Source organism: Ranitomeya imitator, chromosome 4 (genome assembly GCF_032444005.1).
Source record: "Ranitomeya imitator isolate aRanImi1 chromosome 4, aRanImi1.pri, whole genome shotgun sequence".
NCBI classification, from domain to species: Eukaryota; Metazoa; Chordata; class Amphibia; order Anura; family Dendrobatidae; genus Ranitomeya; species Ranitomeya imitator.
In genome coordinates, this window is record NC_091285.1 from 398,383,861 (window position 1) to 398,501,963 (window position 118,103).

The window sequence follows — 118,103 nt, forward strand, 5'->3', positions numbered from 1 at the left end:
TCTGCCAAGCGGTTGAATCCTAGACAGGCTCGTTGGTCGCTGTTTTTTGCCCGTTTTGACTTTGTGATTTCGTACCTTCCGGGTTCTAAAAATGTGAAGGCGGATGCTCTGTCTAGGAGTTTTGTGCCCGACTCTCTGGGTTTATCTGAGCCGGCGGGTATCCTCAAAGAGGGAGTAATTGTGTCTGCCATCTCCCCTGATTTGCGGCGGGTGCTGCAAAAATTTCAGGCTAATAAACCTGATCGTTGCCCAGCGGAGAAACTGTTTGTCTCTGATAGGTGGACGAATAAAGTTATCTCTGAGGTTCATTGTTCGGTGTTGGCTGGTCATCCTGGAATCTTTGGTACCAGAGAGTTAGTGGTTAGATCCTTTTGGTGGCCGTCTCTGTCACGGGATGTGCGTTCTTTTGTGCAGTCCTGTGGGATTTGTGCTCGGGCTAAGCCCTGCTGTTCTCGTGCCAGTGGGTTGCTTTTGCCCTTGCCGGTCCCGAAGAGGCCTTGGACACATATCTCTATGGATTTTATTTCAGATCTTCCCGTCTCTCAAAAGATGTCAGTCATTTGGGTGGTCTGTGATCGCTTCTCTAAGATGGTCCATTTGGTACCCTTGTCTAAATTACCTTCCGCCTCTGATTAATGGCCAGACCGAACGAACCAATCAGACCTTGGAAACATATCTGAGATGCTTTGTTTCTGCTGATCAGAATGACTGGGTGTCCTTTTTGCCTTTGGCTGAGTTCGCCCTTAATAATCGGGCCAGCTCGGCTACCTTGGTTTCGCCGTTTTTCTGCAACTCTGGGTTCCATCCTCGTTTCTCTTCAGGGCAGGTTGAGTCTTCGGACTGTCCTGGTGTGGATACTGTGGTGGACAGGTTGCAGCTGATTTGGACTCATGTAGTGGACAATTTGACCTTGTCCCAGGAGAAGGCTCAACGTTTCGCTAATCGCAGACGCTGTGTGGGTCCCCGACTTCGTGTTGGGGATTTGGTTTGGTTATCTTCTCGTCATATTCCTATGAAGGTTTCCTCTCCTAAGTTTAAACCTCGTTTCATTGGTCCGTATAGGATTTCTGAGGTTCTTAATCCTGTGTCTTTTCGTCTGACCCTTCCAGATTCTTTTTCCATACATAACGTATTCCATAGGTCATTGTTGCGGAGATACGTGGCACCTATGGTTCCATCTGTTGATCCTCCTGCCCCGGTTTTGGTGGAGGGGGAGTTGGAGTATATTGTGGAGAAGATTTTGGATTCTCGTGTTTCAAGACGGAAACTCCAGTATCTGGTTAAGTGGAAGGGTTATGTTCAGGAAGATAATTCCTGGGTCTTTGCCTCTGATGTCCATGCTCCCAATCTTGTTCGTGCCTTTCATATGGCTCATCCTGGTCGTCCTGGGGGCTCTGGTGAGGGTTCGGTGACCCCTCCTCAAGGGGGGGGTACTGTTGTGAATTCTGTGGCAGAGCTCCCTCCTGTGGTCACAAGTGGTACTTCGGCTGATTCTCTCTGTGAGCTTCCGTTGGTGGAGGAAAGTGGTACTGTGGCTTCTGAGTTTCCTTCCTCAGGTGATGTGGTGAAGTCGTTAGGTGCTGCTCTATTTAACTCCACCTAGTGCTTTGATCCTGGCCTCCAGTCAATGTTCTAGTATTGGACCTGTTTCCTCCTGGATCGTTCCTGTGGCCTGCTGCTCTGCATAGCTAAGTTCTGCTTTGCTATTTTGTTTGCTGTTTTTTTCTGTCCAGCTTGTCTATTTGTTTTTTCCTGCTTGCTGGAAGCTCTGGGACGCAGAGGGTGTACCTCCGTGCCGTTAGTTCGGTACGGAGGGTCTTTTTGCCCCCTTTGCGTGGTTTTTGTAGGGTTTTCTGTTGACCGCAAAGTTACCTTTCCTTTCCTCGTTCTGTTCAGAAAGTCGGGCCTCACTTTGCTAAATCTATTTCATCTCTACGTTTGTCTTTTCATCTTAACTCACAGTCATTATATGTGGGGGCTGCCTTTTCCTTTGGGGTATTTCTCTGAGGCAAGGTAGGCTTATTTTCTATCTTCAGGCTGGCTAGTTTCTCAGGCTGTGCCGAGTTGCATAGGGAGCGTTAGGCGCAATCCACGGCTGCCTCTAGTGTGGTTGGAGAGGATTAGGGATTGCGGTCAGCAGAGTTCCCACGTCTCAGAGCTCGTTCAATGTTTTTGGGTTATTGTCAGGTAACTGTATGTGCTCTGACCTCTATGTCCATTGTGGTACTGAATTACCTTATCATAACACTTGGCCTAGGTGGTTGACCAACCAGACTGTCAACCTGTGGTATTGCAGATAAATATGGAGGGTAGTGTGGCAAGTTTCTATCCTGTGTATGAGGTAACACTTGATGTTGAGGGTAGAAGGGCATCAAGTCCTGGGTACTGGATTGTCCCATTTGGTCAGACCCCCCAATATGGCCATGTCGAGCAGACACATGTTGGGACCAGCCTCCAAACATGTGTCTGTTCAAGTGGTCATATTGGGCAGTTGCAGGATAATCATAAATTGGCCTGTTTTGGGGTTGTTGGGTGCTTTGGGCAGGCTGTTGTTGTGTAGCTAGACATGGCGGGGGTGGTGCTGCGACTGTTTGGGTTTGGTTCTGTGGAAGGTCTTGCACCGCCAGAAGGTTGGTAACTGACATTTGCCATCGTTCGAGGTAATTAAAAACATGAGTCGGGTTGTTAGGGGGTGTGGCCGCATCTATAACAATTTGGATACAACCTCTGGTCCGCAGCCTGAGCGATCGTGGAATGGCCCGTAAATAGCGGGAAAGACTGCGGAAGTACGCTTCCTCCCCATCGTCATGGGCAGCCCTGGACAAATAGTCCAACACCCCTGTATCCACTTGCCTCCTGGTGCCAATGTTAGAAGCCACCCTTCTGCGCCGACCACGGTTTGGTCTTGTAGTAGGCTGTGGTGATGTATCCAGAGCCAAGGTTGGACTGCTGCTCTGGGCTCCTTCCTCCACCTCTGGATTTGCCTCATGTGTGGCAGAAGACGCTGCTGCTGGTTGTGGTGGTTGGTTGCTGCCTGTTGCTTGGCCAGATGGTCCAGCCATTTCGGCACCTTCACCAACGGGGTCAATCACCAACTCAGAGTCAGATGCAGTCTCCCTTTCTGTCAGATTGGACTCTGTTCTGTATTTCACAAATGAGTTTAAAAAAAAAAAATTAGCTACATATTCACGTAATAAGATGTGTTAAATATTTTGAGACATGCATGCACTTACGGTCTGAGCTCCATCACCGGTGCAAGAAAACTAAGCAGATCAAAATAAAGATATTTTCGTTTTTTTGTTGCTGCATCATCACTCCGCCCAGAAACTTGACGTTCACGCCGATATTGGTCCCGGCAACTCCGCCAGCGTCTAGTGACATCATTGACTGCAAAGATACAAAATTTGGGATATAAATATCACGCACATAACTCAAACCGTTACAGGGTTTGCAATCACACACGGGCCCAGGAGGCTAGGGGGACATAAAATTCCTTTGGGCCTATATTAAACCCTTTCTGCCATCGGACGTACTATTCCGTCCATGTGGGGTGGGCCCTAATTCCCAAGGACGGAATAGTACGTCTAGCGCGATCGGCCGTGCTCACGGGGGAAGCGCGGCCGATTGCGGCCGGGTGTCAGCTGCCTATCGCAGCTGACATCCGGCACTATGTGCCAGGAGCGGTCACGGACCGCCCCCGGCACATTAACCCCCGGCACACCGCGATCAAACATGATCGCGATGTGCCGGCGGTACAGGGAAGCTTCCCGCAGGGAGGGGGCTCCCTGCGGGCTTCCCTGAGCCCCCCGCAGCAACGCTAGATCCTTCCCGGATCCAAGATGGCCGCGGCATCCGGGTCCTGCAGGGAGGGAGGTGGCTTCACAGAGCCTGCTCAGAGCAGGCACTGTGAAGCAGCCTGCACTGCTCTCAGATCGGTGATCTGACAGAGTGATGTGCACACTGTCAGATCACCGATCTGTGATGTCCCCACCTGGGACAAAGTAAAAAAGTAAAAAAAAACATTTCCACACGTGTAAAAAAAAAAAAATAAATAAATAAATTCCTAAATAATGAAAAAAAATAAATAATAATATTCCCATAAATTCATTTCTTTATCTAAATAAAAAAAACAAACAATAAAAGTACACATATTTAGTATCGCCGCGTCTGTAACGACCCCACCTATAAAACTGGCCCACTAGTTAACCCCTTCAGTAAACACCGTAAGAAAAAAAAAAAAACGAGGCAAAAAACAACGCTTACCGCCGAACAAAAAGTGGAATAACACGCGATCAAAAAGACAGATATAAATAACCATGGTACCGCTGAAAATGTCATCTTATCCCGCAAAAAAAGAGCCGCAATACAGCATCAGCAGCAAAAAAATAAAAAAGTTATAGTCCTGAGAATAAAGCGATGCAAAAATAATTATTTTTTCTATAAAATAGTTTTTATCGTATAAAAGCGCCAAAACATAAAAAAATGATATAAATGAGGTATCGCTGTAATCATACTGACCCGAAGAATAAAACTGCTTTATCAATTTTACCAAACGCGGAAAGGTATAAACGCCTCCCCCAAAAGAAATTCATGAATAGCTGTTTTTTGGTCATTCTGCCTCACAAAAATCGCAATAAAAAGCGATCAAAAAATGTCACGTGCCCGAAAATGTTACCAATAAAAACGTCAACTCGTCCCGCAAAAAACAAGACCTCACATGACTCTGTGGGCTCAAATATGGAAAAATTATAGCTCTCAACATGTGGTAACGCAAAAAATATGTTTTGCAATAAAAAGCGTCTTTCAGTGTGTGACGGCTGCCAATCATAAAAACCCGCTATAAAAGTAAATCAAACCCCCCTTCATCACCCCCTTAGTTAGGAAAAAATTAAAAAATGTATTTATTTCCATTCTCCCGTTAGGGTTAGGGCTAGGGTTAGGGCTAGGGTTAGAGCTAGGGTTAGGGCTAGGGTTAAGGCTAGGGTTAGGGCTAGGGTTAGGGTTAGGGCTAGGGTTAAGGCTACAGTTAGGGTTGGGGCTAAAGTTAGGGTTAGGGTGTGGATTACGGTTGGGAATAGGGTTGGGATTAGGGTTAAGGATGTGTCTGGGTTAGAGGTGTGGTTAGGGTTACCGTTGGGATTAGGGTTAGGGGTGTGTTTGGATTAGGGTTTCAGTTATAATTGGGGGGTTTCCACTGTTTAGGCACATCAGGTGCTCTCCAAACGCGACATGGCGTCCGATCTCAATTCCAGCCAATTCTGCGTTGAAAAAGTAAAACAGTGCTCCTTCTCTTCCGAGCTCTCCCATGTGTCCATACAGGAGTTTACCCCAACATATGGGGTATCAGCGTACTCAGGACAAATTGGACAACAACTTTTGGGGTCCAATTTCTCCTGTTACCCTTGGGAAAATACAAAACTGGGGGCTAAAAAATAATTTTTGTGGGAAAAAAAAGATTTTTTATTTTCACGGCTCTGCGTTATAAACTGTAGTGAAACACTTGGGGGCTCAAAGTTCTCACAACACATCCAGATAAGTTCGTGGGGGGGTCTAGTTTCCAATATGGGGTCACTTGTGGGGGGTTTCTACTGTTTAGGTACATTAGGGGCTCTGCAAACGCAATGTGATGCCTGCAGACCATTCCATCTAAGTCTGCATTCCAAATGGTGCTCCTTCCCTTCCGAGCCCTCCCATGCGCCCAAACGGTGGTTCTCCCCCACATATGGGGCATCAGCGCACTCAGGACAAATTGGACAACAACTTTTGGGGTCCAATTTCTCCTGTTACCCTCGAGAAAATACAAAACTGGAGGCTAAAAAATAATTTTGGGGGGAATTTTTTTTTTTATTTTCACGGCTCTGCGTTAGAAACTGTAGTGAAACACTTGGGGGCTCAAAGTTCTCACAACACATCTAGATAAGTTCCTTGGGGGGTCTAGTTTCCAATATGGGGTCACTTGTGGGGGTTTCTACTGTTTAGGTACATTAGGGGCTCTGCAAACGCAATGTGACGCCTGCAGACCATTCCATCTAAGTCTGTATTCCAAATGGCGCTCCTTCCCTTCCGAGCCCTCTCATGCGCCCAAACGGTGGTTCCCCCCCACATATGGGGAATCAGCGCATTCAGGACAAATTGCACAACAACTTTTGGGGTCCAATTTCTCCTGTTACCCTCGAGAAAATACAAAACTGGGGGCTAAAAAATAATTTTGGGGGGAATTTTTTTTTTTATTTTCATGGCTCTGCGTTAGAAACTGTAGTGAAACACTTGGGGGCTCAAAGTTCTCACAACACATCTAGATAAGTTCCTTGGGGGGTCTAGTTTCCAATATGGGGTCACTTGTGGGGGGTTTCTACTGTTTAGGTACATTAGGGGCTCTGCAAACGCAATGTGACGCCTGCAGACCATTCCATCTAAGTCTGTATTCCAAATGGCGCTCCTTCCCTTCCGAGCCCTCCCATGCGCCCAAACGGTGGTTCCCCCCACATATGGGGTATCAGCGCACTCAGAACAAATTGCACAACAACTTTTGGGGTCCAATTTCTCCTGTTACCCTCGGGAAAATACAAAACTGGGGACTAAAAAATAATTTTTGTGGGAAAAAATTTTTGTTTTATTTTTACGGCTCTGCATTATAAACTTCTGTGAAGCTCTTGGTGGGTCAAAGTGCTCACCACACATCTAGATAAGTTCCTTAGGGGGTCTACTTTCCAAAATGGTGTCACTTGTAGGGGGTTTCAATGTTTAGGCACATCAGTGGCTCTCCAAACGCAACATGGCGTCTCATCTCAATTCCTGTGAATTTTGCATTGAAAAGTCAAACAGCGCTCCTTCCCTTCCGAGCTCTCCCATGCGCCCAAACAGTGGTTTACCCCCACATATGGGGTATCAGCGTACTCAGGACAAATTGTACAACAAATTTTTGGTTCCAATTTCTTCTCTTACCATTGGGAAAATAAAAAATTGGGGGCGAAAAGATAATTTTTGTGAAAAAAAAATGATTTTTTATTTTTACGATTCTGCATTATAAACTTCTGTGAAGCACTTGGTGGGTCAACGTGCTCACCACACCTCTAGATAAATTCCTTAGGGGGTCTACTTTCCAAAATGGTGTCACTTGTGGGGGGATTCAATGTTTAGGCACATCAGTGGCTCTCCAAACGCAACATGGCGTGCCATCTCAATTCTAGTCAATTTTGCATTAAAAAGTCAAATGGCGCTCCTTCGCTTCCAAGCTCTGTCATGTGCCCAAACAGTGGTTTACCTCCACTTATGGGGTATCGGCATACTCAGGACAAATTGTAAAACAAGGTTTGGGGTCCATTTTCTCCTGTAACCCTTGGTAAAATAAAACAAATTGGAGCTGAAGTAAATTTTTTGTAAAAAAAAGTTAAATGTTAATTTTTATTTAAACATTCCAAAAATTCCTGTGAAACACCTGAAGGGTTAATAAACTTCTTGAATGTGGTTTTGAGAACCTTGAGGGGTGCAGTTTTTAGAATGGTGTCACACTTGGGTATTTTCTATCATATAGACCCCTCAAAATGACTTCAAATGAGATGTGGTCCCTAAAATAAAATGGTGTTGTAAAAATGAGAAATTGCTGGTCAACTTTTAACCCTTATAACTCCCTAACAAAAAAAAAATTTGGTTCCAAAATTGTGCTGATGTAAAGTACACATGTGGGAAATGTTACTTATTAAGTATTTTGTGTGACATATCTCTGTGATTTAATTGCATAAAAATTCAAAGTTGGAAAATTGCGAAATTTTCAAAATTTTCGCCATATTTCCGTTTTTTTCACAAATAAAAGCAGGTAATATCAAAGAAATTTTACCACTATCATGAAGTACAATATGTCACGAGAAAACAGTGTCAGAATCACCGGGATCCGTTGAAGCGTTCCAGAGTTATAACCTCATAAAGGGACAGTGGTCAGAATTGTAAAAATTGGCCCGGTCCATAACGTGCAAACCACCCTTGGGGGTAAAGGGGTTAATAACCCGATGTTTACCCTGGTTACCCGGGGATCTCGGCACCGTTGGTCGCTGGAGAGCTGTCTGTGTGACAGCTCTCCAGCGACCACACAAGCGACGCTGCAGTGATCGGCATCGTTGTCTATATCGCTGCAGCGTCGCTTAATGTGACGGTACCCTTAGAGTCTGACGGCTATAGTAATCTGTTCAGAAGTTAGAGGCATTTAGGTGGTAAAAATACACATTTTCATTTCTGTCATGCCACTTTGCATTAATTCCTGTAAAGCACCTGAAGGGTTAATAAACTACCTGACAGCAGTTTTCAATATGTCAGGGGGTGCTGTTTTTAAAATGGTATCACGTTTGGGGGTTTCCCAATAGATGACACCCCTAAAGTGACTTCAAACATGGATAAGGCCTAAAAAAATAAATTTTATAAATTTTTGTAAATTTCCTTGAAAAAATGAAAAATTGCTGCTAAATTTTTAAACCTCCTAAAATGCTAACAAAATAAGATAACATTTTAAAAATGGTGCTGATGTAAAGCAGACATGTGGGAAATGTTATTTATTAATGTTTTGCTGTGGTATGACTATCTGGATTAGGCTGGGGTCACACTAGACCGTAATACGGACAAGTGCAATGCGCTAAAAAAATCGCATTGCGCTCGTCCCAATGTTAATCTATGGTGCAACTGCCATCATCCGATTTTTTTCTCAGCCGTATTCCGGATCCGAGTGAAATCGCAGCATGCTGCAATTGTCAGCGTATCTCGGCCAAGAATCGCCAATAATAATCTTTATTTTTTATATAGCGCTAACATATTCCGCAGCGCTTTACATTTTGCACACATTATCATTGCTGTCCTCGATGGGGCTCACAATCTAAATTTCCTATCAGTATGTCTTTAGAATGTGGGAGGAAACCGGAGTGCCCGGAGGAAACCCACGCAAACACGGAGAGAACATACAAACTCTTTGCAGATGTTGTCCTTGGTGGGGTTTGAACCCAGGACTCCAGTGCTGCAAGGCTGCTGTGCTAACCACTGCGCCACCGTGCCGCCCTCGCCAATGCAAGTCTATGGGTGCGATAAAAAATCAGATTACATACGGACCATGCGTGTGCATTGCGAGAAATACGGAAGACTTCTCCAGGTGACAGGAAATTGAATAATCCATTATCAGGAAGCTTTGGCATGCTAATTTCTGGCCCACGCTGGATTGCAAAGCAGGAAGCACGCCTCCACGGAGTGTACAGTGTAGCAGCATGGCCAGGCATATAAATGTGGAGATGCTGATTGCTCTGGTCCATGATAGACTAGAATTATGGGACCAACGCGACGCACATTATGCGGACCATGCACGTAAAGACGCAGCATGGAGGTCAATCTGTCGCCACATGTTCCCGATTTTGAGGTTCAGCAAGAAATTTGTAAGCACCATTCTTTACCAAAAAATGGGGTTTAATATTGGGTTCATGATAAAAATAAGCATGAACCCATCATATGTGGTATGTTTATGAGTGAAGTAAATGATCCATGCTCTTGGTTGAAGATGCAAAAACATTACCAAGACACACAAATATGGATGAAATGTATTAGCTATAGTCCTTTAACCCCTTTACCCCCAAGGGTGGTTTGCATGTTATGGATCGGGCCAATTTTTACAATTCTGACTACTGTCCCTTTATGAGGTTATAACTCTGGAACGCTTCAACGGATCACGGTGATTCTGACATTGTTTTCTCGAGACATATTTTACTTTATGATAGTGGTAAAATTTCTTTGATATTACCTGCATTTATTTGTGAAAAAAACGGAAATTTGGCAAAAATTTTGAAAATTTCGCAATTTTCCAACTTTGAATTTTTATGCAATTAAATCACAGAGATATGTCACACAAAATACTTAATAAGTAACATTTCCCACATGTCTACTTTACATCAGCACAATTTTGGGTAACAGGAGAAATTGGACCCTAAATATTGTTGTCCAATTTGTCCTGAGTACGCTGATACCCGATATGTGGGAGGGAACCACCGTTTGAGCGCATGGCAGAGCTCGGAAGGGAAGGAGCATCATTTGGAATGCAGACTTAGATGGATTGTTCTGCAGGCGTCACATTGCGTTTGCAGAGCCCCATATGTACCAAAACAGTAGAAACCCCCCACAAGTGACCCCATATTGGAAACTAGACCCCCCAAGGAACTTATCTAGATGTGTTGTGAGAACTTTGAACCCCCAAGTGTTTCACTACAGTTTATAACGCAGAGCCATGAAAAAAAAAAAATTCCCCCCAAAATTATTTTTTAACCCCTGGTTTTGTATTTTCCCAAGGGTAACAGGAGAAATTGGACCCCAAACGTTGTTGTCCAATTTGTCCTGAGTACGCTGATACCCCATATGTGGGGGAACCACCGTTTGGGCGCATGGGAGGGCTCGGAAGGGAAGGAGCGCCATTTGGAATGCAGACTTAGATGGAATGGTCTGCAGGCGTCACATTGCGTTTGCAGAGCCCCATATGTACCAAAACAGTAGAAACCCCCCACAAGTGACCCCATATTGGAAACTAGACCCCACAAGGAACTTATCTAGATGTGTTGTGAGAACTTTGAACCCCCAAGTGTTTCACTACAGTTTATAACGCAGAGCTGTGAAAATAAAAAATCCTTTTTTTTTCCCACAACAATTATTTTTTAGCCCCCAGTTTTGTATTTTTTTTTTTTTTTTTTTAAAACATCATTTTTATTGGTTGTTTTTTTTTTTTTTAAACAAATAAGTACAATACATATTGCAAATGTTGCTTTAAATTATTACATAGAAATAAAACAAACATTAATCTTTGTAACACAAATAGTATTAACATATCCCCTAATGTCCACATCTAACCAGCTTCAATGATTGGAATCCGACAATCAAATCCAGAACATACACCAACTGATGCATTTATCATGTGACAAATTTTAATTTATCCAAACTACCACTTAAATCTTCTTACAAATACCAATCTGAATTAACAAAGGACCTCATTATCTCTTGAATTTCCCCTGTCGACAATAAGGATTCTATGAACACTCTCCATTTTTTAAACAATCTTTTCGTTATCTTATCTTTATCCCTTTCTGCTTCTCTTTTTTCTAAATATAGGACAGCCATTAGTCCTGCTTTAATCTCTTTTATCCCTGGGAGTGTACTAGCCAACCAATATTGCAAAATTAAACGTTTTGTCACCAAAGCAATAGTATGGAACAGATCATGTAACTGACCCCCTCTTGTTTTGCCTGTCGTATAATGAAACAGCCAGCACATCGGGCTAGAATCCACCCAGATCCCACACATCTGTAGATACATATCTTGAACCATTGTCCATAACTCTTGTGTCTTGGGACACGACCACATGCCATGCTCCATATCTGTTCTTGATGCGCCACATTTGGGGCAACTCATCTGCCGATCAGGGTTCTGTGGAGTTGGCGGTATATTAAAGCCACATATTATTTTATGCATTATTCTAAATTGGCTATCCCTCCATTGCTCATTTATGATATGTTCCCTTACCAATTTCCATCCATGTAGTATTTTATGCTCAAGTTCTTCATCTTTCATGTATTTTTCCCATTTGCAAAACACTTTGTCTGTCCCTGATGGTCGTAATACATCTCTCAACAACCCATATATCGAGGAGATCGATATTTCCTTAATGTCTTTAGTGACTAAGTCTCTCCACACATCTGAATCAACCTCCTTGCTTACATCTTGTAAGAAATCTAGTACATAATGCTTCAGGACACAAAAGAGAATGGTAAAACCAAAAACACTCAGTTTGAAAAAATGTTTGCAGTAATCCGCAAGTGCTAGTAAAAGATGTAAATAACAGGGTATTTGGTTGATACGTTTTTTGCAAAAAATGTATACTAAGCTGCTCTAGCACTTGCGGATTACTGCAAACATTTTTTCAAACTGAGTGTTTTTGGTTTTACCATTCTCTTTTGTGTCTTCAGGTTTCTTGGTGGTGTGTGAACATGTTCTTACAGACTTGTTCACTGTGCAAGTAGCCCATGTGTTCCTGTTTACATAATGCTTCAGTTGACTATATAGCATCAAATGGAATCCCGGTAGCTCATATTTGTCTAATACCTCAGATCCCGTCAGCCACCGACCTTCCTGTAAATGTAGTAAATCTTCTAGTGTCTGTACTCCTTTTCTAGACCATTCTATGAATAATTTATTTTCCCTTCCCAATTTAAAGGCTGGAAATGACCAAGGATTCAGGTGCTTTGACACTCTCCATGACATTTTCAGTTTTTTCCTTACTGCTTTCCATGTAGCAATAGTGTCTTTACAAATAACCGAGTGTTTAATATTTGGTGGTAAGTATGACAGTGGCGTGTGAAGCAATGCTGTCAAATCCCATGAGCCACAAAATTCCGTTTCTAGTGTATAATCTGTATAGCGTCCTGTCTTTTTAATCCAATCAACTACATTCCTCATTAAGCACGAGAGATTATACCCTCTAATATTCGGCAACCCTACTCCTCCTCCCTCTTTTGGACGCATTAGTGTTCTCATAACAAGTCTCGCTCTTCTCCCCCTCCAAATAAATTTAGAAAAAGCCCTATTCAATTTGAGAACATCTACGTGTCGGATTAGCATTGGAATAGTCTGCATTGGATATAATAATCTCGCAAAGCTTGTCATCTTAATTAGATGACAGCGGCCTAGTAGTGAGAGGGGTAGATTTCCCCATCTTTCCAATTCTTTCTCTATTTTGTCTATAATAGGCTTATAATTAAGATCATACATCTGTTTCGGCGAACTTCCCAAATGTATTCCCAAATATTTTATAGATGTTGTCGCTTTCGGGATGCCCATTATATTATTTCCCTGACCACGTTTCACATTATTTCTCATGAACAGAATTTCACATTTAGTCTTGTTTAATCGAAAGCCCGAGAATTCTCCAAATTTTTCAATCTCTAATAGTAACCTAGGAAGATCTTCTTCTGGATTTCTCATAAACAAAATTATGTCATCTGCAAACAAAGCAGTTTTGACCACCTCCTTTCCCACCTTTATCCCTTTGTAAGAGCTATGATCAGTTAGGTACCTTGACAAGGGTTCGATTGCTAGATTAAACAACAAAGGGGATAAAGGGCATCCCTGCCTTGTTCCCTTCTTCAGCTCAAAGGCATCGGAAAGAAACCCCGTTGTATATACCTTTGCCTTGGGGTTATGGTACAATACCTCCAGAAATTGCCTAAATGGGCCTACTAGATTTATTTTGTCTAGTACTTGACCCAGCCATGGCCACCTCACATTATCGAATGCTTTTTCTGCATCTAATGTGACCATTGCTGGATCCTCCCCCTTTTCCAATTGTTTGTTCCTAACCATGTCTAACAACAACATGGCTTTTCTTATATTAGCAACGGCTGACCTTCCCTTTACAAAGCCTGTTTGATGTTTCGATATTAATCTTGGCAGTATTTTAGCCAACCTATCTGCCATAATTTTTGAGAGGAGTTTGACATCTTGATTTATCAGTGATATCGGTCTATAACCCGAGGGGTCCTCTAAGTCTTTCCCTCCCTTTGGGAGAAGTTTTATGTAAGCCGTATTCATGACTTCTGACATAGTTTCTCCTTGTAAAATACGATTATATAATTCTTTAAGTGTGGGAGTTATTTGCTCACTCATTGCTTTATAGAAAGAACCATTAAATCCATCGGGTCCAGGTGCCTTATTGGCTCCCATCCCCTTTATTGCCATACTAATTTCTTCTTCCGTGATGCACCCATTCAATTCTTGTAGTTCCTCATCTGTCAATCCGGGAATTTTAATTTTATCCAGCCATACATCCCCTGCTACGTCCTGTCGTCCCTCCTCTTTGTACAACTTAGTGTAAAATTTGCCCAATTCCTTATTTATATCTTTGGGGTCCATCAGGCGTTGCCCTCTTGAGTCTCTAATTGCCATTATAGATGCATAAGCGTATCTTCCCCTAGCTAAATTAGCCAATATTTTCCCTGCTTTATCCCCATATCTATTCAACTCTATTTCAAAGTTATTTTTATATAATTGTTCCCTTTTTTCCGCCCACTCTTCAAAATTTTTTTTGGCTCGTATCCAATTATTTTTATCCTCATCTAACAGTGAGTTTTTATACGTTATATATGTGGTCCTGACTTCACTGCTTGCCATTAAGAACTGGTCTTTTATGCGCTTCTTTAACCTCTGTGTGTGAGCTATAATGTTTCCCCTTAGCACCGCCTTTGCAGTTTCCCAATATAATCTAGAATTTGATTTATGTTCTCCGTTATGAGATGCAAATTCCGTCCACCATTCCCTCATCCGTTTCACAAAATCATGATCTTTTGTCATGGTCTCTGGGAATCGCCATAAATATTCTGTCCCTTTCCGATGTGTGTCAGCCAAATCTAGAGTAACAGGGCTATGATCTGAGATCACCATGTCCTCAATATTAGTATCTAGCATTTTATGTAATATCTTGTCTGAAATAAAGAACATGTCTAATCTTGACCATGTCTTGTGTGCGTGAGAGTAATGTGTGTACTCCCGATCCATAGGATGTGTTGTTCTCCACGCGTCTTTCAGCTGCCAATTCGTTATCATGTCTTCTAAATAGCCTTTTTTCCCTGTAAGTCTACTTCCACCACCTAAACTCAGTCTCATTAAACTCCCCTGTCTGTCTTCCTCCTCCCTAAGCACTTCGTTACAGTCTCCTCCTATAATTATGCTGTCACCATTATCAGTCAGCACTTTATTCTGTAGGGACATAAAGAATTTCTTTTGGTTTGCGTTAGGAGCATATATGTTATATAAACTAATACTGTCATTGTGTATCTGGAGTTTCAAATGAATCAACCTGCCCTCCTGGTCCGTTTCTACAGATGTTATTTTATGCGCCAACGCTTTATGTATAAGTATTAAGACCCCCGCTTTCCTGTCTAATGAACTAGAGCCATAGACTTCACCCACCCATAACTTCTTCATCCTAAAAAAATCTTTTTTATCCAGATGTGTCTCTTGAAGCAAGGCTATATCTACTTTTAATCTTTTCAGGTGACGGAGTATCATCAGCCTTTTGTTCGGTGAACGCAGCCCTTTTATATTCCAAGTTATTAACCTAACCATTTTTGACTACAAAGCATTTTCTTCTGCGAGATCTAGTGTAGTTTTTCCCGTTCGGATATGATCTGTCAAACAATGTCATCACAGCTGGTAATAAGCTTATTAGTGTAATAGTAGTGGACTCATGAACATTTACTTCCCTCCCTCCCCTTCTTTCTCTCCCTCCCCCCCTCCCCCTCCCCCTCCCCACACATTAACCTCTTCATTGACTTCTCTTTTTTCCGCCATTAACTAAACCAAACCAAACCAATCAGTCTCCCGTCCGCCTACTTTTTAAAATTTAATAATAACATCTAATGTTATATATATTTAATACCTGAGCCCTGAACTATTTGCACCCCTGAAACTTCAAAAACATAAAGCGCCTTATATTTTTCCTAAATTCTCATAGAAATTTTGACATTTTCAATATCTATAGCAGTAACCGTTTCCTTCCACCTCTCCCATGTTGAAACTAGAGGGATATGAGGCTCGCCCCCCCCCCCCCCCCTCAAAAATCTCCTCATTCAAGATTAACATTTACGGGGTAAATCTCCCCTAAAAGGGGTCTTAGTATGAAGCATAACAATATATTCAATTTGAACATTATGCATCCCCCCGATGTGTGAATCAAAACTGTTCATCAATGTCCAAATTTCACATAAGTCCCTCTTTTGCGAAAATCACTCAGTACCTAGTAAAACCGGAAGTCGCAGATTCTCTACCAGCTGCCACGTGATGAGATCATCACCCCAGATTCTCCATTCGGTCTTGTTGTACCTGTAAAAAGTGAGAGAAAGAGAAAAAAAAAAAAAAAGAAAAAAAATAGGGGGAGGTTTTCAGAGATACTCCCCACCACCATCTTCATATTCATATTGCCGTGTGGGAGATTCCAGCTTTAGCTGAACACTTTTGCTGATCATAAAAGCTGTCTCTCAAAAGCTGTCTCTCAATTGTTGATTATTCCCTTGACGCCTTGTCTTGCCTGGTTCTTTTTAAATGATCTTGTCACAGGGGTTCTCTGTTCTTTATCCGTTGTGTTTTTTCCACTATCTCTCTCTGTCAGTATCTCCGATCGCAGTCTATACGGGCCGGTCATCTCCCTCACTTCTTTAGCATCATCCCCCACTACCTCTCTCGGGGGACTTACATTGCCTGATGAGGGTTGACCAGATGCTGATCGTTGCTGGGATATACATCCCATGGCCTCCTTGGGGTCTGTATATGAACACATCATGCCCTCTCTTGTTTTAAATCGCAACGTTGCTGGGTAACTTAGTTGGAATCTGATATTGCGTCTGAACAGCAGAGTACATATTTCGCTGAATGCCCTCCTTTTTCGTGTCACCTCAACCGAAAAGTCTCCAAACAACAGAATTTTATGTCCCTGGATTATCAGTGGTCCTCGTCTCCCTTTATAAGCCCTGAGTATTTCCTCCTTATCTTTGAAATTCAGGTACTTTGCCACTGACTGACGTGGTCTCTGTGTTTCCTTGTTGTTTTGCTTATTTCTGCCTCCACCAGGTTCTGGAGACTCTCTGGGGGGGCCTATCCTGTGAGCACGTTCTACTCTGCATTTATATGGTAATCCCAATTCCTTTGGCAATTCCACCTCAAAGATGTCATTTAGCTGCTGTGTATTTATTGACTCTGGGAGACCTATTAATTTCAGGTTATTTCTGCGGGACCTGTTTTCCAGATCCTCTAGTTTATCCATAGTGTATGAGGACTGTTTCTTTAAGTCATTAACTTGTTTCTCTAGCTGATTAACTTTGTCTTCAGCCTCAGATATCCTTTGCTCTGCCTCTTGTAATTGCTTTTCCTGGTGAATCACCTTATTCTGCAGATCCTTAGTGGTAGCTTGTATCATGTCAGCTACAGCCTGTTTAAAGTCTTCAGCTAGATAAAGTGCCATTTCTTTTGCCAACTGCTTAAAGTTTAGTGAGCTATGGGCATGTAGCTGCTTTTCTAATGTGTCTCCCAGCTCTGCAGTGTTTTGTTGGCTATAGCTCTCTTCTATCGCTGGGGACTCTTTCCCCTGTTCTATCTCTCCCAGCATCTGACCTGTCTGTGACTCCGACGCCATTGTCTCTTTCCCGCTCTGTGGGTCTCCTCCGGTCTCCTCATCCTCCTGCTCTTTCCCCGTGCCTCTGATAACAAAGCGGTCCATGTTGTGACAGCTTTACGATCCGTCCTGAGACTCCCCCCCCCCCAATGTCTGGTTTGTGTCAGGGCTCTGTGTAATTGCAAGATTGCTGCGGAGGTAACAGGAGCTCCTTCACACGCGTCTGCACATGGCGGCGCCGGAACCGGAAGTCCCCCAGTTTTGTATTTTCCCAAGGGTAACAGGAGAAATTGGACCCCAAAAGTTGTTGTCCAATTTGTCCTGAGTACGCTGATACTGCATATGTTGGGGTAAACCCCTGTTTGGGCACACGGGAGAGCTCGGAAGGGAAGGAGCACTGTTTTACTTTTTCAACGCAGAATTGGCTGGAATTGAGATCGGACGCCATGTCGCGTTTGGAGAGCCCCTGATGTGTCTAAACAGTGGAAACCCCCCAATTATAACTGAAACCCTAATCCAAACACACCCCTAACCCTAATCCCAACGGTAACCCTTACCACACCTCTAACCCAGACACACCCCTAACCCTAATCCCAACCCTATTCCCAACCGCAAATGTAATCCAAACCCTAACCCTAACTTTAGCCCCAACCCTAACTGTAGCCTTAACCCTAACTGTAGCCCTAACCCTAGCCCTAACCCTAGCCCTAGCCCTAACCCTAGCCCTAACCCTAGCCCTAACCCTAGCCCTAACACTAGCCCTAACCCTAGCCCTAACCCTAGCCCTAATGGGAAAATGGAAATAAATACATTTTTTAAATTTTATTTTTCCCTAACTAAGGGGGTGATGAAGGGGGGTTTGATTTACTTTTATAGCGGGTTTTTTAGCGGATTTTTATGATTGGCAGCCGACACACACTGAAAGATGCTTTTTATTGCAAAAAATATTTTTTGCGTTACCACATTTTGAGACCTATAATTTTTCCATATTTGAGTCCACAGAGTCATGTGAGGTCTTGTTTTTTGCGGGACGAGTTGACGTTTTTATTGGTAACATTTTCGGGCACGTGACATTTTTTGATCGCTTTTTATTCCGATTTTTGTGAGGCAGATTTACCAAAAACCAGCTATTCATGAATTTCTTTTGGGGGAGGCGTTTATACCGTTCCGCGTTTGGTAAAATTGATAAAGCAGTTTTATTCTTCGGGTCAGTATGATTACAGCAATACCTCATTTATATCTTTTTTTTATGTTTTGGCGCTTTTATACGATAAAAACTATTTTATAGAAAAAATAATTATTTTTGCATCGCTTTATTCTGAGGACTATAACTTTTTATTTTTTCGCTGATGATGCTGTATGGCGGCTCGTTTTTTGCGGGACAAGATGACGTTTTCAGCGGTACCATGGATATTTATATCCGTCTTTTTGATCGCGTGTTATTCCACTTTTTGTTCGGCGGTATGATAATAAAGCGTTGTTTTTTGTCTTGTTTTTTTTTTTTTTTTTCTTACGGTGTTTACTGAAGGGGTTAACTAGTGGGACAGTTTTATAGGTTGGGTCGTTACGGACGCGGCGATACTAAATATGTGTACTTTTATTGTTTTTTTTTTTATTTAAAGAAATGTATTTATGGGAATAATAATTTTTTTTTTTTTTCATTATTTAGGATGTTTTTTTTTTTAAACATTTGTAAAAAATGTTTTAAACTTTTTTACTTTGTCCCAGGGGGGGACAATACAGATCGGTGATCTGCCAGTTTGCACAGCACTCTGTCAGGTCACCGATCTGTCTCAGAGCGCTGCAGCGTTACCAAGTGCCTACTAAGGCACCTCCCTCCCTGCAGGACCCGGATCCGCGGCCATCTTGGAACCGGGACTTGCTGCAGGAAGGAAGGTAGGAGACCCCCGGAGCAACGCGAGCACATCGCGTTGCTGCGGGGGTCTCAGGGAAGCCCGCAGGGAGCCCCCTCCCTGCGCGATGCTTCCCTGCACCGCCGGCACATCGCGATCATGTTTGATCGCGGTGTGCCGGGGGCGGTCCGTGACCGCTCCTGGCACATAGTGCCGGATGTCAGCTGCGATAAGCAGCTGACACCCGGCCGCGCTCCCCCCGTGAGCGCGGCCGATTGCCTATGACGTACTATTCCGTCCTTGGGAAGTAAGGCCCACCCCACATGGACGGAATAGTATGTCTAATGGCAGAAAGGGGTTAAGCACAGGGCCGCGCTTAGTAACCCGATGTTTACCCTGGTTACCATTGTAAAAGTTAAAAAAAACAAACACTACATACTTACATTCTGGTGTCTGTCCCCCGCCGTCACCTTCCCTGCACTGTGTCAGCGCCGGCCGGCCGTAAAGCAGAGCACAGCGGTGACGTCACTGCTGTGCTCTGCTTTACGGCCGGCCGGCGCTGACACAGTGCAGGGAAGGTGACGGCGGGGGACAGACACCGGAATGTAAGTATGTAGTGTTTGTTTTTTTTACTTTTACGCTGGTAACCAGGGTAAACATCGGGTTACTAAGCGCGGCCCTGCGCTTAGTAACCCGATGTTTACCTTGGTTACCAGTGAAGACATCGCTGAATCTGCGTCACACACGCCGATTCAGCGATGTCTGCAGGGAGTCCAGCGACGAAATAAAGTTCTGGACTTTCTGCTCCGACCAACAATGTCACAGCAGGATCCAGATCGCTGCTGCGTGTCAAACACAATGATATCGCTAGCCAGGACGCTGCAACGTCACTGATTGCTATCGTTATCGTTCTAAAGTTGCTCAGTGTGAAGGTACCTTAAGGCCGCTATTTGGTCATGAATTGCCACGGCAAACATGAGGACCACGCAATCATGATCTGAGGGCACCAATTTGGATAAAGAGAAAGCCCCCACAGTCTGTTAACCATTTATAGTGATGTAGTCACTATTAACAGCAGCATCTAAGGGGTTAAACAGATTTGGACGGTGCAAACACTGATCCTGGCTGATGCAGCAAGTTGTCAGCTATAGTGTACAGCCGACAGCTGCTGGATTGTCATCTGTATGGGGACGCTAGTCTCTTATATCTCAGGTCAGTTAAAAGACGTATTGGCTGTCATTAAGGGGTTAAAGAATTTGTCCACTGACTCCACTACAATAACAGGATTTTTGGTTGCTTACCGTAAAATCTGTTTCTCTGAGCCTTCATTGGGGGACACAGGAACCATGGAACCATGGGTGTATGCTGCTGCCACTAGGAGGCTGACACTATGCAAATAAAAAAGTTAGCTCCTCCTCTGCAGTGTACACCGCACCGACAGGAAGTAGGATCTTCAGTTAGTGAGAAAGCAGTAGGAGAAGCAACGTGTAAAAGAGAAATAATAATAATATAATAATAATAATAAACTTTATATAGCGCCAACAAATGCCGCAGCGCTCCACAGATTAACAGTTTCAAACACTCAAAGAGTGTTCAAAGAACTCAAACGAAAACAGTATAACACAATAAACAGAGCTGTTCAACTTGGGAGGGTGCTGTGTCCCCCAATGAAGGCTCAGAGAAACAGATTTTACGGTAAGCAACCAAAAATCCTGTTTTCTCCATCGCCTTTCATTGGGGGACACAGGAACCATGGGACGTCCCAAAGCAGTCCCTGGGGTGGGAAAAACAGACTTCCATCAGGTCAGAGGACTCACCACTGCCGCCTGCAGGATCCTTCTGCCCAGGCTGGCGTCCGCCGAAGCATAGGTATGCACCTTGTAAAATTTGGCGAACATGTGGATGGAAGACAAAGTTGCCGCTTTGCAAAGCTGTAGGACGGAAGCCCTGTGGTGCACCACCCAGGAGGCGCCGACTGCCCGGGTAGAGTGAGCCTTGATCCCAGGAGGGGGCACTCTGTTCTTGACCCGGTAAGCCTCCAGAATTGCCGTTCTGATCCAGCGGGCAATAGTCACCTTAGAAGCCAGTTGGCCTCTGCGCGTGCCATCAGGAATGACGAAGAGAGAACCTGTCTTCCGGAAAGTGGACGTTCTATCCAGGTAGATCCTCACTGCCGTGACGAGGTCCAGCTTTTTCAACGATCGCTCCAGAGGATGAGTCGGAGCTGGGCAAAAGGAAGGTAGAACGACGTCCTCGTTGGAGGTGGAAACCACCTTAGGAAGGAAAGAAGGAGGAGGTCTGAGGACCACCTTGTCCTGGTGAATGACCAAGAACGGAGGTCGGCAAGAAAGGGCCGCCAATTCGGAAACGCGCGGATAGAAGTGATGGCCACAAAAAAAGGCCACCTTCCAAGAGATAGGGAGATTCCCCTGTCAGTTCTGAGAGGCTCAAATGGGGAAACCTCAGAACGTCCAGTACCATGTTTAAAACCCCATGAATCCACAGGGGCCCTATACAGAGGGACAGCATGGGCTGCTCCTTGAAGGCAGGTTTTAACCTGTGGCCGAGAAGCTAAAGTCTTCTGAAAAAGGATGAGAAGCTCAGAAATCTGGCCCTTGAGGGAACTCCGGGCAAGGCCCAAATCCAGTCCTGCCTAGAGGAAGGCCAAGATGGAAGGCAGGGAAAAGGACATAGATGGGTACGATAGTAGAGTCTGGGAAAACGAAGTCTTCCGAGCCTGGATCATGGTGAGAATCACCTAGTCCGAAAGGCCAGACGCTCTTAGAACAGCGGACTCAACAGCCACGCCGTTAAACTGAACGACCGAGAATTTGGGTGGCAGATCGGACCCTGAGACAGCAGATCGGGACTGTCTGGAAGGCACCAGGGGGCGTCCGCGAGAAGATTGACGATCTCCGCAAACCAAGCTCTCCTGGGCCAATCCGGGGCGATCAGAATGACCGGCACCCCTCCGCCTTGATCCCTTTCAACGGCTTGGGAAGCAAGGGAAGAATGGGAATAGATAGGGGAACACGAACTGCGACCAAGGAATGGCCAGAGCGTCGATGCCCACTGCGAGAGGGTCGCGAGACCAGGAGACGAACACCATGTTCATTCGGGACGCCATGAGGTCCACGTCCGGAGTCCCCCATCGAAGACCAGGCTGATGTAAGAACCCCTGATGCAAGGACCATTTCCTTGCCTAGAGGCCCTCGCGGTTGAGGAAGTCGGCGGCTCAATTGTCGACACCGGGGATAAGCACTGCGGATATCACCGGAACCATTGCCTCTGCCCGGAGGAGGATTTTGGATACCTCGGCCAAGGAACTCAGTGTCTCCCCCGATGGTTGATATGCCACCTCCGTGGCGGTGTCCGCCGAGATTCGGATAGGTAGACCCCTGAGAATCCTTTCCCAGTGGCGAAGGGAGAGAAAGATGGCCCGAATCTCAAGCACATTGATCGGCCAAGAAGACTCCTGCGCCGACCAACGACCCTGAACAGTCAGGTGGCGAAACACCACGCCCCAGCCGAGCAGGCTGACGTCCATCTTCACCACCTTGCCAGAAAACTGGAAGGAAGGACCTGCCCTGGGAGATGAGAGGTGACGTCAGCCACCAGTTGAGGGACCGATTGACCCGGGGAGAGAGATGGATTGGTCGATCCAGGGACAAGACAGACCTGTCCCACTGTGACAGGATGGCCTGCTGAAGAGGACGTGAATGAAATAGGGCAAAGGGTGTCGCTTCCAATGTTGCTACCATCCTCCCCAGGACCTTCATGGCCGATCGGAAAGAGGGAAGCCGAGGACCCTGGAGCAAGTGTACGTCCCGACGAAGGACGGATCTCTTACCCTCGGGAAAGGAAGACTTTGAACTGACGAGTGTCGAAGAGCATGCCCAGAAAAAAGGGAGGCGCTGCGAGGGAACAAGACAGGATTTCTTCTTGTCGACAAACCACCCGAAACGGCTAGTGTCGAGGACGATGGAGGCTCTCGCGAGCCTGAGAAAAAGGACGGAGCCTTGATGAGGATGCCGTCGAGGTACGGAAAAGGTACCAGTCCCCTGACCCTCAAGATGGCTATCAGTGCCGCCCTGATCTTCGTGAAAACCCTGGGAGCAGTTGCGAGACCGAACGGCAGGGCGACAAACTGAAAAGGGTCCTGGAGCACCGCAAAGCCCAGGAATCCATGATGTCCTGGGAATATCGGGACATGGAGGTAGGCGTCTTGAATATCTATGGAACACAGAAATTCTTGAGCCTCCATGGAAGCAATTACTGAATGAAAGGATTCCATCCTGAGGAGTCTCAGATGAATTCTCCTGTTCAGCAATTTGAGATCCAGAATGGGATGAACCTTGCCTTCTTTTATCGGTCACACAAAGGATTAGAGTAGAAACCTGTGAACCGTGCTTCTTCTGGGACGGGAAAAATTACCCCCGGCTTTGAGAAGAGAAGCAATGGTTGCGAAGAAACCCGGAACTAGAGCGGGGTCTCTTGGAGGTGGGATTCAAAGAAACGATCCCAGGGTCGTGAAACGAACTCTATCTTGTATCCCGAGGATACAACTTCCCTGACCCATGTGCCCTCTACTGAGGAGATCCAGAAGTCCCTGAGGAAGAGGAGACAGCCGCCCAGCCTGGGAAGTGGGCTGAGGTCTAGACGAGAGTCATGCCGAGGTGGATCTTCCAGTCCTAGACCTGGAGGATATACCTTGGGAGTAGCGAGAACGCCAGGAAGGAGTGGGTCTAAAAAAATACCCTGTTCTTCTCTGGACGTGCCTGTGGCCTTTGCTGCGTGAACCCTGAAAAAGGTCGGCTGGTAAGTGACTTTTTGGAAGACAAATCCGCCTGCCGGGCCTTGAGCCAATGGTCCGACGGGAGGGAACAGCATTGCTGGAAGCCTGAGTCGCACAAGACGCGGCATCCAGGGAAGCGGAGGCCAGGTATTCACCTACAAGAGAAATCTGGCTAGCAAGCTCAGCTAGCTGTCCGGGTGGAGCCCCGTCCGGGATGCCCTGACGGAGCTGTTTGGCCCATTTGGATACTTCGCAAAGGATTCTATGATTATCATTAGAATCCTTCAGAGATGCTCCGCCAGCTAGAGAAAGGACAGTGTTGGTCTCTCGACAGCCTGGAAACCCGAGGATCCACCGAGGGGGAAGTCCAATTAGCGGTGAGCTCCGGAGAAAAGAGATAAAACGCCAAGGCGCTTTCCTCTCTGAAAGCGTCTGGCCGGATTCTCTCCTTCTCTCGTCATGATTTCCTCTAAATCAGGGTGAGGAGCGAAAACCTTTGAAGGTGGTTTAGCCCGTCTAAACGAAACCGCCTGGTCTGCGGGTTCCGTAGCGGAATCTTTGATGCCACAGGTCTGATTTATCGCTCCAATGAGGTACTGAACCATATCCCTCATGGATTTGGTTCAAATCCAGCGCCGAAATATCCTACGAAGGCGCATCAGAGAAAGCCTCGCCTGACGCAGGGGAGGACCGAGGGGAAGCCGACCACAGGAAGGACCGTGGGGCGAAATGGAATGGGATAAGGACTCAGACCAGCGTTCCTGTCTGGACCTTTTGCGACCTATAACGGAAGGCTCAGACGGAGTCTCCTGCGACCCGTTGGCTACTGCGGGGGTCTGCAGGGGCAACCTATCAACCACAGACACAAGGGTTTTAGACACCCGTGTTAGATCCGCTATGGATTGTGATAGAGAGGACACCCAGGCTGGAGTGGAGTTTTCGCTTTGTAGCGGAACAGCGGGAGGGTCCTGGGAGGGGGTTGCTACACGTCTGACAGAGAGCAGAAATACCAGAAGGTTAGGGGACAGAAGGGCAGAGAAGTGTCAGTCTGCAGAGCAGAGCTACTCACGACAGGCGGAGCAATCATCGGACGGAAAAGCTGCATAGCTGCTCAGAGGAGGATCTTGATAGAAGATGCACATCAGCGATGATCCTTAACGCAGAAAAGCAAACAGACAGCAGACTTCTGGGACACTGCTGTTTGGTCCCTTCAGTCCGGGACCAGCTGCAGCCGCAAGGAGTGGGGCAAGGCGTTCCTGGCACCGAAAAACAAACTTGGGGGCACAGGAGAAAGTGGGCAGGGCTAACCGCCGTGTCAGTACCGCCTGCTGTATCCCCCAATGCGACGAAATGAACCAGTCGGGCGGGAGAAAAGCCCGCCCGATGGAGAGAAGGAAGTGGGCGGAGTCGCGGCCGGAAGTAGGCCCCGGGAGAAGCCGGGGCCTAAATTAGAAGTCGGCGACCGCCGGAGAGGGCCGCGGCGACGGTGGAAGTGCAGCCAGGAAGCGGCGCGGCCGCCCGCAGACAGAGAGGAGCGCAGCCACAGGAAAAGGCAGCGCGGCTGCCTGCAGGCCCGCCGCAACGGCCCCACAGAAAAGCGCGGTCGCCGGTGGAAAACGGCGTGGCTGTGTGCGCGCCAGAAAGGGAGAAGCGGCCGCTGCAAAAAGACAGCGCGGGTGCCAGTAGGGCCGCCGCGCCACCCAGAGCAAGGAGCAGCCGCAGCAAAAAGGGGGCTGTGCGGCTGCCTAGACAGTGCAGCGCGGCCGCCGACAGAGTTGAGCGGCCGCAGTAAAATTAAGCGCGGCTGCCAGAAGGGCCGCCGCGCCACTCGGGTACAGGAGCGGCCGCAGCAAAAAGGGGCTGTGCGGCTGCAGAGACGGTGCGGGGGAAGCAGCGCGGCCGCCATGCGAAGGGGCGGCCGCCGTAAAAATCAGCGCGGCGGCCAGAAGGGCCTCCGCGCCACTCGGGAACAGGAGCGGCCGCAGCAAAAAGGGTAGTGCGGTCGCCCAGATAGTGGGCCCCCAAAGGGCCGCCGCGCGAAGGAGAAACGACTTCTCCCATGTCACCCCGAGAAGGACCCAGAGGAAGGGGAGCAGGAATACTCACCTAAACATCCCACGCCGTCTGTTACTAACCTCAAACCGGTGAAGGTATCAGACGTCCAGGGAGCTGATGGACGTCCTCGTCTCCTCCAACCGACAGGCTCTGGTGGGCGAGTGGGTGGGGGACGGAGCCAGGACCGGACTTCTAAGCACGCTTGTGTGCTAGGCTCTTGGTCCTGGAGAGGGATCTATGAGGATACGGGGTGGCAGTACACGCCGTACTCATAGTCCGCTTGTGGGACTACAGGTGTGACTGCTCACCCTGTATCCCTTCCGAAAAACCTGAAAGAAAACGACGCACATTGAGGTAGATAAGGGTCTAATGAAAGACCCGTGTCCACCTCCTACTGACACTAAGCTAAACTGAAGATCCTACTTCCTGTCGGTGCGGTGTACACTGCAGAGGAGGAGCTAACTTTTTTATTTGCATAGTGTCAGCCTCCTAGTGGCAGCAGCATACTCCCATGGTTCCATGGTTCCTGTGTCCCCCAATGAAAGGCGATAGAGAAAAATGTTTTTGTTTTATAAATCTTGCTATTATGTGCCACTGCAAACATCCACTGTGTTTATTTTAGCAATATTACCTGATATGTGAGTGCGCTACAAGGAGAGCCCGCAGCTGCAGTGTTATTTCTATAACTACATAGGTTTCTTACGCCTTTCCTTTGTCTGTGTCCCATAATGCACCATGCTGTAGGCATAGCCTATGGTGTATTTTTTCAGCAGGCTTCATTGTACAATAAGGCATATTTCCCCTGAACCTCAGTTAGGCACAGTGCGTGCAATCAGTGGTGGGGCAGTCTTATCACGGCGCACGCACTACTTCTGCATGTGGCAGGATTACATTGCCTTGTCCTTCCCTCTGGATCACTACGCGCTCAGCAGCGTGCTGTCACCGCTCTGGACAGGGCACGGCATCTTCTTGATGAAGCCCCGCCCTAAGTCATTCATCGTCCAATCCATTCATTAGGTAGAGACGTTTCCGGAAGTGACAACTCTCTATAGCGGCGAGTCTATGAGGCTGCCCTTCTTGGCTCCTTTCTGATTGGTTAACTAGTGACGTTCGAGCACGTAGGGAGTGGTTGTCCGTGCGCGCTCCCGCGTTCTCTTTGCCTGCGCTTCCGCATCCGCCGACAGCGCAGTGTGTGAGCGCGCTCCCGACTTTTCTTTGCTGACAGACGCCCGAGTCACCCGCAGCCGAGCACCATGAATGAGGAGTACGACGTTATCGTGCTGGGGACCGGCCTGACGGTGAGCATGTGTGCACTTCTCTCTGTGCCCGCCACACCCCCGCCTGGTGGCCTCCAACTTCCTGGGCACACTTCCCTCACAAGGCCTGGAGCTTCAAGGCAGTGCCCGCCCGTGAGGGCGCACCTGTGGGTCTGTGTGCAGCTGGAGAACGGAGCATGTGCACTTATGTCTATAGGAGCTGTACTGGGGAGCGGTGTGTATTGTCATGGAGGCGCCCATGGGGAGCAGTGTACTGATGGGAGAGGTGCCCGTGAGCAGCGACACACCATTATGGGGGTATGTATGGGTAGCGGTGCTCTCATAGGGTAGGCGCTTGTGTATAGCGGTGCTATGGTAAGAAAGGTGCCTGGGGGGATGTGCCTGGGGAGTGATGGTGCACTGGTGCGGGGGAGTGCCCAGGGGTGGTGGGGGAGGTTCCCGGGGTGGTGTCGCACAGGTGGGGGGGGGGGGGTGCTATGCCTGGGGGTGGCATTGCACTGTTGGGGAATGTGCCCGAGGGCAATGGTGCTTTGGTGGGGGAGGGATGTGCCTGGGGGTGATGCACTGGTGGGGGGGGGGCTAAGTGCCCAGGGGTGGTGGGACAAGGTGCCTGGGGTGGCGGCGCAGCAGTGGGGGGAGGTTCCCAGGGGTGGTGGCGCACAGGTGGGGGGATTCCTAGGGGTGGCGGTGCACTGTTGGAGGGGAAGGTGCCCGAGGGTGGTGGCGCATCGGTGGGGGAGGGATGTGCCTGGGGGTGGTGGTGCACTGTTGGGGGGGGGGGGGGGGAGGGTGAGGTACCCGGGGCAGCGGTGCACCATTGAGGGGAGGTGTCTGGGGTGGCGATGCATCGGTGGAGAGGGGAGGTGTCTGGGGTGGCGATGCATCGGTGGAGAGAGGAGGTGCCTGGGGGTGGCATCGGCGGGGGTGACGGTGACGCACTGGTAGGGAAGGTGTCCTGGGGTGGCGGCGCACCGACCCAACAGCCGCGAGACATGCTGGCGTGGGGGCTAGAACATGTTTCGAGCACACTGAAGACACTCTGTTAGCACACGAGCATGCTGGGATAACACCTTACCTGAGCATGTCCGCTCACCACTACATATTACACATGAGCTCCTTGCCATTCCTCCAGCCGGATCCTTCTCACATATCTAGGAGTAGTGTGAGGCCCTTACACACATCAAATGGTCTTTGGTCCTGTGAAAACTGGCCTGGTCATGTGCACCTGGTGTGTACATGTCCAGCTATAGAAAATGATTGCTTCGGAGTTATAAGGCTACTTTCACACTAGCGTTAACTGCAATCCGTCACAATGCGTCGTTTTGCAGAAAAAACGCATCCTGCAAAAGTGTTTGCAGGATGCGTTTTTTCTCCATTGACTAACATACGCGACTGATTGCCACACGTCGCAACCGTCACGCGACGGTTGCGCCGTGTTGTAGTGGACCGTCGGCCGCAAAAAACGTTCCATGTAACGTTTTTTGCAGCCGACGGACCGTCTTTTCCGACCGCGCATGCGCGGCCGGAACTCCGCCCGCACCTCACAATGGGGCAGCGGATGCGCTGAAAAGCAGCATCCGCTGCACCCGTTGGGCGGCGGAGACAACGCTAGCGTCGGGCCGACGCATCGCGACGGCCCCGTACCGACGCTAGTGTGAAAGTAGCCTAATACACTTTCTTTTTAAAGAGGGAGATTTTATCTTGAGGCTAATTCTTTAGAAAGTAAAACAAATGTGTATTCTTTTCTGGTGAAAATTCTTCCAAGAACAGCACCACACCAACATGGTGTATGTAGTGCTGTTGGTCCATCCTGTACATATGTGCTCTTATAAATCATAATTGTTTTTTGTTTTTTAACCTTCTTCAGGCTGCATAATTTTACAACGTTAACAGGCTACAGAGGTACAATTGTACCTTCATATATATTTTATTGACATTTGGCCAATATAGTCTGGACCAAAACTGCAGAGATGTCACGAAATTTCAGCCCTCTACGGCTTTTCGGAAAAAAAAATTATTGCAATTTTAAAACGGAATAGTTACAATTGATGGAATATAGGCTGAACTGGATGGACAAATGTCTTTTTTCGGCCTTACTAACTATGTTACTATGTTACTATGTTAATTGTACCTACTCAGCCAGTCGAAGGTTGTTGTCCACACAAAAGATTACAGCAGCCTCCGTAAGCGACGTGTGCAGACATTTACTATATGAAATAAACTGCATTACTGCTGAATATAATATACCCGTATATACTCGAGTATAAGCCGACCCGAGTATAAGCCGACCCCCCCCTAATTTTGCCACAAAAAACTGGGAAAACCTATTGACTCGAGTATAAGCCTAGGGTGGAAATGCAGCATTTACCGGTGAATTTCAAAAACAAAAATAGATCATTAGTTCCCCATAGCTGTGCCATATAGTGCTCTGCACCGTTCATATTTCCCCCATAGCTCTGCCATATAGTGCTCTGCACCGTTCATATTGCCCCATATCTGTGCCCTATATGCTCTGCACCGTTCATACTGCCCCATATCTATGCCCCATATAGTGCTCTGCACCGTTCATACTGCCCCCATATCTGTGCCCCATATAGTGCTCTGCACCGTTCATACTGCCCCATATCTGTGCCCTATATGCTCTGCACCGTTCATACTGCCCCATATCTGTGCCCCATATAGTGCTCTGCACCGTTCATACTGCCCCATATCTGTGCCCCATATAGTGCTCTGCACCGTTCATACTGCCCCATATCTGTGCCCTATATGCTCTGCACCGTTCATACTGCCCCATATCTGTGCCCCATATAGTGCTCTGCACCGTTCATACTGCCCCATATCTGTGCCCCATATAGTGCTCTGCACCGTTCATACTGCCCCATATCTGTGCCCCATATAGTGCTCTGCACCGTTCATACTGCCCCCATATCTGTGCCCCATACAGTGCTCCGCACCGTTCATATTGTCCCATAGTAGTGCCCCATATAGTGCTGTGCACCGTTCATACTGCCCCATATCTGTGCCCCATATAGTGCTCTGCACCGTTCATATTGTCCCATAGTAGTGCCCCATATAGTGCTCTGCACCGTTCATATTGCCCCATATATGCTCTGCACCGTTCATATTGTCCCATATATGCTCTGCACCGTTCATATTGTCCCATAGTAGTGCCCCATATAGTGCTCTGCACCGTTCATACTGCCCCAGACATGCTCCACATAAATCTGTGCCGCTGCTGCAATAAAAAAAAAAAAAAAGCCATACTCACCTCTCTTGATTGCAGCTCCCGGCGTCTCGTTCCGGCGTCCGGTCCCGGCGTCTCCGCACTGACTGATCAGGCAGAGGGCGCCGTGCACACTATATGCGTCATCGCGCCCTCTGACCTGAGCAGTCGGAGCGGAGCGACGCCGGGAAGATGGAGCGGCGCCCGGCGGCTGGAACGGGGACAGGTAAATATGACATACTTACCTGGTCCCAACGTCCGGCTCCCTCTGCCTGTCCCACGGTCTCCGGGTGCCGCAGCTTCTTTCTCTATCAGCGGTCACCGTTACCGCTGATTAGAGAAATGAATAGGCGGCTCCACCCCTATGGGAGGTGGAGCCGCCTATTCATTTCTCTAATGAGCGGTCCCACTTGACCGCTGAAGAGGGGAAGAGCTGCAGCACAGAAGACCGTGGGACGTCAGGGGGAGCGCCAGGATCGCTGGGACTAGGTAAGTATACCTCAGCGCCCTCACCCCCTCACCCGCCGACCCTGCCACCCACCTTGACTCGAGTATAAGCCGAGAGGGGCACTTTCAGCCCAAAAATTTGGGTTGAAAATCTCGGCTTATACTCGAGTATATACGGTACTTATAAAATGAAAGTATTTAGCACACACAATGGCCAATTTATATAAGCCCATAAACACCAGCCGCGGCAAGGTGACTGACCTTTGACACCCTAAACCTAATATTTATCAAACATGCCTCTGACAGGCTAAAAGCTTACAGTTTTAAAGGGCAGGAGGGATCCTGAACCAATTAAAAATGGCCTCAGGTTGATGGAAGGAAGAGCTCGATCAAATATCGGCCATTTGTTGATGCACCGGTTTTCCTCTAGTTTTGCGACATTGCACACAGCGATGTATTGGTCTCGCTACACGTCTTTTCATGCCTATGATCCAAGTCCTGCAGACCGTAACTTGCCCTCTGTGATCTGCCTGCCTTGGTGTTCAGTTTTTTCATGAAAGTGCCGAATCGGTAGATTGTTGATGTGATATCTACTGGGAATGATGCAAGGATGTTGCTTTGAAAATTATAGCTTGGCTCGGTTTAATCGACCACCGACTCTCAGCAAACCGTTCGTGGCCAGAGCACTGACCTCGGAGCGGACTTCTGGATCGTCATCCGGATCCTGGATGTTGAAGACTTTCTGGAAACATTCACTTCCCTTCTGTCCCAGCAAAAACTTTGGACCTGAAAGCCAAGAAGAGTTGGCAAAAGAATTTATGGACATAGGTCTAGTGGCATGATCGGCTGGATTAAGTTCAGATGGGATATAGTGCCACTGTTCAGGTTTGGAAGACCTTCTTATTCTCTCAATGCGGTTACTGACGTACACGTAGAAGCGCCTTGTTTGGTTGTAGATGTAACCTAAAACAACTTTACTGTCACTGTAGTATTGTACGTCATCTATGTGAGTGTCCAGCTCATGCTGAATAAAGTCTGCAAGTTCTACTGCAAGCACAGTCCCACAGAGTTCAAGCCTGGGAATAGTGTGGTCAGGCTTGGGAGCCAACTTGGCTTTGCCGAAAACGAAACCCAACATGATCTTGATTGTCGGATCCCGTTACCTTCAGGTAGGCAACAGCTGTAATGGCCTCCGTGGATGCATCAGAGAACACATGGAGTTCCGTCCTAGTGCTAGCAGCAAGTGAGATTCCGGCGTAGCATCTCGGTATATGGATTTCATCCAAAGCACACAGACTGCTTTCAGGTTTCCCATTTCGATTCCTTATCAGGAGGTAGTGGGGTATCCCAGTCCTTGATGGTTTCGGAGAGCTGTCTCAGAAGGGATTTACCTTGTATGGTAATTGGTGCCACGAATCCCAGTGGGTCATACAGGCTATTTACCACTGACAGGACACCACGTTTAGTGAATGGTTTGTCTGCACAGTTGATTTGGAAACCGAAGGCGTCAACTGATAGGTTCCACCTCAGGCCTAAGCTTCTCTGCACATGCGGACGGTTTGGTCCCAGGTCTATATCTTTGAATCCAGGTGCGTGGTCACTTGACTCAAAGGCTCTCATGACATCCGAGCTGTTTGAAGCAATTTTGTGCAGTCTAAGCTTAGCTCGGTACAGCATATGTTGGGTCCTTTTAAGTAGGTCGATTGCTGCTTCTTCTGTGGGTAGAGATTTTAGTCCATCATCTACGTAGAAGTCTTTCTCTACAAAGTCTCTGGCGTCTGTTCCATACTCAGACTCTCCTTCTAGTGCGGTTCTCCGCAGGCCATATGTTGCCACTGCAGGTGAAGGGCTGTTCCCGAATACATGCACCCACATGCGATACTCCACCATCTCTTTGCTGGGGTCATTGTCCTTGTACCACAGGAACCTGAGGAAATTCCTGTGGTCCTCTCTGGCTATGAAACAGTGAAACATCTGTTCAATGTCGGCGGTGATGGCGATGGGCTCTTTCCTGAACCTCATCAACACTCCTACTAGGTTGTTTGTCAGATTAGGACCTGTGAGGAGGACATCGAGAGATACGCCTTGATGTTTGGTGCTTGAATAAAAAACAACTCTAATTTGTTTAGGTTTCTTCGGGTGATATTCTCCAAATGAGGGTAGGTACCAGCACTCCTCGTTTTCCTTTAAGAGAGGCGCTGGCTCCGCATGGTTGTTATGGAATATTTTGCCCATAAAAGTGACGGTGTTCTTTCATCTCCGGTTTATTGCTTATTGTGCGCTGGAGAGAGTTGAACCTGGACAAGGCTTGTTCACGATAGTTCGGGAGCCTTACCCTGGTAGCTCGGAATGGTAAGGGAAAAACCCAGTGATTGGCCTCGTCCTTAAGGAACTCATTGTTCATTATCCTGATGAATTCCTTGTCTTCCATAGACGGGGGCTACTTTGTTGTCATCCTTAGTGGTACGAAACACCGTTTTTTTTTTTTTTTGTTTTTTCTTCTTTTTCCCCCCCCCCCAAGTCGTCTTCATAGGGAGAAGGGATAACATCAGGCAGCTGTACAGGACCTGGAAGGTTTTCCTTCACCTCATAGTGATGAGGACATGGTTTGCAGAAAGTAGTGCGCCCGTCTTGGCGTACGTAGGTCTTAAAGGAATGGACTCCTGTTCGGTCCAAGCGTACATTTCCTGTGACTACCCACCTCAAGTCAAGTCTCTGGACGTAGGGGGCGTAGTCAGGACCGTTACACTGTTGGCGGACCTTATATATCCTTAAATTATCTCTGCCGAGCAGAAGTAGGATTTCAGCATCTGTGTCCAAAGGAGGGATAACGCTGGCTAGGTGCCTTAAGTGTGGTTGGTGGAAAGCAGCTTCCGGGGTAGGGATCTCATCCCTTTGGTCTGGTATTTGATCGCATTCGATTAGCATAGGTAGAGGTATTTCTACGTCTCCATTGACAGGAGAAGTAATAAAACCTTGTGCTCTTCTGCTGCTAGTCTCTATGCGCCCCGAGCAAGTATTGAGTGTAGGGCGTTGCTGGTCCCTTGATTCTAAAGGCTTCAAAGAACTTAGGTCCAGCTAGGGATCAATTGCTCTGATCATCAATGATGGCGTACATTTTTACTGCCTTCTCTGGTTGCCCTTCTGGATAGACTCGGATTAGGCATATTCTGGCACAGCATTTAGCACTTTGATTCTCCCCACATACCTCTGAGCAGGTAACCGCTGTGGTGGACTTGGTGTGATTCTGTGGCTCCCCGCCATGGTTTATAGCTGGACTAGAGATAATTGCGACTGCTGGATCGCTGGTGGCTGAGGCTGGGTGCAAAGCTGATGGGTGTCTTCACACTTAATGGCAGATTTACAGTCCTTGGCCATGTGTTCTGATGAAGCGCAGCACTTGAAACATACCCCAAGTTCGCTGAGGATTTTCTTGCGCTCCTGCATGGTTTTGGACCTGAAGCCTCTACATTTGTTCAGTGAGTGTGGTCTTTTGTGAATGGGACACTCACGATTGAAAGACTTATCCCTCAACGGAATAGTGTTCTGCTTATCGGCAGGTACTGCAGGTGATGGCAGGTTAGTCTTTCTGACGTTTACACTGTTCCTTGAGTCCTTGCGTCTATGTGCGACACTTTCATACCTTGATGAAGGTGTTGCTGGAGCTGCAGTGTTAGACTCCACGAAGTCGAGGCTAGGGTCGTTCCTCATTTGGGCTTGTTCGTCAATGAACTTGCAGAACTGAATGAACGGAGAAAAGGTGACGTCATGTGACCTTTTATGTTATGACCTGGTGGTTAAGAGGCCACACTGATATGACCTGGTGGCTAAAACGCAACATGGAGGGAGCTCTGAGAAGGTGGTATCTCTACTGACCGCAGTCCCTAATCCTAACAACACTAGAAATAGCCGTGGGATGTTCCTGACTCTCCCTAGACACCTCTTCACAGCCTAAGAAATAGCTACCCCTAAAGAAGGAAATAGAAAGCTACCTTGCCTCAGAGAAAACCCCCAAAAGGAAAGATAGCCCCCCACAAATATTGACTGTGAATGGAGAGGGAAATGACGAACATAGAAATGAAATCAGAATTCAGCAAAGGAGGCCAATACTAAACTAGATAGAGAGAAAAGGATACTGTGCGGTCAGTATAAAAAACTACAAAATCCACGCAGAGATGACAAAAATGAACTCCACACCGACTCACGGTGTGGAGGGGCAAATCTGCTTTCCCAGAGCTTCCAGCTAGCCTGAATAAGACATAGTGACAAGCTGGACAAAAAGACATATTTGCAAAGCAATAGAGTCCAAACGAATGGACAAACAAAAACAAGCAAAAACTTATCTTTTGCAGACAAGGACTGGCCATATGAAAATTCCAAGGAGATAACCAAATCCAACCAAGAACATTGACAGCAGGCATGGACTAAAGCCCAGAGCAGGTTTAAATAACAAACCCAGGCAAGGCGATTAGTGAAGGCAGCTGCTACAGCTACCTAAAGGAGCAGCAGTTCCACTCGAAACCACCAGAGGGAGCCCAAGGGCAGAACTCACAAAAATACCATTAGCAACCACAGGAGGGAGCTCCAGAACGGAATTCACAACACTTTTATACCTGGAGACGCACACTGCCCACTTCTCTTGTAGACTATGTGGCAGCTTTGAGACGATTGGGTTCACCCCATGGGCAGTGTCCAGGTAGCACAGTCCAGACAGACAAGGGTCTCTTTTAGCAAGATCCAGCTCCATAAGCAGGTCACTTAAAGGGAACCTGTGACCCCGTTTTTTCAATATGAGCTAAAAATAGCGTTCAACTGCGAGCAAAGCCGAAAACCATTAGTGCGCATGCGCCGGCGCACTATGTCCCGGAAGTATTTTGCTGTGTTCCGGCACATAGTGCGCCGGCGCATGCACACTAATGGTTTTCGGCTTTGCCCACAGTTGGGCAAAGCATTCTGCGCAGGCGCAAGAGCCGAATGCACTGCGCAGCAGCAAAAAACGCGATCTGTGCGATTCACAGATCGAGTTACGTCAGACTCGCCGAGGAGTAGGGGGAGAAACAGTGATTTCACAACGCCCATTTGACCAGACCAGCGTGATTGACTTTACTATGGTATTTTGGCAGCAAAGGTGGGGATTCAGGGGACAATAAAGGCACTATTGTAAGGCACAGCTCAGGCCCTATATAACGCTATTTTTAGCTCATTGAAAAAACCGGGTGACAGGTTCCCTTTAAGTCCAGAAGCTTGTGGGCTTCCTTAAGGTTGATCCTTGGAACATTCTGCAGTCTCTTGAATAGGGATTTTTCTATGGCTTCAGCGTTGCCGTAGGTTCTTTCGAGTCTCTGCCAGGCCGCAGCGAGACCTGCTTCTGCTTGCCCCACATAGACAGTCCTAAGACTCTTGATACGGTTTGTGGATTCAGGACCCAACCATTTTACCATGAGGTCGAGCTCCTGCTCCGCGGATAGGTTGAGATCAGCAATGACGGCCTTGAAGGTTGCTTTCCAGGCTCTGTAGTTCTCTGCATGGTCGTCGAATTTTGAGAGGCTAGTGCTGATTAGCTCTCTGCTCACCATGAACCTGGCAAACTCTGACATGTCTGATCCTTCACTCTTTGTTACCGTATTAGCTTGTGGTGCCCCTCGGGCGTATAAGCTGTGTGGTGTAGAAGGGCGAATTGTTCCCGGGTAGAATGATGTTGCTCCAGGGTTGAGCTGTGGTTTAACCTCTGGAGATTCTGATGACTGCTGCTTGAAGTGTGGAGGCAGGCTGGAGTGTGCCTTGGGGTCGTCTTGTGGTGGACTGCTCCTGAGGGGGTGCATCACGGCGTTGATCTTAGGTCTCTGTAGGGGCTGTGGGCAATACTGGTGCCATAGGTTGGGCTGACTTGGACGTTTCCGCAATGTTGAACGTCGCTGGAGAAGGTGTGCGCTGCAGGTATCTGTTTCTGCACGTAGTCTCTGGTACGAACAGCTGGGTCGTCTTCTTCCTGTGGTGGCAGGCAAATAGGGTCGAGGTTTTGCTTTAATACTTGCTCGAGTATTTTTACTTCAGCTAGCGCGATTTCTTCCTCCATTTCAGTTTGAAGAATCTTTGTTCGAGCCTCTCTTTCTGCTTTTGCCTCTGCTTCAAGAATCTTTGCTCGGGCCTCTGCTTCTGCTTTCTTTTCTGTGTATGAACGTCTTAGTTTGGGTCGCTCTACGTTTAAACGGGCCTCTAGAATTCTGTCGCTGAGGGCTGAAGTTCTTGAGCAGGATGATTTGTATGACCGAACGGAGTGTTTAGATGAGGCTGACCTGTGCGATCTAGTTTCTTGCAGATGGGCGATACGAAGCTCCGCCTTATCTTTTGGCATCTTGCACGGCGTCGTCGTGGGCTTCATCGATTTTGTGGTCTTTTAGGAAGGTGGCGTACTTTGCGGACAGTCTCTTGTATCTGCCATGGGCCGTGTCTAGCTGTCTTATAGTGTCCTGTAAACTCACTGCATCATCTTTGTGGCGTTGGACGCTTGACATGAGGGAGGCAACTCGTTCCCACAGGTCATCCAGGTTGTCATTGAACTCATCCCTTGTGGAATGGCAATTCTCGAGGACCTTTAATGTTGGCTTGATGGAGCGTACTGGTCGTGCATCTGGGTCTGCTGCGGATGCGGGCTCTGCTTCCCTGTCTTCATAATGGACAGTATCGGGTTGTATTTGCTCTGTTTCAGCATTGGGGAACTGCGTAAGGTCCTTTTCGGCTATTTTGATTAAAGGTGCGCTGTCTCTTTAAGAAACTGAACTTTTGAATTGGGGGCTGGAAATCGTGGTGCAGCTTAGTTGCAACCCCCTGATAAGATTCCCAAGGTGTTTTTGGAGAATTGTGGGGTTCTGCAGTCTGACAATCTGCAGTGATGTGGTATAATACGCAGAGAGTCTTTATGAGCAATGCGGTCTGAGGTGACGCTGCAGGAGATTTTAGCAGAGCAGGGCTGCAGTATGTGAGCAGGCAGACCGTGGGCACATGGATAGGGATATAAGGATGATTCTGGCCGGGCTTCAAGGCAGTCTTTCGACTGTTCTGTCCCCACATGAGGCGAATGGAGGTGTAGTTGGCTAATAAGCGTCGAGAGAGAATCGTACCTTCAGTGTTTCCTCGATATCAGGCACAGGACCAATGCTGCTCATCGTCCGAAGAGATGATGCACACCAGGGATTGTGCAATCCAGACTTGTTTATTTGGATATCTGGACATACATCCGATAACTGGTAATACAGTACTTTCTCCAGAAATGCAGGTGTAGACAAGGTACATTAAGATGTAGCACCAAGTATGACTGCAAGTGTGAGCAGCAAGAGAGTGGTCGAAAGACTGATGCCTTCCTAAGCCTGGTTAAAGCGTGTCCTCTCACAACAGAAAGTAAACTGAAAATGAAATGGCTGCCAGAGGAAGAGAAGACTTGACCCCTGAACCGGAAGTGAAAGACATGCCCATAAGAATAAATGAATAACAAGCTGCCATACGGAAAAGGCCATTGGGTGGCAGCAGAGTAAAATATCACATATATAACAAAATACATGGAACAGCACATTTTGTTTCTACCAAACAGTTCTACTTTGGTTTCATCAGACCATATGACATTCTCCCAATACTCTTCTGAATAATCCAAATGCTCTCTAGCAAACTTCAGACGGGCCGGAACATCTACTGGCTTAAGCAGGGGGACACGTTTGTCACTTTAGGATCTGAGTCCCTGGTGGCGTAGTGTGTTACTGATGGTAGCCTTTGTTACAGTGGTCCCAGTTCTATGCAGGTCATTCACTAGGTCCCCCGTGTGGTTCTGGGATTTTTGCTCACCATTCTTGTGATCATTTTGACCCCATGCAGTGAGATCTTGCATGGAGCCCCAGATCGAGGGAGATTATCAGTTGTCTTGTATGTCTTCCATTTTCTTATTATTGTTCCCACAGTTGATTTAATCACACCAAGCTGCGTTCCTATTGCAGATTGTCTTCCCAGCCTGGTGCAGGGCTACAATTTTGTTTCTGGTGTCCATCGACAGCTCTTTGGTCTTCACCATAGTGGAGTTTGGAGTGTGACTGAGGTTTTGGATAGGTGTCTTTTAAACTGATAACAAGTTTAAAAAGGTGCCATTACTACAGGTAATGAATGGAGGACAGAGGAGCCTCTTAAAGTATAAAGGTACCGTCACACTAGACGATATCGCTAGCGATCCGTGACGTTGCAGCGTTCTCGCTAGCAATATCGTCCAGTGTGACAGGCAGCAGCGATCAGGCCCCTGCTGTGCTGTCGCTGGTCGGAGAAGAAAGTCCAGAACTTTATTTGGTCGCTGGACTCCCCGCAGACATCGCTGAATCGGCGTGTGTGACACCGAGCCAGCGATGTCTTCGCTGGTAACCAGGGTAAACATCGGGTAACTAAGCGCAGGGCCGCGCTTAGTAACCCGATGTTTACCCTGGTTACCATCGTTAAAGTAAAAAAAACAAACGCTACATACTTACCTACCGCTGTCTGTCCCCAGCGCTGTGCTTCTCTGCTCTGGCTGTGAGAACAGCGGTCGGAAAGCAGAGCGGTGACGTCACCGCTCTGCTTTCCGGCTGCCCGGCGCTCACAGCCAGAGCAGAGAAGCACAGCGCCGGGGACAGACAGCGGTAGGTAAGTATGTAGCGTTTGTTTTTTTTATGTTAACGATGGTGACCAGGGTAAACATCGGGTTACTAAGCGCGGCCCTGCGCTTAGTTACCCGATGTTTACCCTGGTTACCGGGGACCTCGGGATCGTTGGTCGCTGGAGAGCTGTCTGTGTGACAGCTCTCCAGCGACCAAACAGCGACGCTGCAGCGATCCGGATCGTTGTCGGTATCGCTGCAGCGTCGCTTAGTGTGACGGTACCTTTAGTTACATGTCTGTGAGAGCCAGAAATCTTGCAGGTTTTTAGGTGACCAAATACTTATTTTCCACCATATTTTGCAAAATAAATCTTGCCAAATCGGACAAGGTGATTTTCTAGATTCGTTTTCTCATTTTGACTTAGTTGTGGTCTACATATGATGTCAATTACAGGCCTCTCTCATCTTTTTAAGTGGGAGAACTTGCACAATTGGTGGATCACTAAATACTTTTTTTTTCCCCACTGTAAATGTTTCAGATCACCAAACAAATGTAAATGTTAGACAAAGCTAACACGAATAAAAACAAACAAAATGCAGTTTTTAAATGAAGGTCTTAAGGGAAAAATTAAATTCAAAGCTACAGGGACTGTGTAATATTGATTCTCTCGCCTCCACCACCCTTAAAACATAAATTATCACATCCAAATTCCGTAGTAACACCTGTTCTCAATCAAGAAATCACTTAAATAGGACCTGCCTGACATCATGCCACGATCCAAAGAAATTCTGTAGCAAATGAGAAATAAAGTAATTAAAATCTTATCAGCTTGGAAAAGGTTTTAAAGCCAAAATTAACCCAAGAGCACAGCAATAACTCATGCAAGAGGTCACAAGAGACTTCTCAACAACATCCAAAGAACTGCAGTTCAGTTAAAGGAAATCTGTCACCTCATTTTAGGCCTATAAGCTAAGGCCACTGCCATTAGGGGCTTATCTACAGCATTCTGTAATGCTGTAGATAAGCCCTCGATGTAGCCTGAAAGATAAGAAAAACAAGTTGATTATACTCTCCCAGGGGCGGTCCTGGTTCGGTCCGATGGGCGTCGTGGTCCGGGTACGGCACCTCCTATCTTCATACAATGACGTCCTCTTCTTTGCTTCCTGCCACGGCTCCGGCGCAGGCGTTCTTTGCCCTGTTGAGGGCAGAGCATAGTACTGCAGTGCGCAGGTGCTGGACCTCTCTGACCTTTCCCTGTGCCTGCGCACTGAGGTACTTTGTTCTGCCCTCAACAGGGCAAAGTACGCCTGTGCAGGAGCCGCGGCAGGAAGCAAAGAGGACGCTCTAAAAATGTCCTGTGCATGAATGGCCCGTCCAGGAGGTGAATGTGTGTTGTTTTCCCTAGTAGTGCACAACTTCTTTAAATGCAGAAGTCATCTAATCCTCTATAGCTGCCCTTCATGTGCCGTCAGTAGAAGACAGACACGATTTACAGCAGCAGATCTTCTTCCAGTGGACCGTCTTTACTACAGAACTTTACTTTATATTTGCTTCTTATGAACTAGCAGGCCATGTACACATTTGCAGTGTTGCTTCCAGCATCACTTGCAGATTTCTGCCTGAATTCTCTCTGTATTGTGTGGAACTCTTGTTGAAGATAGTCTTTGTGTAGCACCAGTAGGAAATATATCCTGCAAGTACACGTGGCTTTACCCCACTGCACCAAAGTTCAGATTTTTGTCCCCCACATCTTGTGTAATGAGCCATGATTACTTCAGTCGTCCTGTCATACAGGTCAGACTACTGTACGTACACGAGCTGAGTGTAGGGCAGTAGCTTTGTCATAATCACTGAGCTGGAGATTAGGAGGATCCCTATACCTGGCCCGCATGTCACAACACATGACTACATCTCAATACCTTTGTACCTTAATGTCATCGTCTGTGTCTGATCAGGACTTTCCACTCTTTATGCCACATTAAAATAGGAAATACAGGGTGCCAATAACTCCGTGCACACATTTTTCTTGAGATGTTCAACTGTGATGGCTCTAACCATTTAGGGTATGTTCACACGTTCAGGATTTCCATCCTTTTTTTTTCAGGACAGTTTTTTTAAAAAACTGCAGCTCTTGGCAGAAAACGCAGGTCCTTTTTTTGTCCTTTTTTGATGCGTTTTTTGATGCGTTTTTTTATCCTTTTTTTACTGTGTGTTTCCTAGGAAGCTTTTTAGGGCTAAAATGGCTGAAAATACCTAACCCTACCCCTAACCCTACCCCTACCCCTAACCCTACCCCTAACCCTACCCCTAACCCTACCCCTAACCCTACCCCTAACCCTACCCCTAACCCTACCCCTAACCCTACCCCTAACCCTAACCCTAACCCTAACCCTATTCTAACCTTAGTGAAAAAAAAAAAAAAAATTCTTAATTTTTTTTATTGTCCCTACCAATGGGGGTGACAAAGTGGGGGGGTGTCATTTACTATTTTTTTATTTTGATCACTGAGATAGGTTATATCTCAGTGATCAAAATGCACTTTGGAGCGAATCTGCCGGCCGGCAGATTCGGCGGGCGCACTGCGCATGCGCCCGCCATTTTGCAAGATGGCGGCGCCCAGGGAGAAGACGGCCGGACGGACACCGGGACGCCGGGTAAGTATAAGGGGGGGAGATTAGGGCACGGGGGGGGCATCGGAGCACTGGGGGGGGGCATCGGAGCACGGGGGGGGGGGCATCGGAGCACGGGGGGGCGGGATCGGAGCACGGGGGGGCAGCCACACTCCGCCCACGCACTTCCGCCCGCTCCCCCGCACTTCCTGCTGCAGCGGTTCTGCACATCAAATCGCAGTAAAACCCGCAGATATATTTTTGATCTGCGGGTTTTACTGCGATTTTGACCTCACAATGGAGGTCTATGGGTGCAGAACCGCTGCGGTTCAGGAAGAAGAATTGACATGCTCCTTCTTTTTTCCGGGAGCTATTCAGCGTGTCTTTTTTTTTTTACAATTTCCGGACCATGTGCACAGTGTGTCCTGTTTTCCATAGGGTACAGTGTACTGTACCCTGCATGGAAAACAGCTGCGGAACCGCAGCCGCAAAACCGCCGCGGTTCCGCGGTATAAAAAACCCACTGTGTGAACATGGCCTTAGTCTGTCATCTTTTATGCTTGGACGTTAGTTGCTTAATAGAAGTCATTGTTGGAATAGGTTTAGTGGGATTGTTAATAACATCTTACTTGTGTCCTGTGAGGTGGAGTCCAGGAAACTGGTCATGCATCTGGCATCGTGCCACGTCCTATGTGTTTTGACTGCATAATGGAGAGTTTCATCCAGAGCTGACGTTGCCCAGATTTCACTCAAATCTCCATTATAGGAGTTTTAGTTTAAGTAGGATGTGTTGGGAAACAGTTTATTTCTGTTGGTACAATGTATATTGCAAGTTTGGCTTGTGTAAGTGTATGATCCATGCCCCTATCATGTTATATCGTGCCCACGTCAGATCCAGTTTGTGAGAAGGTGGTTGCATGTCTTCTGTCTGCGATGTCTGACTATGAAATGCTTACCAGAGAGCAGAACTTTGTTTAGATAGTGAGAATTCTTTGTAAAGCTGGAGAACTTGTGACTACCTTGTTACTTTTCAGTTAAGGTACCGTCACATTTAGCGACACTGCAGCGATCAAGACAACGATGCCGATCGCTGCAGCGTCGCTGTGTGGTCGCTGGAGAGCTGTCACACAGACAGCTCTCAAGCGACCAACGATGCCGAAGTCCCCTGGTAACCAGGGTAAACATCGGGTTATTAAGCGCAGGGCCGCGCTTAGTAACCCAATGTTTACCCTGGTTACCAGTGTAAATGTAAAAAAACCCCAAACACTACATACTTACATTCCGGTGTCTGTCGCGTCCCCCGGCGTTCTGCTTCCCTGCACTGACTGTGAGCGCCGGCCGTAAAGCACAGCGGTGACGTCACCGCTGTAATCTGCTTTACGGCTGGCCGGCGCTGACAGTGCAGGGAAGCAGAAGGCCGAGGGACGCGACAGACACCGGAATGTAAGTATGTAGTGTTTTTTTTTGTTTGTTTTTTTTTTACATTTACACTGGTAACCAGGGTAAACATCGGGTTACTAAGCGCGGCCCTGCGCTTAGTAACCCGATGTTTACCCTGGTTACCAGTGAAGACATCGCTGAATCGGCGTCACACACGCCGATTCAGCGATGTCTGAGGGAGATCAAGCGACGAAATAAAGTTCTGGCCTTTCTGCTCCGACCAGCGATGTCACAGCAGGATCCAGATCGCTGCTGCGTGTCAAACACAACGATTTCGCTATCCAGGACGCTGCAACGTCACGGATCGCTAGCGATATCGTTCAGTTGTTCAGTGTGAAGGTACCTTTAGAAGAACATAGGATCTGCAGATATACGAGAGCTGTAAGTGCCCGATGGTACTGCTGCGCATAGTCCGAGCTATGGAAATCTGTTTCGTTTTTCTCTATTCTCACCCATCATTGTCCTAAAAGATCTGACATTTGTGATTTCTGTCGCGAGGCACATTTAATCTCTAGGTTTCTAAATCCCACCGTACAGTATAGATGGCTCACACAAATGGCTGTTTGGTTGATAGTGGCCTTCCCCGTAAGTAGGAGCACTCTCCTCGACTGAGCGCTCCCCTGTTCTTTGTGTGAGAACCACTACCCGAGTAACCTGGCAGTGGCCTCTGCCAGAGAGTAAAAGGGTTGCCAGATTCTTCACTCTTCTGACTTTATATGTGCCCCCATTACACATTATACCATCGGTCGCACTGATATCGTCGGGTTCGAACAAAAATTAGCGTAGTCTAGTCTAATGTGTGGGGGGCTGTAAATTCCATCTTTTTTTTCCAGATGGTCTTTGGGAGCATCTATTTCTATTATCATGGTATGCCTTATTGCCATTGTGATCCCTCCTTCTCGTTTCAGCATACGTTAGCATGTTTCTGGGATACTGTAAATGTTTAGCTGCAAACGTTTCTCTGTGATACCCATGCATTCTGGCAGGGGTTTCTAGACTGGCCTCAGAACTGATGAGTAATATCTCTGGCGGTGTAATAATTAACAGTAATCCATGTTAATAAGCTATTATAGTGAATCTCCAGCCTGCAGAATTGCCTTTCTGTTTTAGGCTGCACAATAATAACTTGTACAGGTCGAAAGGTGCCCCTATCCCCCCCTCCCTATATATTCAAAGGGGTTGTCTGGAGAAAATGAAAAGTTCCACAGGGTGCTTTAGAGCTGAAAAAAAAATAAAATAACTTTTCTACCGGCACCCACCTGGATTCAGCACAGGCCGCTCCATGGACTGCTGCAGCCTGTGATTAGTTGCAGTGGTCACGTGACCTGAACAGCCATCATCAGAAAAATATCCAGTGACGTGTTGCTGAAGTCACAGGGTCAGCAGTCCTGCTGCTGGTGGAATGGTGATGTCTCCTCTTCCCGTGTCAGCGAATAATATGGAGCCACTTGTATTAGCTCTAGGTTACTACCGGTAGGGGAGAGTTACTTACGGTATTTTTTTTTTCCAGCTTTTATGGGATGATGTCACTGACCTCTGCGCTATTGGAGACTGCGCCAACAATCTCTAAGTCTACAAGCCCATAATCTGTAATATTGGCTCTCTGGAAGCAACGTACTTTCACTGCGTCCAAAATGCTGCAGTGGATGGGGTGAATAGAAATCCAATTCCCCACAGTGCTTCTTTAGGCCATGTTCACACAGTGCGTTTTTTACTGCGGAACCGCAGCGGTTTTGCCGCTGCGGTTCCGCAGCTGTTTTCCATGCAGGGTACATAACAATGTAACCCTATGGAAAACAGTCACTGCTGTGCACATGATCCGTAATTTCGTTTAAAAAGCCGCGCAGAATAGCTGCGGCAAAAAAGGAGCATGTCACTTCTTTTTCCTGAACCGCAGCGGTTCTGCACCCATAGACCTCCATTGTGAGGTCAAAATCGCAGTAAAACCCGCAGATCAAAAATATATCTGCGGGTTTTACTGCGATTTGATGTGCAGAACCGCTGCAGCAGGAAGTGCGGGGGAGCGGGCGGAAGTGCGTGGGCGGAGTGTGGCTGCCCCCCCGTGCTCCGATGCCGCCCCCCCCGTGCTCCGATGCCCCCCCCCCCAGTGCTCCGATGCCCCCCCCAGTGCTCCGATGCCCCCCCCGTGCCCTAATCTCCCCCCCTTATACTTACCCGGCGTCCCGGTGTCCGTCCGTCTGGCCGTCTTCTCCCTGGGCGCCGCCATCTTGCAAAATGGCGGGCGCATGCGCAGTGCGCCCGCCGAATCTGCCGGCCGGCAGATTCGCTCCAAAGTGCATTTTGATCACTGAGATATAACCTATCTCAGTGATCAAAATAAAAAAATAGTAAATGACACCCCCCCCCCCCCACTTTGTCACCCCCATTGGTAGGGACAATAAAAAAATTAAGAATTTTTTTTTTTTTTTTTTCACTAAGGTTAGAATAGGGTTAGGGGTAGGGTTAGGGGTAGGGTTAGGGGTAGGGTTAGGGTTAGGGTTAGGGGTAGGGTTAGGGGTAGGGTTAGGGGTAGGGTTAGGGGTAGGGTTAGGGGTAGGGTTAGGGTTAGGGGTAGGGTTAGGGGTAGGGTTAGGGTATTTTCAGCCATTTTAGCCCTAAAAAGCTTCCTAGGAAACACACAGTCTCTGCATAGAAAACTGCATAAAAAAAGGATAAAAAAAGCATCAAAAAACGCATCAAAAACGGACAAAAAAAGGACCAAAAAAAGGACCTGCGTTTTCTGCCAAGAGCTGCAGTTTTTTAAAAAAACTGTCCTGAAAAAAAAAGGATGGAAATCCTGAACGTGTGAACATACCCTTAAACTGCGCAAAATAACCTGCAGTATGTGTTTCCTTGCCACAGCATGTCAAGTTCTCTTGTCGGAATGCTCTCTTCTGTGTGGAATTTCCCCATAGACTTGCATTAGACACGGAAAATCTGCAGTTAAAGAGCACATGTATTGTGAATGCGTTTACGCAGGTGTGTTTAGTCTGTTTTGGCCTAATAAATTTTTAAAAATTACGTAGGGTACCCCCAATACTGGCACTTTTCCCGGCTGTTTCCAGTTGCCCTGGTGTAGTGGCAGTCGGGGTAGTGGTATTGATTTGTCAAAAACCTCACCTGGCATCAAGCCCTGGGGTTAATATAGAGAAGTGTGTATCAGACACCCAGTAATAAAGAATAAAATACTTCCCCATACTATTCCTCAGTTTATTGAAAATAATAATTTAAAGAGAAATCCCATGCAGATCTGCCATAATCCAATGAAACTGATGTAGTCCAGAAATGGACACCTGAAAAACATAAGACAGAAATAGAAACAAGACTGTCCATACTTCACCAGTTTATTACCCAAAATATTGCCTTGAAACTCCAATGTAGTCCACATTCCTCACATTCGGTGTCTGTGAATAGCCGTGAAGTGACTGCTATTCACAGACGCTGGGCACTCATGAGCGTTGTCGTCACTACCCGGCGACAGTGAATAGCTGTCACTCTACTGCTATTCAGACGCTGGAGCAGGATATAGGAACATTTTGAGTAATAAATTGGCGAACGAGGGACAGTCTCCTGTGCTTATCTTGTTTTATGTTTTTCAGTTATCAATTTGTGGACTACATCGGATTTGTTGACTACGTCAGACCTGCAAGGGATTTTTTTTTCGTTTTCAATAAATTGGTGAACGAGGAATCGTGTGATGGAGTCTTTATTCAAATAGTGTTGTTTTTTTTTGTCACTTTTATTTTTTATTACCGTATATACTCGAGCATAAGCCGAGACCCCTAATTTTGCCACAAAAAACTGGGAAAACTTAAAGGGAATCGGTCACTGAATTTTGGCCCTATAAACTGCTGCCACCGCCATCAGGGGCTTATCTACAGCATTCTGTAATGCTGTAGATAAGCTCCCGATGTAACCTGAAAGATAAGAAAAACAAGTATACTCACCCAGGGGCGGTCCCAGTGCGGGGCACGGGTTCGGCACCTCCCATCTTCATACGATGACGTCCTCTTCTTTGCTTCCTGTCGCGGCTCCTGCGCAGGCGTACTGATTTGCCCTGTTGAGGGCAGAGCAAAGTACTGCTGTGCGCTGGCGCTGGGCCTCTCACCTTTCCCGGCGCCTGCGCACTGCAGTACTTTGCTCTGCCCTCAACAGGGCAAATCAGTACGCCTGCGCAGGAGCCGCGACAGGAAGCAAAGAAGAGGACAACATCGTATGAAGATGGGAGGCGCCGAACCTGCGACGCCGACCGGACCGCACCAGGACCGCCCATGGGTGAGTATAATCTAACTTGTTTTTCTTATCTTTCAGGTTACATCTGGGGCTTATCTACAGCATTACAGAATACTGTAGATAAGCCCCTGATCGCGGTGGCCGCAGTTTATAGGGCCAAAATTCAGTGACAGACTCCCTTTAATGACTCGAGTATAAGCCTAGGGTGGGAAATGCAGCAGCTACTGGTAAATTTCAAAAATAAAAATAGATACCAATAAAAGTAAATTGAGACATCAGTAGGTTAAATGTTTTTGAATATCTATATTGAATCAGGAGCCCCATATAATGCTCCATACAAAATACACCCCATATAATGCTCCATAAAGTTTGATGGGCCCCATAAGATGCTCCATACAAAATACACCCCATATAATGCTTCATACCAAATACACCCCATATAATGCTCCATAAAGTTTGATGGGCCCCATAATATGCTCCATACAAAAATATGCCCCATATAATGCTGCACAAAAGTTGATTATGGCCCCATAAGATGCTCCATAGATACATTTGCCCCATATGCTGCTGCTGCGATTTTAAAAATGACATACTCACCTCTTGTCCTGAGCAGGCGGGGACACCGGCACTTGCGATATTCACCTGTCCCCGTTCCACCGCTGTGCGCCGCTCTGTCTTCCGTCTCTCCCGGCTCTCTGCAGTGACTGTTCAGGCAGAGGGCGTGCACTAAACACGTCATCGCGCCCTCTGACCTGAACTTCACAGCCAGAGGACGCGGAAGACGGAGCTGCACGGGGCGTTGGAACGGGGACAGGTGAATATCGCAATGCTCACCCTCCTGGCGCGGTCTGCGCTTCCCTGCTTCTGATGCGATGGTCTCTCCGCTGCCTGCAGCTTGTTCCTGTGTTCAGCGGTCACTGGTACCGCTTATTAAAGTAATGAATATGCGCTCCACCCCTATGGGAGTGGAGTCACGTCCATAGTCATTACTTTAATGAGCGGTACCACGTGACCGCTGAACACAGGAAGAGCTCCCAGCGCCCGGAGACCATCGGAGAAGCAGGGACTGTGCCGGGAGCAGATGAGTATGATGTGACAGAGAGACAGACCGGTGGGGGTGACGGGAGACAGACCGGTGGGGGTGACTTGAGTATAAGCTGAGAGGGGCACTTTCAGCCTAAAAAAATGGGTTGAAAATCTCGGCTTATTCTCGAGCGTATATACGGTACCTGTTTTAGTAATTGGGGTACACCCTTTCATTACTAACCCTGCGACTTGATGCCAGCTGTTATTTTTGATAAATCACAGCTGTCACCAACTACAATTATCCCGCTTGCCACAACTCCAGAGCAATTGGGAAGAGCCAGGCAAAGCGCCGGAATTGGCACATCTATGTGACAATTCCGTTATTTACGGTATTTATTAGGTTAATACATGTACAGTAAACTGCACCCACATGATACTTCGTTATCCTTGAAATATATAATATCTACCTCATATCGCTCTACTCTCCCATATCTATCTCTTTGCACATCAAATCTAACATACAAAAGAGATGCAAAAATGCAAGTAAGCAGAGTTGCGGGATTCATGCGGAAATTCATATTAGTGGAATCCTGAACAAACACGGATCATGGAAACGTACCCTAATACTATGTCAGCCCATTCCAGGGTGGTTCATACTATCACTTTTCTCTGTCTTGGGGTATAGAGTGGTCAGATTATGAAATTTACTTCAATTCTTGTAACTTTATGCCATAGTTATTTAACAGAAATAAAACTATGGAATTTCATAGGAAATGAGTCTGTGATATTTTCTTAAAAGCGACTATTGGAAAACCATTTCCTAGTAGTTAAAGGGAATCGGTCAGTAGGATCAACCCTCCTAAGCCATCTATATGGGCATGTGGTCATATGAAGCTGAATAAAATACTTTGATGTCTATCTGATGATTTATTCCAGAGTTTTTGTTGTATGTAAATGAGCTGTCAAGATCTATGGTCCGGTCATAGGATCGGAGAATCAGCCTTCAAAGCTCATTTTAAATGAAAGGGGACATTTCCAGTTTGAGACGTGTAACCTAACACAGGCAGTAGAACTAAACGGTCTCCTTACAAACACGTTAACAGCTTCAGCTCTGCTGTATTGCAATGCTGGCTGCTGTGAGATGGAAGATGAAGTGGTGAGAGGAACCTGCAGTTGTGTGAGGTATAATCAAACCGCTCTGCAGTGAGATCAGGAGAGCGGCCATCACACATCACAATGGTAAATGCCCCCTTTCACTTAAAACTTAGCTCTCGTGCAGATCAGTGTCCAGCCCATAGATCTTAACAGCTTATTTACAGTGCCTACAAGTAGTATTCAACCCCCTGCAGATTTAGCAGGCTTACACATTTGGAATTAACTTGGCATTGTGACATTTGGACTGTAGATCAGCCTGGAAGTGTGAAATGCACTGCAGCAAAAAAGAATGTTATTTCTTTGTTTATTTTTTTTTTTAAATGTGAAGTCTTTTCAGAGGGTCATTTATTATTCAACCTCTCAACCCACCAGAATTCTGTTTGGTTCCCCTAAAGTATTAAGAAGTAGTTCAGGCACAAAGAACAATGAGCTTCACATGTTTGGATTAATTATCTCTTTTTCCAGCCTTTTCTGACTATTTAAGACCCTCCCCAAACTTGTGAACAGCACTCATACATGGTCAACATGGGAAAGACAAAGGAGCATTCCAAGGCCATCAGAGACAAGATCGTGGAGGGTCACAAGGCTGGCAAGGGGTACAAAACCCTTTCCAAGGAGTTGGGCCTACCTGTCTTCACTGTTGGGAGCATCATCCGGAAGTGTAAGGCTTATGGAACTACTGTTAGCCTTCCACGGCCTGGACAGCCTTTGAAAGTTTCCTCCCGTGCCGAGGCCAGGCTTGTCCGAAGAGTCAAGGCTAACCCAAGGACAACAAGGAAGGAGCTCCGGGAAGATCTCATGGCAGTGGGGACATTGGTTTCAGTCAATACCATAAGTAACGTACTCCACCGCAATGATCTCCGTTCCAGACGAGCCCGTAAGGTACCTTTAGTTTCAAAGCGTCATGTCAAGGCTCGTCTACAGTTTGCTCATGATCACTTGGAGGACTCTGAGACTGACTGGTTCAAGGTTCTCTGGTCTGATGATACCAAGATCGAGATCTTTGGTGCCTACCACACACGTGACGTTTGGAGACTGGATGGCACTGCATACGACCCCAAGAATACCATCCCTACAGTCAAGCATGGTGGTGGCAGCATCATGCTGTGGGGCTGTTTCTCAGCCAAGGGGCCTGGCCATCTGGTCCGCATCCATGGGGAAAATGGATAGCACGGCCTACCTGGAGATTTTGGCCAAGAACCTCCGCTCCTCCATCAAGGATCTTAAGATGGGTCGTCATTTCATCTTCCAACAAGACAACGACCCAAAGCACACAGCCAAGAAAACCAAGGCCTGGTTCAAGAGGCAAAAAATCAAGGTGTTGCAGTGGCCTAGTGAGTCTCCTGACCTTAACCCAATTGAAAACTTGTGGAAGGAGCTCAAGATTAAAGTCCACATGAGACACCCAAAGAACCTAGATAACTTGGAGAAGATCTGCATGGAGGAGTGGGCCAAGATAACTCCAAAGACCTGTGCCGGCCTGATCAGGTCTTATAAAAGACGATTATTAGCTGTAATTGCAAACAAAGGTTATTCCACAAAATATTAAACCTAGGGGTTGAATAATAATTGACCCACACTTTTATGTTTAAAATTTATAAAAATTTAACTGAGCAACAAAACTTTTTGGTTTGTAAGATTTATGCATCTGTTAATAAATCCTGCTCTTGTTTGAAGGCTCTAACTTATTTGCATCTTATTAAACCTGCTAAATCTGCAGGGGGTTGAATACTTCTTGTAGGCACTGTACATATTAGACCTCTTTCACACTTTATCCGTCGCAATCTGTCGTTTTGGGGGAAAAAACAGATCCTGCAAAAGTGCTTGCAGGATGCTTTTTTTACCATTGACTTGTACTGGTGACGGATGACCGCACGTCGCATCCGTCGTGCGACGGATCCGTCGTGTTTTGGCGAACCGTCGGGCCAAAAAAAGTTCAAGTTTGTCGCGTCTGCCATTTTTTGTTCGTCGCGTCCGCCATTGCTGAAACTCCGCCCCCTCCATCCCGGAGTTCAGAATGGGCAGTGGATGTGTTGAAAAACTGCATTCGCTTCCCACAACTTTCACAACGTCCGTTGATACGTTGGCCCGACGCATTGCGACAGACCCGTACTGACGGAAGTGTGAAAGAGGCTTTAAACAAAAAAAAAAAATCTCTTGGTTTTCTCTGGAATAAGACATCTGATAGCAAATATCAAGGTATCATTTTATCCAGCTTTGTATAACCTACATGCCCATAGAGACTGCTTAGGAGGGTGGATTCTACTGACAGATTCCCTTTTAAAATAGATCTGCATGGAATAGAAATAATTCTCCTCAGAGAACTTACATTGATGTCATGGTGGCACATCCTAGTTTTTCCTGGCTCCCCATAGATGTCCATATTGTACAGCAGTCTGTGATGGACACGTGCTGTTTTACTACATGCTTTATTTCACCTGATGTGTGGCTCCCTAGCACCCAAACGTGGAAAGAAGAGACCTAAGAAAGATGAAGGGAGCTGACAAACTATACATAGAAATGAAGTTTATGCATTAACATTTTACATGAATCCTGTCTGTAATTAGAAAAGAGAAAAACACATTTGGGGAATTTTAATTTCCTTCTATAAAGTTAGAGCAAAATTGGTAAAATAAGATTGTCACGATGGAACACACGACTGCTGCGTTCTAAGCTTAAAGGGATTGTCTACTACTAGGACAACCCTGTTTCATTTCCTATATTTGGCCCCGATAAAGTAAAAATGCTCTCCTCCCGTGTTGGTGCTTTGTCAGCATTGTTGACACTTGCTCTCCCAGGGTTCACTTGCGGTTATGACACGTGAACTCTGTTCTCAATCACCACTAGTGTCGCTGCCTCCAAATTGAGAAGTGTTGGTAATCAAGGAGGAGTGAGCGGCCAGCTGCAGCTCTTGCCTCCCCTATATCACTTATACATCTGAAGACTGGGACGGGGACACCAGTGCTGATGGGGTTCACGTTTGATACCAACCGCATGTGAGCCCTGGGAACGCGAGTGCCGGTAGAGCAGGAACGACTCCGGCATGGGAGGCGAGTATAAGTATTTTTAGTTGATCGGGCCGAACATGGGGAATTAGAAGGGGTTGTCCTAGTAGTGGACAACTCCTTTTAAGTTGTATTTACAGTGAAAGTGTGTTCCTACGAACTACAATCATGCAGCATAGACATTCAAAGCACTCATTATGTCAAGTGAAAGATCATTTCCTGCAGTTCATTGTCCTGTGTGAACAGGACTGCGCTGCTGAGAACAATGGCAGTTCATGTGCAGTGAGCAATTGCACCTAATTTATTACGCCTTCATTACCACGGTCTGTGAGGACCGGCTGCTAAACCACTGATATTTGCCAATTAACACCAATTAACGGTCAGTCTGTGTAAACAGACAATCAGCCTAGATCTGTGGAATTCTTCTTGACTTCATTAGAATATGTCTAGTGGCGTTTGTTGTTGGTAATGTTATGTTTCTACTTTGTAGGAATGCATCCTGTCAGGAATAATGTCAGTAAATGGAAAGAAGGTGTTGCACATGGATCGTAACTCTTACTATGGGGGAGACAGTGCTTCCATTACACCTTTGGAAGATGTAAGCATTCATGTTTGTTACTTCTCAAACTTCTGTGCATTTCATCCAAAACTCTTCCATTATGCAAGTAATGCTTGTGATGTGTCATGTACAGCCTGATTTTCTGACATTTGTGATGTTGTCTAGTTATACAAAAGGTTTAACATCCCAGGATCCCCCTCAGAGACCATGGGCCGTGGACGAGACTGGAATGTGGATCTAATCCCCAAGTTTCTCATGGCTAATGGTAAGATTGTGGTATTAGTATTGTAGTTTCTGAATAACAGCTCTATAAGTAGTGATTAGTCCATAGGATTGGCTTTACTCCAGTTCACCTTCCTTTTGGGTTGTTGTTTTTTTTTTTTGTTAGGCCAGTTGGTTAAAATGCTGATGTATACTGAAGTTACCCGTTACCTGGACTTCAAAGTAATAGAAGGAAGTTTTGTGTACAAAGGAGGAAAGATCTACAAGGTTCCCTCTACAGAAGCAGAAGCTCTTTCATCCAGTGAGTAACTCCAATCCCAAATAAAAGAGAAATCTAAAGACCTATAACCATGTTCTTGTGTCATGCTTTTCTTCAGATTAATGTGTGGCCTGTGATATTCCTTTTCTCACCCCAAACCTACCCATTGCAGAGTAATGTACCATAAATCTGACCTTACTAAATCACATAGTGCATCAGTGACCATACCCCTCACATTTTTGTAAATATTTTTTATACATTTTCATGGGACATTGAAAATATTAAATTTGGTGTGCCCAATAAATAACGCAACACAGTCAGTAATGTGTGAAACCGCTAGAAACTAAACAGAGTACACCCCTAAGTGAAAACGACCAAATTGTGCCAAGTGTCACTATTTTGTGTGGTCACCATTAACTTCCAGTATTGCTTTGACACTCTTGGACATGGAGTTCACTAGAGCTTCACAGGTTGTCATCCAGATGGTGAATGATAGAGACCTTACATAGTAACATAGTAACATAGTTAGTAAGGCCGAAAAAAGACATTTGTCCATCCAGTTCAGCCTATATTCCATCATAATAAATCCCCAGATCTACGTCCTTCTACAGAACCTAATTGTATGATACAATATTGTTCTGCTCCAGGAAGACATCCAGGCCTCTCTTGAACCCCTCGACTGAGTTCGCCATCACCACCTCCTCAGGCAAGCAATTCCAGATTCTCACTGCCCTAACAGTAAAGAATCCTCTTCTATGTTGGTGGAAAAACCTTCTCTCCTCCAGACGCAAAGAATGCCCCCTTGTGCCCGTCACCTTCCTTGGTATAAACAGAACCTCAGCGAGATATTTGTATTGTCCCCTTATATACTTATACATGGTTATTAGATCGCCACTCAGTCGTCTTTTTTCTAGACTAAATAATCCTAATTTCGCTAATCTATCTGGGTATTGTAGTTCTCCCATCCCCTTTATTAATTTTGTTGCCCTCCTTTGTACTCTCTCTAGTTCCATTATATCCTTCCTGAGCACCGGTGCCCAAAACTGGACACAGTACTCCATGTGCGGTCTAACTAGGGATTTGTACAGAGGCAGTATAATGCTCTCATCATGTGTATCCAGACCTCTTTTAATGCACCCCATGATCCTGTTTGCCTTGGCAGCTGCTGCCTGGCACTGGCTGCTCCAGGTAAGTTTATCATTAACTAGGATCCCCAAGTCCTTCTCCCTGTCAGATTTACCCAGTGGTTTCCCATTCAGTGTGTAATGGTGATATTGATTCCTTCTTCCCATGTGTATAACCTTACATTTATCATTGTTAAACCTCATCTGCCACCTTTCAGCCCAAGTTTCCAACTTATCCAGATCCATCTGTAGCAGAATACTATCTTCTCTTGTATTAACTGCTTTACATAGTTTTGTATCATCTGCAAATATCGATATTTTACTGTGTAAACCTTCTACCAGATCATTAATGAATATGTTGAAGAGAACAGGTCCCAATACTGACCCCTGCGGTACCCCACTGGTCACAGCGACCTAGTTAGAGACTATACCATTTATAACCACCCTCTGCTTTCTATCACTAAGCCAGTTACTAACCCATTTACACACATTTTCCCCCAGACCAAGCATTCTCATTTTGTGTACCAACCTCTTGTGCGGCACGGTATCAAACGCTTTGGAAAAATCGAGATATACCACGTCCAATGACTCACCGTGGTCCAGCCTATAGCTTACCTCTTCATAAAAACTGATTAGATTGGCTTGACAGGAGCGATTTCTCATAAACCCATGACCTTGCGCTCCTCCAGCTTCCGTTTGAGGATGCGACACAGAGGCTCAATAGGGTTTAGGTTTGGAAACATGCTTGGCCAGTCATGCACCTTTGTTCTGTTTCTTTAGCAAGGCAGTGGTCATCTTTGAGGTGTTTGGGGTCGTTATGTTGGAACACTGCTTCTCAACCCAGTTTCCGAATGGAGGGGATCATGCTCTGCTTCAGTATGTCACAGTACTTGTTGGCATTCATGGTTCCCTCAATGAACTGTGGCTCCCCGCACTGCCAGCAACACTCGTACAGCCCCAAACCATGACTCGCCCACCTTGCTTGACTGTAAGCAAGACACACTGGTCTTTGTACTGCTCACCTGGTTGCCACCACACACTTGACACGTTCTGAACCAAATAACTTTATCTTATTTATCTTGGTCTCATCAGACCACAGGACGTGGTTCCAGTAAGCTACCGTATTTTGCGGACTATAAGACGCACCGGACCATAAGACGCACCCCAAATTTGGGGTGAAAATTGCAGAAAAAAAAATATTTTTTTTAATAACATGGGGGTCCGTCTTATTGTCCGAATTTAAGGTACGGTATCTTACCTGAGGGCAGGTGGTGGCAGAGCAGGGTCACAGGAGGCATGGTGTTGGCAGAGGTGCGGTGATGCTGAGGCGCGGTGGGCGGTACAGCGTGCACCTGAGCAGGGTCCCTTCCTGCTTAAATGGGCGACGCTACGGCCTGGTGTCCACTGGGGGTTAAGGCAGTGCTGTGGCGGCGGCAGACGTGCAGTCATCTCAGGTGAGGTGACTCCGCGGCCCGGTATCCAAGGTGAGCAGCAGAGCTGTGTTAATCATCGGTTTCTCGGTGGCAGCGGCCATCTTCCTGAGACTGCGCGTGCGCACATTGAGTACTCTGCTTCCCGAGGCTTCAGGAAAATGGCTGCGGGAGGCCACGCGTGTGCTGATGGGGATCGCGGCAGCCATTTTCCTGAAGCCAAGGTCTGTCTGTGAACTCGGCTTCAGGAAAATGGCCGCCGCAATCTCAATCTGCGCACGCGTTGCCTCCACGGGCATTTTCCTGAAGCCTCGGGAAGCAGAGAACTCAATCTGCGCATGTGCAGCCTCAGGAAGATTGCTGCCTACACCAAGAAAGCAGTGTTTTACCCGGCTCTGCTGCTCTCCTTGGATACCGGGCAGAGGCGTCACCTCACTTGTGGAAGGGACCCTGCTCATGCCATACCGCTCACCAAGCCTCATCACTCATCATCCCCCGCACCTCTGCCGCCGCCACACCACTGCCGGTAAGCCTGCATTCGAACTATAAGATGCCCCCTCCGCCCCCCCCACCCCCCCTTTCCTAACAATTTTTTGGGGGAAATGGTGTGTCTTATAGTCCGAAAAATACGGTATGTCCTTAGTCTGTTTGTGGGCTTTCTTGTGCATTATCTTTAGAAGTGGCTTCCTTCTGGGACGACAGCCATGCAGACCAGTGTGATGCAGTGTGGCGTAATGTGAGAATACTCACAGGTGGATCACCCCACCCCTTTAACCTCTGCCTCAATGTTGGCAGCACTCGTATGTCTACTTTGAAAAGACAACCTCTGGATATGATGCTGAGGATGTGCACTCAACTTCTCTGGTCGACCATGGCGACGCCACTTCTTAAGCGGAATCTGTATTGTTACACCCCTTTATGGTCTTGGCCACCGTGCTGCAGCTCAGTGTTAGGGTTTTTGCAATCTTCTGATACCCAAGGCCATCTTATGTAGAGCAACATTTTTTTTTTTTCCCAGATGCTCAGATTTCTTTACCATGAGGTGCCATATTTCTAGTGACCAGTATGAGAGTGATAACACCACATTTACCACGCCTGCTCTCCAATCACACCTAAAACCTTGTAACACTGAGTCACATGACACTGGGGAGGGAAAATGGATAATAGGGCACAATTCGTCCATTTTCACTAAGGGATGTTCTTACTTTTGTTGCCAGCGGTTTAGACATTAATGGCGGAGTGAGTTTTTCAGAGGGCACACCGAATTTACTGCTCTACTGCTTTATATTGCATCAATGTGTCATATCTTCAGTGTTTTCCTATGAATAGATAATACATTTACAAAAATGTGAGGGGTGTACTCACTTTTGTGACATATTGTATCTGATCCTGTTACATTCAGCAGGTTCACAAGACAACCATTTTATGTATATTTCAGGACTTTACCCCTTCAACCTTACCCCCATTTTCCCCTCTCCCCATTGATAACCCATTTATCGTTGGTGGACTTAGGCATGCATGAGGAATTGGGAGACATGGCTGATGACACAAGTTAATGATTTGCCTATTTTAAATTTTTTTTTTTTTTTGTACAAAATGTTGGTAAACTGTTTGTCTTCCATGTTATGCACTTGTATGTACTGAGGACACAATTCTTCCTGTCACTCTCTACCTAATTATTAAAGGTTTGATGGGTTTGTTCGAAAAGCGACGGTTTAAGAAGTTTCTAAGCTTTGTCGCAAGCTTTGATGAAAATGATCCAAAGACACTGGAAGGGGTTGACCCTAAGAGGACGACTATGCTAGAAGTTTACAAGAAATTTGATTTGGGACAGGATGTCGTGGATTTCACAGGCCATGCTCTGGCTCTCTACAGGACTGATGAGTGAGTGCTTTGTTGTTTTTTTTTTTTTTTTTTTTTTTTTTTTTTATTCCCTTTAACCACTTCCCGACATTTGCAGTACATATACGTTATGATAGGAAAGGGCTTCCAAATCAATGCAGCCTATGTACGTCATGGTGATCGCCTGCGCCGTGTTTCTGTATTGCTATACCTTTATAACTGTGATCAGACTGCAGAAAGTGAAAGTCCCATAGTAAAAATAAGTGAGAAGTTGTAAAAATATATTTTTTTAAATATCTCAAAATAAAGATATTTTAATATTATACCCATAAATAAATATTATGAAAAAAATTAAATAAACAATAAAAGTATACCTATTTGGTATCGGTGTCTGGAATGACCAGACCTATAAAACTATTCCACTAGTTAACCCCTTTAGTGAACACCGTAAAAAAAAAAAAAAAAACCTGAGGCAAAAAATGCTTTATCATACTGCAGAGCAAAAAATGGAATAAAGCGTGATCAAAAAGACTAATGTAAATAAGAAATGGTATAGCTGAAATGTCATCTTGTTCCGCAACATTCAGGCCGCCATACAGCTCCATCATCCCGAAAATAAGTTGTAGCTCTCAGAATAAAGCAATGCAAAAATACTTTTCTCAGTCCCCCATGACAGCACCACCAGAGAGGTGATCCTCCCTTCAGGGACAGGAAACCTACAGGATAAAACAGCGGTACCTCTCCCCTGCATCAGTTTGGTTTCCTGTCCCTGACTGGGAACCTACAAGGATTGGTACCTGTGATATCCGAAGACCAACCGAGGAGTCCGGAGCTGGCCAGTCAGTTCTGGCAGCGGGGGTGCCCCTGCCACGGCTGGTGCGGTTCCCGAATCCGCCACTGCTCGGACCGATGGGTCTGGAGAGTGAGCGGGGGGAAGCGCAGCCGCCACTTCGGATAGGAGATAGGGGCTTCCGGGACCTGGTGCACACGAGGAGGCCAGGACTTCCAAGATGGATGCCGCATTGGAAATGGTAAACCACTTCCGGTTCTGGGCAGGCGCAGTGAGTGCATGAGGTGCACCAAGATGGCGCTGCCCTGGAACCACAATGCTTCATTTCTGAGTCCCTCACAGCATGCGCAGAAGAAAGAAAAGAAGAAAAAAAAGTGCTTCCTCAGCAATGTAGCCACAGGGGGAGGGGCTGGTAATAGGCGCCATGCTTTAAAAAAGCAGTGGGAAAGGGAGCTCCTTGCTGCATGCCGTCCCAAGGTAGTACCATGGAAGACAGCGACCAGCAGCTCCAGCCGACGGATCTCACGATACATGATCCTACCCCTCCTCCAGAACCGGTACCTGTGGCTTCGTCAGATTGGTGAGTGATCTTTGTGAAAGTTCACTGTTGTAATTGGGGTTCCCTCTTCTCCGTTTATCTTAGGTAAGGAAGAGAACGGGGAAAGCAAAAAACAGAACCTGTCCCTTGTGTGAAAAAGCTTTACCGCTATCCTGGGAAAAGAAGTTGTGTGACTCCTGTATAGGACGAGTCCTTTGTGAGAAGACCCCAAACTTCGCCTCTGAGTTACGATCTGTAATTAAGTCAGAGGTAGAAACTTGGTCTAAATCCCTTAAAGGTGAAAAGAAAATTATTGGCAAAGAACCTGTTGCTTACTCTCACTCTGACTCTTCCAGCTCTGAGAGTAGAGACTCAGATACACGGGACTCCTCCCTCTCTTCCTCAGATACCGAGGGTGGAGGTCGTCATTGCTTCCCCCTAGATGAAGTTGACGCACTTGTAAAGGCAGTAACGTCGACTATGGGGGTATTGGACGCTCGTCCTGACAAAACGGTCCAGGATATTATGTTTGGCGGACTATGCCAAAAAAGCGTAAAGTTTTTCCCCTTAATGAAAACATCAAGCGTTAATTAAAAAGGAGTGGGAAAAACCAGAGAGGAAGAACTCATCGGTCCCCTCTATAAAAAGAAAATATCCCTTTGAAGAGGAGGCTTCTACTTCATGGGATAAAGCCTTCCAAACTTGACGTTGCGGTAGCTAAGGCCTCAAAAAAATTTGCACTAGCCTTTGAGGATATGGGAACTCTGAAAGATCCTCTTGATAAAAGAGCAGATACTTTCCTTAAAGGAGCCTGGAAGTCGGCAGGGGGATGTTTAAGACCAGCCATAGCAGCTGCTTGCACGTCACGATCCCTAATGATTTGGGTTGACAGCTTAGAGAAACAGCTGAGGGATGGGGTGCCTAGAAATAAAGTGTTTATTATTTGATGATATTCTTTAATTTATTTAATTATCTTAATTAATACTCTATTTAAACACAATCCCTGTATGTGCAGGACAGGGCAAACCCCAAATGATTGGTATAAAATATATACATACAAAAAATCTATAAAATTAATTAATATTGTAAAAATAAATATAATTTTTACAAAATATGTATGCTATATAAGGGCACATGTGATCCAGAAATTATATCTTAAATGACTAAAAAAAGTGTGAAAAATTATATGTGAATAATTATATGGAAGAATGTGTATGTGTGTATATATGTGTATATATGTGTATATATATATATATATATATATATATATATATATATATATATATATATATATATATATATATAATATTTATTCGCACACACACACATTCTTCCATATATGTATATATTTTATACCAATCATTTGGGGTTTGCCCTGTCCTGCACATACAGGGATCGTGTTTAAATAGAGTATTAATCAAGATAATTAAATAAATTAAAGAATAACATCAAATAATAAACACTTAATCCCTAAACAAATAATTTTTCTGTCATTAAGATTGACATCTACGCATGGATTAATAAGCATTCAAATATATTGCTTTTATATCATATATTTTTTATTGATATTTTATACTGTTATTTGTTGTTTTCTTATTGTATGGTCTCAATAAAGATTTCCTTTTTATGTGTATGGTTATAGTAATATTACTATGTTTTTATTATTATGATATTGTTTAAATAAAATATTTTATAAATATTTTTTGGTCTGATGAATTTTTTAGGATGTTTGGGAGGGAGATTGTCCCAGTTCCTCCCGGCCTGGGAGAAAATTTCAACCGGCCCTTGGATACTAAACTTTAATAAAAATAGGGCTTCAAATAGGCTTTCTATCCCTACCACCCCGGAACCATATGGTAACACCGCTGAGGTCCTCTCCCCAACAACAAGAAGCTCTAGAACTAGAAATCATAAAACTGATAGCTGTCATCCAGGAAGTCCCCCCCCTCTTGAGAGAGGGAAGGGATTTTACTCCCCATTTTCTCTTACCCCATGACGGCACTAACGAGAGAGAGGGATCCGCCCTCAGGGACAGGAAACCCACAGGTTAAAAAGGCGGGACCTCTCCTCCACCTCAGTTCGGTTTCCTGTCCCCGACGGGGATCCCACAGCTCACCATCCAGGAGTCCAGGGACCATCGGGCCGAGTTCAGGCAGCGGAGGCCCTGCCACGGTCTCAGGTGGATTCCTCCCTGAAGGCGCGTTCCGGGGTCGGCGGGCCTCGTGCATATGCGCGGAGGGGAGGCAGTGAAGAGAAGACAGCCTGCCTCTTCCCCTTTCAAGGACTCGATCGGTAATAGGTAGCGGCGGCTACCTGGAGGTTTCCTCCGCCGGTCCATGAGGCGCACAGGGGGTGGTGACGCCGGTCACCGACAAGCGGCAGATCGCAGAGAGCAGCAGCGGCTGCGGAAGCTCCGTCCCTCCTGTGAGCCGGTAACTAATGGGCGCGCGCGCGAGGTTCAGCGTCTTACTGCGCAGGCGCGGGGGTCACTTCCGGGGCGGCGCAGGGTACCTCTGGGTAAACCGGAAGTTACCTGGCGCCGCTCTGTCAGCATATATCCGGAAGGAAAGGGGCATACCGCTGCTCAGTGATTACCGCCATGAGTGGAATAGAGCAGTCGGTGGAAGAAATTTCACAGGCCCCTGTGACAAAGAATCCGAAGGAGCGCCATTCGTCACGGAAACCTACGCAGCGCAGCAGCTCAGGATCCCAGCGCAGCAGAGGCTCTGGTGGATCCAGGAGGGAGACGGTGGTTCAAGTGGAGGAGGCATCCTCAAAGCCACAACCGGTATCTTCCTCACATTAGGAGGGTAAGTGACCTCCGTGAAAGTGTATATTCTAATAGGGGTTTATTGTTTCCTAGGGAAAGAAATGCCAAGGAAAAAGTAAACAAAGTGTGCCCACTTTGTTCAGCAGATTTGCCAGATTTGTGGTTTAAAAAACTCTGTGCGTCATGTATTAGGAACACCATTAATGAGGAGACGCCGAGTTTTACATCTGAATTAAAAGACTTAATTAAAACCCAAGTGGCAGACGCACTAAAAAGCATAAAAAATCGTAAAAGAAAACGAAAAGAAAAAACTCCAGATTACAGCTCCAGCGAGGGAGATAGCACGAGTGAGTATTCAGATAGCTCTACAGCTTCAGCATCCTCCTCCGCATCTTCAGAAAGCGGTCGCAACTGTTTCCCAATAGATGAAACGGATGCGCTGGTAAAAATGGTTAGGGCGACAATGGGTCTGGCGGACACTCGTTCCAAAAAATCCCTACAAGATCTAATGTTTAGTGGCCTGGAACAAAAGAAGTACAGAGTATTCCCATTAAACGAAAAAATACAAGCCCTAATAAAAAAGGAGTGGAAAAGACCAGACAAAGTACTGTTGACACCCAAAAGGAAATACCCATTTGACGACCCAGCCTGCGCATCATGGGGAAAGGCGCCAAAATTAGACGTCGCCATTGCGAAAGCCTCCAAAAAATTTGCTCTGCCTTTTGAGGACATGGGAACCCTCAAGGATCCTATGGATAAAAAGGCCGATGTCTTTTTAAAGGGGTCCTGGGAGGCCAACAGCGGGGGGCTAAAACCCGGTATAGCTGCTACTTGTACAGCAAGAGCTCTGATGGTCTGGCTAGATCATTTAGAAACTCAATTAAAAAATAAAACCCCGAGAGAGTCTATACTGGACTCAGTGTCAGCAATGAGAGGTGCCGCTGCGTATCTAGCAGATGCCTCAATAGACTCAGTTAGGCTGACGGCAAGATCAGCTTCTTTCTCAAATGCGGCTAGGAGAGCATTATGGCTGAAGTGCTGGCCGGGGGATCTGCAAACTAAAGCCAAGCTGTGTTCCATACCGTGTGAAGGGGAATATTTGTTCGGTCCCACCCTAGACGATGTCCTCGAAAAAGCGGTGGATAAAAAGAAAGCCTTTCCAGGATTCCCAAATCAGTCTTACAGGCGGCCCTTTCGAGGGAGAAGGTTCACACAAAGACGCCCCCCAAAAAACCAAAAGGAGGGGTGGGAAGACAGAAAATTCAAAAAAGGAGGGTTTATGTTTAACAAACCGGATAATAAAAAACAGCCACGATGAGGGTGCGCCCCAGGTAGGAGGGAGACTGACTCACTTTCTTCAAGCCTGGGAAAAAATTTCTGGAAGTGCCTGGACTTTAAACATCATAAAGACGGGCCTAAAACCAGCCTTTCACACAATGCCACACAGTCAGTTTGTGGTTACACCACAAAGAAAATCGGAGATCGAGCAACTGAGTATCCAGAGGGAAGTTCTCAGTCTTCTGGAAAAGAAAGTCTTACAGGAAGTTCCACGACAGGAAGAGACGAGGGGATTTTATTCTCCACTTTTTCTTCGAACGAAGCCGGACGGAACTTTCAGGGTGATAATAAATTTGAAACAACTAAACAAATACCTGGTGATAGAGAAATTCAAAATGGAAACAATAAAATCATGTGTCAGATCCCTTATCCCGTCTTGTTTCATGACTGTAATAGACTTAAAAGACGCGTATTATCATGTGCCAATACATCCGGAGTTCCGAAAGTACCTCAGAGTGGCAGTGATGATACAAGGGAGATTAAAACATTACCAATACAGAGCTCTTCCGTTTGGTCTAGCCATTGCCCCAAGGGTATTTACAAAATTAATGGCGGAAGTAATGGCCCATATAAGGGAACAAAACATATTGATTGTGCCTTATCTGGACGACCTCCTAGTGATGGGCAGTTCCTCTCTACATTGCAGCCAGCAACTAGACAGAGTGATGGTAGCCCTATCAAATCTAGGATGGTTTCTGAACCTGGAAAAGTCCAGGCTTATCCCGTCTCAAGTGCAGCTGTACTTAGGGATAGTAATAGACTCGACAAAGCAAGAGTGTCGTCTACCAGAAGAGAAAGTATCCAATATGATACATCTAGTGAATCAGTTGAGTGTTTCTCCTCTGATCACTCTAAGGAAAGCCATGTCCATACTGGGATCAATGACCTCTTGTATCCCAGCGGTCTCAGAGCCACTCGAGAGATCTCCAGTGGGAAATACTAGAAGCAGTATCCCACGCAGGAGGAAATTTAGAGACGCAATTAAAAATATCCTCTCGAACAAAAACTTCCTTAAGCTGGTGGACAAATCCATCCAACCTCAGGAGGGGGGTTCCATGGGTGTGGCCGGTCTCGATAATCCTGACCACAGACGCAAGTCCTTGGGGGTGGGGGGCCCACCTAAACAGGCAAATTGCCCAAGGTCCTTGGTCAGGGGAAGAAAAAGACCTTACTTCGAACATGAAAGAGCTTTTAGCAGTTCAGTACGCCATCAATCATTTTATAACATCCCTCCATTCCCACCACGTGAGAGTACTGACGGACAACAGGGTGGTAGTAGCATATTTAAATCATCAGGCAGGGACGAGGTCTCAATCCCTAATGAAAGTGACAAATTTCATCATGTCGCAAGCAGAAGCCAACTTGTCCTCCCTGACAGCCCTTCACATAAAAGGGTCAGAAAATCAAACTGCAGATTTTCTAAGCAGAACCCAATTAAAACGGGGAATGGGAGTTAAATACAAAAATATTCAAACGCATAGTGGATCTTTGGGGGGCCCCGGATATAGATCTATTTGCAAACAATCAAAATCGGAAAACGGAGGCCTTCTGCTCGATAGATCCTCGGGGGAGTCCAGTGGCTATAGATGCGTTGTTAATTCCATGGAAATTCCATCTAGCTTATGTGTTTCCTCCGATAGCTCTAATTCCCTTAGTCTTGAAGAAAATCAGGGAAGACGGAGCCAAAGTGATATTGATAGCTCCGTTCTGGCCGAAAAGAGTATGGTTCCCATGGCTACGCCTAATGTCCATAGCGGATCCATGGGTACTCCCAGATATCCCAGACCTTCTGCATCAAGGGCCAGTGAATCACCCACAAATAAAAAGTTTGCACATGACGGCCTGGCTTTTGAAAGGGAACTGTTAACAAAAAAGGGATTTTCTTCAAATTTAATTTCTACCCTGCTGGCCAGTAGAAAACCTATAACTACCAGAGCCTATGGCAAAGTCTGGAAAAAGTTCCTCTCCACGTCAGGGGTTATCCTATCAAATCAGATGCCAATTCAGGAAATTTTAGAATTTCTTCAAAAAGGATTAGAGAAAGGCCTAGCAACAAACACTCTGAAAGTTCAGATTGCAGCATTGGATGCCCTTTACAACCAGGATTTGGCGGGGAATCACTGGGTAAAAAGATTTATTAGAGCATCTACTAGGTCCAGACCAGTTATACATCTCACCGCTCCTCCCTGGGATCTGAACTTAGTCCTTTCAGCACTAACTAAGGCACCGTTCGAACCTTTATCTCAGGCTTCACTGAAAATAATATCTTGGAAAACCTGTTTATTGGTGGCCCTAACCTCAGCTCGCAGGATTAGTGATCTGCAGGCCTTATCAGCTTACCCACCTCTAACCCAAATATTAGATGACAGAGTAATCCTTAAGGGTACCGTCACACTATAACATTTCGATCGCTACGACGGTACGATTCGTGACGTTCCAGCGATATCGTTACGATATCGCTGTGTCTGACACGCAGCAGCGATCAGGGATCCTGCTGAGAATCGTACGTCGTAGCAGATCGTATGGAACTTTCTTTCATCGCTGGATCTCCCGCTGTCATCGCTAGATCGGTGTGAGTGACACCGATCTAGCGATGCGATCCAGCGATGCGTTCGCTTGTAACCAGGGTAAACATCGGGTAACTAAGCGCAGGACCGCGCTTAGTTACCCGATGTTTACCCTGGTTACAAGCGTTAAACTAAAAAAAAACAAACAGCACATACTTACATTCTGGTGTCCGTCAGGTCCCTTGCCGTCTCTGCTTCCCGCACTGTGACTGCCGGCCGTAAAGTGAAAGCAGAGCACAGCGGCTGTGCTTTCACTTTCACTTTACGGCCGGCAGTCACTGAGTGCGGGAAGCAGACTGCAAGGGACCTGACGGACACCAGAATGTAAGTATGTGCTGTTTGTTTTTTTTTTAGTTTAACGCTTGTAACCAGGGTAAACATCGGGTAACTAAGCGCGGTCCTGCGCTTAGTTACCCGATGTTTACCCTGGTTACCCAGGGACCTCGGCATCGTTGGTCGCTGGAGAGCTGTCTGTGTGACAGCTCCCCAGCGACCACACTACGATTTACCTACGATCACGGCCAGGTCATATCGCTGGTCGTGATCGTAGGTAAATCGTATAGTGTGACGGTACCCTAAAACTGACCCTTCTTACCTTCCCAAAGTGGCGTCAAAATTCCACAGATCTCAAGAGATAGCGTTACCATCTTTTTGCCCCAATCCAAAAAACAAAAAAGAGGAGGCTCTACACACACTAGACGTAAAGAGATGTCTAACACACTATCTGTCAGCCACAAGGGAGTGTAGGAAAGGGAGGGCTCTGTTTGTCTGCTTTCAGGGACCAAATAAGGGTCACAAGGCATCGAAAGCCACGTTGGCAAGGTGGGTAAGAGATGCCATCAAGATGTCATATACCTCTTCCGGAGAACAAGCTCCGGACACAATTAAGGCCCATTCAACCAGGTCGGTGGCAACCTCTTGGGCTGAACGTGGTGGAGCATCAATAGATCAAATATGTAGAGCAGCCACTTGGTCTTCCCCCTCTACATTCTTCAAGCACTATCAGCTTAATCTATCTTCTCCCTCAGACTTAACTTTTGGTAGGAGAGTTCTTGAGGCAGTAGTCCCACCCTAAAACTTTCATTCTTTGAAATTCTCTCGTTATATATATATATAGTTATGATTTGTTGTGTAAAAATAACCAATTAAGTTACAGCAGAAGTTCCCTGCAAGGCTCTGTAAACCAACTGAGGTGGAGGAGAGGTCCCGCCTTTTTAACCTGTGGGTTTCCTGTCCCTGAGGGCGGATCCCTCTCTCTCGTTAGTGCCGTCATGGGATCAGAGAAATACCGTTATCGGTAAGTAACTACGATATTTCCTGGTTTCCAAGCCGGACGGGTCCTTCCGGACAATAATAAATAAACTTACGGAAGTTAAACACTTATGTAAGGAACCAGAGATTCAAAATGGAGTCAATAAAGTCAACAATAAAAAAAACTTGTTTCCAAACTGTTTTATGATAATACGCGTCGCTGAGATCCAGTACTATCACGTCCCCATCCACAAGAACTCTCAAAAATTCCTCAGATTGGCAGTAGTCATGAAAGGAGAGATAAGTGAATACCAATACAGAGCTCTTCCCTTTGGCATATCAATTGGGCCCTGCATTTTCACCAAACTGATAGCGGAGATGCTGGCCCATCTGAGAGAGAAAGACATCTTGATTGTTCCATATTTGAACGACTTTCTGATTGTGAGCAATTCGGCCCAACTCTGCGGTCAACAATGCGACAGAGTGATATACTCTAAAAATTTTAGTCAGGCTTGTAAACCTTCAAAAATCAAAACTAGAACTAACCAGGGTTCAGGGATTTTTGGGTCTCACCTTGGACTCTATTTGTCAGGAATGTCGCCTCCCAGTCCAGAAAAGACAAAAGATATAATAAATCTAGTGTCAGAAGCTCGCTCAAACCCTTCCATGACTCTGAGAAAGGCGATGTCATTACTGGGGTCCCTTTTTGCTTGCCTTCCAGCAGTTCAGTGGGCACAACTCCACACGAGACCTCTCCAGTGGGACGTTCTGAAAAATCAGACTATGCTAAAAGGACGTTTAGAAGGTCACATGACTCTAAATTTAGCCACCATTCATTCCCTAGCTTGGTGGATGAATCCCAACAACCTATCAAAAGGGATCCCCTGGGTGATAGAGGTATCTCGGATAGTTACCACAGACGCAAGTCCCACAGGGTGGGGAGCTCGCCTAAACAGGGTCACTCAGGGGGTATCGACAAGTCAGGAACTCTGGGCTTCCTCAAACCAAAAAGAACTATGGGCAGTGAGTCATGCATTACTGCTTTTTCAAGACAAATTACAAGGTCATCATGTCTGAGTATTTTCTGACAACAGAGTAGTAGTAGCCTACCTAAGCCACCGGGGGGGGGGAACCATGTCTTAAACACTAATGAAAACCACCTCCGAAATGTTCAGCCTAGCACAGAACAAATTCCTATCCCTTTCAGCCCTACATATAAAAGGAGTAGAGAACCAGAAAGCGGACTTCCTAAGCCGTACCCAATTAAAACAAGGGGAATGGTCTCTAAATCAGGACATCTTTGACAAAATTACAGATCTGTGGGGAATCCCTGTAATAGACCTCTTTGCAGACATGCACAACAGGAAGGTGAAGACCTTTTGTTCCCTAGACCCCAGGGGGAATCCTCAAGCTGTAGATGCATTCACGATTCCTTGGACAGTCTTGTGTATGCCTTTCCTCCAACTATCCTCATCCCAGCAGTTCTGCGAAAAGTCAGGGAGGAGAGAACCAGGCTCATCCTAATAGCCCCCTTCTGGCCCAAAAGTGCCTGGTTCTCCTGGCTGAGGATGCTATCGGTCACAGATCCCTGGGTTCTTTTGGACCTCCTTTCACAGGGACCCGGTGTTCCACCCTCAGTCAGAGAATCTCCACCTGACAGCATGGAATTTGAGAGGGCACTATTGAAGGAAAGGGGGTTTTCTGACAAGTTAGTTTCTACACTAATAAAAAGTAGAAAGCCCGTAACCACAAAAATCTATGGTAAAACCTGGAAAAAAATTTTATCCACCACTGGGGTAAAATTGCAAGACGGGGTCCAGGTGCTGAAATATTAGAATTTCTACAAAAGGGGTTAGATCTAGGCCTTTCAGTAAGTACTTTAAAAGTACAGATAGCAACCCTAGGAGCACTGTACTCTGAAAACCTAGCGGCCAACCCTTGGGTAATACGGTTTTGTCAGAGCAGCCCCAAGGTCCAGACCAGTAACTATACATAGATTACCAGCCTGGGATTTGAATCTAGTCTTGTCAGCTTTAACAGAACCCCCTTTCGAGCCTATAGAATCAATACCCCTTAAGATTCTATCATTTATAACTGCCCTCCTGATAGCCCTAACATCGGCCCGCAGAATAAGTGATCTCCAAGCCCTATCTGCAAACCCTCCCTTTACACAAATCCTGGATAAGGTTGTACTAAAAACAGACCCTGCCTTTCTACCAAAAGTAGCGTCCACATTCCATAGGTCTCAGGAAATAATCCTTCCTTCTTTCTGCCCAGACCCTAGAAATAAGAAAGAAGAAAAGTTCCACACGTTAGATTTGAAAATTCCACCCAGCAGCATAGGAAGGAAGGGTCTCTTTTTACCTACTTCCAGGCACCCAGGAGAGGACTCAGAGCCTCTAAAGGCACTATAACACGTTGGATAACAGACGCGATAGCCTTGGCGTACTCATCCACCGGGAACGCTGTTCCAGAGGGTCTGAAGGCCCACTCTACAAGGGCTATGGCGACCTCCTGGGCTGAAAGGTCGGAGATACCTTTAGAGCAAATTTGTAAGGCGGCCACCTGGTCATCACCTCCAACCTTTTTTAGACACTACCGCTTAGACCTAGCCTCTTCATCTGACTTAACCTTTGGAAGAAGGGTTCTGCAGGCTGTGGTCCCTCCCTAAGCAATAATCTCTGCAATTCTCTCTGGTGGTGCTGTCATGGGGGACTGAGAAAGCATAGTTACTTACCGATAACGATATTTCTCAGAGCCCATGACAGCACCTGCTTATTTCCCCCCTCATCACATGTGCGGTGAGCACATTCTTTTGTATGAAATGTGTTTTTTCTATATAGACACGGTGTTCACTTGTTAAGCAATATGATAAAATTGTATATTTTTTGTTACTAACCTGGAGGACCTCCGATGCTCTGTAAACAAAACTGATGCAGGGGACAGGTATGGCCCTTTTTATCCTATAGGTTTCCTGTCCCTGAAGGGCGGATCCCCTCTCTGGTGGTGCCGTCATGGGCTCTGAGAAATACCGTTATCGGTAAGTAACTATGCTTTTTGTGTAAAAAGTGCAAAAACATATACTATATTAATGGGGTATCGCTGTTATCGTTTTGACCTGAGGAATAAAGCTGACTATTTTACCACAGACAGAGCAGCATAAAAAACAATTCCTGCATTTGTTTGTCTCCCAAAAATTTGAATAGAAAGCGTTCAAAAAATGCCATGAGCCCTGAAATGGTACCAATAAAAACCTCAACTTGTCCCACAAAAAAAATAAGCAGTCACATGACTTTGTCAGCAGAAATGTGGAAAAATTATAGCTCTCAAAATATGGTGGTGCGAAAATCTAGTTTTTGAAAACAAAGAAAACCATCTTTTAGTGTGACAGCAGCTAAAAATAAAGCTTTATAAATCTGGTACCGTTGTAATCTCAATGACCAGAAGAATAGTCGCCTAATCACTTAAACCGCACGAGGAACAGGGCAAAAAATAAATTAACCAGTTCTTTACCTGTTGTTGACTTGTTCATTCTGCCTCCCAACGATCGCAGTAAGGCTCAGCTCACATCTATCCTGCAATCTGCGCTGAGTGCATACAACGGGGTTCCCGTGTAAATCACTGAAATTACTGTTTCTGATGGAATCCCCCACGGAAGATTCCCTATAATGAGGCGGTGTCCATCTTTTTAGACTAGTATAAAAGCGCGGTCGACCAGTTTAACAAATTATACATCTCAATGAATTCATCTAGGGCTGCAATGATATAGGCAACAAAGTTGATTGACTGAATTTTATACCACTGGGCAATGTTACTTTTGGGTATTTTGTATCCTAAGTCACTTCAATTTAACCCCTTTCTGCCAGCTGACGGAATGGTACGTTAGCTGCCAGTATCCCCCCGCTTTGAGGTGGGCCCCGGCAGTGAGCCCACCTCTATGCCGCGACATGTCAGTGCGAAATGTGTTTAAAAATAATATAAAAGTTCAAATCACTCCCCCTTTGCCCCATTCAAAATAAAACAAAAAAAAAACAACCTACATATATTTGGTATCGCCGCATTCAGAATCGCCTGATCTATCAATAAAAAAAAAAGGATTCATTTGATCGCTAAACGGCATAGCAATTTAAATTAAAAAAACCACCTTCAAAATTAGGTTTATTTGGTCGCCGCAACATTGCATTAAAATGCAATAACTGGCGATCAAAAGATCGTATCTGCTCAAAAGTGGTATCATTAAAAAGCCAGCTCGGCACGCAAAAAATAATCACTCACCTGACCCCAGATCACGAAAAATAGAGACACTATGGGTATCGGAAAATTGTGTTGTTGTTTTTTTGTTTTTTAGCAAAATTTAGAATTTTTTTTTTTTTTTTTACCACTTACATAAAAAAGAACCTAGACATGTTCGGTGTCTGTGAACTTGTAATGACCTGGAGAATCATAATGGCAGGTCAGTTTTAGCATTTAGTGAACCTAGGAAAAAAAGCCAAAGAAAACAAGTGTGGGATTGCACTTTTTTGCAATTTCATCGCACTTGGAATTTTGTTCCCGCTTTCCTTTACACGACATGGTAAAACCAATGGTACCGTTCAAAAGAACAACTCATCGTGCAAAAAATAAGCCCTCACATGGTCATATTGACGGAAAAATAAAAAAGTTATGGCTCTGGAAAGAAGGGGAGCGACAAACAAAAATGAAAACGAAAAAAGCTCCGGGGGTTAATAATAAAAAAAAATTTTTTGTCAATCTTGTTGGAAAAATGAGAAATCTGATCAAATTTTATCCCTTAGAACTTCCTAGCAAAAAATTTTTTTCATAAATTGTGCTGATGAAAAGTCGATATGTGGGAAATGCTTTTTATTAACTATTTTGTGTGACACAAATCTGATTTAAGGGCATAAAAATTAACTTTAAACATTTAAAATTTTCAAAATTGTTGCCAAACTAAATTTTTTTTAATCACAAACAACTCGTATAGAAAAAAATGTTGCCACTATAATGAGGTACAATGTGTCTCAAAGTGTCAATCGGTGGGATCCGGAGGTATCACAAAAAAGTGACACAGGTCAGAAATGTAAAATTTGGCCCAGTCATAAAGGTGAAAGCAGGCTCTGGGTTAAAGAAGCACTCCCATCAAAGTTTGTATCCTCAAACCACATAGTCATCACATAATATAGCACTGTGTCCTTACAATTGCTCTTGTTACCTTTCTACCCAGCTAGGTCTTCTTTTCCTTGCTCTATGTACAAACAGGACGTTTCTTCTCCCCGCATAAATCATTCCCCTTCAACTCCTGACGTGGCTGCTCTGCCCTTTTCAAACACCCATATCCCTGCCAGTGACTTTTGATTTTGATAGGGAAAATTGACCTCCTGTTGCTATGTAGAACTTAGAAGGATTCACCAAGTCCTTTTGTAAGCACGTGATGTCATAGACCTAATAGAAAAAAGAATTAGCTGGGTTCAAGGGCAAAATGAGCAATTGTAAAGACACCGTGCTATATATGATTTCAATATATTAGGAGGCTGAAAACTTTGATGGGAGGAGTGCTTCTTTAACCCCTTCCCGCCACGTCCGTTTGTGTTTTCATTTTTGCTCCCCTCCTTCCCTGAGCCATAACTTTTTTTCATTTTTCTGTCAATATGGTCATGTGAGAACTTATTTTTTGTGGGACGAGTTGTACTTTTGAACAACATCATTGGTTTTAACATGTCTTGTACTAGAAAACGGGAAAAAAATTCCAAGTGCGGTGAAATTGCAAAAAAAGTGCAATCCCACACTTGTTTTTGATTGGCTTTTTTGCTAGCTTTACTAAATGCTAAAACTGACCTCCCATTATGATTCTCCAGGTCATTATGCGTCCATAGACACCTAACATGTCTAGGTTATTTTTTATCTAAGTGGTGAAAAAAAATTCAAAACTTTGCTTAAAAAAAAAAAAGCGCCATTTTCCAATACCCGTAGCGTCTCCTGTTTTTCGTGATCTGGGGTCGGGTTAGGGCTTATTTTTTGTGTGCCGAGCTGACGTTTTTAATGATACCGCTTTTGTGCAGATACGTTCTTTTGATCGCCCGTTATTGCATTTTAATGCAATGTCGTGGCGACCAAAAAAGCGTAATTCTGGCGTTTCAAATTCTTTTCTCACTACGCCGTTTAGCGATCAGGTTAATGCTTTTTTTTTATTGATAGATCGGGCGATTCTGAACGTGGCGATACCAAATATGTGTAGGTTTGATTTTCTTTTTTTTTTTTGTTTGTTTGTTTTTTTTGTTTTATTTTGGATGGGGCGAAAGGGGGTTGATTAAAACTTTTTTTATTTTTTTTCTAATTCTTTCATATTTTTAAAACTTTTTTTTAAAAACTTTTGCCATGCTTCAAAAGACCCCATGGCAGGCTAGAAGCTGGCATAGCCTGATCAGCTCTGCTACATCATCAGATCGCTGCTATGTAGCTGAAATGCAGGTGTGCTATGAGCGCCGACCACAGGGGGGCGCTCACAGCAAGCTGGCATCAGTAACCATAGAGGTCTCAAGGACCTCTATGGTTACCATCCTGATGCATCGCCGACCCCTGAATCATGTGACGGGGGTCGGCAATGCGCTCATGTCTGGCCGCGCGGCCGGAAGCGCCAGATAAATGCCGCTGTCAGCATTTGACAGTGGCATTTAACAGGTTAATAGCGGCGGGTGAATTGCGATTTCACCCGCCGCTCTTTTGCGCACATGTCAGCTGTACAAAACAGCTGACATGTCGCGACTTTGATGTGGGCTCACCGCCGGAACCCACATCAAAGCAGGGGACCCGACATGCGCCGTAATAGTACGGCGCATGTCGATGTCGGTAAGGGGTTAAAGGGAATCTGTCACCAGGTTTTTGCACCATCTGTGAGCAGAATAAAACAGACAGACCCTGATTCTTACTTTTTTTTATTTAAAGAAAATACCTGTTTTCTCTGCTGCAGAACTACCAGTTCTCTAAATGCTGATTTCTGTATAACCTCACCCTCCTCACAGCTTTGCAAATTTGGGTACACTGTGCATAGGCAGAAAGCTGTCACTGGTGGGGGTGGGGTTATACAGAGCTTACGAACATGGAGGATTACACTTTTGGATCTGGTATATTGACAAATCCTGATGAGGAGATTGTGTTAAGATTCGGGACTTTTTTTAAAATTTGTCTTATAGATTGGTGGGATCTGACCGTTTATCATGACTCTTATGTAAGATAATCTGCTAAAGCATAGATGACAGTCTGGAGCTGGCTGTGTCTTCTCTTACATGCGAATGCTGGCTTATTAGACCTCGCCATGTGTCTTGTATCCTAAGTAGAACCAGTGGGCGGAGGTCCTTTCATTGGCTGCATTACTTTTTGGTTTAGGAACACAAGTGGCTTTTTTTAGTTCTTGTGTTATTTTTAATTGTATCCTTGGTCCTGCAGACATATAAAATAAAGCAATTTTTGTTTGCGATATAGAAATACCGGTAGTTGTCGCTCATATAGATGTATTCAAGAACTTATTCCAGAAAATTAAGATATTTCGGTCAATACCTAATATTTGTTTGGGCTGCTGTTGAGGCCCTGGCATTACCGTGCTCTTGGCTATTGAGTCCCCAGAGTAAGAGAGAGTTCAGATGACCTAAACCATGCTTATTACACAGACTAGTACTTACTGACAAACTATATGATGACTTTGCTTTGCATGGAGACATTAATTCCCAATGATCAAAATTATTTTTCCATTTTTTTCCCCTTTTAGATATCTGCACCAGCCCTGTCTGGAGGCCATCAACAGGATTAAGCTCTATAGCGAATCTCTGGCACGATATGGCAAAAGCCCTTATCTGTATCCACTTTATGGTCTTGGAGAGCTGCCACAGGGGTTTGCAAGGTTAGAAATCTGCTCTCAAACTGCAAGCAATCAACTTATTTTACAATGAGTATGTTAGAATGCAAAATAGGGATTTTCTGTGGGGTGTACGTGTTACTGGAGCTTTTCTATTCCCCATTAAAATGAATTATGTATATCAGATTGGTGGAGGTCCTGCTGCTAACAGCTGATAGAAGTGGCTGCAGCACTTCAGCACAGTATTATAAGGCAAGGCTCTAGGTATCATTTTAATCAGTATAACGCTGTAGATTACTGTGTATATTCCTGCTGTCGGGTTCCCTTTAACGGGGCTGCAGTATCAGGCACAGCCTCTAGAAAATTAGAGCCTTGCCTGATAGTACTGTGCTGAAGTGCCGCAGCCACTTAAGTCAGTTGTTTGCCAGCATCAGGACCGCCACCAATCTGATATGCATAATTAATTTTAACTCTGTATAATCAATATTGACATCTGATAGCAGTATTTCTGTAAACTGTTTTCAACCTGTGCTTGTAGTCTGTGAATGGACATTTTCTAGTTTACGACCAGAGATTTATAACCCTATCCTAATCATGTACAGGTAAGTTCCCAGATATGAGTTACCAAACAGGTTTTCTGCATTTCAGTGTAGAAAATGTTTCCTTTTACTGCAGCACAGGATTTGCAAATGGCGAACAAGACCTGCTTATAAGGTCAGGGTAACACAATATCGTATATCATCCAATGTGAGGGCATCGGATGTGATATGCTAATGACACCTGATTGCAGTCTGATGTTTCACTCGCACTGATAGACTTGTATGAGTGAGTGTGATCCGATTCTCGGATGCAATCGTAATTTGCTGCCACTGTTTCCTTATGCCGAATTAACATGAGAAAATAATTGCAGACCTGAGCTGCCACATAGAGTAACACTGGGCCAAGTGCTATGTGATGTATTATTGCATAGCACCCGGCCGTGTTATACACTCGTGAGTGAGCCATTAACTTATTAAATGTTTGGGGTCAAACTATGACAGTGGTACTAATGGTGTGCCAACATTAAGGTGCATCATTATATATTCCCATGTAAGTAATGTCTGTTGCCTCCATTGCCTGTCTTGTCATATATCGGACTGCACTGGGATGACATCCAAGTGCAGTCTGTTTCACATGCACTCATAGTAAGTTCTCAGATGCCGAATGAACATGAGAAAATCTCTAGTATTAACTGCCACATAAAATAACACTGGTCCAAATGCTGTACAATGTTTTATCACATAGCACTTGGCCATGTTATACCCTCTTGTGAGCAAGCCCTAAACTCCAGAGCATATCATTTAGTGGCTCTGTCAAACTGCGTAGAATTAATGGGGCAACACACACCAATTAGTCTGTTTCTTAAAAATAACCAGAGTGAAGTGTTTTAATTTGGGGCTTCTTCGCTACCCAAGCTTGAAACACTTCCATGAATATTTTTGTATTACTTTGAAGGTGTGTATGTGTGGTGTGTATGTGTGGTGTGTAGTGAGTGTATTAATCTACTCACCGCTGCCTTCGCTGAGATTCAGTGCCATTCTGCTCCTCTTCTCAGTGACATTACCGTTCTGCAGACTCTCTGGGTCACACCTTGAGTTGGCTCCATAGTATGATTGTAAGTCTCCTGGCTCACGCATCGGGAGGCCCGGCTAGTTTGAACAGTGGAGGCATCACTTAGAAGTGGAGCAGAACGGCGCTGTATCCCAGCAAGAGCAGCGGTAGGTGAGAACATTAACACCAACACGCGTGCAATCACACGATTAATGAAAAAAAAAAAGTAATGGCAGTGTTTAACCCCTTCCTGACATGCGCCGTACTAGTACTGCTTTGCGTGAACTGCGTTCCCGCAAACCGCAGTACTAGTACGGCGCTGCTATTTCCAGTCACCGCGTTGCATCGCACGGTGACTGGGTGAGGATGGCTGCTGTTTCACAGCAGACCATCCTGGCACATCACCACGAGGGGCTGATCCGCTCGTGAAAAACGTATGGAACGGAGATGTGAAATGATGAATCCGGCCTCCAAATCTAGTTTTTCATGCATTTTCCATTGAAATCATGCACATTTTCCTTTCTTTCTTTCTCTTTCTTTCTCTTTCTTTCTCTTTCTTTCTCTTTCTTTCTCTTTCTTTCTTTCTCTTTCTTTCTCTTTCTCTCTCTTTCTCTTTCTTTCTCTTTCTCTCTCTTTCTCTCTCTTTCTCTTTCTTTCTCTCTTTCTTTCTCTCTTTCTCTTTTTCTCTCTTTCTCTCTTTCTCTCTTTCTCTCTCTTTCTCTCTCTTTCTCTCTTTCTCTCTTTCTCTCTCTTTCTCTCTTTCTCTCTCTCTTTCTCTCTCTCTTTCTTTCTCTTTCTCCCTTTCTCTCTTTCTCTCTTTCTTTCTTTCTCTCTTTCTCTCTTTCTTTCTCTTTCTCTCTTTCTTTCTCTCTTTCTTTCTCTTTCTCTCTTTCTTTCTCTCTCTCTTTCTTTCTCTCTTTCTCTCTCTCTTTCTTTCTCTCTTTCTTTCTCTCTTTCTCTCTTTCTTTCTCTCTTTCTTTCTCTCTTTCTCTCTTTTTCTCTCTCTTTTCTCTCTTTTTCTCTCTTTCTCTCTCTTTCTCTCTCTTTCTCTCTCTTTCTCTCTCTCTTTCTCTCTCTTTCTCTCTTTTCTCTCTCTTTCTCTCTCTTTCTCTCTCTTTCTCTCTCTTTCTCTCTCTTTCTCTCTCTTTCTCTCTCTTTCTCTCTCTTTCTCCTCTCTTCTTCCCCCCCCCCGTCCGTCCCTGAACTTTACACAATGCAAATCGCTACAGCGCACAAGCAACAACATGACGATTGGCGTCCACGCCCCTAAGACCTATGTCATCACTCTGCCCACGCTCCTTCATTGGCTGAAAAAAATGGCGCTGAGCGCGTCATACGAAACGCGACTTTGGCACGAAAGTCGCGTACCGCATGGCCGACCCCACACAGGGATCGGGTCGGGTTTCATGAAACCCGACTTTGCCAAAAGTCGGCGACTTTTGAAAATGAACGATCCGTTTCGCTCAACCCTAGTAATAACTCTTAGATCCCAGGGCCCTAAAGGGCTGCACTCAACACCTTGTTGGTCAAGGTTGGTTCTTCTCCGATGCCAGTAGAGGCAAGATGGAGAGCCAATTCCCCCATTGTCGGCAGAGTTCCGGCAGGATGTTATTTGTTCTTATCTTTAACAATATGATGACCCAGCTGTATTATGTATCAAACCTGTTGGACTCCTTTTTGTCTACACAAGATGGGCAGGACCCCTTCTGCATCTCTGATCCTTATTGGCTAAAAGAGCATCTGCTCTCCACTGGATTATGCTAAATTTTAAGTTATATTTAACATGCTGCAAAACAATCATAGGCTTTCTGTTTATAATAATTGCATTTTTGTTTTTATCGCAGATTAAGTGCCATTTATGGAGGAACCTATATGTTGAATAAGCCGATTGAGGAATTGGTGACCGAGAATGGAAAAATTGTTGGTGTCAAATCTGAAGGAGAAGTAAGCTGAATATCTGATTACTTGTTTGTATCTGCTGGTGTCTGGACAGTGTTAAAAAATATGTGATTTAGTGCCCTTACCTGAGAATTTACTAACTGCTGTAGCTCCTTAGAAATGAAGACGTCAGTAAGCCCTGTTGGTGGCACAGTTCCTTCTGACTGCCAGAATTTTATAATCTGATGGTCCCGATTCTTTAACCACTTCCTGACATAGGTCGTACCAGAACTTAACTGAATCATGGGCTAGCGATAGTTGCGATGGTAACCATTTCAGGGCCTTCTGGTGCATATGGAGATTTTTGAAGAAGCCAAAGATTTGGCAATACCGGAGCACAGATATTTAATGTAACCTTACCATGCTTGTATAGTCATGTCAATGCAGTAAAAAAAAGTGATGCAGTGTCCCATAGATGACACCAAAATGTAAAGATAAATACTAGTAAAGCCACAGATATTTTCAATACCTCAGATACATACCCTAGAAAACGTTGTTTCCATGTTCGCAGGGTGTGTGTCTCCAGAAGTGTAAGCTGGGCAAGATGTCCTGGGTAGGGTTGAGCGAAACGGGTCGTTCATTTTCAAAAGTCGCCGACTTTTGGCAAAGTCGGGTTTCATGAAACCCGATCCGACCCCTGTGCGGGGTCGGCCATGCGGTATGCGACTTTCGCGCCAAAGTTGCGTTTCAATGACGCGAAAAGCGCCATTTCTCAGCCAATGAAGGTAAACGCAGAGTGTGGGCAGCGTGATGACATAGGTCCTGGTCCCCACCATCTTAGAGAAGGGCATTGCAGTGATTGGCTTGCTGTCTGCGGCGTCACAGGGGCTATAAAGGGGCGTTCCCGCCGACCGCCATGTTACTGCTGCTGATCTGAGCTTAGGGAGAGGTTGCTGCCGCTTCGTCAGAAGCAGGGATAGCATTAGGCAGGGTCCATTAACCACCAAACCGCTTGTGCTGTAGCGATTTCCACTGCCCAACACCACCTTCGGTGTGCAGGGACAGTGGAAGCTACATTTTTTTTTTCCTCAGCGCTGTAGCTCATTGGGCTGCCCTAGAAGGCTCCCTGAAAGCTGCATTGCTGTGTGTACGCCGCTGTGCAAACCAACTGCTTTTTTCAAAGCACAAATCCTCTTGTTCCTTCCTTTCTGCACAGCTATCTTTTTTGTTTGTCCACACTTTTTATTTAATTTGTGCATCAGTCCACTCCTTATTGCTGCCTGCCATACCTGGCTGAGATTACTGCAGGGAGATAGTAATTGTTGGACACTCCCTGTTTTTTTTTTTTTTTTTTTTGTGGGAGATTAAGATTGACATTTCTGCTAGAGTGCCATCCCCGTGTGTGCCATCTCTCAGTCAGTGGGCCATAGAAAGCCTATTTATTTTTTTGCTTGATTTGGGTTCTAAAATCTACCTGAAAAAATCACTACATCAATCAGTGGGAGAAAAATATTGGCCTCAGGGCTTGTGTGCCACTCCTGACTCCTGTGTGCATCATCACTCACTCAGTGGGCCATAGAAAGCCTATTTATTTATTTTTTTTTTTGGTTTTATAAAATTCTCCCTTAAAAAAAAAAGGGAGATTAATATTGGCCTTTGGGCTTGTGTGCCAGTCCTAAGGGTATGTTCACACGTTCAGGATTTCCATCCTTTTTTTTTTCCTGACTGTTTTTTAAAAAACTGCAGCTCTTGGCAGAAAACGCAGGTCCTTTTTTTGGTCCTTTTTTGGTCCGTTTTTGATGCGTTTTTTGATGCGTTTTTGATGCGTTTTTTTGATGCAGTTTTCTAGCCAGAGTCTGTGTGTTTTCTAGGAATTTTTTTAGGGTTAAAATGGCTGAAAATACCCTAACCCTACCCCTACCCCTAACCCTACCCTAACCCTAACCCTACCCACCCCTAACCCTACCCCCTAACCCTACCCCTAACCCTAACCCTAACCCTACCCCTAACCCTACCCCTAACCCTAACCCTACCCCTAACCCTACCCTACCCCTATTCTAACCTTAGTGAAAAAAAAAAAAAAAAAAAATTCTTTATTTTTTTTTATTGTCCCTACCTATGGGGTGACAAGGGGGGGGGGGGTGTCATTTACTATTTTTTTATTTTGATCACTGAGATAGGTTATATCTCAGTGATCAAAATGCACTTTGGAACGAATCTGCCGGCCGGCAGATTCGGCGGGCGCACTGCGCATGCGCCCGCCATTTTGCAAGATGGCGGCGCCCAGGGAGAAGACGGCCGGACGGACACCGGGACGCCGGGTGAGTATAAGGGGGGGAGATTAGGGCACGGGGGGGGCATCGGAGCACTGGGGGGGGGCATCGGAGCACTGGGGGGGCATCGGAGCACGGGGGGGGCGGGATCGGAACACGGGGGGGGCAGCCACACTCCGCCCACGCACTTCCGCCCGCTCCCCGCACTTCCTGCTGCAGCGGTTCTGCACATCAAACCGCAGTAAAACCCGCAGATATATTTTTGATCTGCGGGTTTTACTGCGGTTTGGACCTCACAATGGAGGTCTATGGGTGCAGAACCGCTGCGGCTCCGGAAAAAGAATTGACATGCTCCTTCTTTTTTCCGGGAGCTATTCAGCGCGTCTTTTTTTTTACAATTTCCGGACCATGTGCACAGTGTGTCCTGTTTTCCATAGGGTACAGTGTACTGTACCCTGCATGGAAAACAGCTGCGGAACCGCAGCGGCAAAACCGCCGCGGTTCCGCGGTAAAAACGCACTGTGTGAACATGGCCTAAGCGTGCCATCTCTCTCTCAGATAGTGGGCCATAGAAAGCCTATTTATGTTTTTGGTTGATTTGGGTTCTAAATTCTACCTGAAAAAATCAATAATCAATCAGTGGGAGATAAATATTGGCTTCTGGGCTTGTGTGCCACTCCTGACTCCTGTGTGCGTCATCTCTCACTCAAGTGGGCCATAGAAAGCCTTTTTTTGTTTATTTGTTTTCTAAATTCTCCCTGAAAAAATCATTTTATTCTATTTTTTTTTTTCCTAAAGTCTCCCTGAAAAAAAAAAAAAAAAATCAAATCAGTGGGAGATTAATATTTACATTCGTGCTTCAGTGACAGTCCTGCGTGTGTGGCATCTCTCTCATTTGTTGCCACCAACAACAGAGTGTGTAACATTGTGCCTGATTTTCGTTGTGGTCTCACTCACCTGTAAAGGGGTAGCTAAATCATACTGAAGTTAAAGCTCACCGTATAAGTTGTGTGACAGCAACAAATACCATTAGTTTGGTTACGTTTTTAAAACAATGAGGAAGTCTGGTGGAAGAGGTCGTGGCCGGGGGCATTCATTGTCAGCTGGTAATGAGGGTAGTGGTAGTGGTGGAGCATCAGCTGGTCGTGGGAAAAAAAATATTGCACCTAAGTCTGGAGCTGTGGAGCCAGGTTCGTCGTCTGGCTACACAAGGCCTCGAACGCTCCCTTTTCTGGGAGTAGGAAAACCGCTTTTAAAGCCGGAGCAGCAAGAGCAAGTTTTGGCTTACCTTGCAGACTCAGCCTTTAGCTCTTTTGCCTCCTCTCGTGAAACTGGTAAATGTCAAAGCAGCGCGTCGTTAGTGGATGTTCACGGTCAGGGACAAGTCGCTTCCTTGTCCTCTTCAGCAAAAACAACAGAGAAGAATGCAGCAGGCGACACAACGGGTTACTCCATGGAGCTCTTACACATACCGTCCCTGGCTTAGAAAGTGAAGCAGTTAACAGTCCATGCCCATTACAAGTTGAATCTGACATGGAGTGCACTGATGCACAGCCACAGCCAGACTACTATGCTGGTCCTTTGACTCAGACCACAACATTGCCCTCGCAGGGTAATGATCAAGAATCAGACCCTGATAAGACTATGTTGCCCCATCACGAACGCTATACCCACCGACCGACACGGTGACACAGACGAAGTTGCACACGAGCTACAAGAAGAGGTAATAGATGACCCAGTTCTTGACCCCAATTGGCAGCCATTGGGGGAACAGGGTGCAGCGGCAGCAGTTCTGAAGCGGAGGAGGAGGGGCCGCAGCAGGCATCAACATCGCAACAGGTTCCATCTGCCGGGCCCGTATCTTGCCCAAAACGCGTGGCAAAGCCAAAACCTGTTGGAGGACAGCGTGGCCATCCGGTTAAAGCTCAGTCTGCAATGCCTGAAAAGGTATCCGATGCTAGAAAAAATGCAGTCTGGCATTTTTTTTAAACAACATCCAATTGATCAGCGCAAAGTCATCTGTCAAAAATGTTCAACTACCTTAAGCAGAGGACAGAATCTGAAAAGTCTCAATACAAGTTGCATGCATAGACATTTAACCACCATGCATTTGCAAGCCTGGACTAACTACCAAACGTCCCTTAAGGTTGTAGCAACCCCGCCAATAAGCAGGCCAAGTCAGCAACGCAACATCCCTTCCGGCAGTGTAGGGCCACCATTTTCCGCACCACCTGCAGTATCTGTGCAGGTTTCTTTGCCAGGCCAAAGCAGTCAGGGTCAGGGAATCACCAGTTTCGTAGTAGGAAACACTGCATCTAGGGCACCGGCGGCAACAATCCATCTCCCACCGTCTCTGTCTGCCATGTCCACCGGCACCCCCCGCTAGTTCCACGATCTCCAGCTCTCCAGTCCAGCTCACCCTACATGAGACTATGGTTGGAAAAAGGAAGTACTTAGCCTCGCATCCGCGTACACAGGGTTTGAACGCCCACATAGCTAGACTAATCTCGTTAGAGATGATGCCCTACCGGTTAGTTGAAAGCGAAGCTTTCAAAGCCCTGATGGACTACGCTGTACCACGCTACGGAGCTACCCAGTCGACACTTTTTTCCAGAAAAGCCATCCCAGCCCTCCACCAGCATGTTAAAGAGCGCATCGTCCATGCACTCAGGCAATCTGTGAGCACAAAGGTGCACCTGACAACAGATGCATGGACCAGTAGGCATGGCCAGGGACGTTACGTGTCCATCACGGCACACTGGGTGAATGTTGTGGATGCAGGGTCCACAGGGGACAGCAAGTTTGGGACAGTTCTGCCTAGCCCACGGTCTAGGAAACAGTTGGCTGTAGCCGTTCGCACCCCCTCCTCCTCCTCTTCGTCCTCCTGCAGAAGCGAGAGCTCGTCCACAGACCGCAGTCGCACAACCACTCCATCCGCAGCTGCCACTGTTGCACACCAGGTCTCCCATTATGGGGCAGCTACTGGCAAACCTCAGCAGGCTGTATTGGCTATGAAGTGTTTGGGCGACAACAGACACACCGCGGAAGTTCTGTCCGAGTTCTTGCAGAAAGAAACGCAGTCGTGGCTGGGCACTGTAGATCTTGAGGCAGGCAAGGTAGTGAGTGATAACGGAAGGAATTTCATGGCTGCCATATCCCTTTCCCAACTGAAACACATTCCTTGCCTGGCTCACACCTTAAACCTGGTGGTGCAGTGCTTCCTGAAAAGTTATCCGGGGTTATCCGACCTGCTCCTCAAAGTGCGTGGACTTTGCTCACATATCCGCCGTTCGCCCGTACACTCCAGCCGTATGCAGACCTATCAGCGTTCTTTGAACCTTCCCCAGCATCGCCTAATCATAGACGTTGCAACAAGGTGGAACTCAACACTGCACATGCTTCAGAGACTGTGTGAACAGAGGCGGGCTGTTATGTTTTTGTGGGAGGATACACATACACGGGCAGGCAGTAGGATGGCAGACATGGAGTTGTCAGGTGTGCAGTGGTCGAAGATTCAAGACATGTGTCAAGTCCTTCAGTGTTTTGAGGAATGCACACGGCTGGTTAGTGCAGACAACGCCATAATAAGCATGAGCATCCCCCTAATGCGTCTGCTGATGCAAAGTTTGACGCACATAAAGGATCAGGCGTCTGCAGCTGAGGAAGAGGAAAGCCTTGATGACAGTCAGCCATTGTCTGGCCAGGGCAGTGTACAGGACGAGTTAGCGGGCGAAGAGGAGGATGATGGGGATGATTATATTTTTAATGAGGAAGCTTTTCCGGGGCCACTGGAAATTGGTGGCGCGGCAAGGCCGGGTTCTGGTTTTTGGAGGGACACAAGTGACGTGGATTTGCCTGAAACTGCCCCTCAACCAAGCACAACCGCAGATTTGAGAACTGGAACTTTGGCCCACATGGCGGATTATGCCTTACGTATCCTCACAAGGGACACACGCATAACTAAAATGATGAACGATGACTATTACTGGTTGGCCTGCCTCCTTGATCCTCGCTATAAAGGCAAATTGCAAAATATAATGCCACATGAGAACTTGGAACTAATATTAGCAACCAAACAATCAACTCTTGTTGACCGTTTGCTTCTGGCATTCCCTGCACACAGCGCCCGTGATCGTTCTCACACGAGCTGCAGGGGCCATCAGACCAGAGGAGTTAGAGGGGCAGAAATCAGAAGTGGCGTTGGCCAGAGGGGTTTTCTGACCAGGTTGTGGAGTGATTTTGCTATGACCGCAGACAGGACAGGTACTGCAGCATCAATTCAAAGTGACAGGAGACAACATTTGTCCAGTATGGTTACAAACTATTTTTCATCCCTTATCGATGTTCTCCCTCAACCGTCATTCCCATTTGATTACTGGGCATCCAAATTAGACACCTGGCCAGAATTGGCAGAATATGCATTGCAGGAGCTTGCTTGCCCGGCAGCTAGTGTCCTATCAGAAAGAGTATTCAGTGCTGCAGGTTCAATACTAACAGAAAAAAGGACTCGTCTGGCTACCCAAAATGTAGATGATCTAACCTTCATTAAAATGAACCACAACTGGATTTCGAAATCTTTTGCCCCACCTTGCCCGGCTGACACCTAGCTTTCCTATGAAAAGGTCTTGCCTGTGGACTATTCTGAATGCCTTTTCCAATCTCGTAATTTTCTGCACCTGATTGTCCAGCATACGACATGTTTACACCTCACTAAATGGCCAAACTCCCCACACGGGGCCGTGGTATCGACACTTGGCGACAGCACCCGTGAGAGTGCTGTTTGTCTGAAGAGGTGGGTGTGCCCGCTTTTGGTCGACGGCACTGCCACTGGGTCCCTCCTAGTACAATAAAGTGTCTCTGGCGGTGGTGGTGCGCACCCAACGTCAGACACACCGTTGTAATATGAGGGACCCTGGGCCTGTACCGCCGGCCACAAGACAGTTCCCCCCCCCCCCCCCCCCAGCTCAAACAGTGCTCTACCACTTGCAAAATTATCTCACAGCTCCACCAATGTTTAGTCTATGCGCTGACATCCTTCAATGCCTGCCACTGACAATACCATTGTATTGACATTTTTGTTATGTTAGGCCTTCGAAGCCTGTCTGCGGTCACTCCTTCCACTATGCCTCCACTGACCACACCACTGCTGCCCGTGTACCCCTGGAACCAATTTAAAATTGCCTACAGCCATGTGTTATTATTTTAGGCCTTCGATGCCTGTCTGCGGTCCGTTCTTTCTACTACTACTACACTGACCAGGCCACTGCTGCCCGTGTACCCCTGGAACCAATTTAAAATTGCCTACAGCCATGTGTTATTATTTTAGGCCTTCGATGCCTGTCTGCGGTCACTCCTTCCACTAGGCCTCCACTGACCACACCACTGCTGCCCGTGTACCCCTGGAACCAATTTAAAATTGCCTACAGCCATGTGTTATTATTTTAGGCCTTTGATGCCTGTCTGCGGTCACTCCTTCCACTAGGCCTCCACTGACCACACCACTGCTGCCCGTGTACCCCTAGAACCTATTTATAATTGCATAGAGCATCCTTTTTTTAATAGTAGGCGTACAAAGTCTGTCTGCGGTTCACTATTGAAGTTGTCCTCCACTGCCCAGAGCACTGCAGCTTGTGTACCCCTGTAACTTTTTTCTGCTGCAGTGAGCAACATTTTTGGTTTGAGTCCTACTACCTGTGTCTGTCTGCGCCACTCAATTCAGCTGTGTTCCTTTGAAAAAAGCTGAGCGTCAATAGTCTTGTTTTCAGCCTCTAGGAATTTTAAAACTGCATTGGGTGTACAACTTTGGTAGGGCCTACTAACGGTGTCTGCCTCCCCAAGGTGTTCCCCAGGTTTCCTCTCCATTGCTTCAATCTTCATGCTCTCGTTTAGTAGTTGTTGGAAACTACGCTGCATTAGGCCTACAAATTGGGTATGGGGTGTAGAGAGATGGTGTGTTCCACTCCAAGGTGTTCTCCAGGTTGCCTTTCCTGAGCTTCAGTCTTCATGCTCTCGTTTAGTAGTTGTTGGAAACTACGCTGCATTAGGCCTACAAATTGGGTATGGGGTGTAGAGAGATGGTGTGTTCCACTCCAAGGTGTTCTCCAGGTTGCCTTTCCTGAGCTTCAATCTTCATGCTCTCGTTTAGTAGTTGTTGGAAACTACGCTGCATTAGGCCTACAAATTGGGTATGGGGTGTAGAGAGATGGTGTGTTCCACTCCAAGGTGTTCTCCAGGTTGCCTTTCCTGAGCTTCAATCTTCATGCTCTCGTTTAGTAGTTGTTGGAAACTACGCTGCATTAGGCCTACAAATTGGGTATGGGGTGTAGAGAGATGGTGTGTTCCACTCCAAGGTGTTCTCCAGGTTGCCTTTCCTGAGCTTCAATCTTCATGCTCTCGTTTAGTAGTTGTTGGAAACTACGCTGCATTAGGCCTACAAATTGGGTATGGGGTGTAGAGAGATGGTGTGTTCCACTCCAAGGTGTTCTCCAGGTTGCCTTTCCTGAGCTTCAATCTTCATGCTCTCGTTTAGTAGTTGTTGGAAACTACGCTGCATTAGGCCTACAAATTGGGTATGGGGTGTAGAGAGATGGTGTGTTCCACTCCAAGGTGTTCTCCAGGTTGCCTTTCCTGAGCTTCAATCTTCATGCTCTCGTTTAGTAGTTGTTGGAAACTACGCTGCATTAGGCCTACAAATTGGGTATGGGGTGTAGAGAGATGGTGTGTTCCACTCCAAGGTGTTCCCCAGGTTGCCTTTCCTGAACTTCTATCTTCAGGTTCTCATTAAATTGTAGTTAAATGGAACAACTGCATTTGGCGTACTAGTTGGTTTGGGGCCTACTATCGGTGTCTGCCACTCCTTGCTGTTCTCCTGGTTTCCTGTCCTGAAATTCCATTTTCAGGCTCTTGTTAAGTAGTTGTTAATGTTAGACTGCATTTGGCCTACTAGTTGGGTTGGAGCCTACTATCGGTGTCTGCCACTCCTTGCTGTTCTCCTCAACTGAACTGAACAAAGCTGGGCCGCCTGTTTACTACGGTTGCCAATTTTGAACTGCATGTCGACTACTTACTGATTTGGGCCTACTCTCTGTGTCAGCCTCTCATTCCAGTTGTCCTCCACTGCAATGCCCCCTGGTTAGTCCTGTGTTACCAATTTTGAACTGCATTTAGCCCACTTTATTCTTTGGGCCTATATCTGTGTTTCCTCCTCATCCTGCCCATTGCCCAGCCAGTGATAGATGAGTCTGCTGGTACATTGACCCATAACGCAAAATTCCCCGTGCACGCTACACAGCAAGATTGTGACCCTGCTGAAAGTCAGGTTCCTCTTCCCGCATACCATACCACCTTACACGGGGACAAAGAGGAAGGTGCAGATGAAAGTGCAGGTTCCTTCATCAGGTGGGGGGAGGAATACTAGTTGGCGACGTCACTGGCACAGGGCCTCTCATAGTACGCAAAAGTGTTGCTGCCGGTGGGAGGCGCCCCCGCCGTGCAAACACACCGCTGTACTTTGAGGGGCCCTGTGCCAGTGCCAATGCCAACGAGTGGGCCCCCCCTGCCTGCTCAGGATCACAGCACTTGCAAAGTACTTACCTCTCCCTGCTCCACTGCCGTGACGTGGTCCAGATTTACTGGGCCCACTAATTACTTGAACCAGCCCTACCCCCCACAACTTTAGCCAAATGACCCCCAATTTCAAATGCCTTCCAATTATTATAAGGTAAATTACGATTGACAAGCTTCTTTAACAAGAATGGATGTTTTTGCCATTAAAATGGGCAGTGTAGGTGTTTTCCTGGCCTCCACTCACTGCCGACTATGCTCCCCCATTGACTTGCATTGGGTTTCGTGTTTCGGGCGATACCCGACTTTTCGCTATAATCGGCCGATTCCACTCGACTCGACTTCTAAGATAGTCGGGTTTCGCGAAACACGGCTCGACTCTAAAAAGGTCAAGGTCGCTCAACCGTAGTCCTGGGCACTAAAATGCATCTGCTGGCCGGTTTTAAAGGAAATCTGTGACAACATTTGACCAAACTAATCTATTATGGTCATACAGGCTATAAACTGCTGAAAACAGTCATACCTGTATATCGGATGCCTGTTGTTGAGAAATCATCTTTTATCACTTTATATAAATGAAGTCTTCCAGGTTACGGGGAGGACGGTGCCTGGAGATAACTCTGCCTCCAGAGCTTATTGTAAATGAAGAGGAGTTACCAGTGTGATGGCCACTCTCTGCTCTCCGGATATTAATGCAGAGCTGTGTGATTATACCTGACACATCTGCAGTTTCCTGTCACCATTATTATACAGTCTGTTCTACAGTCATCATGTTATAATGCATGCAAAGCTGAACAGATGGATGTATAGTTTTATGGGAAAAGATTCAGTAGAACTTTTATTTTAAATCTTAAAGCTTCTGCTTTTTCAGGGTTTTTAGGTCCAATGGACGGTCTTATCAGTGATGGACAACTTTCTTTCTGTAAGTATGTATACAGAGACCTCTGTCAGTCACAGAGCAGTGGATTAAATGGTGAACGCACAGGTTATACTGAATCTTTTCTCACATAACTATCTTATTAATCTGCAGAATCCGCACAAAGAATGAACATGCTGCGGAAAATACCGCGCAAAACGCTGCGTTGTATTTTCCGCACCATGTGCACTGCGGATTTGGTTTTCCATATTTTTACATGGTACTGTAAACCTGATGGAAAACTGCTGCCAATCTACAGCAGATCCACAGGCAAATCCGCACCGTGTGCACATAGCCTAAAAGATGATTTCTCAACAACAAGGTATGCGATATGAGGCTTACAGGGATGACTTTTTCCAGCAGTCTATAACCTGTATACCCATATTAATAGTTTAGATAGGTGGAATGACGGATTCCCTTTAAAACCAAACTTTATCCACTTTAGTGGCTCAAGTGGTTTCTGGTGTTTTGACACCTCAGGGGCTCCACAAATGAGATGGCATCCATTATGGCAAAATCGGAACTTCAAAAGCCAAATGTTGCTCCTTCCGTTCTAAGCCCCGCTTTGTACTCAAACAGTAGTTTCCAATCATGTAAGAGGTATTGCTGCACTTGGGAGAAATTGTGCAACAAATTTTGGAGTGCATTTCCACTGTAAACATGAAACATTTGGATCAAACTCAACATTTTAGTGGAAAATGTTTTAATTCCACATAGCATAAACTTCTGTGACTTACTTGAAGGGTTTAAAAACTTCCTGACTGCAGTTTAAAAAAAAAAAAAAAAAAAGTTGTCGGCTATTTTGATTACTTTAAAAAAAAAAAAAAAAAAAAAACCTTATACTAGTCTGTCACAGTTAGTGATGTTGGCGGGCATGGCTTGGCTGCAGCACTTTTACCTGTGGGGGGTGTGTGTGTTGTTTTTTTTTTTTTAATCAACCATACAGTTCACTTTACTAGGCTAAGGGTACCGTCACACTATACGATTTACCTACGATCACGACCAGCGATATGACCTGGCCGTGATCGTAGGTAAATCGTAGTGTGGTCGCTGGGGAGCTGTCACACAGACAGCTCTCCAGCGACCAACTATGCCGAGGTCCCTGGGTAACCAGGGTAAACATCGGGTAACTAAGCGCAGGACCGCGCTTAGTTACCCGATGTTTACCCTGGTTACAAGCGTTAAACTAAAAAAAAAAAAAAACAGCACATACTTACATCTGGTGTCCGTCAGGTCCCTTGCAGTCTGCTTCCCGCACTCAGTGACTGCCGGCCGTAAAGTGAAAGCACAGCCGCTGTGCTTTCACTTTCACTTTACGGCCGGCAGTCACAGTGCGGGAGGCAGAGACGGCAAGGGACCTGACGGACACCAGAATGTAAGTATGTGCTGTTTGTTTTTTTTTAGTTTAACGCTTGTAACCAGGGTAAACATCGGGTAACTAAGCGCGGTCCTGCGCTTAGTTACCCGATGTTTACCCTGGTTACAAGCGAACGCATCGCTGGATCGCATCACTAGATCGCTAGATCGGTGTCACACACACCGATCTAGCGATGACAGCGGGAGATCCAGCGATGAAAGAAAGTTCTAAACGATCTGCTACGACGTACGATTCTCAGCAGGATCCCTGATCGCTGCTGCGTGTCAGACACAGCGATATCGTAACGATATCGCTGGAACGTCACGAATCGTACCGTCGTAGCGATCAAAATGTTATAGTGTGACGGTACCCTTACTGTTTAGTGCTGATTTCTATCTTTAAGGGGCGTGTTGATAATGCAGAGCACCCTGAAGACTCGCTCTCGGAGAATCCCGTGAGCAACTTTTGGAAATAACGTACAGATGAGCATTAAATTGAGTCCATATCTCTAAATACTGTATTATTCTAGATAATACCTCAAAATATTGAGGGGAACAGTGAGAGCAAAGGAACAGCAAAAACTGCTCACTTTTCAACTGGTGACAGATTCTCTTTAGGGTCAAGCATAAAAATTAAGTTTCTCAATTATTTTCCATTATATATTACTTTAGCCCCTGATAACCTATGATGTATGGGTATGTCATAGCACGTGTCCCTCCCTTTTGATGTGGGCTCCAACGCTGATCCCGCATCTTTTCAGGCACATGTCTGCTGATTTGATCAGCTGTCATATGCCCCTACCTTCTTCTGGTGGAATCTCAATTTACCTGCCCCTGTCACATGATTACGGGGCGCCAGTGGGTTGAAATGACATCTGGAGGTATGTAGATGACCCCGTTGCTTACCATCGCTGATCTGCTATGAATGCTGGCCAGTGGCAATAGATTTCTGCTTTACATAGAAGGGTTGAAGTGCCTAAGGAGACCATCAAAGCAAGTACAAAGTAGGAAAAAGTTTTAAAAATACAAAAAAATTCAAAATAAAACAATAAAAAATTTCACATTTGGTATCACTGAGTTCGGAAATACTTTATCTCTCAAAATATAAACTAAATCTGATCGGTAAACAGCGTAGCTAGAAAATAAGTCAACTCCAGAATTACGTTGTTTTGGCCTCCACAACTTTACTATAATAGGAGATCAAAACACCAAGTTGGTATCTATAAAACAGCTCAGCGTGCAAAAATAAGCCCTTGCCCAGCCCCAGATCCTAAAAAAGACTCTACTGGAAAATGCCCAACCCCCCCCCCCCCCCCCCCCCCCCCCCTCCTTTTTTGTATTTTTTTTAATACAAACATTGGATTTTTTTTCATTGCCTAAATAAAAAAGTGTTCAAAAGTTCAACTCGCCCTGTGAAAAACAAGCCCTCACATGGCCATATTGATGGAAAATAAAAATTATGGCTCTGGGAAGAAGGGAAGTGAGAAACTAAAGCTCAAGGGAAAAATAAAAATCTCAAGGTCGCGAAGGGGTTAAGCATTAACTGCGCAGACTCATTGAGATATATAGAAGTATTCTGTAGTTATTGCTACATGACACCTCCGATTTGAAAAATTGGCGCTCGTCAGTGACAAGAAGGGGTTAGGCGCGTAGTAAATCAGCATGCATCTGGTTTTAGTCTTATGAATTTTATTGATATGTGTTATTTTCTTTAAAGGGAACCTGTCATCCCCAAAATCGAAGATGACCTAAGCCCACTGGCATCAGGGGCTTATCTACAGCATTCTGTAATGCTGTAGATAAGCCCCCGATGTAACCTGAAAGATGAGAGAGGTTAGATTATACTCACCCAGGGGAGGTCCCGCTGCGGTCCGGTCCGATGGGCGTCGCAGTCCGGTTCGGGGCCTCCCATCTTCTTACTATAACGTCCTCTTCTTGTCTTCACGCTGCGGCTCCTGCACAGGCGTACATTCTGTCCTGTTGAGGGCAGAGCAAAGTACTGCAGTGCGCTGGTGCCGGGCCTCCCTGACCTTTGCCGGCGCCTGCGCATATGAAGCTCAGCCTCTGACTATTAACATTAGCCTCCACATTGCAGTGACAGGGGCTTTCAGCAGGCCCACTGCTCCCTGGGGAACCTATCAGCTTGCTGCGATCACATTACAGGGGGAACTGAGTGCATGAACAGACTCCTGGGCAAGGTTACACTCTCAATAGGTGTCCTCAGAAAATTATCTAGTGTTTGACAGAGTATATTTTACCTTAAAACTTGAACTGTTTAAAAAAATTTTTTTTGGAATATCACGATCTGTATTAAAAATGGAAATCTGGCAATTTTCACACAAGAACTTGGGTCTGTTCTAGGCTCATACTACGGTCATGCCGTGTGAAGGGGTTAATAGAGGCGCCTGCACAAATATGGTAAGATTTTCTTCCTAGTAAACCGCGAATATTTCATTCATTCTTCTAGGTTGCCCGATGCAAGCAGTTGATTTGCGATCCCAGTTATGTTCCAAATTCTGTCACTAAACTTGGCCAAGTTATTCGTGTAATTTGTATCCTGAGTCACCCAATAAAAAACACAAATGACGCCAATTCTTGTCAAATCATCATTCCGCAAAATCAAGTCAACAGGAAATCTGGTAAGATAAAACGTGTACTGAAAAACATTGAGCTTCTATTGAATATTTTATTTTTTTTGTGATCTGCTGTAATAGGCGTGCAATATATGACCTGCAGTATATGACCTGCTAATTTCTTTCTCACGTCTCTTCATCTCTTCCAAGATATCTATGTGTGCATGATCTCGTATGCACACAATGTGGCTGCACAAGGAAAGTACATAGCTATAGTCAGCACTACTGTAGAAACCAATGACCCAGAGGGGGAGATCAAGCCTGCCCTTGAACTCCTGGAGCCCATAGAGCAAAAGTAAGTGAATTTATTACTAATATCTACTGTAATTGTGTGTGTGTGTGTGTAGATAGATAGATAGATAGATAGATAGATAGATAGATAGATAGATAGATAGATAGAGATCGATCGATCTCAACCTGGAATTTAAATTTTTTCTTTTTGAGGGTTTGCATCAGTTCATGTAAAGAACATGCCGACATTTACGAACATTGTTTGCGTCACAATTAAAAGAAAACCAAAAATTAGACAAAATAACTGAAAACTTCAATGTGCATAATTATTCGCCCCCCAAAAGTCAGCACTTTTTATAGAGCCTCCTTCTGCGGCAATTACAGCTGCAGGACGCTTTGGATAAGTCTCTATAGGAATTTTGCCCATTCCTCAAGGCAACACTGCTTCAGCTTCTTCAAGTTAGATGGTTTCCACTGATGAACAGCAATCATAAAATCTGACCTCAGTTTCTCAATTGCATTAAGGTCTGAGCTTTAATTAGGCCACTCCAAAACATTTACACATTTCTCCTTAAGCCACTCGAGTGTTGCTTTAGCAGTATGCTAAAGGTCATTGTTGAAAGGTGTCCCAGTCTGCAATCGCTGACAGACTGAAACAGGTTTTACTCCAGACTATTTTGCCTGTCACTGCTGCTGTAAAACATCCCCGTTGCATGATGTGGCCACTACCATGTTTCACTGTGGGGATGGTGTTCTTGGGGTGATGAGCTGTTGGTTTGGCGCCAGACATAATGTTCACCTTGGTGGCCAAAAAGTTCAATTTTGGTCTCATTTGACCACAGCAGCTGCCTCCATACATTTGAGGAGTCTCCTACATGCAAACTCAAAACAAGCCTTACTATTTGTGTAAATAAAAGCTTTTTTTTCTGTCCACTCTTTTTTGTTTTAAAGGCCACCTCTATGGAGTGTATGGCTATATGTGCACGTTGAGTATTTGTTTGCAGAAAGTTCTACAAGGATTCTGCATCTCGTGAGCGTGCATTTTTGCCGCATTTTGTGCATCTTTTTTGCATGCATTTTTGTACAGCAATGATGGCTTTTTGAGCTAAATAAGATATTGAAGTAAAGTTTTGTGATGTAATTTCTTGGTAAAACACCATTTTTTTTTTTCATGATTATGCAGTGGCATCAGGATAATGGGATTAGGGCTTGGTGTCTGCAGCTGTCATGGACCTAGCTTAGTAATGAAAAGGGATCAGCCCAACACCCTCATTACTAAGCCAATAAGTAAACACAAACACACACATTATCACCAGCCTATGTAGGAGCGTTAACAGAACGAACATACATAGGCTGTAACTAAACATCAACTAATAATTTTAAAGAAAATGAAAATTGTGCGGGCTCCCACGTAATTTTCATAACCAGCAGAGGGAAAGCTGAGGGCTGATGCTAATATTCTGGGAAGGAGCCAATAGCCAGTGGCCCCCTCCCAGACTGAAAACATCAGCTCTCAGCCACTCCAGAAAAGGCACATCTGCAAGATGCGCCAAATCTGGCGCTTAACCTCGCTCTTCCCACTTGCCATGTAGCTGTAGCAAGCAGGGTTAATATTTGTGGGGTTGATGTCACCTTTGTATTGTCAGGTGACATCAAGCCCCCAGGTTAGTAATAGAGAGGCGCCTATAAGACACCCATCCATTAGTAACCCTGTAGTGATATTGTATATAAACAACCAGAATAAAATCATTTATTTGAAATGACACAGAATCCTTTAACACCTTCATGACCCAGGGTATTTTTGTTTTTGTTTTTCGCTCCCCCTCCTTCCCAGAGCCATAACTTTTTTTTTTTTTTTCCATCAATTTTTTTCCATGTGAGGGCTTTTTTGCGAGACCAGCTGTATTTCTGAATGACATCATTGGTTTTAGCATGTTATGTACTAGAAAACAGGAAACAAATTCCAAGTGCTGTGCAATTGCAAAAAAAAGTGTAATCCCACATTTGTTTTTTGTTTGGCTTTTTTGCTAGGTTCACTAAATTCTAAAACCGGCCTTGGATTTTGATTCTCCAGGTCATTACGAGTTCATAGACACCAAACATGTCTAGGTTCTTTTTTTATTGAAGTGGTGAAAAATTCCAACCTTTGCTGGAAAAAAAAAAATTGCGCCATTTTCCAATACCCGTATCGTCTCCATTTTTCGTGATCTGGGGTCAGGTGAGGGCTTATTTTTTGAGCGCCGAGCTGACGATTTCAATGATACCATATTGGTGCAGATACGTTCTTTTGATCACCCGTTCTTGCATTTTAATGCAGTTTCGTGGCGACCAAAAAAAGTAATTCTGGCGTTTCGAATTTTTCTCGCCACGCCGTTTACTAAATGTGGTGTTTTTTTTTAATTTTGAATGGGGCGAAAGGGGGGTGATTTGAACTTTTATATTTATTTTTTTCATAATTTTTTAACTTTTTTTTTGTTGCCATGCTTCAATAGCCTCCATGTGAGGCTAGAAGCTGGCACAACTCGATCGGCTCAGCCACATAGGAGCGAAGCTCAGATCGCTCCTATGTAGCTGAATTCCTGCATTGCTATGAGCGCCGACCACAGGGTGGCGCTCATAGCAATCCGGCATCAACAGCCATAGATGTCATCGCCGGAGCCCGCATCAAAACAGGGGATCTGACCTCGGACGTACTATCCCGTCCGAGGTCAGAAAGGGGTTAATGAATCTTAAACCATACTCACCGAATGCCTAATCCACCGAAGCCAACGTCTCTTACAACATAAATAAAATAAACCACAATATTCCTCATCTGTCTGGCGAGAAGATAATCCATATTGTCCCACAACGATCCTGATCACTTTGATGTGACTGTCCTCAGACAGCCTGCGATACACTGCGCGAGCAGTTAACTCCTGTCAGTGTATCACTGAGCTGCTGTGAGAAGGTTAAATAAATAAGTGCAAGTCATGTCGAAGAAATTTTACCACTAAGATGAAGTACAATGTCACGAAAAAAGTGTCTCGGAATCCGCGTGATCCGTTAAAGCGTTCCAGAGTTCTAATCACGTAAATTGACAATGGTCAGACTGTAAAAATTGGCCTGGTCATTAAGCTACAAATTGTCTCACTAAGGGGTTAAAAAAAGGTACAATAGCTGGTTATGCCCTTGATATGGCAGTAACCTACCTAAACAGAAGTTCTAAAAAAATCCAAATGGCAGTATATTAGTACTAGCTATTGAACCCGTTCTACGCCCGGGTGGCGAGCATTTATATTGGTATATGGTCTCCATCCTGGTATGTGCTGCTCCATCCTGCATCCCCATCCTGTCATGTGCTGCTCCATCCTGCGTCCCCATCCTGTCATGAGCTGCTCCATCCTGCGCCCCCATCCTGTCATGTGCTGCACCCATCCTGCGCCCCCATTCTGACATGTGCTGCTCCCATCCTGCGCCCCCATTCTGACATGTGCTGCACCCATCCTGCGCCCCCGTTCTGTCATGTGCTGCTCCCATCCTGCGCCCCCGTTCTGTCATGTGCTGCTTCCATCCTGCACCCCCGTTCTGTCATGTGCTGCTGCCATCCTGCACCCCCGTTCTGTCATGTGCTGCCCTATTCTGTCATGTGCTGCTCCCATCCTGCGCCCCCGTTCTGTCATGTGCTGCTGCCATCCTGCACCCCCGTTCTGTCATGTGCTGCTCCCATCCTGCGCCTCTGTGCTGCTCCCATCCATATGCCCTATACGCTGCTCAATAAAGGTTTATGGCCCCCATCAGGTGGCGTAAGTAACAAATAGCTGTGGCATGAAGTGCCACAGCCTCATGGCACAGCAATTTGTTACTTACGGTACCTGATTCTTTTCCGGCGCCATTGTCTTGCTCCTCCTGGTGCCGGAATCGGCGCCTGCGCAGTCCGCGCTTTCCGGCGCCATTTTCTTGAAGACACACTGCTGTCTTCAAGAAAATGGCGCCGGAAAGTGCGGACTGCGCAGGCGCCGATTCCGGCACCAGGAGGAGCAAGACAATGGCACCCGAAAGGAATAGCGTAAGTAAAAACTTACTATGGCAGCGGATTATTTGCATAATCAGGGCGCAAATATGTAGACGGCGTCCCCGTGCTCCCAACCCCCTGCTCTCGACGGCATTTTTTCTATAATGTAACGCTAGGAGCGTCGCGCCTGCGCAGTCTATTAAGGCTTCGGACAGAGTGACGCTCCCAGCGTAATATTATAGATCTAATACCAAAGAAAAAATTTCATAAACAAAGATTCATGAGAAAACAGGACATTGATATGTACTCTCACTAAATAATTCAACCCATAGATGCGCAAAAAAACATTCACAACACCATGTCAGTATTTGGCTGGGATCACACACAGCGAGATACGGCCGAGTCTCGCAGGTTAAAACCAAGCTCTGGCACCGGCACTACAGAGCAGAGAGTGCAGCCGCATAGCAATACATGGAGCTGCACGCTCCGCTCCGGAGTGCCGGTGCCAGAGCTTTTTAACCTGCGAAACTCGGCCGTATCTCGCTGTAGTGTGACTCCGGCCATTAAGGAAAAACGCAGCTGGTTGGTAGACTACCAAAAGGTTTAAACCATAAAGTGATTATCCGAAACGAAACTGCATAAGGGAGAATAAGAAGCAAGAAATGGAAAAGCTATTAAAAGCAAGAAAACCTTGCTAGCAAATCAAAAATATTTGTGAAAAAGTATCAGGGTTCAAACCTGCTGTTATTGGGGTATTAAGATGTAAAATTCCTATTTGGAGCCATTTTTGCCAGTAGAAAATTTGTGGAGGAGCAGACCCCACGCGTATCGCCAGCTACATCCGTGGCTTCTTCAGGGAAAATGTCTGCTTCATGCTGCACATGATCAAAATATATACAGGTCCTTCTCAAAAAATTAGCATATAGTGTTAAATTTCATTATTTCCCATAATGTAATGATTACAATTAAACTTTCATATATTATAGATTCATTATCCACCAACTGAAATTTGTCAGGTCTTTTATTGTTTTAATACTGATGATTTTGGCATACAACTCCTGATAACCCAAAAAACCTGTCTCAATAAATTAGCATATCAAGAAAAGGTTCTCTAAACTACCTATTACCCTAATCTTCTGAATCAACTAATTAACTCTAAACACATGCAAAAGATACCTGAGGCTTTTATAAACTCCCTGCCTGGTTCATTACTCAAAACCCCCATCATGGGTAAAGGTACCGTCACACTTAGCGACGCTGCAGCGATACCGACAATGATCCGGATCGCTGCAGCGTCGCTGTTTGGTCGCTGGAGAGCTGTCACACAGACCGCTCTCCAGCGACCAACGATACCGGTAACCAGGGTAAACATCGGGTAACTAAGCGCAGGGCCGCGCTTAGTAACCCGATGTTTACCCTGGTTACCATCCTAAAAGTAAAAAAAAAACAAACACTACATACTTACCTACAGCCGTCTGTCCTCCAGCGCTGTGCTCTGTACTCCTCCTGTACTGACTGTGTGAGCACAGCGGCCGGAAAGCAGAGCGGTGACGTCACCGCTCTGCTTTCCGGCTGACCGACGCTCACAGCCAGTACAGGAGGAGTGCAGAGCACAGCGCCGGGGACAGACAGCGGTAGGTAAGTATGTAGTGTTTGTTTTTTTTTACTTTTAGGATGGTAACCAGGGTAAACATCGGGTTACTAAGCGCGGCCCTGCGCTTAGTTACCCGATGTTTACCCTGGTTACCAGTGAAGACATCGCTGAATCGGTGTCACACACGCCGATTCAGCTATGTCTACGGGGAGTCCAGCGACCAAATAAAGTTCTGGACTTTCTTCCCCGACCAGCGACAGCACAGCAGGGGCCTGATCGCTGCTGCCTGTCACACTGGACGATATCGCTAGCGAGGACGCTGCAAAGTCACGGATCGCTAGCGATATCGTCTAGTGTGACGGTACCTTAAGACTAGCGACCTGACAGATGTCAAGAAGGCCATCATTGACACCCTCAAGCAAGAGGGTAAGACCTAGAAAGAAATTTCTCAACAAATAGGCTGTTCCCAGAGTGCTGTATCAAGGCACCTCAATGGTAAGTCTGTTGGAAGGAAACAATGTGGCAGAAAACGCTGTACAACGAGAAGAGGAGACCGGACCCTGAGGAAGATTGTGGAGAAGGACCGATTCCAGACCTTGGGGAACCTGAGGAAGCAGTGGACTGAGTCTGGTGTGGAAACATCCAGAGCCACCGTGCACAGGCGTGTGCAGGAAATGGGCTACAGGTGCCGCATTCCCCAGGTAAAGCCACTTTTGAACCATAAACAGCGGCAGAGGCGCCTGACCTGGGCTACAGAGAAGCAACACTGGACTGTTGCTAAGTGGTCCCAAGTACTTTTTTCTGATGAAATCAAATTTTGCATGTCATTCGGAAATCAAGGTGCCAGAGTCTGGAGGAAGACTGGGGAGAAGGAAATGCCAAAATGCCTGAAGTCCAGTGTCAAGTACCCACAGTCAGTGATGGTGTGGGGTGCCATGTCAGCTGCTGGTGTTGGTCCACTGTGTTTCATCAAGGGCAGGGTCAATGCAGCTAGCTATCAGGAGATTTTGGAGCACTTCATGCTTCCATCGGCTGAAATGCTTTATGGAGATGAAGATTTCATTTTTCAGCACGACCTGGCACCTGCTCACAGTGCCAAAACCACTGGTAAATGGTTTACTGACCATGGTATTACTGTGCTCAATTGGCCTGCCAACTCTCCTGACCTGAACCCCATAGAGAATCTGTGGGATATTGTGAAGAGAAAGTTGAGAGACGCAAGACCCAACACTCTGGATGAGCTTAAGGCCGCTATTGAAGCATCCTGGGCCTCCATAACATCTCAGCAGTGTCACAGGCTGATTGCCTCCATGCCACGCCGCATTGAAGCAGTCATTTCTGCCAAAGGATTCCCGACCAAGTATTGAGTGCATAACTGAACATTATTATTTGTTGGTTTTTTTTGTTTGTTATTAAAAAACACTTTTATTTGATTGGATGGGTGAAATATGCTAATTTATTGAGACAGGTTTTTTGGGTTATCAGGAGTTGTATGCCAAAATCATCAGTATTAAAACAATAAAAGACCTGACAAATTTCAGTTGGTGGATAATGAATCTATAATATATGAAAGTTTAATTGTAATCATTACATTATGGTAAATAATGAAATTTAACACTATATGCTAATTTTTTGAGAAGGACCTGTACCTTGCCAGGGGAGAAAAGACAATTAGTCACACATGAACAGTAATTACTGGCTGATGGAAGAGGAGCGAGAGCAAATCCATTCAGCATGGCCTGTAACAGTGTTCAAAGAACCCAGTGACAATAAAGTTGGTTGACTGTACAATTTTGCGCATGTGTGAAAGACTATATGTTTGCGCATGTGCCTTATCGATTAAGGCTGGGTTCACATTGCGTTAATGGCAATGCGCTGACGGCATCCGTTACATAGCGGCACTAATGCTATGTAACGGCTGTGTTAGCGCACCCATTAACTGCCATTATGTAGCACATCGCTAACGCATGTCATAATCGACATGCGTTAGCGATGTGCCGTCATTCTGTGACGGACCCTCGGACACAGTCTGCAGCGTTTTCTGGTCCGTCATCGCTAGCACAGATAGAGTATCTGCGCTAGCGCGATCGCATAAACACAATCTTTTTCGGCACTTGGGATAACTCAGTCCGTTTAACGTATGCGTTGAACGGACTGTACTAACGCAAAGTGAACCCAACCTAACAAAAAGGCATGCCGTGCACATGCGTCGTATGGCTAGCAATAGAGCATCCGCCATATCAGAAGCGATGGTGCGCCTGCGCCGGGACCCCTTGCACAGGCTCTTAAGTCAGCTTTTTTTTTACCGCGGGTCACGCTGACATCTGACGGCATGACCCTGCAGCGCGCTGACCGACAGTCTTATAAGGCTACCGCCGGTGGCAGGTCACAGCTGTGGGGCCACGCTGACATCTGACAGTGTAACCCGCAGGGCTCCGACTGAAGTTCTTACCGGCCCACGGACTGAGACAGCCGTCGGCCACTTCCTCCACCAATCAGCATGTGAAACAGCTGACATGATGACGTAATTTCATTGCGTCTGCGGTGTACTGCGGAGAGTCGGTGCACCAGAGGCAGGGAGAGAAGTAGAGCATCGGGGAATGGGACTGAGGGGAGTATGTTTTTTTTGTTTTTTTTTTTCTTCATGTGTATGGGATGTTTAAGTGGGCATGGGGAGGCTATGGCTGACATACTGCACATGGGGGTGACATGCTGCAGGCTATGGGGGCGTCATGCTGCACATGGGGACGCTGTGTGGGGCTCTTACAGTATATAGGGGGATATCAGCATACTTATTTCTGCTAAGTATTAAGTGATACAATTAATATTAATATAATTATCAATAATATAATAATTGTAATATATCAACATTAATATTGAGTAGAATTCATTTCGGCCTATTGGTTCAGCCCTCCACAATAGTCACGGTCTCCCCTAAGGCCCCTTGGGAAAATTAATTGCCCTCCCCTGCCATAGGAAGACTGTAAAAACTCAAACGAAAACTGCAGCAAATCCGCAAACCTTTTTATACCTGTTTTGCTGCGGATTTGACTGACTCACTTGAAGTCAGTGGGTGAAATGCACAGAGAATTGACATGCTGCAGAAAAAAAAACACTGCAAATACTCCCAGAAAAAAAATTACTGATCATGTGCACAGCACTTCAGGATTGTCCATTGAATTACCTCACAAAAGGATTTAATTGTGTTTTTGGCCCATCTCCGCTCGGAAAACGCATCAAAAACACAGTGTACACAGCATATGGCTTATTTTGGTCGCATGGACAGATACTCCAGTCTCTGCTTGGAAATTCTGCAGCTCTTTCATGGTTACCTTTGGTCTTGGCTGCCTCTCTCTAACACCTTCCTTGCCCGGGCTGAGAGTTTTGATGGGTGGCTCTTGGCAGGTTTTGTTGTGGTACCATGTTCTTTCCATTTGATGATGCTTTGGTAGCATAGGGGTGAATACATATGCACATGCCGATTATTAGTTATTTGATCCATTAAGTTTAATTTGTGCCTATATTTTTCTCACTTCACCGACTTAAACTATTCAGTGCTGATGCATCACATAAATCTGATTACAAAAATATTTGAACACAGGTTGTAATAGGTAAAAAGCCAAGGGGGTGAATACTTTGTGTCATCCTTGATACCAGTTCTCCATTTACTTATATTTTAATCAAAATAAGTTAATAGTTTTTTTTTCTCCTCATTTAGGTTTGTTAGCGTCAGTGACATTTATGCTCCAACTGACTTGGGAACAGAAAGTCAAGTAAGTTTTATAGAAACATACACTAGTAATTATAACCTGACCATTCATATTACGAATTCATAAAAACTAACTACCCTACTAAATAATGTGAATTATTGTTTAATCTGTAATCTAATCTAGGCAAAGTATATACATATATATATCCTGTGCCTCCAGGACCACCAGGAGTTGTCTACCTATCTATACACCCTGCATAAGACCCTGCATTACATTAAACACACAAACAGATCTCTGTAAGGGTATGTGCACACGTTCAGGTTTTTTCGTGATAAAAACGCGATAAAACCGCATTAGAAACTGCAGACATATGCATCCTATCATTTAGAATGCATTCTGCAATTTTTGTGCACATGAAGCGTTTTTTTCCCGTGGGAAAAAACGCATCGCGGTAAAAAAAAAAGCAGCATGTTCATTAATTTTGCAGTTTTTTGCGTTTTTCCCGCTATTCTATGCATTTGGAAAAAACGCAAGAAAAACGCATCAAAAACGCGCAAAAAAAGCATGCGGATTTCTGGCAGAAATGTCAGGTTTGTCAGGAAAATTTCTGCCAGAAATCCTGACGTGTGCACATAGCCTTAAAAGTACTTCTTAAGTCTGTTCATGATATGGAAACGAACCCTTGACAAGTCAATGAGGTGTTGCTTAGCATGTTATCACACCCCTGTGGGCGTGATAACATAACTTACAAGAGTCTGCATCAATGTCAGCACTAGCACTATACAAATCTCACGCATTTGTGTGGCTTTATTCCCTCACATCATTGACCCTCTGAAGTCAGAAGACTTCACTCTTGCTCAGGGGCCTGATAACATGCTTAGTGGGCCGTCTAGTCTGGGGAAACTAATGCCGCATCAGCTAGTCAAAGGGTTAATTTCCATATCATAGATAGAAAAAAAAAAAAAAGTATTTCTAAAGTCCAAAGATCTTTGCGTCCAAAGTAATAAGGGACTGTTACGCAGGGAATTTAGGTGGGCAGATACAACTGCTGGCGGTTCTAGGGGCATGGGGGATCTGACTGGTTCCCTTTTTAAGAATTGTTTTTCTAGAAGCAAGATGAGAACTACAACTGAGAGTAGAATGAGGGAAGCCGCTTGGGGGGCCGTCATCCTCTTCCCATTCCCTGCAGTGTTAGAATTTTCTGAAGACCTTTAATTTCTTTAAGGCTACGTTCTGATGATGAGCTTTTGGCGAGTGTGACACTGCAGATTTTTGCACCTATTTAAATTGGGTTACTTGCATTTTTTTCATTGCGTTTTTGCATACTTTTTTTTTTTTTTGGTGTCCTGCTTTGAATAAACTTTTTTTTTTTTTTTTTTTACTTCCTGGTATTTGCCTTTGACAAAACTGATATACTTGAGTGCGAATTATGTGTTTCCACTGTGGAAATGTAATAAAAACGCATTTGCGTTTTTTACCTGCAGATTATCCACATCTAATGCAAGTCTGGAAAATCTGCACAGACAACTCGGCGTACCCGTTATTGTAATATCTGGTGCCTGCATGCAGCTGAAAGCAGCAGGGAGAAATTTGACTTTTTATTCTCCCCGTCTGCGTTCGGATTGTCATGGAGCCCTGACTGACAGCTGAGCCCCAATGTAGAGTCAGTGTCAGTCAGGCCAGGTCGTAGTTATAGCGGCCACTCTGTAATCTCAGAGCGTGACTAAACCAGCGGTGCCCCCGCATCCATGACTGAAATCAATTGCTGACAGGGAGAATATGGTTAATTTTGTCGCCACTGCATTCCGCCCGTGCATGTGTCGGCCAGCATGACAGCGCGATTAACCTCTGCATGTTAAGTGTTTATTCTGGTGATTGATTCCTTTTAACCCCTATATCATGCTGTCTTCAGATTACATATCAAAAACCTGCTGACAGATTCCCCTTAAGGCCCCGTTCACACATCCAGTATTTGTAAGCCAACACCAGGAGTGGGTAAAAAATGCAGAAGTGGTGGGTGACCTGTTTCTATTATACGCATGGAGAGCAGTAACAAGTTTTTTTGTTTTTTTAAGTCTTCTGGAGGTCAAGTGCTGTATTTCACAGGCAACATATTACCTTGAATTTGCATTGTGTAAAGGTACCTTCACACATAACTATTTCGTTAACGATATCGTCGCTTTTTTGTGACGTAGCAACGATATCGCTAACGAAATCGTTATGCGTGACAGCGACCAACGATCAGGCCCCTGCTGGGAGATCGTTGGTCGCTGGAATGATCAGGACCTTTTTTTTGGTCGCTGATCACCCGCTGTCATCGCTGAATCGGCTTGTGTGACGCCGATCCAGCGATGTGGTCACTGGTAACCAGGGTAAATATCGGGTTACTAAGCGCAGGGCCGCGCTTAGTAACCCGATATTTACCCTGGTTACCATTGTAAAAGTTAAAAAAAAAAAACAGTACATACTCGCATTCCTGTCACGTCCCCCGGCGTCAGCTTCCCGCACTGACTGTCAGCGCCGCCCGGCCGTAAAGCAGAGCACAGCGGTGACGTCGCCGCTCTGCTTTACGGCCGGCGCTTACACAGTGCAGGGAAGCTGACGCTGGGGGACGTGACAGGAATGTATGTACTGGTTTTTTTTTTTTTTTTTTACTTTTACAATGGTAACCAGGGTAAACATCAGGTTACTAAGCGCGGCCCTGCGCTTAGTAACCCGATGTTTACCCTGGTTACCCGGGGACTTCGGCATCGTTGGTCGCTGGAGAGCTGTCTGTGTCACAGCTCTCCAGCGACCACACAACGACTTACCAACGATCACGGCCAGGTCGTATCGCTGGTCGTGATCGTTGGTAAATTGTTTAGTGTAACGGTACCTTAACTCCTTTTTAATTTTTCACCTTAGTGGTGCTACAGGAAAATAAAGCGCCGAGGGTATGTAATGCTGGAGGGTCTGCTCCAAAACCTGCCTCACAAAGTGCTTACTAAATGTGCAAAAAAAAAAAAAAAACAATACGTTCTGTTGATACTTTCAATTTTTGAGCGACACTTCATTACTTCAGGTTTCCAAAGATGCCAATTGGTTAAAATAATTATGCTGCCCTCTCTTCAGGTGTCTTCTGCTCTGAAGATGCTCTATACTGTTGCAAGCGAATGTGGTGAATGAAAATATGGTTAGATGATGTCTGGTCATCTTTTTAAAGGGAACCTGTCACCCCCAAAAATCGCGGGTGAAGTAAGCCCACCGGCATCAGGGGTTTATCTACAGCATTCTGTAATGCTGTAGATAAGCCCCCGATGTTACCTGAAAGAGGAGAAAGACGTTAGATTATACTCACCCAGGGGCAGAGCAAAGTACTGCAGTGCGCGGGCGCAGGGCCTCTCTGACCTTTCTGGTGCCTGCGCACTGCAGTACTTTGTTCTGCCCTCAACAGGGCAAAGTACGCTTGCGCCGGAGCCGTGGCTGAAGATCAGAAGAGGACGTCTTGGAATGAAGATGGGAGGCGCCGCAGCGGACCAGAGACGCCCATCCGACCGGACCAGCAGCGGGACCGCCCCTGGGTGAGTATAATCTAACGTCTTTTTCTCCTCTTTCAGGTAACATCAGGAGCTTATCTACAGCCTTACAGAATGCTGTAGATAAGCCCCTGATGCCGGTGGGCTTACCTCACCCGTGATTTTCGGGGTGACAGGTTCCCTTTAAGCATTTTTGCTCCTAAATCCACTAGCTGTTTTTTTTTTTATTAATATCTGGAGTTGAAAAGTCTAACAAAAAAAGTGAAAAATAAATACTCAAAAAACCCCTAGCTCTGGTGGACAAAACACAATTGCCAGCATTTCCTGAAGAATCTTCCTCTTGAAAAACTCTGGAAAATATGTTGTGTGCAAAAACCCGTATTGCCAAGTTTCCCCCAAATAACACTAATAGGCTGGGGGTCCCATTGGACAGTAGGTGGGGAGGAAGCTTTTATTTAGTCTATTGCCAAGGTCCTCTTCTATGAAGAAATATTTATTGAAGTCGATAACCACCCTTAGTGATGTTAGACATAAAGGAACTGAAACTTGCTATAAGATGTGTAGATCTGTTACTATGTTCTATGTTCTGTCTTCTAAAGCATCATCTACAAATAAATGGTCATAGTGGTGCTGTAGTGCACAGGTATGGCCACTATGACATGGCACATTAATATCCTGCATTGGTTGCCCTAGTCAGTGGCAGCCAGACTGCTTCCATTGGAGAAAAAACACAGCCTATTGGCGTTTGTTTTACCCCCTTCTGACTGGGCATTTTTTTATTTAATGTACTTTCCAGGTCACCACCTGACAGCACACTGGAGGACGTCCTTCTTATCCATCATGGGACAGGAAACACGAGAGGTTAAAAGGAACCTACCCCTACCACCCTGCAGTGTTTTTCCTGTCCCATTATGGATCGGAACGGACGAGAGGAGACTGACCGTTCTGTGCGGGAGGTGTGGATCGGGGGGGGCTTTGCTTCACCCTTCCCACCATGAGGCACCCGCCGGCGGACACCCGCCCAAGGGACCCTCTGCCTACCAGTGTAGCGCTGCTCCTGGTTTGAGGGTCGCTTCCCCCTGCCAGGGGCTCTCGACCCTTCCGTCGCACCCCCTGGTGTATGCGGAATCGACGGCTGCCTCTGCTGATGGCGGCGTCTCCATGCGGCTGCTGGGGGGATAAGCCAGACCACGTTGCACCACGCTCAGTTCCGGCCGTGCGTCACTTACGGTTTGCGGCCGAGGGGGCGGGCGGCGTCTCTTCAGCTGGAGAAGTCCCGAAGCGGTCGGATGGCACGAAAGCGCTGCATCAGAGGAACAGAACAAAAAGGTATGAGCCTGGGGGGTGAGCGTTGGGCGATCTCCAAGGGAGCATGGAGGACGCGGCCAGATCTGATGTGGGGCAGGAGAGCATAACACCAGTAAGTGGGGCGGGAGCCCTGTATTATATGGAACCTCACAAAAATTGTCCACCATAGTAGCGGAAGCTATATTTCTTGTAGGGTGCCTCTTTGCCTGAGAAAACCTTAAAGAAGCACAGCAGGAATAAAGTGTGTCCTATCTGTGCGGCTAAGATAAAGGATACCTGGCAGAAACCCCTGTGTGAAGCATGCACCTGCAGGATCATAGCAGAGGAGCAGGCTTCTCTTATGACAAATATGAGGGCCATCATAAGAGAGGAGGTTCAGGCTTCCGTATCAGGCCTGGTACTCCCTTAGGCCTCACTTCCAGAGACATCTAAGAAAGTGCCAAGGGAAGAGTATTCCTCAGGAGACTCATCATCTTCCGTGTCAGATCTAGATGAGGAGGAAGAAAGTAGAGAGCCTCCGGAGAAAGGGAGAAGATATTTATTTTCCGCTGAAGACACGGGAGAACTTTTAGAGGCTGTACGGCATACTATGCAGATTGAAAAGCCTCAACCAACTTGTTCAGGATGAGATGTTTGGAGGTTTACGCTCTCAAACCTCTAAGGTCTTTCCGGTGAACTCCCATATCCGATCCATGATTCTGGAGGAATGGGAGGAAGTGGAGAAAAGACTAACTATTTCTAAGGACTTCAGACTCCGCTTGCCGTTTGAGCCAGAAGAGGTTAAAGAATGGGTGGACATTCCTAAAATAGACATCCCGTTGGCTAAAGTGTCCAAAAGGACTGCAATTCCTTTTGAGGACTCTAACAACCTAAAAGAGCCAATGGATAGAAAGGCAGACGGCCTTTTAAAAAGGGCCTGGGAGAGTTCATCAACAGTTATTGGAGCGAATACAGCAGCGACATCTGTTGCCCGCTCCATGCACCTATGGATAGATTAATCTTCAGGATCAGTTAACAGCTAAGACTCCTAGAGAAACTATTCTGAAATCCATGCCTCTGTTAAAATTGGCAACCACCTTTTTGGCAGATGCCTCTGCAGAATCAGTTAGGTTCGCTGCTAGGGGTCAGTCCCTATCTAATGCAGCCCGGAGAGCTATCTGGCTCAAGAGCTGGTCGGGAGATATGCATTCTAAAAATAAGCTCTGTTCAATACCCTTTTCCGGGGGCAGGGTCTTTGGACCGGTCCTCGATGATATTTTGGAGAAGGCCTAAGATGTAAAGAAAGGGTTTCCTGAAGAAAAGCCTAAACAATTCCAGCCCTTTCATAGACCCCGCTATAAGCAGAAGCCAGATTACAGGGGGAAAGGAAAGCAGGGTAGATGGAGTTATCAAAAAGGTGGGGAGAACAGGCTCAAAAGCAAAGACTCGAGCTACTTGGGTTCGGGATCTAGTTACAGGAGAAAATGACGCCATCAGAGTGGGGGGTCGTCTAGCCGAATTCCTAGGAGGATGGCGGGAAGTAATAGCAAGTTCTTGGGCCTTACAGGTTGGGTCCCAGGGATCCAAAATAGTTTATATCTCCCCCTCCTGAAAGATTCCTGGTTTCCAGCTCCCATCTAAAATCGGCGTCCCCCATGTGGTCAGATATACAGGACCTCCTGGAAAAGGCAGCAATTGTTCCGGTACCCTCTCAGGAAGAGTACAGAGGTCATTACTTGAATCTCTTCTCAATAATAAAACCATCAGGAGAATTTAGAACAATAATAAACCTAAAACACCTAAACAAATGGGTGACATACAAGAGATTCAACATGGAGTCAATTCAGTCAACCATTCCTCTGTTAGGAAGGGGTATGGTAATGTGTACTCTGCATCTAAAGAGTGCATATTACCATGTACCTATTCATCTAAGTCACCAAAAGTTTGAGGTTTGCGGTAAATATGGAAGGCAAAATTTACAATTTTCAATTTCGCTGCCTCCCCTTCGGCCTGGCATCAGCTCCCAGAGTTTTTACAAAATGTATGGTAGAGGTGGTCGCCTATCTGAGAAATCAGGATATAATGGTAATTCCTTGAAATGGTGGACTCTTCCCAGGAACCTTCAGGTTGGGGTACCATGGCTTCAAACCCCGAGTACTTCAGTCACGACAGACGCAAGTCAGCAAGGTTGGAGAGGTCATGTTCAAGGAAGATATTTCCAAGGTCGTTGGGAAAGGAAGGACAGAAAGAGATCATCAAACTACAGGGAACTACACACAGTTTGGAAGGTCTTAACAGCCGCACAGCCCCTGCTGAGAAACAAGCATGTAAGTCTTTTCAGACAATACGACGACTGTAGCCTTCCTTCGACATCAAGGCGGCCCAAAAAAATATGGCATTGCAGGGTCTGGCGGAACAGATCTTCATATGGGCGGAAAAGTCGGTACTGTCAATCTCGGCGGTGCATTTGGAAGGGTCCAAGAACCAGTTGGCGGATTTCCTCAGCAGGGAAAGAGTATCCCCTACAGATTGGGAACTGTACAACGAGGTCTTCAAAAGTCTGTGTCTCCGGGTCCGGATGGCATACACCCACGAGTACTAAGAGAACTAAGTAATGCAATAGATAAACCATTATTTCTTATTTTTAGGGACTCTATAGCGACAGGGTCTGTTCCGCAGGATTGGCGCATAGCAAATGTGGTGCCAATATTCAAAAAGGGCTCTAAAAGTGAACCTGGAAATTATAGGCCAGTAAGTCTAACCTCTATTGTTGGTAAAATATTTGAAGGGTTTCTGAGGGATGTTATTCTGGATTATCTCAATGAGAATAACTGTTTAACTCCATATCAGCATGGGTTTATGAGAAATCGCTCCTGTCAAACCAATCTAATCAGTTTTTATGAAGAGGTAAGCTATAGGCTGGACCACGGTGAGTCATTGGACGTGGTATATCTCGATTTTTCCAAAGCGTTTGATACCGTGCCGCACAAGAGGTTGGTACACAAAATGAGAATGCTTGGTCTGGGGGAAAATGTGTGTAAATGGGTTAGTAACTGGCTTAGTGATAGAAAGCAGAGGGTGGTTATAAATGGTATAGTCTCTAACTGGGTCGCTGTGACCAGTGGGGTACCGCAGGGGTCGGTATTGGGACCTGTTCTCTTCAACATATTCATTAATGATCTGGTAGAAGGTTTACACAGTAAAATATCGATATTTGCAGATGATACAAAACTATGTAAAGCAGTTAATACAAGAGAAGATAGTATTCTGCTACAGATGGATCTGGATAAGTTGGAAACTTGGGCTGAAAGGTGGCAGATGAGGTTTAACAATGATAAATGTAAGGTTATACACATGGGAAGAAGGAATCAATGTCACCATTACACACTGAATGGGAAACCACTGGGTAAATCTGACAGGGAGAAGGACTTGGGGATCCTAGTTAATGATAAACTTACCTGGAGCAGCCAGTGCCAGGCAGCAGCTGCCAAGGCAAACAGGATCATGGGGTGCATTAAAAGAGGTCTGGATACACATGATGAGAGCATTATACTGCCTCTGTACAAATCCCTAGTTAGACCGCACATGGAGTACTGTGTCCAGTTTTGGGCACCGGTGCTCAGGAAGGATATAATGGAACTAGAGAGAGTACAAAGGAGGGCAACAAAATTAATAAAGGGGATGGGAGAACTACAATACCCAGATTAGCGAAATTAGGATTATTTAGTCTAGAAAAAAGACGACTGAGGGGCGATCTAATAACCATGTATAAGTATATAAGGGGACAATACAAATATCTCGCTGAGGATCTGTTTATACCAAGGAAGGTGACGGGCACAAGGGGGCATTCTTTGCGTCTGGAGGAGAGAAGGTTTTTCCACCAACATAGAAGAGGATTCTTTACTGTTAGGGCAGTGAGAATCTGGAATTGCTTGCCTGAGGAGGTGGTGATGGCGAACTCAGTCGAGGGGTTCAAGAGAGGCCTGGATGTCTTCCTGGAGCAGAACAATATTGTATCATACAATTATTAGGTTCTGTAGAAGGACGTAGATCTGGGGATTTATTATGATGGAATATAGGCTGAACTGGATGGACAAATGTCTTTTTTGGCCTTACTAACTATGTTACTATGTTACCGTTGGGGGAAGCTGGATGTGGATCTGTATGCTGCCAAGCAAAATGCAAAGGGCAGAAACCTTTACTCCCTAAATCCCTGGGAAAACCCAGCAGCGATTGATGCTTTCTCATACCCCTGGAACAACGGTCTTCTGTATGCTTTTCCTCCTCTGGCAATGATTCCAAGGACACTCAGGAAAATTTGTGAGGACAAGGCCAATGTCATCCTCATAGCACCTCATATTGCCCGAAACGGCGTTGGTTTCCCTTGCTAAGAAAGCTGTCAGTAGAGGAACCCCTCCTGTTACTAGAAAGAGAGGATCTTCAGCAGGGTCCAGTTCTACACCAGAACCCAGGAGCTCATCGATTGGCGGCCTGGATCCTGAACGGCAGGTCTTAAAAGCAAAGGGCCTTTCAGATGACTTTATCTCTACCCTCCAAGCCATCAGGAAACCAGTGACATCAGCTATCTATACAAAAATATGGAAACGATTTTGTGGGGAGATGACAGTTGATACTGACCATCCTAATATCCCAAGAATTCTTGACTTCCTGCAGTCAGGATTCCAAAAAGGCCTTAGACCTAGTACATTGAGAGTCCAAATAGCGGCCCTGAGGGTGTTTTTCGATTTCCCTCTATCTACTCACCCCTGGATTAGTCGGTTCTCTAGAGCAGTCCAAAGGCTAAAACCTTTAATCAGGAGATCGGTCCCGCTGTGGGATCTTAATCTGGTCCTGAATTTTCTATGTGAACAGCCGTGGGCCATAACGGGGGACATAGAGATCAGTAAACTTTCCCTTAAATCTGCGTTCTTAGTAGCGATCACGTTGGCAAAAAGGTTGGGGGAACTACAGGCTCTATCAGTACAGAACCCGTATTTGCTAATCTTTGATGATAAACTAGTGCTAAGACTCGACCTGGCTTTTCTCCCAATAGTCGTCTCAGATGCTAATATGAATCGGGAGATTGTCTTGCCATCATTATGTCAGTTCCCTAGAAACCAAAAAGAGAGGTTTTACCATAATTTAGACGTAAGAGAGACGGTACTCAAGTATCTTGACTTATCTAGGCCCTGGAAACAGGATAACAACCTGTTCGTTCAGTTCAGAGGTCCGAATAGGGGGAAAAAAGTGTCTAAAGCGACTATTGCACGGTGGATAAAGTCCACAATCAAGTTGGCTTATGAAGCCAAAGGGGAGAGTTCCCTGGTTAAACTTAGAGCCCATTCATCTAGGGCCATGGCCACGTCATAAGCAGAGAAGGGGGGGGGGGGGGGCTACGGCTGAGCAGATCTGCAGGGCCGCATCATGGTCTAGCCTTAGTACCTTTTCTAAACATTATAAAGTTAGATGTAGTATTGCTTCAGTTGGCTTTTGGTAGAAAGGTACTTCAAGCAGTAGTCCCGCCCTAAATACCATTCTCCTTTGGTATTTCTCCAGTGTGCTGTCAGGTGGTGACCTGGAAAACGGTAATTAGACCTACTGGTAATTGTATTTCCAGGAATCAATCCTGACAGCACTATTAGTTCCCTCCCTATTGTACAGTATGATCTTTATACTCATGTGATGTAACATTTGTATGATTGATTATTTTGTTGGAATAAACCTTTATTTTTTGCATCCATCCAGATGTGTTACTTTGAAAAGCACTGAAGGGTGGTAGGGGGAGGGTCCTTTCATCCTCTCGTGTTTCCTGTCCTATGATGGATAAGAAGGACATCCTCCAGTGTGCTGTCAAGATGGATTCCGGGAAATACAATTACCGTTTTGCAAGCGGGGAGAAAAAAAAATCTAAATGCAGTGAAATGGCAAAAAGCCGTTCTGCAAATGCTGTTTATAGCGTTCTGTATATGGTAAAAATGATCTGGTAGATTCTCACGGTCAGTATGATTATTGCAATTCCAACGTGCATTTTTTTTTTTTTTTTTTGTGGTGAAAAATGTATTTAAAAAAATAAAATAAAAATGTCCTGACTGTTTCCAAGACTCATTATGTTTAATTTTGTTGGTGATGGAGCAGTGTGAGGTCTTGTTCTTCACATATTGAGCTGACGTTTATATTAATATCCATTTTGGGTAGACTTCATGTTCTGATCACCTTTTTATTGCAGTTTATTGCTCTGTTGCCACTTACACCACACGTTTTTACATTTATTTTTTTTTGAGGTGGAAAGCTATTCAAAATTTTTGTCTTCTTTTTTCACTGTATGTTGTGGACTTTTTAAGGGACTTGCACCTGTGATCAGCCAAACAATTGTACTATGTATTATTCACAGCAATAAGACAGTATTGCCAAAAATATAGTCTTATGAATGCTAGCCACAGGATGGCCTAATCATGATGGGCAGGGGGAACGTCTTTAGCAATCCTAAGCTGTCATGCGAACCCACATATGCATCACCAGGTGCACCGATGGGCAGTTAAAACAGGGTGGTCTCCGTAATTTCGATATTAAATGCCTCTTTCACAATTGACAGCGGCATATAACAGGTTAACAGCCACATCCATCAGCTTCTGTGAGATGCAAGCTCAGCCTCTGAGCCTGCATCAAATCACGGAGCTGACTGGATGTACCAGTATGCCATATGTCGGTAAGGTGTGAAGGGTTAGTCTCATGAAGACACTGATGTATATAGGGAGGATTTTACTGAGGAAATTAGAACCTTTCTTTCTAACATCAGTGGCCCATTTATTCCTAATTTAATTTCTGATCATCTCTTTAGATCTTTATTTCACGCACATATGATCCAACAACTCACTTTGAAACTACCTGCAATGACATCAAGGATATCTACAAGAGGATGACTGCATCAGAGTTTGATTTTGAGGAGATGAAGCGCAAGAAGACGGACATCTTTGGGGAGGACCAGTAGACTCCTGCACCATGTCTGGGAGAACTCCTGAATCTGCTACAAAATACACATTTGGGATATTAAGAACACTGTATGAAACTCAATATTGCAAGGCCTGCTTTTTGTAAAAAAAAAAATGAAAACCAAGAATACCGCACTGGTGACTGCTCTGTGCCCCGCTCCTGTTTCACTTCCTGATGAGGCTGCTGTCCATAAACCAAATTTGTTCTGCCATTTCTAGATTATTTGAATGAACTGATCTTTTTCAGTTTAACTGTAGAAGTATCTCATGCTCTGAAGTTCTATTCATTCACTACTGACATTTTATCATTGTTTTAATGTAGATTCTGCTTTGATGTACTGAATAATGCTTTCTTTTTAGAAATATATCAGGTTTAAATGAAATATGTATCCTATGATCGGTTTAATCTGATTTGCTGTCAGAAGCTTGTAAGTATCTTGTGCAGCATCTCAGTTACTGCCATCGTCTCACTGTTATTTTCTGATCAGGTCTGTTCTGCAATATGGAGCTTCCAGTGTGTTATTCTTGTGAAGTTTTCAATCTCCTGACACCAGCTCAGAAAAGTATGGCTGTAGCCACCTGTTTTCTGCAGACTGATGTCCGTAGTATTATGCAGGCAATGCTTGCATTTAATTCAAATGATAAAAAAAATGAAAAGCAGTATTGATTTGAGTCCTAACTTCAAATGTTGCTTTAAATGGGGATTGAGTTAATGCAAAAGTAAAGCCAAATTGTGAAAACGTATGGCGTTTCATTGCCTTTGTTGTCTTGTGTTACATTACATCAAAAGTGACTTTCACTTTCCAGCAAGGTAATAAGAGTATTTCTCTTTACCACATGTACTTTAAACTATGGCCAACACTGGTGTTGTATTGAATTGTTACATTATACTTTGGTGCTGTAATTCACTGTACCATTAAATTGCACTCTATAAACTTTTTCAGATTTCGCAGTGATCTAACGTAAGTCTATAAAGATGTACCAATTACTCATGTAATTCCAATAAAAAGGTGCCCTGATATCGGCATCTGTCCTAGTTCTTGGCTGCTCCACATCTGGCGGTTGTCTGACACTGAAGTACACAAATGCTGAGAAGTAGAACAAATTATAGTGTAAAGGGTTGTGCAGTTTGCAGAAAAATCACAGTGGGTATATTACAGGAAACTAACACATCTTTCACTTTCCAAGTAGCCTTGGAAAGTAACCTTTCACTTTCCCCCAAGTCACCCCAAAACATCCATGCTGCATAAACCTATGGGGGTAATTTGGCAGCAGTATTTTGTGATGTATGGTAAGCTGGAAATGAGACCATTTCAAAGGCAGGAGAGAAGTAATGGTGTAACCAAGCTGTATTAAGTCCCAGAATTACTTGCTATAGTTGTGATTTAAAGGGGTTTTCCACTTTTTAGAAAACACCTTTCCACAGTCATAAGATATATATATATATATATATATATATATATATATATATATATATATATATATATATATATATATATATATATATTTTATGTAAGACAAAGCTGACCTGCTTTACTCCCCTCCTCTGGCTTCAGTGCGGAGTCTCCACTGTCCATCTGTGTTCTGCAGCTCTGATGTAGTCCTCTCACCACTTCACACTTTTAGTCCATGTTGATAACTTTTTTCACTGGATGTCCCTCATGACAGCACGACAGGAAGGTAGTCCCATATATCCTTTAGTGACAGGAAACACACAAGAGGTTAAAAGCCCCCCTTCCGCCTCAACTCCAGTGTTTTTCCTGTCCCTTGCAGCAGGGCTGTGGAGTTGGAGTTTGAGCCCATTTTGGTGGAGTTGGAGTCTGAGTTAGTAAAAAATGCAGTTTGTGGGGAATATTTTTATCATAAGAATTTGGGAAAGTTATGAAATGTCCTACAAATGTCTGTCATATTCCTGATCTAAGGTCTAGACTTTTAGCTGAGATAAATCTGTGCTGCAGTTTATGTTCATAAGTAGTGAAGCTCCTCCTCTACAGATAAGGGGAAAAATAACACACACACAGGGAAGGAATGCCTGCATTTATCTCAGAACTTCTGGAGTGAACAGGAAAGTAGGATTAAGGCAAGTACTTAACCCTAGCATGCGTATTGGGGGCCTTTTAGGCCCACATGCTTACGTTTTTGCTATTATCTGCAAAATTACTTAAGATAGAATTTTGAAACTCCAGGTAATCCTCAAGTATGTCGTTAGTAATATCCAGTTGTTCATATAATTTTTTTTCATAGGCATTTTGGTGTAACAATGCTTTTTTTTAGTGAAAACCACATCTGTACAGGTTGGGTGCCTTTTAGGCCCCCCATGTATTTTTTATCATGTTCTCAGTAGTGTTTGTGTCTCAAGTTACTTTATTTGTACTCAGTAATGCTGGTGGAGGGGTCAGGGTGTGGATAATGCCATGAGGATGTCATGTGATTTTTGGAGGGAGAGCTAAGGTCATGACATCATCTCAGGTCCTTCTGAACACAGTAATGAGCTGTGTAGAGAGTAATGAGGACAGTATACACTGTGAGCTAATTGTGAAGGACCTGAGATAAGATGTTGAGAGGATGTCTGATTCAGTTTCTCTCAGATTCTAAGAAGCCTGCAAAGGGTAAAGCTATTGAGCTACAGACATCCAGAGAATTGTACAACACCTAAAAGAAAGTATAAAAGGTAAGAGGTGCTGAGGGTGAGAGGAGGGAGGGGGCACTTTACACTTAGTGTGTCACACACAAGCAAAGAGTGGACAACCCTGATTGTGTTCATTGTTTTTTCTTTTAGTTTGCGAATATCTAGTCAGCAATGGCAGTGTTCCTCCAAGCGTCAGTGACCTAGAGATTGAAGCAATTGTGTTTCAAAATGATGATGATGAAAGTGAACTAACTTTGTCCAATGACGAGTACCTGCCACCAGAGAATCAAACATCCTCAAGTGATTCTTCTAATGATCAAGAAGTGAATACAGTGGATCCTCAAGAAGTGATAAGTAGAACATCCAAAACGAATGTTTTTTGGGACAGTAATCCTACATTAGTCGGATGTATTGCAATCCATAATATTGAGACAGGCTCAAGGAGCTGTGGGAAGTCCCAGTTACTTTTCCCCTAAATACGTATTCTGTACTTTTTTTTTTCTGACAATATTGCA

The 118,103-nt window shown here is 45.6% G+C and overlaps 2 protein-coding genes across 3 annotated transcripts; one reads left to right on the plus strand and one right to left on the minus strand.

The window, feature by feature from the left end:
• Positions 1 to 626: 626 nt before the first annotated feature.
• Positions 627 to 26,872, minus strand: LOC138676237 (uncharacterized). 2 transcript variants are annotated; one of them, XM_069765331.1, is made up of 3 exons: positions 26,577 to 26,872; positions 3,234 to 3,387; positions 627 to 3,141 (listed from the first exon to the last, which is right to left on the minus strand). In XM_069765331.1, the coding sequence occupies exons 1-3, from the start codon at positions 26,608 to 26,610 to the stop codon at positions 2,232 to 2,234; spliced, it is 1,098 nt and encodes a 365-aa protein (XP_069621432.1). In that variant the 5' UTR covers positions 26,611 to 26,872; the 3' UTR covers positions 627 to 2,231. The 2 variants fall into 2 exon arrangements, with proteins under 2 accessions (XP_069621432.1, XP_069621433.1); XM_069765332.1 differs by having other exon boundaries at positions 26,505 to 26,872.
• A 106-nt stretch (positions 26,873 to 26,978) lies between these two features.
• GDI2 (GDP dissociation inhibitor 2) lies at positions 26,979 to 115,898 on the plus strand. The gene is made up of 11 exons (XM_069765333.1): positions 26,979 to 27,171; positions 53,388 to 53,495; positions 53,622 to 53,721; positions 53,845 to 53,979; positions 58,177 to 58,375; positions 75,347 to 75,478; positions 78,868 to 78,967; positions 93,477 to 93,648; positions 93,793 to 93,937; positions 103,177 to 103,231; positions 114,809 to 115,898. Exons 1-11 carry the CDS (start codon positions 27,127 to 27,129, stop codon positions 114,956 to 114,958), a joined length of 1,341 nt encoding a protein of 446 aa, XP_069621434.1. The 5' UTR covers positions 26,979 to 27,126; the 3' UTR covers positions 114,959 to 115,898.
• The last annotated feature ends 2,205 nt before the right edge of the window (positions 115,899 to 118,103 follow it).

What these genes read in the sequence shown, in the direction of transcription:
- GDI2 (XM_069765333.1), top strand. Translation starts at nt 27,127, where the DNA reads ATGAATGAGGAGTACGACGTTATCGTGCTGGGGACCGGCCTGACG. An exon ending in CAAGTTTCTCATGGCTAATG is followed by an intron (nt 53,722 to 53,844) that starts GTAAGATTGTGG and finishes TTTTTTTGTTAG; the next exon opens with GCCAGTTGGTTAAAATGCTG. An exon ending in ACTTGGGAACAGAAAGTCAA is followed by an intron (nt 103,232 to 114,808) that starts GTAAGTTTTATA and finishes TCATCTCTTTAG; the next exon opens with ATCTTTATTTCACGCACATA.
- LOC138676237 (XM_069765331.1), bottom strand. Translation starts at nt 26,610, where the DNA reads ATGGTGCATTATGGGACACAGACAAAGGAAAGGC. An exon ending in GACACAGACAAAGGAAAGGC is followed by an intron (nt 3,388 to 26,576) that starts GTAAGAAACCTA and finishes GTATCTTTGCAG; the next exon opens with TCAATGATGTCACTAGACGC. An exon ending in CCGGTGATGGAGCTCAGACC is followed by an intron (nt 3,142 to 3,233) that starts GTAAGTGCATGC and finishes TGTGAAATACAG; the next exon opens with AACAGAGTCCAATCTGACAG.